This window comes from Pristis pectinata, chromosome 14 (assembly GCF_009764475.1).
Source record: "Pristis pectinata isolate sPriPec2 chromosome 14, sPriPec2.1.pri, whole genome shotgun sequence".
NCBI lineage: Eukaryota > Metazoa > Chordata > Chondrichthyes > Rhinopristiformes > Pristidae > Pristis > Pristis pectinata.
The window spans coordinates 35,449,382-35,551,228 of record NC_067418.1 but is presented as its reverse complement, the minus strand read 5'-3'; the positions used below and the strand labels follow the sequence as shown (position 1 = coordinate 35,551,228).

General features: G+C 40.6%; 2 protein-coding genes across 3 annotated transcripts; both read right to left on the bottom strand.

Annotated features, from left to right (window-relative positions):
* Positions 1-2,666: 2,666 nt before the first annotated feature.
* Positions 2,667-69,102, bottom strand: LOC127577812 (glycogen [starch] synthase, muscle-like). 2 transcript variants are annotated; one of them, XM_052029392.1, is made up of 16 exons: positions 68,901-69,102; positions 60,271-60,452; positions 54,941-55,132; positions 49,041-49,226; positions 46,737-46,881; positions 45,819-45,936; positions 39,357-39,477; positions 25,984-26,090; positions 17,525-17,584; positions 16,742-16,820; positions 15,416-15,529; positions 14,264-14,390; positions 10,732-10,827; positions 6,808-6,971; positions 5,392-5,472; positions 2,667-4,409 (listed from the first exon to the last, which is right to left on the bottom strand). In XM_052029392.1, the coding sequence occupies exons 1-16, from the start codon at positions 69,010-69,012 to the stop codon at positions 4,113-4,115; spliced, it is 2,181 nt and encodes a 726-aa protein (XP_051885352.1). In that variant the 5' UTR covers positions 69,013-69,102; the 3' UTR covers positions 2,667-4,112. The 2 variants fall into 2 exon arrangements, 1 of the variants encoding a protein (XP_051885352.1); XR_007957442.1 differs by having other exon boundaries at positions 4,342-4,409; positions 6,808-6,885.
* A 4,193-nt stretch (positions 69,103-73,295) lies between these two features.
* Positions 73,296-96,247, bottom strand: tesmin (testis expressed metallothionein like protein). Its single transcript, XM_052029691.1, has 7 exons — positions 96,221-96,247; positions 92,278-92,369; positions 88,324-88,395; positions 86,081-86,183; positions 80,174-80,311; positions 75,291-75,472; positions 73,296-73,488 (listed from the first exon to the last, which is right to left on the bottom strand). The coding sequence occupies exons 1-7, from the start codon at positions 96,245-96,247 to the stop codon at positions 73,296-73,298; spliced, it is 807 nt and encodes a 268-aa protein (XP_051885651.1).
* Between the last annotated feature and the right edge of the window lie 5,600 nt (positions 96,248-101,847).

Here is a 101,847-nt window from a genome sequence, read left to right as displayed (position 1 = left end):
CTGTGATCTGCGTCTCATCAATTGAGTTGGCTACATCATTCCAGAATTCACAGGCATTTGAAATGGTTTGGTCATTTCAGTCAAACCATCTCTTAAACACTATCTCTGTCAAAATCACAGTCGATCTATTTTCCATCATGAGCCGCTGAGTAGGACTCTTTTAGATGTACCTAGATACCTGATATCACGCACTGAAGTGGAAGTCTTGTTCTTAAATTGCACAACAGTATATCGCAACACCTGAGATGTGATACTGGGACATAACTGACAGCTGAGGAATTTGACCCAATTGTTTTTTGCCCATTTCTTGTTGTTCATCGTTACAGAGTCTATAATAATCTTGATCTTCTTAAATAGTTTCTGAAAAAATATTGTTCTTGTTTCTTGTCCAAAAAAACTTCTGGGCTTGTTGTTGGATTTGAAATGCACCATCTCAATGATGGCCACAGTTGACCAACATGACAAAAAGATGGAATCTACATTTTCAAGACATGTGGAGAATGATATTGCCATTGTATTACATTTAAGAAAAGCATCTCATGTTGTTTATAATTACAAGGTTAATTATAATAAATTATCATATTTAGAGCACTGTTTGTGTTGGGTTTTATTTAACACCATAGACAGACTCCCTTTAATTCACTGGGTAAGTGCTCTGCCCAAGGTCACACGCTGACACTTGTCCAGAAAACTCCAAGGTTTGACACTAGCTTGCCCAGTTATGTTATCGAAACAGAGTAACCACAAGGGTTAACAATTGACCAGTGGTTTAGGGTGCTATATTATTCCTGATAATTATAGCTACTGTATGAAGCAATTGATGGCAACCATTGTCATTCTGTAGCAGAAATCCATTGCTTTGAGGGGGAAATTAGAAAAAAAAATATTTGTAATAATCATATTTCAGTAAAAACTTCCTGAGATCTTTCCAACACAAGAGGTTTAAAGACTATTTTTGATGTATGGGTTGAAGACATTGAGTCTAGTTTTGAAGTACCTGCTGAGTGTTGCCAGCATTTCCTGAAAATGCCCTGATGTCGTATTGATGCAACAGAGCTTGCCCCACTCAGAAACTCCTCCAATGCTCTTCTGAATAGTTGTAGAAAATCCCCATCTGCTACACAAGGTGGCAACTTTATCCAGAAGTCAGCATTTCCCTTTGCATCTATCTAGCACTTTGCTTCTGTAATCTCTATCCATGTCTCCTGCTCTGCATAAGTTAGTGAGGTTGAAGAACCTTTCTACCCAAACCGGCCAAGGTGACTAATTATTGTTGTACACTCCTTGCCTGCTCCTTGGAGATGGATGTTTGTTGAAATCAAGACTAACCATTTATTATTTTACTTCATCCTTTCCCAGAATATAAAACTGGTAGAATATCTTTGAATCATCAGACTTTTAAAGCCAGTTTCCTATCATTGTTATCACTCTTTTGATTTACCTACTTGTTTTTCTACCTTGTGGCCCTCACCTAGGAGTATTAATTATAAAAATTTACTGAAAAGCAGAAATTTACATGCCACTTGATTTTAACCCCCACTTGAATCATGTTTCTCATTATAGATCATTACTTGCATCATGCTCTTTCATTGGCCTGCATTTAATAATTTTATTTCCCTATCCTGTAAAGTACCCTTAGGCGTCAACTGGTAGCAACCCAATCTCTGCATAGGGTGGTTGTGGTTCCAAATTTTTTCTATAATCCGGGCTGAGATATCACTGCATCAATGAGGGAATGTTGAATGGTCAAGAACAACATAGTTCAGATGAAACATGACTCCATCCATCCTTGAGAGTGGAAATTTTCTATAAAGGGCAGGGAGTTTTCCTTGTGGTCTGGATGTGCAGGTTGTGTTATGAGGAAAGATTGTACAGGTTAGGCTTGCATTGACTGGAGTTTTGAAGAGTAAGATTGAAACAAATAAGATCCTGAGGGTGAATGAGAAGAGAATGGTTCTGCTGGGAGAATCTAGAACTAGGGGTCAGTGTTTCAAAGGGCTCACCCACTTAATATCGAGAGGAGGTGAATTTTGTTCTCTCCGTGAATAGTGAGTCTTTGGAATGCTCTCCTTCAAAGGACGTTTGAAGCAGAGTCGATATTTTTGAGGCAAGGTGGATAAATTCTTGATTAGTAAAGTGGGGGATGTTGAAAGGTTACCATGAGTGGATAGGAATGGAGAATTGAGAGCAGCTATGATTTTACTAAATGATTTAGTACATTCGGGGGGGGGGGAGGTGGGGGGGGGGGGCCGAGGAGCTTACTCATGCTTCTAATTCACACGTACCTTCACATGTACATTCAACCAATATCACTGAAACTGCTCACCTTGTCATTTCAGTGCACAAATTCGCCTTTACCTTTCCCTGTGTAACATCAAAAGTGCTTTAAGATATCCTGAAGTTGTGAAGGCAACAAATAAATATGAGCTTTACGCTGCTTTGTTTAGAGCTGTGACTTATTACAACTGGATATCTGAGCATCAGGCGATGAAGGAACTGGGATGAGATGATATCAGGTAAACACTTACAGTTTGCCAACATACGAAGGTTTGACGTGTAGCAGACTGCATCGTGGAATTGCATTTGCAGTCAGCCAAGGATTTTGAGACATTAGATGAAATGTGGAAGCGGAAATGAGAAAAAAAGATTTACCTCCAATTTAAAAAAGTAACTCTTTTTATTTGCATGCCTTTACAGTAACTTTCTCACATTGTTTCACCTGTCACTGCCAAAGAGTATACTTAGTAACTGATACATATAAGTTCAAGTTTGTCTTCAACAGAGAACACACACCCAAAATGAACAGCAGCAAGAGTCATAAGAATCTGCAGAGAGAAGGTACAGTGACACACTCAACATATGGATTGCAAGTTTACCATGAAAAAATATCATAAACTGTAAATTTCTCAATTTCTTTTTAGACTTGAAAAGGAGTTGCATTCCTGTTATTTATTTTTTTAAAGTGCCACATCTAACTCAACAAAAGACTTTCTCTTTCTACATTGTTTGGACTGTTCCCTGGGAGCACTGGTACAAGCTACGTTGCAGCTTCATAGACATTGGTGGTGTCCCTGACTGTACTCAAACAACCATTCTCCTTATGAGCACCTTAAGTATTGGCTGGTTGTTCAATAATGAGAGTGAGGAGAATATATACACTTCCAGAGTTGGTGATTTTAGACCAATCCAATGTTGCAGCCCTACAATTTCTGGTGGGGCTACTCCAGGCTAGAGATGTAACTCCAGGAAGGAGGTACAATAAAACCTTCACACATAACATTCACACATGATCTTTGTGGATTCACCTTTTTGCTTAATGCTTTGAAGAAAGTACTACCCTAAACAAATACCTGTTTATTATATTAAAATATAAAACCAGGAACACAGCTTTTCTTAAAAATCGTAAAAGATACATTCTGCAATCAACAAATTAACTTTGCATATTTTCCACTTGATTGTAATAACGTCTATCAGATCCTTAAAACAGGAGAGTGATTAATGGAGAGTCTTTTGAGTTGATGTCTATACAGTGGAGTTCTGCTAATGGTTATGAATTATTTAAACCGAATCTTCATGTTTTATAGCGTGCAAAACTTGCCATGTGCAAATGATTTCAGTTGTGCAATTCACTAAAAGTAACCCATCTTCTGCAGGTCCAGTTCTGGATGCTGAATTATCCATTTCAAATTTACCCTCTGCTGTAAACTTATGTAAGAAACATGAAGATGTACTAATTTGTAGAGAGAAGCACGCAACAGGGCACATGTGCAGATTCTGTTCAGTCTAACTAACTGTGTGGGTTTGCTATCCCATTTCAATCAGTCTGACTATTTTGGTTTGTCACCCATCTTGTTTTGAACTCATCAAGTTTTGAAGAGATTTTCCAGAAATGTCTAATAATGATTTCAGTGACGTTGGCTGAACTTCCAATTTACTTCTGTGTCTCATGGCTTGGAAGCATGAACTCTGAGGATACTATGCATTTGGAAATTTTACTGTAACAGCCAAAACTCATTCAAACTCAGCACACAATCTAACCCTCTGTTTAATCCTCACTGTAGAACTGGTATGATGCAGCAGCTCTGCAGTTGTAAACAATTTTGTGTAGGGCTCTAGTTTCTTTCCTCTGTTCCCAAGTCACTATGGTTTTCAGGGTCACTTGAGCTGTAGTTAAGGCTTCCTGGGGAACTGGGCTCAGTGGCTTGACTCTTTTTCTTCACCCTTCTTTTCTCTAATTTTGAACTGATCATAGCAATCGGCTTTATATTCATTCGGTCTTTCTCAGCTTCTTCCTCTTCGTTGTATCTTTCTTCATCATCCTCTGTTTCACTGTGGTAGGGACTGGAATGGAGGGATGTAGCAGGAGAAGGTGGTTTGGAGGCAGGCCTTGGGTAACAAAAACCTTCACTCTACAATTTAAAAAGAGGTATGTTATTTCAACTTTACAAAATACAATGAACATGTTGTGTATTTACAATATTGCATCAATGATCCAGTGCTGCCTTGAATTCTGATTGTTGGAAGTTGACAAAATGTAATCTGTCATTTTTTTTGGTTACATTAGAAAGCTTTTAAAAATCTACATGCTGAAACTTAATGAAGAAATGTTTGGCATAATCACGTTACAATAACCAACAAGCTTTAATGTAAATTTCACAGATCTGAACAAGTGGGATAATTTCTTTCTAACCACAGGAAAACTCCAAAAAGCACACTTTTTCTACGATGTTTTCTCAGGTGACCAGCACCTTTGTTTGCATCAACTGACTTGTTTATTCAACAAAGGCACTTCATTTGCACCTCTTACAACCAAGAAATGATCTATTTATTTTCATACATCCTCATATGTGCTTTTTGTCTGAATACTGAGACAGGCTATATTTACTCCATGCTAAAATATTACATAAAATGTCAACACCATCATGACAAAAAGCTTTTACAGCTAACGAACAATAAGTTAGTTACTGATGGGCAGCTTCACGACCCAATCATAACAAGTGATGCTGAAAGGACTCACAATCCCCTACATCATGCAGTGTATGACAATGAAATGAGAGTTATTAATTTTATATATGGTCAGGAGAACTAAGATTTCCATAAAAGCATCACAGAGAAAATCACAACGCCACTGGCACAATTAAAAGAGAATATTCAAATTAGGTAACACGTGGCAGCTATGAATCATCGTAACTAATAGCACACGTGGCTCTAACTTCCTTCCCCTCCCGCATTAGGTTTAAAATTTGCCAACAATTTGCTTCGAAATAGCTAGAGACTGAAATTATACTTAAATCTACTCTAAAAGAAAATGAGCAGTTTGAATTTTAGAATAAGCAAACTCTGACATTTATGCTGATAAGCAGTGTTATAAACAATAAGACAGTCACTTACCACCTCTGGCTCCCAGAGAGATGAAGTAAAGGAATCTGGAAAAGCTTTGGCTAAGGCGAGTTGTCTTGCATGGACGTAATACTGAAAAGTAAATCAAAAGACACTCCCTTTACAAAGAGACAATCTTCCCCAAAACATAACATTGTTCTTTTTTGGGGTATAATTCTTCTCTGAGATCAGAGATGTAAGAACAACAAAGATCAACTAGGTAATGCTCTTCACAAAGAAAATCCCCTGGAAGCATTTTATAAAGCAGAGAAACAAGTGAGGGCAAGCAGGGACAACAAGGGATTGCATCATGTTGGAATAGTGTAAAAACAGGTTTCTGAGGAAGTTTTTGAAGTGCCAGGTGGAGAATGGAAGGATCCCGAGAGGGGTACAGTACTTGAGAGTAGCCAGCAATGAGGACATTAAGGCAAGGTGTAATCATTGAGGAGAGGCGGATGCATGCAGGAATATTGAACAGAAAGATATCACCAAGGATGGTTGATTCAAAGCCACTGAAGGACTGGAGACAATGAAAGCTCTGGGTCATTTTACTGATACAGGTGGTTCAGTGAACTTCAGGAGGACAAGGGTAATGGATGTAAAACCTAAGACTTGGAAGCAATGTTTCAACTGAGTTGTAACTCATAGACAGTTAAGTTGAAAAGTTAGACAGCATGTGGTTGTGACTTCTACATTAGAGTTCTAGTAGCAGTGAGAGAGATGTAAGAAATGATAGTGGTCAAACTAAGTGACCTTAGTAACAGAGCAATGTAAGAAAGGATGTTGTGTTCAGGGGAAAGTGGTAACTTATGGTTCTGTGCATCCAGCGGCAATGGCAACAGAGCAAAGTGCTGACCGAGACTGGAGAGAACACTTGAGTTCTGTCCACATTAACCTGAACGGGAATTTAGCTCATCCACTTGTAAAAGTCAAACAGGCAGTTGCAAAGCAAAAGAGATAAGATTGGGAGATAGAGATCGCTGTCACCAGTGCACACAATGAAACTAACCCCATGCTTTTCAGATGATGTCATTAGGGTCTAAGAGCATAACTGATGACAAAAAAGAAATTAAAGACAGAGGCCTGGTTTACAGGACGGATGGCCATGTGGACAGAGAAGTTGTTGCTGGAAGTGATGTATTTTGTGTTGTGACAAGCACAAGTTTCTTCAGATTTCCTCATAGAGGTATGGTAGACAAGAGAAATCGTGATGAAATGAATGGTGAGTGTAGATGGCAGACACCACAGAAGGGAAGGAAAGTGATCAAAGCATTAATAACAAAACAAAGTGTGAAGGTGATGGCAGAAAAATCCTTCCAGTTTTAAAAATTTTGTAGCAGGTAATAACGCAGCATTGAAACTTGATTGGAGTTAAATATTGCTTACAACTAACTATAATGAAGGCGAGGAAATAGTGCTGAGCTTTACCCTTCCCAGGTACTTCCAATCCAGCAGATCGGAGAGGCGCTCAGTGCGATTCCTCTGAATGATGCGCTGTCGACGGGACTGTTGACAGAAGCTGTACATAAATGAGGTCAGCTGATTGCACGAGTCATCCAGAGATCTAAAACGACGATCGAGTATGTAAATCCCTGAGGAAAAAACAAGCCTGAACTGAGTTATCTAATGCATGGGCACACTTCTGGCCAACAAGACAAATATTGGACAGTTTTCTGTCTAAAATCAGAGAGTGGCTGCAAACATGAACAGGGTTTAGTCGCATCACAGCAAAAGTTAGGTAGGCTAGATGATCACAGATCACCAGATATACCTTTGTCACTTCATTTATCATTTTAATTTGATTTGCTCATTTTACTGTTAAAACCCCCTATTGTTTGGATCATTTCATTTCCAAGTATCATCCGGGCTCCCAGTTCTTGTGGTGACACTTGACCAAGTCCTGGTTAGCCAGTCTGAAATCAGCTGAAGTTCCAGATCAGTGATCAGTACTTGCTGCACATTCACCATCTATCATCCTTTCATCCTACCACTTCTGATGAAAAGTTACCAACTTAAAAGAGTAACTATTTCTCTCTCTAATGATGCTGCCTGACCTGCAGAGGGTATGCAGTATTATTCCAGATTTCTAGTATTTGCAGTATTTTGATTTTGGGGTACTTGTGTCTAAGTTTCATCCCCAATCTGAGATGCTGCAGAAAGTATTAGGCAGTAGAGCTGCTGTCTCACAGCAACTAGGATTTGATTCTGACCCCTGGTGCTGTCTATATGGAGTCTGTATGTTCTCCCTGTGACCGCATGGGTTTCCTCTGGGTGCTCTGGTTTCCATCCACATCCCACAACCGTCCACTGTAAATTGCCCCTACTGCATGGATGAGTGGTAGAACCAGGGCGGGGGGGGGGGGGGGTCATCTCTTGGGAACATGGGGAGAATAAAATAGGTTTGGGTAGGATTGGTGTAAAAATGGGTACTTGATGGTTGCAGGGCTTGTTTCCATGCTGTACCTTTCTATGACTCTAGGAAACTGGATTGTTCTGTTCATGCGCAGAGGGTATTTCAGGGGAATGGTATAAGTGTATGTACCACATTGCCATATTTTGCAGAACAGTCCAAAGTGAAATGTCACATTCTACCTCACCTACAAAGGCTAGATGCAGTGAAACACTGTACCATGAGGCTCACAAAAACAAAGCGAGAAAGATACATGGTCCTGCAAAAGAGCAATCCGTCTGAGATGACAACAGCAACAATGCCTCCTACGGTCTTTACAGGATATGGTACCTGTTATTTTACTTATATATAGGGCCATATCTTGGGAATGAGGGGTGATATTATAGAGGTGTATAAGATCATGAGGGGCAAAGATAGGGTGAATGCCCACAGTCTTTCTCCCAGGTTTGGGGAATCAAGAACTAGCAGACAGAGGTTTAAGGTGAGAGGAGAGAGATTTAATAGGAACCTGATGAGCAACTTTTTCACCCAGAGAGTGGTCAGTATATGGAATGAGCTGCCAGAAGAAGTAGTTGAGGCAGGTACATTAACAACATTTAAAAGGCACTTGGACAGGTACATGGGTAGGAAATGTTTAGAGGGATGTGGGCAAAATGCGGGCAAATGGGACTAGCTTAGATGGGCATCTTGGTCAGCATGGACCAGTTGGGCTGAACGGCCTGTTTCTGTGCTGTATGACTCTATGATTCTAGATCATTTTAATACCTGCACTATTCTTGCTAATAAAGGGCATCTCTATTACTTTTTTTAATTATACAGAAACCGTAATATTTTTTCTAACATCTGTGATTTCATTTGTTGCAAAGCACCTGAAAATTTTCAGTGTAACAGTGCCTGTACTTAACCAAGTGGACAATAAATTGTAAATGTTGCCACAGGATGTTTGACCTTGAAGAACCAAATTATCTTGTTCTATCCTGTATAGTTCTCCAGAGCACATTTTGTACATTTTGCCTGTTTTTCTTTATAATAACTGTATCTGCTAAAGTGAGTCCACAAAATTTTCAGTAATGCTATGCTTATCAGAAATCTAAAAAAGCCTTCACTTTAATTTAGCATTCACTGGTTTTGAATTCAATGAATTTTAGTGAGGTTCAACAATTATTCCCTAGGAGGAAAAGCAAGGTATTATCCAATTTGCTCATGGCATTAGTACCATCTGGGTAATTTTATTGATAAAGACCTGGACTCTGCTGGTCTTTTCTCTAACGTCATTACACAAGGAACATGTCCCTCTTGGGCACAGCTCGCTTTCCAACTAGGCCAATTTGATGGTACACAGCACATTATAAAGAAGAGAGCTGTTTTTAAGTACACTGATTATATTACTAAAAGCAATGACCTAAAACAATGGCCACATGCAGCAACCATTAGCACAATTACCTTAAAAATAATAAATAGCAGATAAAAGGAAGTGGGAGAAGCCTGCATTATGTACAAAAGGCCAGTCAGCTTTATTTCTGTACTTTATTCAGTTAGCAAAGTGCGCAGCACAAGTGGAATACGTCAGTTCTTCTGTTCAAATTGCTCTATACAATTACATCTTAGACAGATTGTTTTTGTCAATCAATCCATCAGTTTGCTACAACCAAAAAAAAGCTAATTTTAAAAGAGATAATCCTTTTTAGTTAAAGCAGCTTACTTAAGGTCAGGATGGGTGATGAGGTAGGCAGAAGGAAGTGCAATTTCCCTTCTTCACACATTTCCAAATTATTGTTTCCCTGTTTCAGGCTTTACATTTTTTTTAAAAAGAGTGTTTAGAGAGATGACGTGCATCGAAGACTCAGAACACTTTAGCACCACAGTGACTGTATTATATGAGTGCTTGAACACAATGCAAATTTACTCCAGACAGACCGCATTCATGCCTCTGACCACATTTTGGGTGTAAAATTGAAAGCTGTCTCACCCAACTTAATAAAGGGAACTTGCAGCTGTGTTATGTGTCCTGTCAGAGGCCCAGCTTGGAATCTGGCCGGCGACCACTGGAGCACTCCAGTTAGCCTCTCTATCCTTCCCACTGTGAACTGTACAGGACTCTCAAGAGAATCAGGTACAAAACTGTTTGAGGAAAAGGAGCAAAGAAAATTGTAATATAAATTCAGGTTGAGATGTGGGCATAAAGAACTGGGGATCTTGCATTTATATATCATTTATTGCGTACCTAAAAATTTTCAGATATTTATACTCATTGGCTGATTTGAAGAACTGAAGGTTACATTACTTATTATACATGGAATGGATAATAAGGAAAAGCAATGTGATGCAAGACAGGGGCACTGCTGGACAGCTGGGTAATGTAATGAACAACATGGAGACAAATAGATTGTGAAACAGTAAGTCAAAGATATTGCAGGGAATTGAAGAGTAACCTATAGAAGAGTGACCTGGAGGAGTTCATCTGTTTATGGGATGCAAGTTGGTCACTTGGTTTGTAAGTTTTGAGTTGTCACCTCCTGCTTCACCAGTTGTGCTGGCAGAAAAGGGCTCCTTCTCTTTTGCTGTGCTGAATATTTCAGAGTTTTGCTCAATCCAAGGATCTGACACTAGCTGCAGGCCCCTGCTGCAGAGCTCAGGTACAACTGGGTGCTAGCTCTTGGGCAGCCTAATCAGTGAGCCTTAAAGGGACAAAGTGAGTAGCCTTAAGGCAGGAGCACAAAACCATTCTGTGGTGCTCCCCTTGGCTCTGCAAGAAATATTCCCAGCAATTGAACTCAGCAATAAACAGTGCTTTAATCTTCTCATTTTTCTTCTCCAATTTTCTCCCAAACTGCCTTTTTCCTGTGGAAACCTGTCATTAAGCCACACTTGTTGAAAACATCAAGGGGTATCACTCTAATACTGTGTACCATTGATGTAAAGTAGCATGAAGAGGTACTTACCGTACGCGGCTGGGTCAGCAATGTGCTGCTGCATAAAGCATCCAAAACCAGAGAGGTTGGTGGTGATGCTGGGAATACCCATCACTGTGCACTCCGCTGTGGGAAAAGACAAATAGGAAGTCCGATTAATGTCCACATATTCCAGGCAGCAAATTAAGTATCACAGTTAGACGTTTTGGTGGAGGAGTTTACATTGCAGTATTTATTCTCATTTAAACAGTGAACTTTGCCTGTTAGCATTCTAAATAGGCAGGCTTGGGATTATGACCAGTGATTTTAAAGAAAAGCTGGAAATTTAGCATTGGGCAGATACAAGGAAGGCTGGTGCTGTTGAAACATGAAATTTGAAGGTGGAGGAGGTGTGTTGGGTGTTTGAGCATGCCTGAGTGAAACTGCACAGTATGTTGATCCAGTAAAATCCCAGTTGGAAAGGTCCCTAGACCAACAACGAACATATCTTTATATAAGTCTGCACCCTGTTCAGACCCAATCTTGGCTACTACATTGAAATTAAAAGGATGAAAGAGATGGCCAGAGCTGTAATTTACCTGGAAAAAAATCAAGTGTCTGTGAATACCTAATTCTAATTAAAACGTACCTACTTCTGATCTGTCTCTGGGATTTGGAAATGCTGACTTAGCCTGAATCTCTTAAGGCAGCACAAATACATTCTCTGTGGAGAAGTAGTCAAAATAAACAAAATGTAGTAATATACCTCCTTATAAAATGCTAAAGCCCATCAGAAGGAATGTGCTACCTGAATTTAAGTTTGAAACTCTGGCTGAAGGCTTCTTTGGAAGTATTGTTTCAACTTCTGGTGGAATAAAGTTAACATCCCTCCAGTAAGTGTCTAAGTTGGAACCTAAGCAATGAATACTTGTTCCACTGTGGAGGGAGCTAAAACCAAACACAAACTTATTTTCAGCTATTAATCAATTCTGAGCACATTTTCCCTTCTCTTCCTCAATTCATTTGGAGCCACCCGAGTTGAGATCAATTAACCCAGGAGAGTTCAGGGCCCTGAAGCAGTGGTGTGTATAGCTCAGTTACATGCCAACCTTTCCAACAGTCCTGCGTCATTTATGAGGGGAGTTTAATTTCAATGGAAAGAAAAGGAATGCCACCTATTTTAAATTATTGTACAAATCAAGATCTAACTCATGACAGATTGCCAAAATGCCAACTGCCAATCAATTAATTCGATGTATTTAATATCCTTAATTATGAATTTAAGAACCCTATATCAGGACAAAGTTTTGATCATCGTTCCCTTATGCCACAGATTATTTTTCACTCCATTCAGCCAACTGTAAAGCTTTTGCCTTTTCCCAGTCACCGTAAAATTCTGACATTTCTCTCTGATCACTTGCTCAAGTTTTGATGTTGTCAACTGCAATATCTTCTCTGACAACACATCTTCCTCGTCAGCCACTCCTGTATGAATCTCATCAATTCTCAATATTGCGATCTCTTTGCAGTAATCACAGCTCGTCATCTGGCTGCTCCTGCTTCAAGTCTGAGCAATCTCCCTTGCTCGTGTAACCAGGTCCTGACAGGTTGCCTTACTCTCTAGTGCCAGTGTCTTCTCTTATCTATTCATGATATTGCTATGTTCACAACATGCCCAAGTTCTTATCGTCTTAGCAACCACGTTTCAAAACTGCACATTGCCATAATATTGTTAGCAGTTCGTAAAAAAGTATGGGGGTGGGAGGGGGAATATGGTCTTTAGGTTCAGATATGATTAATTTCTGTAGTACCCTTCTGCAGCTTACCAAATAACCAATCCGCTTTATTCCAGTCTGAGATCGCTGTCTTCATAATGCAAGACCAATTATAAACAGAACACTCAAATAAAAAAAGACTCAAAAGGGTTTATGGGAAGCTACCCGAAATCTACAAAATCAGTCTGCAATGAAAGCGAGCTATTCAATGAGTTTTGGCAGCACAGATCTATCTTAAATAATTGTCTCCATTTTCGATTTACTAATATCCTGAAATGTCATCAGTAAATGAGAAACAGTGAAGTTAAAAAAATCTTGAAGCTATTTGAATTATCTGATGTGTTGCAATTATGTCCATAGTAGCAATAAAATTAGTCACTTTCATTTAATTCCATGTATAATGGAAGCATATAATGATGATTATTTTATACAAAGCATTTATGTGGGGAACTTAATTGTACCCAGGAAAAGATTTCCTATCTTTTGGAGGATTCTCTCTTTTATTTCCCTCCTCTGTTGCAACCTTACTTTGCCTCTGGGTTGTCCATTCACAGGATCTCATTGTTTTTTTCAGATTTTTTAAAAATCAAAATTACTTGTTCATGTGATGCTTAGCTATGATGGGATATTAATGGATGAGTAACTGTTATACGCAGTTGAAAAGAATATTATAGTTTTAGAACTCTGATTGATGTATCTTATTAATGAATATGCTATTTCTGTTTTTGTATAGAGATGGTCCTGGGTGCAGTACTCTGTTATGCAATAGCCACTAAAATACTGCCTTAAACAATACACCTGATCCTTTGCTGGCAATCAGGAAGCTGCTCAGTGCATCCTTTGGATATCTCACTGGTGTATTTCACAGTATTTATTTTGTAGCTAAGACAGGAATGAAGTGTGCTGTGTACCAATGCATTGTAATTGTAGACAATGGAGCTACATCAGCAAGTTTCATATGCCACTCAAGACAATTAGAAATACTTCCCAAGGTTCTACTGGTTAAGTAGAAGTATTCTTAAAACAGTTGGTACTCTGTTGCCTTCACAGGATTGTAAAACCGAATAACAGGGAGATCTGAAGAGCCTTTAACTGCTTTTGAGAAAGATACTGTTGTTTCTAGTTATTTAAATATCTTTTAAAAATGGTTAATTTTGTACCCTACATGAAGATTGCTTTACTCTGCAGCACTGGCATCAAACATTTAGTTCAGTAATAGCTCAGGTGGATATGACAAAAGATTTCTTTGTCCTGACCCAAACATCCACCTCAGAAGAAAATCCTCCACTGGATGTTATTTTACTATTTACTAATTTAGCCTTTTGGTCTGTTTTCTGAACAGGACTGCCAATTAGGAGTAGATTTGTACTATGCACCCCGAGATAAAAAAAATCACTTCACAAATTGTGTGTCATTTTTAACCAGAAGTCACTCTCAGTGCAGCTGACAGTTATTGGGAGTCATTGTGTGAGTTGGGTAACAGGCTAACTGGCCTGCCTGGGTTAGCATTAGGGCATGGCAGTCCATTCTAAAGTCCCACATGGCTCGCTAATAACCTTCAGGAATGCAAACTACCCGATCTGGCCTAAATGTAGCTCCATTTCCACACGTTGCTGGCTCTCATTGGCTTATGAATAAGAAATAAATGCTGCTTTCCCATTATTCACAACTCAAGGAGACTATTCACAACTCCCCCCCCCCAAAAAAAAACAGATACAAGAGAACATAATACAAGAGTAGGACATACAGATCTAATCTTGGCATCAGCTCCACTTTCCTGCCCTTTTCCTGTTCAAGCTGAAACTCACCAGGAGTGTACCCCCATGGCTCGTAATAGGAAGGAAACACACCCAAATGGCAACCACGTACAAACTCTTCATAATCCAAAGGAAGCAGTGGGCTGGTGGACGACAGGAACTCAGGGTGAAAGATGACCTGAAGGATGAATGAAACCCATTTACTAAAAGGCAGATGCAAGAATTCTATCACAAGCCTCCCATAATGGTCCAAAGGTAAATTGCACCCTGTATGATGCCAAGCAAATCCCAGGTTTGATTGAGAAAATCTCATCCACAGTGGCAGAGGAGAAACTATGACTGACATCAGACTCTGTGTCAATGGGGAATTAGCTAAGGTTCTCACACTTTGGACATTTAACCAGGAAGTTCTGCTGGAACTTGTATCTGAATGACAGTTAAAGGCAGGACGTAGTTGGTTGTGATGATCACAAAGCTAGATACTCATCATTAACACTTCATAAATGACAGTGGAACAAGGGTGAGATGGACAAATACAACCAGCCTTAGTAAATGCAGTCATGAAAACATTTAAGAAAAAAACCTGTCACTGTAATGTTTTGTCTTCAAAGGAAAGTTTATCTCCACTCACTTCCTGTCATTGTAATTGTATATTTCAAACCTCAGTTATATGAAGAAACAAACTGTAATACACCATTTGATTCAGAGCCTGTGTTCAACTCACATGATGGAGCAGTAGGAACCTTGCAATTGACATCAGGGTGAGGGTGAGGGTGAGGGAGAGAGGATGAGATGGAGGGACAGGAAATATATCAGCATTCCTACTAACTTCTGATGACTTCCTACAAGCACATTGGATGAGAAGAGGGAAAAAAGAATCAGGTGTGCCACAGATTTTAACCTTTCCTCTTGTTTTCTAACATTATCCAATTTATCAATTGGGCAATATATTCTGACAATATATTCTTTCTAACTGGCATAAAATGTAGAAAGTGGAGGAACTCATATTCAGACAAGCCTACTTGCTTAGGAAACTTTCTGCATCCAATTAACAGGTTCATGCACATAATAAACCGATGGGGAGCTACCTACACTTGTAATTTGATTGATAGCTGTCATTCCAGTTTTGTTCGCCCCTCCGACTATGTACAGAATTTGTTACAAATTTATCATAGTAACGAAGAAAAAAAATAATGTTCATACCTTGACTCTATCACTTGTGTTGTTAAACAATCCAATTCTTCGGATTGCATTGAGAATTTGATCACTGGAATCATCCAGCATGTTATGTGTGCAAATTGGAGGCAATGAACGGCGCTGTTAAAGAAAGGAAATATTTTCATCAAGGGAGTGAGAAGGGTAACACCTCCATCAAAGATATTGTCTTTATTTGTAGTGTGGAGTTACTGAAGAATCTCCCTCTAAAATTGTACTATGTTATTATTCACTCATGCAGAATATCCTCTTGGAAATCAAGAATCTTCCAATTCCTCCAACAGATATTTTCCTGCTCAAGTTTTACTTAATAATCAGTCTGATTTGTAATCTGGCTCAACTTTTCTGTTGACACACCAGCTGGTGTTCACTTTCAAGAGCAACGGTATCATCCAAATAACTCAGCAATGCCACACTGCAGGTTTGGGCAAGGAGTGTCATCGGTGACAGGATTGTGGGGCAGGAGAATTTCTGAGGTTATACCTGAGGCTCATCATGTTTTTACCTGGTATTTCATGCACCCATTTCCAGCAGCAATCACTGTGGGAGACTTGTTTGTACTGGGCAGCTGTTGCATGGAACAATTGTGAAGCCTATCTGATAAGGGTAAATGAAAGTCCCAACTATTTTCAAAAGCTGCCCAATTTGCATTGGGGTTTAGAGCTGTGAAGTGCTTATTAAAGGGAGTTGCAAAGTCTGGCAAGTACAAAGTGGAATGCAACTATGTGACATTGCAATGCAAAGGTTGGTACTGACAGGAAAGTTCCAGAGAAGATGATAGGAAAATTAGTAGTGGTAATTTTGCAAGTGGCACCCACGGCTTCCTTTAACAGTTAGAAAGGCTGCCTGGAACAGATGGGTGAAGCATGTATGATGCAAACTTTGATCACTAGTACTGAAAGTTACAAATGAGATCCACTAAGCTGGTACAACTTCCCAATTGTTTATTGAAGTTGAAATCTCAGAGCACATCTCAGGCAGGTAAATTTAAAAAATATATTTTTAATTACCAGCTGGTTGGTCCATTTTCTGGAGCAAACAGAAAAGGAAGCAGTTAAAGGCTGTTCAGCAATCATCCCAGCAACACTAAACCCAGTTGTGGCACTGCTAATGCTAATCCATGTCTCTGGCTGTATGTCTCACCATCTTTTTTATTGAATTGTTGCCTAACACTTTATCTGGAAAACTTAGTAGCAATTTATTTTATCATTTTTTCTATGTTATATTGATTAGTCAAAGCCATAAGAATTGTAACTGCAAAAGAGAAAACTAAGTGTTCACTCTTTTCCTTGAGTTTCCTGCTGAAGAGTTTACCTGAGTGGCATATATGGCTCTCTTCATCATAGTGAAGTCCTCACGATCCAGAATTGAGTTTATATCAGGCATCTCACCTCTGAAACCAAATCAACACTGCTTGAAAAGCCATAGCCTTACAATTCTCCAGATTTCACATTTCATTTCCCCACAGGAAACACTGCATTTCTTTCTGATTTTTTTTTTGTGAGGAAGACTTTATATGCTTATTAGGGGAAGGCTATCAGAACATCCTTGTTCCTTCCAATCCAGATCAAACACAGGAAGGTGTGATGCAGGGTCAACCTCACATTCTCCATTGTGGTTCAATCCAAAAAATACAGAAATCTCATTGTCATTTGCCAGGTACTACACCAAATATCTTTATGTCACTATTGGTGAAGTTGCAAATGTCTGGCTCATTTCCTTGGAGATATGCTTTCATTTCATTAGTGTTAACTGAAGTAAAAACCAGGCTCTGGATTGTTAATCAATTGTGCCACAATTTTCAAACAACCTTAATTTCTAATTGACTCTGTTGCACTCATCCACATAGGACATACAGCTCCTGTATTAACTGCACTATAACAGGAAAAATGCCAATTATAAATAATCCTTCTTCATAGCCATTGTACAGTCAAGCTCCATTCAATCTACCAACTCAGAAGTAGGGAATGTGAGTATTTGGGGTGAAGTACAGCTTTATCTATCAGCACCCAGAAGCCAATTTTCTTCAGCAGTTTTCCTCTACTCAGCATTTGTTTGATTAACAATAGTGTCTACATGTCAATCAGAGGTACTTACTCCAAGAGCAACTCATAAAGCTTTTTGCCAAACTTTTCTTTGATCACATTTGCAGTGTCCCTGTAACAAGAATTCAGATAATTGAGTCCACTTTATAATTGAGGTTACCTTACAGTATCAAGTTGCATTTAGTGATTATCAAAGTGAAGATCCAATGGGGTTCACTAAATTAACTAGTCTCAAATATTAATTTGCCTGTGATACCAGTATTTTCAATTACAATACATTAGCAATACAGATTGAGGAAGATAACTAGAAGAAAATAATCGGTTACAAATTTCAAAATCAATGTCAATGACAGTAATCTATTTATTCTATATTACATTTTGTACAAGACACACATGCCATTAAAAACTCATTAAAAGTACTGCAGATATATCACTGCAACTTTTAAAAGTAAAGGTATTGCATTGTCTGAGACACAGGTGGGTGGATCTGTTGCTTCAGAATCACAGCTGCCTGCTCTCTTGCCACGCTGTTCCTGGCAATTGACTGGATTCAGAATCATTTTGATAGACATTCACAAACATTCAATAACACTTGAGGCACACATTAGAAGTATTTTTTTTATACATTTAGAACACTGAAAAGTACTCCCACATACTAAAGATTAACTAAAATCATTGAAACTAACTTAATTAATTGTTAGAAATCTGACTGAGCAAAGTCCTTCATTTCTGAAGCAGTCAGCAGGATTTTAGGATTGTTTAGCTTCCTGTATTCAGCTGGATTGGTTGGTTTGTTTGTGCAAATGTTGACAAGGAAGGAGCCAAATCACTGGCTTGTGGCAGATTCTGAGTGTCAAAGCTGGAGAAATTTCAAACACTTCAGTTTACAAATCACTAACTGGAAATCTATTTGGAATCAACAATGTACACAAATAGGTCTCAAAATGTCACAGTAGCAAGTGGGATTAAAGCACGATCAATGAAGATAGTGAATCAATGGAAGCTTGGGTGAAAGCAAATGTGTGGACATTCTTTTTACATTCTAGTCATTCCTACTCAGTAGTATTTTGTTTATTAATTTTAGATGGAAATAAAAATAAAGCTAGATCTCAATTCCAGTATTATTTAAATTGAATGAAGTGAGTGACTGAAGAGCAGGGGAGGAGGAAAACATAGAAGTGAAGTGCAGGTGCTGGTGGGAATCACAGGTTGGCGGAAGTTGGACGTACAATAAAACTGTGGAGGGGTGAAGAGAAGTGGTGCAAGTGGAGGGAAGGGGTAGGGTTGGATCACATTTCCCCCACTAAAGCTCCTGCAAAACATCATCCACACAAATGTAAAATGGGATTAAGGAACAAAGACAAGAGACCTTAGCAGAAATAACTGGAAAAGACAGTGAATGTATTTTCTGACACATGACATACATTGACAGGATGGTTATTCCACCAAACTTTGTCTTCTTCCAGCACAGGAGATGTTTAATAGCATCCACCTGGTCACCCAGAAGGCTATTGACAATGTAACATTTTGGGCAGGCAGTAAGGGGTTCTGTTCATTTAATGGCAGCTGGTTAGTTACCAGTATAAAGCCCCGTGCATGCTTCCCAGGCAACTCACTCTTTGCTTTCAATTTAATGCCATCATACGTCAAGCAGATACCGTTACAGTAAGGCTTCTGAAACCCCCAGCACCATTAATATGATTGATATCTTAAATATCAAAAGGATGCACTGCTGTAAAGTCCTTAGAGGTTTGTGAACATTATCCCATTGTACAGTATATGCAATATCTCTGATGTACAATGGAAGTCCAGCTCTGGTGATGGAACAAACCAGAGCCAGAAATAATATGGGAGTAGGGGGCAGGCAATGCCCATTTGGATGCAGCTCCAGAAACACCAGTGTACCCAGCAACCCCAGTGCAGTAGGAGCTCATGAAAGATACATTAAGGGATGTAACTGCATTTCTGCATGAAACTTATAAAAGAGCCTCATGTACAATTGTAGTCCCAACTCTACAGCACGATCATACTGCCTCCACTATTATATGCTCTGCTCCAGTATGCCTGGTGATTCAACTATGGTGGAGAGCAGTGCAGCCAGCCGCTTGTCCACAAGTGCACAGGTTCAGGAGTGGCCTCCTCCTGCTCCTCACTAAGACTTTGCTGCTTGAAATGTTTTGCTACGTGACTTCTGCAGCTCATCCTTAGTCTGGAATCTCCTTTATAAGTAAAGCCAAAGCAATTAAAATCACTAAACAAAATCATGGAATGAAACTGGCCTGTACTTTCCCCACCACCACTTGTTCTCAAACTTGCTCAGTTAAGCAGCACACTCACCTCTGAGTCAGAGAGTAAGTGGGTTCAACCCTAATCCTAGGTATGTAAACTAAGCTGACACCCAGTACTGGATTGTTCGCGTTTCCATCTTTTGGAAAGATTTCATAACACTATTTGAATGAAAGTAGAAGAGCTCCCTTGGTGTGTTTCCCTCACAAAATCAACAAAAAATAGTTTAATTGGCAATACTTTGTAATTTGGGTTGAATTATTCAAATAGGAGGCTGAATAGTTCAGAAACAGAGAGGTGGCAAGCCCAGCCATGAAACTCTGGTTTGCTGGCTCTAGTTAACATGAATAGTGACTAAAAATACTTATTTGTCCTGTTAGCTACAAGCTGCAATTCAAAGCTTATTCATCTTTATTTATTCACTACTTTGAGATGATATGAGACTGAACAACAAAAAGACCACTCTTACTATCTGGTCATGAAGAAGAGACAACCACATTTGTACTGCAAATATACACTTGCAGAGCATGTGAATATTTGAGTTTTTCAAGCACAACTGAAGGAGAAACGATTTGAAATTTGAAGGAAGGGACAGAGGCAGGAGATGGGGAAGTTATCGGTATGATGGCAATGGGATTGGGAATGGAAGTCTGTTAAGTATTTCTGTGCCCATGATTTAACGTTACCTATTGCTCTGTGTGAATTCTAGTCAATATCACAGCAGTTTGTGTGAAGGTTGCTATTAATGTAGGTGAGAATGTCATAAAACCCAATGCTTACAAACACCTTAGACCACAATCCATTCAGGTTTCAGGTGACCACAGATCTTTGAATTCTGATCAGCTCTGGCTTCTACAGTAGAGAGGAGATAAAGGGTTGCCAGCTCCAAATTGTACCTTCTATCAGACAGGTAGTCACCAGAAAGAGAAACTAACTTTGCTGTTTATTTATCCACTGCCTAACTCATAGTTAAACGTTGGTAAGTTACTTCCAGATGAATCCTAATATAAAAAATGCTTTGTTTTTATAATGGTAATTGCTTGCAGGAAGATATCTCAAAGTGATTTACCTTTCAGAGGAAAGAAAAGTGTTTGCAGCAACAGAGGGGAAGAGGGAATATGTTGGAAAGAATTAAAGGCACAGTCAAACAGAAAGCTTTTTAGAAGGTTTGTCAAATCAGGTAAAGTCTGACAGCAAATTGGCTAGAATGGCATTGTGAGTACTGGGAGATCATAGTGACCGAATGAGCACCAGCAGAGCAGGGGGAGTGGGGAAACGTGGAACATCTTCCTGTGAGAAGGAAATCTGTCAGGGTGAATAAAACAAAAGATGACGACCAAGGTAGCCTGGATGGTTAAAGCTTCAGTGTCTTCACATTTCATCAGAAACCTAACATGTAAACAGAAAATGTTGAAAACATTCAGTAAGTCAGGCAGCTTCTGTGGAGAGGGAAACACAGGTAATGTTTCATAGTGACCTTTCAAAATAGAACTAGCTGCTGGAGGTTCATGTTAAACTGTTTAATCCATGGTACAAGTAAGGAGAAAGGCTCTACTTTCTTTAAAGCCGAAATGTACCATCTCACATTCACTGACATTAAATTCTATCTGTTACCTTTTCGTCCATTCACTCATAACACCATAAGACATAGGCCATTCGCCCCTTCGAGTCTGCTCCGCCATTCGATCATGGATGATTTACTTTTCCCTCTCAACCTCATTCTCCTGCCTTCTCCCTGTAACCTTTGACGCCCTTACTAAGCAAGAACCTATCAACCGCAGCTTTAAATATACCCAATGACTTGGCCTCCACAGCCATCTGTGGCAATGAATTCCACAGATTCAACAACCCCTGGTTACCTGCCTTTTGCCTACATCCTTTTTTAAACAGTGGCATGACATTCTCTGTCTTCCAATCTGCTGGGACCTGACCAGAGTCCAGAGAATTTTGGTAAGTTATTACAAAGGCCTCCACTATAAACTTTCGCCATTTCTTTCAGTACTCTGGGATGCATCCCATCAGGATCAGGGGACTTGTCTACCTTTAGGCCCACTAGTTTACTCATCACTACCTCTTTAGTGACAGTGACTGCATCAAGGTCCTCACCTCCCATTGCATCCATAACATCTCTTTTTGGCATGTTAGACATGTCCTCTACCGTGAAGACCAACACAAAATAGCTGTTCAAGGCCTCGGCCATTTCCACATTACCCAATATTAATTCCTTCTCATCTTCCAAGGGACCTATGTTCACTTTAGCCACCCTTTTCCACTTTACGTAATTATGAAAACTTTTACTGTTTTTATATTTTGTGCTAGTTTACTTTCATAATCTATCTTTCCTTTCCTTATTGCTTGCTTTGTGGTTCTTTGTTGCTTTCTAAAGTTTTCCCAATCTTCCAGTTTCCCACTACTCTTGGTGACTTTGTATGCATGAGCTTTTAGCTTGATGCCTTCTTTTATTTCCTTAGTTATCCAAGGCTGGCTCTCCCCACCCTTACTATCCTTGCTTTTGTTAAGCACCGTGAAAAATCTCTTTGAAAGTCTTCCACTGTTCCTCAACTGTCCCACCACATAGCCTGTGTTTCCAGTCTATGCTAGCCAACTCCTCCCTCATCCTGTTGTAGTCTCCCTTGTTTAGGTGTAATATACCAATTTTAGATCAAACGATTGCACTCTCCATTTGTATGACAAATTCAATCATACTATGATCTCTCTTTCCAAGAGGATCCCTAACGACAAGATCATTAATTTTACCTGTCTCATTGCACAGGACCAGATCTAAGATAGCATTTTCCCTTGTAGGTTCACTAACATGCTGTTCAAGAAAGCTATCATGGATGCATTCTCTTAAGTCCTCCTCAAGATTGCCTTGAGCAACTTGATTTGCCCAATCTATGTGGAAGTTAAAGTCCCCCATGACAACTGCCGTTCCATTCTTACATGCATCAAATATTTCTTGGTTTAATGCCTGTGCCACTGTAATGTTATATTCGGTGGCCAATAGACAACTCCCACCAGTGATTTTTTTCCCTTTACTATTCCTAATCTCTTTACTATTTCCCTTTACTATTCCTAATCTCTACCCAGATGGACTCAACATTCTGCTCCTTAGATCTTATATCGTCTCTCACTACTGCCCTGTTCTCATTCTTAATTAAGAGTGCTACCCCACCTCCCTTACCTTCCTGCCTATCCTTCTGTATTACCTGATACCCTTGGATATTTAATTTTCACTCATCTCCATCCTGCAACCATGTTTCTGTAATGGCCACTAAATCACACCCCTTTGTACTGATTTGTGCCACAAGTTCACTGGCCTTGTTTCGAATACTACGGGCATTCAGAAAAAATGCCCTTACACTCATTGTCCTTTTAGAATCTAGTAACCTTGTGTCCTTTGCGTTTGGTTTTTCAGTACTCCACTCTTACTTCTCTCTTTTCTAACTTTTGCTCTGGTCTTTGCTTTGTTTCCCTCTGTCTTTCTGCATGGGCAGGCACGGTAGTGCAGCGGTTAGCATAATGCTATTACAGCACCAGCGATCCAGATTCAATTCCGGCCGCTGTCTGTAAGGAGTTTGTACGTTCTCCCCATGACTGTGTGGGTTTCCTCCAGGTGCTCCGGTTTCCTACCACGTTCCAAAGGCTTACGGGTTAGGAAGTTGTGGGCATGCTATGTTGGTGCCAGAAGTGTGGCGACACTTGTGGGCTGCCCCCAGAACTTTCTATGCAAAGATACATTTCACTGTGTGTTTTGATATACTGTACATACTAATAAAGAAATCTTATCTTATGGATTCCCATCTCCCTAACATATTAGTTTAAACCCTCCCCTTCCCCATATTTCACCTTCCCCACATTTCCTCACACTCACAGCTCATATAAGTGTTGATTTATGTTAATAAGAAACAATTATGAATCCTTTCTCCCACATCAATTTTTATTGTACTGTAACTTGTTCTGAAAAGTCTTAATTGTTTGTATGATGTGAGAGTCATTCTTTGCACTTCTGTTTCTCTTGGATCATAAATTCATAGGGTGCATAAAAATCTAACAGTTGATATTTTCCAATTGTTTAAACCCTTATTTCGGATATTATCATGTTTTAAAACCACAGTAAAAAGCAAAGAAGAAGTTTTTCTGAAAAGCACTGAGAGAATTGTGGGAACTCAGATGCAGGTAGTTCAAGCAAAGGACTGAATCTGTGTAGGCAAAACTCATGAAAAAGCAACACAGGAATTTATCATCAGAAAAAGCTAATGGAAAAGATTTGAAAGAAAAGTTGAACGGTGCAAATCTTTAAAAAGACCTGGAGATGGCAATAATTTTACTCAGAATTAGCTGAATGCACCAGTGTGGACCATCTCTGTTGTCAAGAATTGGGATGTGATGCCAAACTGGTCTGATGACTGCTAAAGAGCAGGCAAACTCTTGGAAACTCTGTTACTGGCTGAGCATCAAGGTCCATGAAAAATACCAACATATTCTTAGAAAAATGTGATGAGCATGCAAGGGGGAATAGGTTATAGGAAAATAAGTGGGGGGAATGGGATTGATGGGTATATTCTAAGAGACAGCACAGACTTGGTGGGCCTAATAACTTACTCCTATGTCATAAAAATATGAAATATGAAATCATCAGCCTCTCCATGGGCACTAAAGTCCAGCTATTCATAGTGGCAGAAAAAAAAGATAAAAGGCAGTGCCTTGGGTATAACCGAGAAGGCAGACAGTAGCAGGGCAGCTGCTGGACAATCTAGTACCAAGGTTCATCATCAGGAGGTATTGGAGAAGGTTAAGTAGAAACAGATTGGGCAAGGCGCCAACAAGCCCTGCTATGACAGGCCTCCAGTTATGTTAGTTCCAATATTCACCACTATCTCTTATGATGTCAGTGGTGACCTTTTCCACAACACTAAGGGTTTGCAAGATGGCAGGGCCTGGTGGTTATCCATCTGCTGTTAAATGTGAACATATCCTGCCAGAGTGGAATTAGTAAGGGGTATGGGCTTTCAATTTTCACCATGCATGCACCGTGCACACAGTGAAAGAAAGCAGTGCAAGAGTAGGTGCAATGAGTTTTTGCTGATGATTCACGGACAGCCACAGGAAGTGGGGAAGGAAATGACTGACTATGCAAAGGCAGAGATGAGGTGTGTTGCAACCATAGAAGAAACGAGAAATATGAAGGGGTGCTCAACCTTGGTACTCACACTGAAACCATTACAATTTTTCCTTGTTACAGCCCATTCCCGGAAATAATGTGGTGATGTCCCTCGACATGATTCTTCAAAACCTGCCTCAGCATCTGCTGGTTAATTGTGTAGAAACTACATCTATAAGTTTATTTGCACCTGAAAAACCGCAGGGCTTTGGGCAACTTCTCCCTTCCGCAGACATCTTTCTGGAACTCCATATTGCTGCATCCATGGCCTGCCTGCAAAAAAATGTGTCCTTTGCTACAATCTAGATGCTCTTGGCCTCCAAGCACTGAGCAGTAAGCTATGAGAATTGTTCCACGAAAATTAGGGGAAGCCCAGAAGTTGGGACAAGATCCTGGTTGGCTACCACAGTTGGGCTCTGCTCCTCACCTGTTTAGCTCCTGCCAGGAAATGGAAATCATGCATAATTAGAGACCAGCATACAATCCCATCCACAGGATATATCAGGACACAGCTTTTAGTTAAAGGTCAGGGAATAAACTTTTCTGAGATAGTCAAGAATAAGTGATGGAGAGCTGACAGCCTGCATTACATTCAGTTTCAATAAAGTTAGGGGAGATGCAAGGTGGCCTTCTGACCCAGCCTGCACCACTGCACAAAATTAAGATTTACCCCTTGGTGTGTCTGTGGAAAGCACCTTACTGCTGTGAATTCAAGTTCTGAAAGAAATTTAAATAACAGTACATTTTCATCTCTGAAGAAAATTAAGTATGTGCATTGGTCTTCAAGTTATTCTTAGTCTTTTGTTAGCATCTTCATTTGTAGATATTGTGCTCAAGCATTCTGATCAAGGGCCCTAGACTTGAAACGTCGGCTCTGTTTCTCTCTCCACAGATGCTGTCTGATCTACTGCGTGTTTCCAGCCTTTTCTGATTTCATTAAGGCTCAAATATCACAATTACATTTTTTAAAATGAGCTTACATTTGTTCAACATTTGAGTAGTTTTTACAAGGAATATCTGCATTATTTCTAGGGACCATTGGAAAAATGTACTTTGCTTACCAAAGCTGTTTCCGTACTGCTTGCCCCTTGAGAGTTTCAACATTGAAGTTATTGGTCTTCGCAGGCATGATGAAAAATGCAACTACAGTTACCTCACTACGGTTTGCCTGTTTTGGGTGCAGAGAAGCAGAGACATTAAGTAAGCCATTCCCCTGTTTGCTGATGTAAGTCATCATTTACAACATTGGTTCCATCATAAACTCAGAGTCCACAGTCTAACTTGATAATATTTCCTCTCATCCCACTTCCTCTAAGGACTCCATTACAAACTTCTTGCAAGAGTACAATAAGCAAAAAAGCCATTTGGTCTGTCAAGTACGTAGAACTTAAGGTAAGAACAATCCAGCCAATACACTCTCCATTTTCTCCTAAATTGCTTTGCAAATTCTTTCACTCATCCAGCTCTATTCTAAATGCTATCATTGAATCTGCCTCTACTTCTATTCCTGGCGTTCCTGCCAGTGCTCACAAGACCCTAAACTCCCTCTGCTTGTCAAAGTTTTTTCTCATGCCACTTGTGGTTCTTTTGCTTATTACTTCATTCTATGTTCCCTGGTTCTTGACCCTCTTACCAATGGAAACAGTTTTATTTATGCCTATATCCTTCATGATTTTATGCATCAGATCCCTTTGCAACCGAGAACAACCCAACCCAGGAATCAATCCAGTAAATCTCCTGCACCCTCTCTAAAGCCTTTACAGCTTCCCTAAAGTGTGGAGCCCAGAACTGGACATGATACTTCAGTTGTGGTCAACCACCAGGACTAAATCTGCCTTTTAAATCCCTTTCTCAACCTGCCCTGCCACTTTCAACAAACTATGCACATATTCCCCTAAATGTCTCTCTTCATGTATCCCTTTTAGAAATGTGCCCGCCAGTTTACTTCGTTTCTTCTCTTTCTTCCTACCAAGTGAAGTTTATTGTTATGTGCACAAGTAGAGTAACATTCAGTACAATGAAAAACTTGCTTGCAATAGCATCACAGGCATGTAGGTACAGACAACACACAGAATATAAACTATACAATAATTATATTAAAAAAACCATACATTAAGAAAGTGTGCAAAAACACCACCATAGTGCAAAAAAAAGACACAATCGAAGAGAAGTCTGTGGAAGTGCAAGAGGTGGTCTGTAGTGTTCCACTGCGAAAGTAGGGTTAGGGTTGTGCAGGTAGGTTCAAGAACCTGATGGTTGTAGGAGAGTAGCTGAACCTGGCAGTGTGGGACTTCAGGCTTCTGTACCTCCTGCCTGGCGGTAGCAGCAGGAAGAGGGCATGACCCAGATGGTGGGGATCCTTGAAGTTAGATGCTGCCTCCTTGAGGCAGCGCCTCCTGTAGATGCTGATATCAAAATACAACACTTCATATTTCTCCACATTACTTTTCATCTGCCAACTATCTGCCCACACCACTAGCTCCCATATGTCCTCTTAAAATCTGTTAATATGCTTGTCACAATTCATTAAGCCTCCAAATTTTGTGCCATCTGTAAATCTCAAAACTGTGCAATGTACATCCAAGCCCAATGTGTTAACATATGCAGGTGACCCCCTGTGTTACAGGGCAGGGGAGGGGAGGTTGTGTTCCTAGAAAACAGTCCGTGTTGTGATTTTCCATAATGTGTCATCTGTGCATGTGTCAAGAAACATGAGTTGAAAAAAATAATAAGATCCATGAGAGCAAACATTATTCTGTCTCAAATTTTTGGGTCATGGTTTGTGAATTCTGTAAGGATGAATTTCTGTTACTGGAACAGTCATAATGTGAGGGTTGCCTGTATTAAGAAAAACAGTAGATCTGGGGAACTCCACTGTACATCCTGGACACAGTCCAAGACACAATCTTGCAACACTTCTCTCACCTTCCTGTTGCTCAGCCAATTTCCTAACCATGCTGCTACAACCCCTTTTATTCCATGATCTTCAATTTTAATGACTAGTCTACAAAGTGACACTTTATCAAATGCCTCTTGGAAGTCCATATATATCATAATTCCTTCATTAATCCTTTCACTGTTATTTCATCAAAAAACTCTGTGAAATTAGTTAGACACAATGTGCCTTTAACCAATCCACGCTGGCTTTCTCTAATCAATCCATAGTTGTTTGAGTGACTGCTAATTCTACCTCTGGTTTTTGTTTCTAGAATTCTTTCCACCACTGAATTACCTGTGGTTACTATTTTTTGCCTCAATTACATTGATTGAAACAACCATCATTGTCCAAACCATTCCATCAACTACCCTAAGCTTTCATTACCTCCACCATTGGTAGTTACTCCGACAGCACCTCCCAGACTTTCATTCTACTGGCTTACAGACACTTCTCAGCCAAGTGCATGTATAACGTGGTTGGATTTCCTCCGGGTGCTCCAGTTTCCTCCCAAATCCCAAAAACATGTGGGTTGGTAGGATAATTGGCTCCTGTAAATTATCCCTAGTGTGTAGATGAGTGGCAGATTCTGTAGTGGGTGTGGTGGGAGTGGGGGATTAGTTGATGGGAATGAGAGAATAAAATGGGTCAGGATAGGATTAATGTAAAAATGGGTGCTTGATGGGTGGTACAGACTCAGTGGGCTGAAGGGCCTGTTTCCTTGGTGTATATCTCTTTGACTCCATCAGGCAAAGAAGCAGAATGACTCACTTTAATTAGAATATCACCTATCCATTTGTCATCAATTGAAATCAACACTGTATTTCTCAACATGCTTTAACATCAGACACAGACTATTAAAATGACATGGACAGATATATATGTAAAATATCAATGTCTAGCCTTCATGTCAAGAGGACCAGAGTACAACTGGGTGGAAGTCATGCTGTAGCCTTAGTGAGAACACACCTGTGGAATTGCATTCAGTTCTGGACACCACAGTTTAGGAAGTATATGCAGGCATTAGAGACTGTACAGTGTAAATTTGCCAGAATAATACCTGAAATTGATTACTCAAACCAAGGGTTGTATTCCCCGGAATTTAAAAAGTTAGGAGATGATTGGGTCAAAAATTTCAAGATAGTGAGGGAACAGACAGGATAAAGAGAAACAATTTCTGCTGTTTGGGGTGTCTAGGATTTAGAGGACATCATCTGAAAATGAACTTGTTTGGGGAAGTTCTCATCTTACATGCACATGCAGTGACCAGTACAGTGTAGCCTGGTGTTTAGTAAGCATGATATCAATACTGGTAGTGTTGGCTTTTGAAGGGACACTGGCATTTGTGGGGTGGTCTTCCCAGTTGATTCTGAGGATTTGTCAAAGGCAGCACTAATGGTACCAATCAAAGGGTCCCTTGCTATTTTTGATACAATACCCAGGCTTTGTAGACATAAAGGAGAGTTGGTATAACCATAGCATTAGAACATAGAACAGTACAGCACAGGAACAGGGCCTTTTCTAAACTAATTAAATTAGTAATCAAATGCCCAACTAAACTAATCTCTTCTGCCTGCACAATGTCCATTTCCCTCCATTTCCTGCACATGCATGTGCCTATCTCAGAGCCTCTTGAACGCCCCTATCGTATCTGCCTCCACCACAACCCCTGGCAATGTATTCCAGGCACCCACCACTCTCTGTGTAAAAAACTTACAAAGTATGAGTAACAAACTTACACATTGTACACAGAAAGCTTGGCTAAGATCTGAAGGCTGCAGTTGTGAACAACCCTGAGTCAGTTTCCCACTGACAGACCTGTGTACACCTGATTCTGTGCTGAATACCACTGTCAACATTTGCTTACTGGGAAAGAAAACTATCCAGGTAAAATGGTGTTCCATGTTTTCCTGTGCCTGTTCAACGAGCTTGATAAGTGGCAGAAGTGTGGGCTGTCCAGGTTGATGTAACTACTTCCTCAATATTGATGCTGAGTATGAAAAGAAGTTGATTTGTGTATCTTCCTTTGTGTGTGTAACAATGGCACAATCTGCAGAGTTGTGAACACAGCCCAGCACATCATGGACACCAGCCTCCCCTCCTTGGACTCTGTCTTTACCTCTCATTGTCTTGGTGAAGCAGCCAGCATAATCAAAGACCCCACCCACCCGGGACATTCTCTCTTCTCTCCTCTTCCATCGGGTAGAAAGATACAGGAGCATGAGGGCACATATCACCAGACTTAAGGACAGCTTCTACCCCACTGTGAAAAGACTATTGAACAGTTCCCTTATACAATGAGATGGACTATGACCTCACGATCTACCTTGTTGTGACCTCGCACCTTATTGCAGTGCACTTTCTCTGTAGCTGTGACACTTTGTACTGTTATTGTTTTTACCTGTACTACATCAATGCACTTTGTACTAACTCAATGTAACTGCACTGTGTAATGAACCTGTATGATCGGTATGCAAGACAAGTTTTTCACTGTACCTCGGTACAAGTGACAATAATAAACCAATACCAATACTTTGCATGCACACAGGAAGGTTGTAAAGCTTCCATCTATTCGGTACTGTATGGTAATGTCTGGTGGGAGATGGTCACTGATGAGGAACAGGATGACTGGAAAATAAATGGAAAATAGTTTGGGACAATAACAGCCTTGCTCGACTTCCGTGCTGATAGGAACAGGACCCATCTCTGAACCTCTGCATAAGAACGTGGGAATTGCAGAATGACACAGGAGACTCAGGATGTTAATGAACTTTGTGGGCAGTCAAACTTCAGCAGCAGTTGCCACAAGATTTCACAGTTGATAGAGTCCAAGGCCTTGGAGAGGTCACTGAAAGCCACAGACAGTTCCTGTTGTTATTCTAAACATCTTTATAGTTTTGGCTGGTCAGAAAGGTCATGTTAGTAGTTCCACTTATTGGTCTAAAGCTGCAGTGAAGCTTCAATAGAGTTCCTTCAGAAGGGAAGGAAGTCGGTCCAAGAGGATTCTGGTAAGAAGTTTCCCAGCAGGTTAGAGACATGTCATGGTGGTGGCCACAGTCAGACCGATCCCACTCTCTGAAGTTGCTGATTTTAGTGTTCCTCAGATTAGCAGGAATTTCTTCATAATTCCAGAATTTAACCACGAGGCTGTGGAGTCTTCAAATCAAAGCCTCTCCCCAGCTTTGAAGATCCCACTACAATGCTGTATGGACAGAGTCTTTATTGTTTCTCAGCATCTTGATGGAACTACATAGATCATTAAGGGATGGACATTTGGATAGATGGGTTTCTGTTGGGTGTTGTGGTATGGATTCAGTGGTACTATCTCTTACCCACAGCTCTGTGGAGGAGTGTTTGGATCCACTTTGATGGTCTCATTCTTGAGGAGTGTGATGCCATCCTGGGAGCATAATGGAGTTTTACACGAGAGCTTGGTCATTGCTGGCCTCCTTAACACTGAAGCTGCTCTGTGTGCTATGCCTGTCTATAAACTTGGATTTCCCTCAATCTTTCACTGCATCATTTATGAGAACCAGAGAAAACTAATGCTGGATATAGTTTGAACAAAACCTTCCTTCACTAAGAAAGGAACCCCCATTCCTCTTTAACTATTTTAATGACCAGTTGTGTTAACTTTAAGGATCTGTTTAGGTTTTATTCTTCCACAGCACTCAATACCCTTCCGTTTATTGTATTTTCCGTTACTCTGTTACACCCCCACCAAATGCATTAACTAACACTTCTCTAGACTGAAATCCATTTGCCACTTCTCTGCCCAAATGATCAGACCATTGATATCTTCTTGAACTCTATAGCCTTCCTTCGCACTGTCAATCACATGCAAACTGCTTTATCGTGCTCCCTACATTTGTGTCTAAATCACTAATATATATTCCAAAAACAAGGGACCAAAGCACAGAGCCCTGTGGAATCCCATTGGTATCAACCGCTACTCTTCCCTTCCTGCCACTGAACCAATTTTGGATCCAAACTGTCACTCGCCCTTGGATCCCAAAGGAACTTACCCTTTTGATCAGCCTGCTTTGTGGAACCATGTCTAAACCCTTGCTAACATCCACGTACAGTACATCAAAGTCACCGTCTACTCTGGCCCACTTTGTTACCAGCTCAAAAAATTCGGTTGTTAGTCAAGACACGACCTTCCCTTAACAAATCAATGCTGTCACTGATTAATTTCTGCCTTTCAATGTATGAAGGTTTATGTTGTTCCCTAGAATGGATTCCAATAATTTGCCCCTTGCTGGTTAAAGCAGCCTATAATTACTCTGTTTATCTCACCCCCCCCTTTCAAAACAACTGTACAATGTTAGCAGTCCTCCAATCCTCTGGACCATTCCTATGTCCAGGTAGGATTGAAAGATTGTCGTCCGAGCTACTGCAACTTCCAGTTTAACTAGCCTGGGATCTAGTTCATTGAAACCTGGCAATTTATCCATTTTCAAAGATGCCAACCCTTTAATGCTTCCTTCCTCAATGCGTTTGTCAAATCCAATATTTCACATTCATCTGCTTTAACCACAGCATCTGCATCATCTGCTCTTTTATGAAAAGGGTTGCAAAATGTTTATTAAGAATTTAGCCTCTGCTTTCACACACGGGTTACATTTTTGGTCACTGATAATCCCCACTTTTTCATTAATTACCCTTTTGCTCCCTATGTACTCATAAAATATTATTTTCATTGATTTCATGTGCCAATATTTTAATCACACCCTTCTCTTGCTTCTTAATTTTTCTTTCAATTTAATTCCTCCATTCTTCTGGGGTTTCTCTCTATTAAACTCCTGACATGTGTTTCCCTTTCTGCCTTACCCTACCCTCTCTGCACCTTGACCTCTGGAAGGCTCTAAGTTTGGCAATCCTACCCATTCTCTTTGAGGGAACAGATTACCCTGAACCCCTTGAAACTCCGAGTGCCTCCAATTGCTCTGAGCCAGATTTGCCTTCAAGAAACTCTTCCCTCTCCACTTTTGCAAAATGCTTTCTTTTTTATGTCTAATACTAGAGGGGATGCATTTAAGGTGAGGGGGGTAAGTTCAAAGGAGATGTGCAGCACAAGATTTTTTTTACATAGAATGTGCAAGGTACTTAGAATGCACTGCCAAGTGTGGTAGTGGAGGCAGATATGACAGAGGTGTTTATGAGGTTCTTAGATAGGTGCATGAACATGCAGAGAATGGAAGGATATAGATTTTGTGTAGGCAGAGGGATTAGTTCAGTTAGATGTTTTATTACAACATCGTGGGTCAAAGGGCCTATTCCTGTTCTATGTTTTTTGCTTGAGGAAGTTCTTGATCTGGACATCACTTTTGTCAAACCAATGCTGCTAATATTTGATGAAGAAGCCTCGAGATTATGTGCATACCTGTGGACTGCTGTTTTCAGGACCTTCCAGCCATCCTCACTCTTGAAGTCTCAGTTTTCAATCAGCAGGATGGAAAATCCTGAGATCTTGATGAAGGTAGAGTGGTGGATGTGGTGTATATGGTGTATATGGACTTTAGTAAGGCATTTGACAAGGTTCCCCATGGTAGGCTCATCTAGAAAGTCATGAGGCATGGGATCCATGGAGACTTGGCTGCATGGATTCAGAATTGGCTTGCCCACAGAAGGCAGAGGGTGCATGTAGATGGAGACTGTTCTGCCTGGAGGTTGGTGACTAGTGGAGTTCTGCAGGGATCTGTTCTGGGATCCCTGCTCTTTGTGATTTTTTATAAATGACTTGGACGAGGAAGTGGAAGGGTGGGTTAGTAAGTTTGCAGATGACACGAAGGTTGAAGGTGTTGTGGATAGTGTAGAAGGTTGTCGTAGGCTACAATGGGATACAGACAGGATGCAGAGTTGGGCAGAGAAGCGGCAGATAGAGTTCAATCTGGAAAAGTGTGAAGTGATGCACTTTGAAAGAACAAACTTGAAAACCAGTACAAGGTTAATGGCAGGATTCTTAGCAGTGTGGAGGAACAGAGGGAGCTTGGGGTCCAAGTCCATAGATCCTTGAAAGTTGATGCGCAAGTTGATAGGGTGGTTAAGGCGGCACGTGGTGTGCTCGCCTTCATTAGTCGGGGGATTGAGTTCAAGAGCCATGAGGTAATGTTGTAGCTCTATAAAACTCTGGTTAGACCACACTTAAAGGATTGTGTTCAGTTCTGGTCACCTTATTATAAGAAGGATGTGGAAGCTTCAGAGAGGGTGCAGCAGAGATTTACCACGATGCTGCCTGGATTAGAGAACATGTCTTATGAGGAAAGGTTGAGCAAGGTAGGGCTTTTTCCTTTGGAGCGACACAGGGTTGGAGGTGACTTGATAGAGGTGTATAAGATTACAAGGGGCATAGATAGAGTGGAAAGCCAGCATCTTTTCCCCAGGGCGGCAATGGCCAATACCAGAAGACATCAGTTTAAGGTCAGAGGAGGAAAGTTTAGGGAAGATGTCAGAGGTAGTTTTTTTTGTTTTTTTTTTACACACAGTGTGGTGGGTGTCTAGAATGCACTGCTGGGGATGGTGGTAGAAGCTGATACAATAGAGACATTTAAAAGACTCTTAGCTAGGCACATGGAACTAAGTAAAATGGAGGGTTTTGGGCTGTGTAGGAGGGAAGGGTTAGATTGATCAGGGACTAGGTGTTTATATAGGTCGGCACAACATTATGGGCCGAAGGGCCGTACTGTGCTGTACAGTTCTATGTTCTATCTTGGGACAGCAGAGTGTTATACACCCTTTGTATGGCTTGTATGTGATTTATTAGGGCTCTCCTGAAGAGCATGGTTTATCCCATGAGCTGATGACCAGTCCACAGTTGGCAGCACCCTCATTAGGAATCGGATTTATACAGTGAGGAAACAGGACCTTTGACCAACCGAGTCAGAGTGGAGGTTGATAGGTTCTTTATTAGTAAGGGTGTCAAAGGTTACAGGGAGAAGGCAAGAGAATGGGGTGGAGAGGGAAAAATAAATCAACCATGCTCAAATGGTGGAGCAGACTCAATGGGCCGAATGGCCTACTTCTGCTCCTATGTCTCATGGTCTTATGCATCCACGCTGACCATCCATCACCCATTCACACTATACAATTCCACTTTGTTTTCCCCACATTCCCATCAACTCCCCGCAAGACTCTACCACTCACCTACACACTAGGGGCAATCTACAGTGGCCAATTAATCTACCTAGAAATGCATCTTTGGGGTGTGGGAGGAAACCAGTGCAGTTACAGGGAGAATGTGCAAAACCCACACAGACAGCACCAGGTCAGGATCGAACCTGGATCACCTGCCCTGTGTGGAAACTCTACTAGGTTTGCCACTGTGCTGCCCCAATGACTCTGGGGATTGTAATGTCCCTCAGGCCCCAACACCTCACAATGATGCTGTTGAAGAGGTGCCAGTGTTTTGAATGGGAGGATTTCTGTGTGACCTCATGTTTGTCACATTTTCTGTAAATTGTGTTGATAATCACAAGGTCATGTTCGGCAGACTTGCAGAGGAGGAGGATTTAATTTTTCCTATTCCTTCATTACCAGTAGTGTCCATCCAGACGTCTGAATCCTTAGTAACTCTTACAATGAAGTCTCCAATAAGGAGGATTTCCATTGGTAATTTGCACTGAGGAAGGCAAAAAAACATCTCTTATGCTCTTCCTCAGCCAAGAGATGGAACATATGCACTAGTGACTGTTGTAGATTGACTTTAAGAATCATGAAGTTTTCATTAATTCTACGTTGGTAGTTATGAAATTTGATTGAAGTTTGTTCTTGATGGCAAAACTAACACCATGATGTGCTTCCTGTGTGTGGGTTTTCTTTTCCAGCAGTAGGTATTGCCTTGGCCTTCTTTAATCAGTTATCCCTCATTGGCTCAATTTGATTCAGATGATCTTCTTCACTGATGGAGCAGGCTTGCAGGATCACACTACCTCCTCGTGCTCTTTTTCTCATGAATGAACGGGAAATTAAGAAACACGCATTAAAGTGTAAATAGACTTCTAAATGAACATTAGTATCCTCAAACAAAAAGGCCAGCTTTCTCTCTTCACAACCAATCTTCTACTTTATCATTTGGAGCTCATCTCGTAACAAAGTTCTCAACCCCAACTAGAAAGAAGTACTTTCAAACTGCCCCGACGGCACTTTAAGTTGAGATACTTCCTATCGTGTGCTATTGAGCTGTGAAGAAGAAGTGCCTGTTCCCTTCAATGCTCAGCTGGTTGATTTTGGTTGGTAGATCGAACACGTTATAATCCAACAAGAGTTCTCTGTCTTTCCAGTGACACTGCTTAAAGTGGCTGGGTATGGAAACCAATCATTAGTTATTTATTGAGTAACAGGCCATTCCTCAGGACTGCAGGAATTTGGGGGAGGCAGAGGATGTGGAGATGGGGGTGGATAAACTGACGCAAAAGAAGTTAGAAACATTAAGTATGTGTGGGGGCCAGGATGGAAACACAAAGAGCTAGGTCATTGTGTTTCTGATGTATTTTAGTTCTAGTCCACAAATACTGAAATACAACTTTTTAAAAAAAAATCACAGGAAGTCTCGCTCATTAAATCAAGAAAAAAAAAGCAGGTGCAGAGTTTCAAAGACAGTTAACCACAATTATCTAAAGAAAGGCACTGAATCTGATAGAAAATGTAACTTTTCCATTGGTGTCTGATGGAATTTTATCAAGTCTTTCTCCCTCCCCACACTGCCCAAGCCACTCTCGTCCACCATCTGGGTCAAACAATGCGGTGATCACCATCGGCAGAAGGACAGAGAGTAGAGTCATAGAGTAATACAACACAGAAACAGGCCCTTCGGCCCAACTCATTCATGCTGACCAAGCTGTCTACTTGAGCTAGTCCCACTTGCTGGCATTTGACCCATATCCATATTAACCTTTCCTATCTTTAAAATGTTGTCATTGTACCCATCTCTACAGTTTCCTCTGGCAGCTTGTTTGATATATGCACCACCCTCTGTGTGGAAGTAGCTGCTCCTCAGCTCTCTTTTAAATCTTTCTCCCTCACATTAAACATATACCCTCATTTTAGATTCCCCTGCCCTACAGAAAAAACTGTAACCATTCACCTTATCTATGCCCCTCATGATTTTATATACCTCAATAAGATCACCCCTCAGTCACCTATGCTCCAGTTAAACAAAGTCCCAGCCTATCCAGCCTTTCCTTATAATCCAAGCCCTCCAGTCCCAGTAACATCCTCGGGAACCTTTTCTGCACCCTTTCCAGTTAGTGACATCCTTCCTATAGCTGGGCAACCAGAATTGCACACAATACTTCAAGTGTGGTCTCACCAATGTCTTGTACATTTGTAATATGATGCCCCAACTTCTGTACAAAATGCTCTGACTTATGAAAGTGTGCCGAATGCCTTCTTTGCTGCCGTTTCTACCCGTGTCTCCACTTACAGGAAATTATGTACCTGTAACTCTAAGTCTCTCTGTTCTCTCTCTGTAGGTGAAAGGGAGTCACAATTGTGTAAGCCACAGGAGTAACTTGGCTAATTATGCCATTATATAGGTCACCACACTATAGGAAGAGGGTGTCTCAAACACAATCAGCTTCAGGAAACTAAGTTATGAACCAGAGGTTGTTAAATCTATTTCTTTTGGATGATCCTGCTGAAATGAACTTGGCCGATGTACCAAGCAACCCACTCTTAACTGGGCCGGATGAGGAAGGGTGCACTTGCTCTCTCCACATCCACTAACTGGGCTATGATGTCCAGAAGGTGGCCAGGACTCAGGCATGTGCGGTTCAGAGGATCCACCCCCAGAACACTCTCCAACATTCAGAGACATTTAAAAGCCATCATAACTGAAATAAAATCAATTAAAAAAAAATTAATTAAAAGTTTCCTTTTCATCCTCATCCACGGACCCAGTATCCCCATTGTAAGTGAAGCACCTGGTAGAGTCATTGCCTCCCAGTGCCAGAGACCTGGGTCAATCCTGACCTCCAGTGCTGTCTGTGTTGAGTGTGCGTATTTTCCTTGTGACCCTGTTTGCTCCTACATCCCAAAGACGTGTGGGTTGGTGGGTTAATTAGCCACTGTAAATTGCCCCGAGTGTGCGGGTGAGTGGTGAGGGAAATTTATGAAATGTGGGGACAATAAAATGGAATTAATATAGGATTGCTGCCTGACGACTGGCACCAACTCAGAATTTATTTCCATGCTGTATGACTCCATGAAGCCATTGAGGTCTTTGATCCTAAGCTTGGTCTCCTGGGTGCAGGATCTGAGAGGTGATTCCCCTGTGTAATGCTGGGAATCCCAGCAATACTGAGCCTGTTCATTTGAATGCAATGACAGTCTCCATTTCTGTCAGCAGGTCTGGGAAACCCAGAGCAGTGCACATGGCCCATATTCTGCAAGTAAACCTGAGTCCTGGACCCCCTGTGCAGCTGCCAACAGCCTCCACTCAGTGCACACATGGGTCTCTGATTCTCAGCAGACACTCAGTGCAGGGGAGTGCAGTCCACATTCACAGGGCATGGGCTTAGATCCTGGATGTTCTATGAAAAGTCATTAACCTGATGCATCATCTCTATTTCTCACTCCACAGATGCTGCCCAACTTGCTGAGCATTTCCAGCAATTTCTGTTTTCATTACAGATTTCCAAAAAAATTTGCAGTTTTTTTTTGTTTTACTGGACTTAAAGTTCTAACGACTGAATGCCCGCAGTTCTGCATCACAGCCAGCGAGATTTGGCACAAGGTCTCAACGCAACCTAATAGAAATTTAGGGGCTGTAAATCCGACTGATAAAAGAAAAGACAAAAATGTTTAGAAACTCAAAGCCATCATTTAAAAATTCACATGAAAGTGAATGGGTGCATGGCAAATGTAACTGTGGGGATGAGAATTGAAATTAAAGAATCACAGAGAAGTGGAGGAGGCAGAATTTGGTCCATTTCCCTTGCTCTCTCCTTACCGGCATGCTAAATACAAGAAATACTGTAACACCCAGGAAGCTGAACTGGCACATTTCAGTGCATAGAAGTTATTAAACATCCAGCAACACCACCATCTGAAGAGGTTCCACCTCCAGGGCTGTGTCAACAGAGGGAGATGATGGGGTTTGCTGCCATCTTGTGGCCAAACACTGCACTGATAAAACAACTTTGACAGCTGCTCAAAACAAAGGAAAGAGAATGCACAATCAAAGGCCATTCCTTAATTCATTAACTTTCCTTTTTTTTTGATAGTATCTGTTCAGTCCAGTTTCCTCTCCCCTTTTTCATTACCCGCACACCTGATATTAAGTTTGAGAACTGGTGGAAACAATCCCATTACTGCCAACACAATCTACTGCAGAACTGAGAGCACTTTATGAAATTCTGGCAGCAGTCTATGACATGTGTGGGGTATGAGATTTTCAAGACACTGAGATGAGCCAATCCCTGATTCCAAATCCACACCTGCAACAAATAATTTCAGACTGAAAATAAATGATAAACAGAAATGGTCTTGGCCTCTCACCTTGAGTAGATAATTTAGACGAGCCAGAGCTTCCAGAAACACATCTGCACCCTTGTTGGAGAACTCGTATCTTCCCGCAATGAAAATGAACAGGGTCTTATCTAGGTCAAAGTTCAGACATCTGGAGAAGAAGAACAACAAATCTTTCAACATGTGATGGTGATAAAACATGCAGGGTTTCCCTGATGATCTAGTGGGTTGGCCACGAACGTTTCACCTCTGGTCCTGGGTGCAGCTAAAACCAAGAGAATTAGAGTCTCCTTTGTCTTCAAACAGTCTTAGATATTGGCAGGGAAAGCAAATTCCAGTTTCGAGGAGGGGCTTGAGATATTTTGATTGCTGCAGACAACGTGAAGGTCCAATAATGGTCTTTCAGCTATAATGACTAAATAGGGATGGACTATCTTCTGTAAGTAGGGTGTAAGCGACAAGACCTCATCACCTTACATTTATGACTAAAATAGCTAGGAGAAAGATTAGCAGAGGGACAGTGATTGGAGCTTGGAAAGTTTTACAAAGTTTACGAAGGAACCTTTGGAGGGCAATGGAGTCTATATTGATTACCCGGGGAGAGTGGCAAAGCCACAGTGAAAGGGATTGTAATCGACCTTACCTACCAGAAATGGGGAGAATGGACACTGAAGGTTCTTCTGAAAACTTACCACTACATACCCACCATCACTTTGCCTAACAGCCAAGTCATCCTTGTGTCACTCTGACCCTGTTGGCATTTTAACTAAAGGCTGAGTGGACTGCCTGCTGTGGTTGTCCAGCTCAGTACAACCTGTTGGTGAAGAGAAGGGGGATTATTTAATTCTTTACTCATTCACATAATGTAGGTGTGCCCATCCCAAACTACTCCTGAACTGAGTTTCATCCTCAGCCACTTCTACTCAGAGGTAACCATGTTGCTGTAGATCTGGGTTCAAATAAAGGCCTGACCAGACCAGAATGCAGATTCCTTCCCTGAAGGACACTGTAACCAGATGCATTTATTGTGTCAATTCATTTTCATTATTACCATTACTGTACCAGTTTTTACACCAGGTTTATTTAATTAACCTAATTTAAACTCCCCACTGTCTTCATACCTTCAGATCATGCCATTTTCCAAAGAGCTCCACCCTAAAAGTAAAAAGAATCAAACTAGTTGAGAATGTTTTATTGACTGTGTTGTATGAGAGAAGTACTTCTAGTATCAGGTGGTCCAATGTCATTTTCAGTGGAAGTGCACTGAGGTGCAAAGGGGTGTGTTGGGGAGAGAGGGCGCAGCGAGGAGAAAGTCAAGTTATCTCCCGTCATTTCCCATATAGCAAGGACTTGATCTCGAAGGAAAATGCAGATAGTGCAGAAGAGAAACAACACACGTTAACCTATATTACATCATGTGGGTAAGATATAACCAGGTCAGGTTTCCACTTGTTTGTGCCAGTAATGCAAGTACATGAGTATCCTGCCTAGCGCAATCCAGCAGCGCTGATTCATTGCAGCACTGATTCATTGCAGCACTCTTGGCCCTGGAGTCGAAGCACTGACAGGTACTTCAAGAAAAGGTACCTGCTTGGGCTGCGTGCTGCTGTGCTAGAATCTGGTGCGAATCCCTGCCTTTCACTGGCTCTTGCTCACCAGTGAAACACTGATCTCAAAGGCACATGGCTTGGTGTGATGTGAAGCACTGAGGCAGTGTGCTGAGGCTGCAGGCGGGTGCTGGATGGGCTGGGCTGAGCGGTGTGGCTGAGAGTGTGGATCTGGCAGAATTCTGCAGTCTCTCTCTTCGCCTTCAGTTGGATGTGATGGAAGCTGCCGTCTCTCCCTCTCTTTGGCTGCACAGCTCTCCCCATCCCAGAGATTTCTCCATGGCAACAGCTTCCATCACGTCCTACAGGCGGTGATGAGGGAGACTGCAGGATCTGGATGATCCATTAACATGGGGAGCAGGTGCCTGTAGTCCCAGCAATGGCCCACATTCACAACATGCAGCTCGGAGCCCTACATCTCACCACTGAGTGACTGCACGTTCTCTCCAACCTGCCCAGTCTCAGCCATCACAGGCAGTCATTGCACATTCATTCTGAGCCACAGGGCAATGATTTCACTTGAACCATTTCATTGTTGAGCCCTCAAACCAGGTTCCCAGCACTGCAGTACTGTCAGTGACATTCTCTCTCTGTACCTTATGCCATATTGACCCCTTGTAGTGCCAATTCCACTTGTGGTCCTGTTCCTGGGAGTGCATCCTAAGCACCACGTGAGGTACCAGTGTTCAATCCGGGCATGATCAGCTGAACCAATGCAATAGACTGAGTGTTGTAAACACAAATTATGCACTGATTCATGTTTTCCGTGGTCTTTTACACTGACTCATGCCTAAAATTTCTTGAGATGGTTCCTTCTTACAAACTGGTTCCGCCCCCATCAAAACTGCAAGATTTCATTGAATGCTGCTTTGGGAAGATTCCACAAATTGTGATCATTTTCTTAGGTGCACAGATACTGAAATTCAGATCAAAAACCACTCCCATTCAATAACAAACTGACCCATGAAACTATGAATTGTTTTACATAATTTTTGTGTCATTTTCAGTGACTTTAAAATCAGGTTACTCACAGGTACTAAAACAATTTGCCCCAAAACTTCCACTAAAAGACAAGCAGTACAGTGTACCAGTGCCAGCACTTAGCTCAGTAACTGTACGGATGTTAGGGGCACCTGCAAGCATGAAGTTCTGAGCTTCCATTACAGCTGGTCACTGCTGTCATCCTGTCTGTGCTCCAGTGTTAGACATCATGGAGTCCAGGTCTGCACCATTAACTTCTGCAGTTTCCCAGCAATCATACTGAGATATCTGCCTGCAAAATTCAGTGGAAAGGAACTGTTGTATGGGAGGGAGGTTAGTTTCAGGCAATTGATTTTCTTTTGAATTGTATGCATTTAAATGTATTTAATCATTTTGTTATTTTCCCATATGTATTTAAAATTCATAATTTTTAAACAATTTTAACATTGTAATATGTAATAGTTTGGCTGTTTAAAATTTTTTTTTACTGCTTGTGAATATCAGAGCTAGTTGCAAACATTCAAGCTAGATAATAACTGGTTTAGCCTAGGGGATTTGCTTAACCAGCTGTCAAAGCAATTCTGTGACGTTAATGATTGGAAGGCCATGTGTTATGCAGGGCCTCGCCAATCAGGTCAGAGTTGGCTTCCTGGAGGAAGTTTTTGCGGGGCAATGCTTGACGTAAGAGCAGTTTCTGCAGAAGTCTGCAGGATACAGAGGAACTGAACTGCTCTGTGCAAATTCTGGGCCCTTATTTTTGGTGGTGTATCCATTAATGAAAGGGCACCTTGTTATTACTCTTCACTACAACAAAGAGCACAGTTTAAAGAGAGAAACTGAAGAATTACTTAAACTTGTAATACACTTCCTGATCACACAGAATCATGGACAGCCATAGGGTTACAGAGTCAGACTTGAACAGCATAGGCACAGGCTCTCTGGCCCACCACGTCTATGCCATTATGCCTATCAATACTAATCCCATTTGCCTGCATTAATTCCATCTCCCACTATGCCCTTCTCATTCAAGTACCTGTCCAGATGTCTCTTAGATGTTGTTACTGTTCTTGCTTTCACCATCTCCTCGGGCAGTTTATTCCAGATACCAACTACTGTTTGTGTGAAAAATTTACCCTTCAGTAACCCTCCTCCCTTTCACCTTAAACCTATGCTTTCTAGTTTTAGACACTTTTACCATGGAAAACAGAACTGGCTATCTACCCTATCTATGCCTCTCATAATTTTTTATATCTTTATTATGTCAGCCCTCAGCCTTCTAACTCAAGCCCTCCAATCCAGCCAACAACCTTGTAAAGCTTTACTGCACCCTCTCCAGCTTATTCACATTCTTCCTGTAGTGTGGTGACCAGAACTTCACACAATGCTCCAAGTGTGGCCTAACCAACACTTTGCACAACTGTAACATTACATCTCAATTCTTACACTTAATGCTTCAGCCGATGAAGGCAAATAGGTCAGACATGTTTCTCACCAACCTGCCTACCCGTTTTGCCACATTCAGAGGATCATGTATCCCGAGGTCTCTCTATTCAACAATACACCCCAGGGTCCTGCCATTCACTGTGTACATTCTGCCCTGGTTTAACTTTCCAAAATGCATCACTTTGCACTTGTCCAAGTTAAATTTGCTTTCCCTTGCCCACTTCCCCAGTTGATTAATATCCTGTTGTAACCTTAGACAATCTTCTTCACTGTCTACTATATCACCAATTTTGGTGTTACCTGCAAACTTACTAATCACACCACCTACCTTCTCAAACAAATCATTAATGTGTATGTGACAAACAACAAAAGACCCAGCAACGAACCCTGTGGCCCACCATTGGTCACGGGCCTCCAATCTGAAATACAGCCCTGCACTACCACTAAGCCAACCTGCACTACCAATTTTCTAGCTCACCCTGGATCCCACGTATTCTAACCTTCTGAACCAGCCTATCATGCGGGGCCTTGTCAAAGGCCTTGCTAAAGTCCACGTAAACAACATCTACCACCATGCTCTCATCAATCACCTCTTCAAAAACTCAATCAAATTTGTGAGACACGATTTCCCATGCTAACTCTCCCTTATCAGTCCTTGCCTTTCCAAATGCAAATAAATCCTGTCCCTCAGAATCTCTTCCAGCAACTTTTATGTTGGCTGATTGGCCTATAGATCCCTGGCTTATCCCTGCTGCCCTTATAAATAAAGGCAGACAATTAGACTTGATAGAGGTATACAAAATATTAAGAGGAATAGATAGAGTAGACAGCCAGCGCCTCTTTCCCAGGGCAGCAATGCTCAATACAAGAGGGCATGGCTTTAAAGTAATGGGTGGGAAGTTCAAGGGAGATTTTCACACAGAGAGTGGTTGGTGCACGGAATGCGCTGCCTGGAGTAGTGGTAGAGGCAGATACGTTGATCAAGTTCAAGAGATTGTTAGATAAACATATGGAGGAATTTAAAATAGGGGGATATGTGGGAGGAAGAGGTTAGATAGACTTAGGCGTGGTTTAAAGGTCGGCACGACATGGTGGGCCGAAGGGCCTGTATTGTGCTGTATTTTTCTATGGTTCTATGGTTTCCTTCAGCCTTCCGATACCTCAGCTGTGGCAGATGAAGATCCAATAACCTCTGCAAGGGCCCAGCAACCACTGGAAAGGTCCCAAAGGTTTTTTCACCTTTGTGTGTTTCAAGACTTTTCACATCTCCTCCTCCTTAATTCCCTCCCCTGTTCCCTCCCCTGAACTCATGAGCTTCCATATCCTTCTGCACAGTAGATACAGAGGAGAAGTATACATTTAAGATCTCGCTTAGTTCCTGTGGTTCCACACACAGATCATCATCAAACAGATCCTTAAATAGACTTACTGTCTCCCTGATTATCCTTTTGCCTTAATGTACTTAAGGAATATTTTAGGAATACCTTATCTGCCAGGGATATCTTATGGCTCCTTTTCCCATAAGTGTGCTTACACTCCTCAAGGGACTTACTTGATCCCACCTGCGTACACCTGACATATGACTCCGACTTTTTCCTGACCAGACCTTCAGTACCTCTTGTCAACCAGGATCCCCTAATCTCACCAGCCTTGCCCTTCACCCTAACAGGAACAAGCAGCCCTGAACTCTTCCTATCTCACTTTTAAAAGCCTTCCCACTTACCAGATGTCCTTTTACCTGCAGACAGTCTCTCCCAATCAACTTTTGCAAGTTCCTGTCTGATGCCATTCAAATTAGCCTTCCCCTAATTTAGGACTTTAACTTGAGGGCCAGTCCAACCTTTTTCCATAACTATCTTGAAACTAATAGAATTATGGTCACTGATCCCAACGTGCTCCCCCACTGACACATTAAACACTTGCCCAGGGTTTTTTCCAAAAAGGAGTGTAGCCCCTTCTCTAGTAGGGGAATCTACACATTGCTTCAGAAAACTTTCCTGGATACAATTAACAGACTTTGCCCCACCTAACCCCTTATCACTAAGGCAATCCCAGTCAATATTAGGGAAGTTAAAATCACCTGCTATTATTACAACCCTATTACTCCTTCACCTATCTGTGATTTCCCTACATATACGCTCCTCTAATTCCCACTGTCTATTCGGAGGCCTATAGTATGTCCCCATCAAAGTGATCACCCCTTTCTTATTTCCAAGTTCTATCCATATGGCCTCGCTGGACGTTCCCCTGGGACACTGCTATATGTCTGATACTGCAAAGAAAAATTAGCACCATCTTTAACTGTAGCTTAATCTATTTCAATATCCAGTGCATTTAGAGTGCCATTTCCCCATTGCACTCAAAGCAGAAACTAACCTACTTCTCAGCTGAATCCACTAGCTAAATAAATGACATCAATTCCCCATCCCACTGTGTCCCATGTTTTTAATTTTGAACTTACCCATAGAAGTGTCCTCTGACAAATTCCTGGATATGACCTTTACTGCGGGCATGCAAGTTTTGGAATTCATGCATTGCAGAAAACTTCTTTATGTTGAGTCCATTTGGAGTGACCACATCTGAGTAATAGAAATATAATTTAAAACACGCAGAGAAAATTAAGAAGGCAGAAAACATCTTTTAGGTTAGATAGCACACTTGTGGCTAATGCAACCAACTGACTTGTGAGTGGATGAGCAGAAATCTATTCCACTAAGCACTGTGAGATCAAAACTATTCTCTTTGGCAATACCAGAAATTCTGTTCTCTAGGTCTTGACTCTATCCTTTCTCAGGCAACTATAGCAGGTTGAAATATCCTCAAGCAATGTACAATAGATCTTAGAAATAAAAAAAAGGCAGGAATGCTCAGCAGGTTAGTAAACAACTGAGGAGAGAGAGAAACAGAACTGATATTTTAAATTGATATATTGACTTTGTCTCCTGCATGCGGAGCAGACTCGAAGGGCCAAATGGGCTAATTCTGCTTTTATGTTCTGGTTTTATTACATTAAACAATTAATGCAATTTTAAGGAAATTCTCCTCTGCTCTGAAGCCATCCGAAGCTTCAGGAAGGTCCTGATATTGACCTCTGGCTTCTGGAGAATCAGCTGGTCTCAGTCATACTGGAGGCTGAATGTGATCATGGGCCTCATTGGCCAATGGCTGTGCCGAGGAAAATTCGGCTGTGACAATCCTTTGTTGATTGGAAGATGTCAGGGTGACATCAAGTGAGGACAGGGACAGGGACAGGCCCAGCTGTGATTCCTGTTGACCCTGACTGTAGACAAACGGTAACTACTGGACAGTATGCTGGAAGCTGCACATCACACAGGTTGGGGAACAGGTCAACGAGATGGGACCGGTTAGGTAGACTTACCAGGCTTGCGTTTGAGCAGATGCTCGGCCTCCATGGCGGTTATCTCCGATACCGTGGTGAAGACATGAGCACAGTGTACGGCAGCTCGCTCCATGCAGTACCGATGGTAAATCTGCCTCGTACCTGCTTCCTTGTCTACATCAAACTGTTTCAAGAGAGGAGACAAGTTAGAAAGCAAGTGCATTGGTTCAGATGATAAGAGAATCATAAGAATGGAAGTACAAATACAAAGGACAGAGTGCAAGGAACAGACGGCAGGAAACGATAAAGTGGTCCATTTTGTTGTCCCATCCCGGGACGGTTCATGCAACTTGAATCATCAAACCCACCACTGCCAAACCTTCCCCTACCTGTTCTGCCAAATCCTCACACCTACATCCCTTCCAACCCACCCCTGCCACCTGCCAACCACCACATCTGCCCTTGCCCGAGTGTGAGATTGCTTCTCCTCCACTGTGAGATGTGACCTGTTCCCATCACATTCACAACATCTCACATCACACTGGCCTCTTCCCCTTCTGCCACACCCACTCCTGCTTGTCACACCAGCCTGTGCTCCTCTGTTGCCCCAGCCCTTGTCCCCCTCCCACACATGTTCCCTCTGCCGCAACGACCCAGTCCCTGCTGCCAAGAAATTCATGTTCCCAATGTCACACCCTCCCCTCCTCCTCTGTCACACTCACCCCAGCCCCTCACTCTTGCCCCTGTCCCCATCACAGCCAGCCCTGTCCAGCATCACCCCTCCCATGCATCGTATCATGCTCACCCTGACCCTTGTGGTCATATCTGCCACTACCCTTCATAACCATCTCTGCCCCACATTACACCTGTTCCAGCTCCCCATCACGACTGTTCCACCCCCATCAGATCTACCCGTGTTGGTACCAGACCTGCCCCTGACACCCAATACCTATGCCCCACCACATATCCTACCAACCCCTGTCCCAGAACAGCCCCTACCTGTTCCACATCTGGACTGGCATAAGATGCCGCTGAGCCTGCCACATCCTGCTCCACATTCTGCATCCCCCTCCCCATTGTCTCCATCAGATCCTCCCATGACCACATTTTATCCATTCCATGCCCCTTACCATGCCTGATCTGTCATGGGTATAGACCTGTTCCTGTCCCCCATCACACCCTCCCCGTCCCCCATCACGCCCTCCCCGTCCCCCATCACGCCCTCCCCGTCCCCCATCACGCCCTCCCCGTCCCCCATCACGCCCTCCCCGTCCCCCATCACGCCCTCCCCGTCCCCCATCACGCCCTCCCCGTCCCCATCCCCATCACGCCCTCCCCGTCCCCCATCACGCCCTCCCCGTCCCCCATCACGCCCTCCCCGTCCCCATCATGCCCTCCCCGTCCCCCATCACACCCTCCCCGTCCCCCATCACACCCTCCCCATCGCCCCCTCCCCGTCCCCCATCACACCCTCCCTGTCCCCATCACACCCTCCCCGTTCTCCTTCACGCCCTCCCCACATTGCCTCATAACCATCGAGAAAATGGAGCAGAGAAAGTTGAGGGGATAATTGACTGAGTAGATAGGGAGAAATGACAGAAGGATCATTTAAGTTCTTAAGCAGATTACTTAAGCAGATTTAAGTTCCTTGGCAAGAAAAGCAGGAATATATACTGGCTAGTCTTGAATGCACTGTGGGGCTGAAGTGGGGTGAGGGTGGAGGGGGAAAACAGCTAAATGGACATCGAAATATAAACACATTTTTCCTGCTCTTCAGAGTAACAGAGTCAGAAATTTTGTGTTCTGTGACTCACTGCCAAACTTTTGACCTGACTGCAGTCTGGTAAATGCCTTGGTTGCCCAGAACTGGTCATCCTGTTTCTCCATGATGGATCATCAGCGACTCAAGGACATCAAGGACATGATGGATGATCAAGGATCATCATGGTGTGGTAGGGAAAACAAGCCTCAATAAAACTGAGGCACCCATAAAAATATTTTGCAACTTGCAGTGAACAACATTTCTGTTCTGTATTTTACACATCTCATGTCTTTTTGCCAGGTTTCAAGTATGTTCAATTGTTTTTTTTTCCTTTTTTTATCCACCTGCTAGATCAAATGGCATTTTTTCATCTTGCAATTATTTATACTGTATGTAGTACTAATTTGTTCAGGTTGGATTTACAACCAAGTTCCAGAAGTGAAAACATATTACTCCTCTTCAGAACATTAATTTCTAAGTTGTATTCTTGCATCATTATTCCTTATACCTTTTGACACTCTTATTACTACAATCAACATAGGAACCAGAAAGAGTATCGGGGACTGCAAAAGCAAACTTACATTTTTCAGGCTATTGTAAAAGTCCACGTTCCCAGCACAGAGGTAGCGTCCCAACAGAGTTGCATGTGTTGTGAAGATTGTTGCCACAGGAAGTTTCCGAATGCGGCTCAAAACGAGGCCAATACCTGACAGCCATTCATGGAAATGTGCAAGGAGAAAGGTCTCGCTCCCACACTGGGCTGCAAACTACAAAAGAAAGTATGGTTTAACTTTGAAAAAAAAACACAAACATTGCAATAATACATTTTGTCAACATTATAAATCTCTAGATCAATTACACAGACAGGTCCATAACAACAAATAATTTCTGTACTCTGATTTTCTAATTAGCATATATCCTAAAAATAAGATCACAAAAGAAAATATTTAGGAATGTTACTTTGGTTTCATTTATGATGGGTAATTTTTGAGCTTCATGATTAGGGCAACATATTTTTCTGCTTAAAGACATTTACTTGTTAAATATAGACTAAAAAATGAAAAGTATTGCAAGGATCTTGAATTTAACATGAGCAAACTGCAGGTGTTTACAACCAAACTAAACACCAGAATGAGGAGGTACAGCTGACAGTGAAAAGAGCAGAAAGCTGAACTGGAAACAGAAATTAAGTAATTAGAAATTGAGCATAATTAAGCAATTCATAAGACGGCAAAGACTGCGTAAAAGAAATGGTCCAGGAAGCATCACGAAACAGGGCTAAAGTTAAATCAACAGCCCAGGCAATGTTATGAATCGTCAGAAGAAAAAACAAAACAGAAAATGCTGAAAACACTCAGCAGATCAGGCAGCATCAGGTCAAAGACATGACAAGAGGTGGGAAAGAGAGAAAGCAAGTTAGTTTTAAGTTGCAGAGAGGATGGGAAAGGACGGATCACCACAACAACCCTGGCTTCATCCTGTTAGAAATATGGGGAATGGGGAATATTTCTAATACGACGCAGCCAGGGTTGTTGTGGTGATAAACTCTCTTGTATTCCACCCAATGACAAACCAGCTTCTCCTCTCCCCCAACTTCTACCATTTCTGGACCCAAAAGCATAAGCAGAGGCTACGTGCAGCATCTTATAATGGCTAACAGGAAATATACTCCCTAGTGACAGCAGCCTGCAATGCACTTTTGCAATTTTGACTGCTTACCAAACCAACGACCCAAAAGAGAAATCCTAAGGGACCTTTACCTGGCACATAGCCAGTACTTTTTGCTACAAGGATGATAGTCAACCAGAGAACAATGTTTACTTTGCTCAATAAATAAACTATTAAAAAACACTCTTGTTCATGCGTACATCCAGTGATGTTATCACGGGAAACATTCAAAGCTTCTGAATAACTAAAAACCACAAGAAGATTGCAATAATGCACCCATGATCATGTATTCCGTTTCTTTCACTTTGAACTGTTCATGAAGAGAGAAAGGCTAGGCCGAAGCAGATGTAAACGTTAATGAAACCACGCATGCACAGTTGCAAAAGCAGAACAGTAATGCTTTTGATGTGATTGTTACTAACCAGAACTGTGTGAGATTTCAGAACGACAAAAGGTGATTTCCCAAAAGCATAAACCCCAGGAAAACATCAAAAATAATCCAAAATATTTCCAAAATCTAGTCCTCACCAGAGGCAGAAGTAGTATCAGAGCTAACCACCACCCGCCTCTGATAGGGACTCTATAAAATGTTATCAATGGCAAAGGAAATGGGAAAGATGAACAAATACATAGACTGTGGCTCAAAATATGAAGACAGTACAACTTTTTCAGATTACATTACACTCTGATACTTTTTGTATTTAGGACAAAGGAGTATAGTTCCACCATAAGCTAATGTAAAAGATATGACTGCTTATATTAATCCATTTACATCCCTAAGAAATTGATAGTGCAATCTTTTGATGGGTATTAAAATAGTCACATTGAAAAGCTTAATAAAAATGTACCCAACAAACTTTTGACTGTTTGTAAGGAAAACTGATACACTGATAATGAGATCACTAACAAAAGACAGTCCAGGTGTTTGCTGTAAATAAAATTCTCAGTTGTAAAGTGAAACTGTGATAAAGCATCTGAACCTTGGAAGGGAGTGGTTATCTTTAAATGTCTTTTCCATTTATAACTTCAAACAACTGATATATTCAGCTGAAAATGGTCAATCACTGTTGCCGCACACATGGTAATGTTCCAGATTTCAATTCAAAAAAAGGTACTTAAGAATTTTTTGAATCAACGGCAGGGACTTCTGTACTATTCCCTACCCTAAATGTGCAAACATGACAGAGTGTTAAATTGAGGCAAAATTACCTAGTCACCAGGTTCCACAATAAATTATGGATTGAATATTCAAGTGAATTTTTCAAGGTCATCGTTAAGTGGTCCAGTTATTGAAGCAGAATGAGCAGGAAAAGTTTACTAACTTCCCTGAAATGATTTGAACCAAGGATATATGTTGAATTGTTGAGGCTCTGTTCACAGAGACATCTAGGAATAGTGAGCATGGAACTTGGTGAATGGCTGATGAACTGAATCCACAGAAATCCATGAGTTCAGAGCACACCATGATGATGCAATGTGGAACATACAAAGGGCCAATACCAAGATGAATTTTGGGGGAATTAGAAGGCTCTGTGATGAGACACCAAACCTTCAATATAGACTTAAGGTGTTTAAGGGCAACACTTACAGTTAATAACACCTTGCTTGATGAGGTGCAAGGTGCAGCAAGGAGTAGCAAAAACATAATTTTCCCTAGCAAGGAGTAGTTGGAGGTGGCTAAGGAGGCAACAACATTAATTCAGTGTTTGAAGTACACTAACTAAATCAGCAGAGGTACTGACCTGAAGTCCAAACCATCTCCCCCTCGGCCAGCAAACTTTCTCTATCATCAACCAAAGTTTCTCAGCTCCTCGTTAATCCATTTACCTCTGCTATTTATCACAATTATTAAGCAATGATACATTTCCTTGATAGTCATGCACAGCAGATACAGTGCATCCATTAGATGAAGACATGTCTTACTGACACTCATTGGTTTGTTGATCCTGAATCGAATAAAATGAGAATAGCACACGAGGATGATGATGAATGGGGTTGTGCACCCACAGATAGTGCAGCTGACATCTGTCAAGAGGGAAGCCATGGAGCTCAGTACCATACTTGCATCCCTGATCATAGAGGCAGGAACATCATTATTGCCTAGTGACTTCATTAGATTTCTCAGCCACGAGACAGGCCAACCCTTTTTCCCCACATTGCCAGCATTAACTTATATCCATTTCCTTCCTCCTCCAAGATGTTTATGCATTGAACAGCAGACTTTCTGAATGGCAATTCATTAGAGAAACTTGGTTCTTTCTGAGGAGGCACTATCACAGAACATATGCCTACCAGGCACCAATGTAAATACTTGGACTTTATTGGGTGTTGATAGGCAGTTAGTTTGGATTTACTTCATGATTCTTCAAAGTGAGCAGGCAGCAATGGGTGCCACATTTTCAGATTTGGAAGTTTGGATGCAGAAGACACAGCATTCCTCAGTTGTGAGCAGATAATGAATCATGTGTACAAATGAAGAAAATCATGACGGAAGGCCAGCAATAAACTAACATAATGAATTACTAGCAGAATGCCACATGTACTCTGCAGAACGGCTCAAATCCAGCTCAAGTGCGAACTGGTTCACATTGTAGGGCATTGCAGAGGTTCTTCCAACAGTCTCCTCTGTTGAACATTAATCACAGTACAGGCTGTCCCAGGTTAAGAATGCCCAATTTATAGACACCAGTGCATGTGTATGAATGGGGTGTGTATGAACGAGCTCCCGTAATAGTATTAAATTCAAAAGTCTTACGTACATACATATGTTCATTCCTATGAAGGGCTGAACTAGTTTCCTCTCTCTCTCCACTTCTAGTAATTGTTCTTTCTTATCAGTTTTATTTGCTTTTGATGCCACTCATTACAATACTGTGGAGGTGTAGTTACCATATTGAGTGATTTTTGTGTATTTTTCAACTTATGGACAAATCAACTTTTGGATGTCTGTAAAAATGGAACCCATTCATTACCTGGGGATGGTCTGTAATCAAGTGAATCCATTGCCAAAGCTGTGAAGAATTTGAATGACACCTTAAGTTTTTTTTTTATTAATTTGCAAGATGTGAACATTGATAGGAAGGCCAGAATTTATTGCCAAAACCCATCGCTCTTGAGAAAGTGAACTTAACCCAGCTTCTTGAAGCACCGCCGTCTATTTGACAGCAGGTTCCAAGCAGCTGTGTTCTGACCCTGATTAAGCTGCAAAGATTGGGCCATGTAGATATGATAGGAAAAGGGAAACTTTGTAGTACACCCAGGGTGTGTATGTGGGTTAGTGAAAAGCTGTTGACATTCCTTTTTATGAATCACAACACAAAGTGCATTAGTTTACACCACTTTACATCATTGCCCATTTCAGTGAGAAGGTAAAAAGTCATCTTTTCCAGGTTATTGTTTTCGTACACGAACTCTTGTAGTGACATGGATCGTTGGAGGATGAACGATTGGTTGATGTTTGGTTACAGAACTGCTTTGTGGGATTGGGAGTGGGGTGGGGAAGGGGAAATGGCCAGACCACCAGGCAGTCAGTAACTGAACTTGTGAGCAGTTAAGGAATGCCTGGAACTTCAATCAGCAATGTGGGTGGATGCTCTGGTGCAAGGTGCCACATTTTCACCTCCCTCTTCCAGATGGAAGCAGATGCCGAGTCTGGTGAGATACTTGTCACAGGATAACCTGAAATTGCTCTTGTAGCCATGGTATTTATATGGCTGGACAATAGCGACCCCCCCAGAACGTTGGTGGGAGGTGACTTGGCGACGGTAATGCTGCTTAAGGTCGAGGTTAGAAATCTAGATTCCGTCTGTTTGGAGATAAACAATGACATACAGTTTGTGATGCAAATATTTGCTACTTGTCAGGTCATGCCTGAAGATTGTCCAGGTCTTGCTGCATGCAAGTACAGACAGACTGCCTCATTTTATTTATTAGTCACATGTACATTGAAACACACAGTGAAATGCGTCTTTTTGTGTTTCTAAGAAGTACCAAGTGGATTTGCACCTGGTGTAACTTTTTGTAACTTGCAGAATTGCAACTTTTTCAAATTATTAGATTTAATGACAGTACTTCTGGATACTCTCAGAAGTTAAAATATGTCAGAAAATGGAATGAAAGCCATTAACAAGGCAGCAGCAGATGGTTGGATCCACGACACCGTCAGAAGGATCTCCACCAGTGATGTCCTGTGGCTGGGGTGACTGACCTCCAACAACCACAACAATTGATGGTGTGCCAAGTGCCGCGCCCCTGGCATGGGAATGGGACTCATGGCTGATGGTGAGCCTGTTACTGAGCCTCTTCCTCTCAGGCTCGGGGCTAAATGGGAGCCTGGAGCTGGGCCACTGGCTTGGGGTTGATGGTGAGTCCATGCTGTCCTCTCCACAGTTTTAATAGGGGGCAACATAACAGGTCACCTCTCTCATTCATTCTCTGGTCCTGGAGGCTCTGACTTCCACAGTGGAAAAATATCTAATTTGATTTTTTTAGAGTATCAAATGTTATTTTTAGAATATCAAAGGTTCAGATTAAAGACGGTATTTTTTAAAAAAAACACATTTATATTGTCCAGTGCAATCTTTAATCTGGGTACTGACATTTCTACCACTGAAGATTGCTCCTTGTTCAGCCAATGGGATTTTGAACACCTTCATTACTATTCCTTTTGCCCTATCCACTCTGAAGACCACGACCCCACCTTCTACCCCGTCAGTGCAACTAGCACCATTCTAGAAATCTCTTATGCTGGAAGTCTCAATGAAATTCCAGACTATGTTCTCACGTTGAACAGAAAAGACACCAGCGTACTTACTTCTCCCAAGAACCACGCAGTGATAAACCCAAACAGCACTGCATCATTAGCTTCCTTGTCAAACCAGGGAATTCCAATATTGCATGAATCCCATAGCTCCGTCTTCCACTGATCCAGACTCCAAACGGAGGCAGCAATGTCTAAGAGCACAACGTAAGGACTTCCATCGATCAGCCACCTGCCAAAATAGACCTGCAAGAAAGAACAAGCTGTATGTCAGAAGCCTCTAGGACTGTATCATAATTAATGGTTTTCACATTATGCATTTTCACTGAAACAGAGAAGGAAACAAGATAGCAACTTTATGCAACTTTTTCAAATTATTAGACTTAATGACAGTACTTCTGGATACTCTCAAAAGTTAAAATATGTCAGAAAATGAGCACAGTCTTGCTTCCAAATGTACATCATAACCACTGTAGATAATCTCCATATAATTAAACATGTATAACAGAGAGTGTACACAATTGCTTAGGGAAGAGATTACTTCATCCTCCATTGTTGACAAGCCCATGGCCCTATGCATTCTATCTGTGGGAAATGGAATGCATCCCCCCCACCCCCAAGAACCATGATAGAGATTTCCATTGTTCTTCCTTTCCACCCCACCATCCTCCACATCTCCCTTTATTTCCAACACTTCCACTGTCTTGCCACTACTACATGCGTTTTTCCCTCTGCTTCCCTCTTAGCATCCTGAAGAACCATTCTCTCCAAGTCATCAGTTCACTCCATCAGCACCAACATACGTTCCCGCTCTCATTGCACCTTCTGTCCAACTGCAGGAAATACAATACTGCCCCGTCACCTTCCTTTTTGCTGTCTAGAATCTCAAGTGTTCTCTGCAGGTAAAACTTTGCTTCATTACGACTTCGCATTATTTGCAGCACATATGGCATAATAATGTACACAGTTTCCTCTACAAAGATTGGCTGACTAATTTGCATCTCTATTCAGTTTGCAAGCATGACCGCTGTGCTTCCAATCACCTGTCATTTTAATCCTCCATCCTACTGCCATTCTAACCCCACTGTCAATCGCTTCCTACATTTCATTAGTGCTGTTCGCTGTTTAAATGTTCACCACATTCACAACCAGATGTGGCTTGGAGGAAGTGAACGTATGGCAGCCAAATTTGCTTACAACACATAAGTTAGCGGGAAGGCAATTTGCAAGGAGGATGTAAGCTGTTTACAGAGAGATATTGATAGGTTCAATGAGTGAGCAAAATGTTGGCAAATGGAGTATAGTGTGGGGAAAGTTTTTCATTTTGGAAGGAAGAACAAAATAGATTATTTAAATGGAAAAAACCCCTACAGAAAGTGCAGCAAGAGGGGATTTTATCAAGCAAACAGTCTTGTGCTTTAGCATATCCTGACTGGCAGTTCATTCTTAGGCAAGTCTTTAATGGGTATTTGGACGTAATGCACTGGCATGGATTGAGGATTGGTTAACAGATCGAAAGCAGTCAGAATTCAGCGGTCATTTTCAAGTCAGGAAGCAATTACTAGTGGGATACCACAGGAACTGGTGCTGGGGCCTAGCTGTTCACAATCTATACTAATGACGTAGGTGAGGGGATCAATTGTAATATATCCAAGTTTACTGATGATACCATGTTGAGTGGCAGTGTGGGCTATAAGAAAGATGTAGAAAAGCTTTAGGGAGATACAGGCAGATTAATTGAATGGGTGAAGACTTGGTAGATGGAAAATAACGTGAAACATTGTGAGGTCATTCACTTTGGTGGGAAAAATAGCAAGGCAGAAAAAAGGAGCGAGATTGAAAGATGTCAGAGTTCAGAGTGTACTGTATAGGAATCACTGAAAATTTACATACAAGTACAGCCTGCAATTAAAGAGGGAGTTTATTAGCCTCTATTACAAGAGTAGAGATGACTTGCTCCAATTATAATAGGGCCCTGGTTAGACTGCACCTAGAATACAGTGTACAGGTCTAGTCTCCCTGCAAAAGGAAGGATCTACTTGCAACAGACAGAGTACAGCAAAGTTCTCTGGATTGATTTCTGGGATGCTGTGTTTGTTACATGAGGTGGAATTAAGCAGACTTCACGTAACTCTTGAGTTTAGGAGGAGGACAGGTGAACTCAATGAAACAAAATTCTTATGGGGCTAAAGAAGGAAGATGCAGAAATGAACTTCCCCTGGCTGGAGTGTCTAGAACCAAGTGCCACAATCTCAAAGTAAAAGGTCAGCCAATCAGTGCAGAAATAAGAAGTTTCTTTAGTCAAGGAGTCAGAGATTGATGGACTTTTAGTTATTAAGGGAATCAAGGGATTTGGAAGATAGCACAGGAAAAGGTGCTGAGGTGAAAGATCAGCCATGATCTTACTGAATATCAGAACAGACATGAGCGGCCAAATGGCCTACTCCTACTTCAGATTCTTATGTCCTTGTGTTATGTACATAGTTCTAATGAAGCTCAATGCAAGACGAGCAGCATCTTTGAATAAGGCAAATTACAGCCTTCCAAACTTAATGATGTCCAACAGTTTCAGAGAATAATTCTTCTATTTTACCCCTGCTCCAGGCAGCTCCTTTGTTTCTTTACTTGCCCGATTTCCATCTTCTTTCAGTTTGTGCCATCATCTGCTTAACTTCTCCTGTGTTCCACCCAATCACAGAGAAGCCTCTCCAAGTTCTCTCATTTCTGTACCTTAAAACATCATTATCTAATTCTGGCTATCGCTGATGAAAGGTTACAGACTTGAAACATTAAATCTCCTTTCTCAGCAGTTGCTTCCTGAACTATTGAGCGTTTCCAGCATTAACTGCTTTTATTTTAGATTTCCACCATCTTCAGTATTTTAATTTGTTATTACTTTAGCTGCAACTGGAGAGAAACTTCAAAATTCCCCGTGCCCAACCACCCTGGAGTAACCTCCATGTCCAAGCCTTGGACCCTCATCCAAGCTCCTCCCATCAGTCTACACAACTCTTCCGCAAATAAAGCAGTCCATGCTTCCTTGCAGCAAGACTCGGACAACATTCAGGCATGGGCTGATAATTGACAAGTATTATTCATGCCACAAAAGGGTCAGATAACAACCATCCAAGAAAGAATCTAACCACCTATCCTTGATATTCAGTAGTATTACCATCACTGGGTCTTTCACTATTCATATCCTGGAGATGATTATTTTTCAGAAAATGAACTGGACCAGCCACTTAAGTGCTGTGGCCGCAAAGCAGATCAGAAGCTGGGTATCCTGGGGTGAGTGACTCACATCTTATCACCCCAAATCCTTTTGGAGATCTGGAAGACAAAAGGTTAGGAGTGCAGCTCCGACAACACTCAATGTGGCTCACTTGTGCTGTGATTGCAAAAATGTGCACTATCTACCAAATGCCAAGGCCTAAACATACAGCACTTCCCAAATGCACAACCTCTACCTCTAAGGCAACCAATTGCTTCATGTGGATGTGGATACCACCACCTTCAGGTTCCTGTCCAAGTCCATCCTGACTTGGTAATATCTCACCATTCCATCATCATCACTGGGTCTAAATCCTGGAATTCCCTCTCAAACTACACTGTGAGTGTATATTCACCAGAAGGACTTCAGCAATTCAACAAGGTGGACCACCATCACCTTCTCAAGGGCAATTAGAGGGGGACTAAATGCTGGCCTTGCCAGTGGCACCCACATTCTGAAAAATGAATAAAAAAAGTCAGATCTCAACCCTGCCTCTCAAACTGCCTAACACTGCTCAAACACTGATCATCCCCACTCTCCCTTAATGATCAAAACCCTGACCAAACACACCTCCATCCCCCAAACGTCAATGCTTCCCATCACTGATCCCCAGTTTATGACCCTTTTCCTGAGCACCCTTCCTTCCCTCAGCCAGCACCACACCCTCCAACCCACCCCACACACACACACACACACACACACACACACCCTTGAGTTTCTCTCCCCCAGGAGCCCCAGAGGCACACACGGCCCAGAATGTCCCCGATTTCCTTTGTGTGCTCTGGAGTGTGTGAAGGAAAGGTCTTGAGTTAGTAATGCACAATACTTGCAGTCTGATTCATTACTGAATCTCCCAGAGGCAGGCCTTCTGGCAAAACAACATCCAACAAAAGTGTCTCCACTTTCCATAATCATTTGAGTTGAAGAAATCTGCTGCAAATGTGTTGTCTGAGGGACAGTCTTGCTGTCTACAATCTTCCAAATTAGGAATGAGCAATCAATTCTGTCCTCGTCAATACTGCCAAGATCCCAAAATTGAATAAAAAGAACGACTTACCAGACACCTCTGCTCTATCGTTGTGTGCATCATTTATATACACTTCCCCACATCCAGAACCTGCCGTCTCACCTTGGCATCAAGCACTATCGTTTCCATGAACTTTCAAAAACATGACTATCTTCACCCACCCCCTCCTAATCTTCGGCTCTCTCATCCAATACTTACATTCCTTGTAATGTTTTTTTTCTTTTATCTGTTACTCTTTGATATTGGATCACTTATTTAAGTCTCTGCAATCTTTTCTATTATGATTTTCTACCTTAAGTATTCACCAACATTCCACACAAAACCCATCTCACAATTTCAATTTCCTCTCCAAATCACATACTACAAAGATAAAACTATAAACAGTATTTTAACGGCTCAGTGTCGAGAGTTAAGTGAGGAAGAGAAGAGTGTTTTAGGCCTGGGATGACAAAGAAGTTGACATTTTCTTTTAAAATTCGGCACATACCATCACGATGTACCATCCACTATAAATTATAAGCTTGTAAAGATAAACAAAAATTACCCTAGTATTTCCAATATCATACACATAATTATGGTTCAAAAAGTTTGCAACTATTTCCCCAGAAAGCTTTGGTTCATCTCCTGGAATGTATAGGTTGCACCTGAAAATGAGCACTGTAATTAACAAGAACATGTTCCCACAAGACATTCTTAACCCACCTCCTCCTAAAGTTTCCACGCTGCTCCTGGAAATGGTGGTCATCTCATCCTTTGTAAGACATGCAGCAAAGTCTCAGAGGCCAACAAATGAAATCATAATCATTATAAAACATTTTTTTGTTTAAATATATTTAGCATGGTATCCATAAAAGTTTGTGGCATCAGATTCCCAGAATTCAAGAAGCTAAATAATTCACTGGAATGTTTAACTATTCGTAACTTCTTTACAGTGCTCTTTAATGTTAATTCCTAGGGTACATAGTTCTCACAATTAAATTCCTAGACGGCTTTCTCTCTCTCTCTCTCTCTCTCTCTCTCTCTCTATTTCAACCAGTCACACACTGAGTCACACCCAACTTGGCAGAATGAAGGAGTTTACAATACCTTACAACCCCTGGAGTTCATCAAATCAATAGTGCATTTAATGGCTGGATTCGGTGGTTCAATCAGCTCAACTTGTGTCTTGACACTGTTCTCAACATATGGGCCAATCAAAATATAATTCTCTCCATGTTGATCCACTGTTAACTTTGTTTTGGTTTGGATGACTGTGTAGATACCACCCACTAGAACAAAGAAAGGACAATGAGAAAGTGAACACAGGAATATGTATTAAAGCCCATATATTCTAACATAAAAAGGAAGCATAAAAACAAAAAAAGTCACTTTTTCAACAACCCCGTGCACAACCACCTTTTAGTGGAATCTGTCCCTCCCTTCTGACCCTCCAAAAGGAAAAAATATCTGCAGAAATTCCTCATTATGTAGACTAATTGTCTATTTTGTTTAAGACAGGTGTTGCCCTCAACGGTGAGATAATGCTACATTATCCCACTTCTTAACCTTGAGCATCTCTGGTCCATTATGCATCCTTATAATTTCCATTTCCAGTCCTAACCAGGTAGTTATTTCATCTCTTCAGCAATGTGAATTTTCTGCATTTTCCAAACAAGTCATCATGTGGCTTCTCCAAGGAACACATTTTACACTGTGCCACAATAGGACTCTCACATCCAGTTGATGGAACAGATTCTGGGCTGAATTACAAAATGCCCCCTTACGCATCCTTCACTGGTCTGCCCAGAATTGGAGCTGTATCTTCAATGGACAGTGCCAGAATCTCTGGAATTCCTTCGCTAAACTTCTATCTCTCTACTTTGTTTCTTTTAAGTACTTCCTTAAGACCTATTTTAAGGTTTTAAATATTCTTCCAATTATCTCAGAACCTCTGGCTCCATGACAATATTTCTCTGATTATTTTCCTGTGAAATGCCTGGGGACTTTTTTCCTACATTAAAGTCAAGCAGTAAGTTTTCATACTGGATCAGTTATATTTTAACATTTTCTGATGCATTAACATCAGGGAATACATCGCTCTTTAAACAATTAACTGTTCCTGCAGTTGGAAAATCCCAGCATGATGTCATATGACTAATAATAGCTATTTAAAGAAAATTCATGGACAACTTATCTAACCGGTACTTCTGACCTCCACTCCTTCATCCCCCACACCCCATCTGACCCCGCCATCCCCCACACCCCGTCTGACCCCGTCGTCCCCCACACCCCATCTGACCCCGCTGTCCCCCACTCCCTGTCTGACCCCCCCACCGTCCCCCACACCCCGTCTGACCCCCCCACCGTCCCCCACACTGTCTGACCCCCAGTCCCACACTCCGTCTGACCCCGCCGTCCCCCACACCCCATCTGACCCCGCTGTCCCCCACTCCCTGTCTGACCCCCCGACCCCCACACTCCGTCTGACCCTGCCATCCCCCACACCCCATCTGACCCCGCTGTCCCCCACTCCCTGTCTGACCCCCCGTCCCCCACACCCCGTGACCCCGCCATCCCCCACACCCCGTCTGACCCCCCATCCCCTACACCCCATCTGACCCCCCCATCCCCCACACTGCCTGACCCCACCGTCCCCCATACCCCATGACTCCCCGTCCCCCACACCCCGTGACCCTGCCATCCCCCACACCCCGTCTGACCCCCCCATCCCCTACACCCCGTCTGACCCCACCATCCCTCACACTGCCTGACCCCACCGTCCCCCACACTCCGTCTGACCCTGCCGTCCCCCACACTCCGTCTGACCCCGCTGTCCCCCACTCCGTCTGACCCCCCGTCCCCCACACCCCGTGACCCTGCCATCCCCCACACCCCGTCTGACCCCCCCATCCCCTACACCCCGTCTGACCCCACCATCCCCCACACTGCCTGACCCCACCGTCCCCCATACCCCATGACCCCCCGTCCCCCACACCCCGTGACCCTGCCATCCCCCACACCCCGTCTGACCCCCCATTCCCCACACTCAGCTCATCATTCCCTGCTCCCTCCCTTAACCCCTCCGATCACACATCCCGCAATCCTTGTATTTTGAAATGAACAAGATATCACTTCTCTCCCATGCTGACAACAGCCCCTTGGATAATTTTTATTATTATTCTACTGCCAAATTCCAAAACAGGAAGAACATTTTGATTTTCCAGGTAAAAATTTGTTGCAAGATTGGAATTAAAAAGTTATGTCAATCTGAATGAATTGCATGGTAACAATGTAAAAAACATTGATCAGAACAGTGTATTTAAATCCATTAAACAGGCAGGGATTGTGTAGCAACTGCAGCTATTCCTCAAACCAGGAAGCTATTTGTTTGAATATTCAGAGTATAAAACTGACCACTTTGATGCTGCTTATGAGGTACTACAGAGTGCATTGGTTAGTGGTTGGAGAGAATTAAGATATATAAGATTTTATTGTGAGTTATTTAATTTTCATATATTCAATCATAATACATCTTATATTTAGAACAATGCCCCATGGCAAGGAATGCCCAGTGGCTCTGTTGACCCAGCGCAGTACTGATATTTTAAAAGTGATCTAACAGCAGTGTGACTCTGGATGAGCACAGCAGTCACATGCACTTATACCAGGATGCTGCAAACCTACATAGAACAAAATGCTGGAAATACTGAACAGGTCATGTGGAGGAAAACTAGAGTTAATGTTTCAGGTCAACAATCTTTCAGCAGAGTTCAGTAGGTGGAGCTGAGTCCATGGCCAGATCAGCCATGATCTTATTGAATGGCAGAACAGGCTCAATGGGCCAGTTGGCCTACTCCTGCTCCTATTTCTTATGTTCCTATGAACAGGTGCAGGATCCAAGAACTGATTCCCTGGGTAAATGCTGGCGCCCCTCAGCAAGGCTGACCTCTACTGTGGGCAACGTGGGGAACCCGGTGGTGGAGTACACTGGAACACAAACAGCCCAGTGCTGCACAGCAAGACTGGGACTTTCATTTCGGACACCACACAGGTAATGTCCTGGACTTGCTGCCACTAATAGGGGTGAATGTGGTCAGTTCTGAATGGAACAGCCAGCATCTGGGACAATAACTGTTTTTCCTCGCTCTGTAAATGCTCCCTGTCCTGCTGAATATTTCCAGCGTTATTTTCATTTTTAAATTACATGCACTTCTCACTCACTGAGTGGGAAGAGCCATTTTCTTTCTCTACAGCGTTGAATTTTCAAGGATACAGATTTATAAGCAAGACAGGGTTTATTACAGAGTGGTAACAGAATGGACTGCTGGAAATCTATGGCAAAAAAAGGAGGCCAGTTGGATCACTGTGTCACGCCAATCAAAAAAATTATCCACCAAATCTCACTTCCCAGTTCTTAGTCGAGAACCTTGAAGGAAATGACACTTCAAATGCTCATCCAAGTTGGTAATAAACATGAGGAGGGTTTTTGTCTCTGCACTGCTACAGACTTCACCAACTTGATGAGAAAAGAGGTTATTCAACTCTCTTCTAATCCTTCTACTGACTACTTTACTCCTGTTGCCTCTTGTTTTATTCACCTCTTTACAAAGGGAAATAGATGCTTCCAATCCACTCCATACAGCCCCCACAGAGTTTTAAAAGCCTCATCACTTTAAATTTTGCTGTAGTCTCACATTCCAAAGAAAACAACCGCAGCCTCATACCCAAGGTTCTCCAGACCTGGCAACATTCTCATGAATCTACATCAGCTCACATAATCACATCCTTCCTGGATTGCTGTGACCAGAACCATTTACAGGATCCACCTGTGGCCTACCCAGACATAGTCACTCTGTTCCTGTATTCTTGGTCTTAGCCAACAATGGAAAGTACCCCTTGTGCCTTCTTAACCTAGTCTACTTCTATTTTTCTGTCACATGTACTCTAAGGTCCCACTTCTTAATGTTCTACCATTTATATACGTGCTTACTTGATTTTTCTTACTCAATACTTCCCAGTATTTGAATCCCATTGTCAATTTCCTGCACCCTGCTCCTATCCTCACCAACCAACCCACCCCCACACATCCTTGCAAACTTCAGCAATCCACTGATATATTCCTGTACAATGGAGCTTTCTTCCTCACTATGTACTGCAAGGCCAATTTTGATGCAATGTGCAAATTACTTTTAAATTTAAATCAAAAAGGACCTAGTACTCAGCTCTGTGGAACCTACATCCGGCCTTATAGCCTTCCTGTTACAAAATTACCCATCGGCAATCACCCTCTGCCTCTTGCCATCGAACCAGTTTTGAATGCAATGCTAGTTTCACTTGGACTTCACAGGTTTTTATTTTTTCCCCCAGTTTGCCATGTGTTCAAAATCCTTGTGAAAATCCATGCAGACGACATCAAACTCTCATCAACTCTTTTTGTTGTCTCCTCGAAAAATTCAATTAATTAGACATGACCTTCCATTAACAAATCCATGTTGACATTCCCTGACTAGGCTGTGATTTTCTGAATGGCAATTGCTGTCTACAGAATTCAGTCCAATAATTCACCCCCACCGACAGCAGACTGACTGGTCAGAAATCTCTGTCCCTTTCTCCCTTTTTATAAATGGTATCTGAGCAGCAGGCTTCTGTCCACCAGCACCCTGCCCATAGGCAGTGAAGATTGGAAAGGGAAGTCAATGCATCCGCTATCTCTTCCCTTGCTGCAATAATGCTGTGATACAGCATGTTAGTGGGAGAGCAAACTATTGGGTGAAATAAGCAGTTTGAGAGGGGGTGTAATAAGTTTTGGCAGCTTTCAAAATGGATAACCCACCAGATCTAGAGCAAGTGACTCCCACGGCATTATTCCCTCAAATCTGCTCCTTTCGGATTCTTTCCTCAACCTCTGCCCAATCATCACACAGACACCTGCTGGGAAATGAGGGAGAAGGCTTTTCCCAAGTTCGAGCTCTTACTTTAATATGCAATACATTCTATTTACCCACTTACAATGAACAGGTGCCAAAACACTAGAAAATGTGTTTTATAAAGTACTGATAGCTTTATTTAACAAAATGTTAAAAAGTTTTTTTATAAATCATATTGATTTTTATTTAGATTAAGGTAATTTTGGAATTATGCACATGAAGTCCTGGGCCATCAAGTGGCTTATCTATATTTAGCTACATTCAAACTTGATCCCTGTTGCAAATCTACTCCTCCTGTTACAAGATAGCGACAGTTACACACTATCATCTGCTGCTAAATGTATGCGTCATATGACTAATAGCAAATGCTGATTCTGAAGAAGTCTGACACCCTCACCAAATTTAGGGAATTGGAATGAAGCAGCTGTAAACGGCAAGTTTGGTGTTACTACTCTCCAATCTAAACACATCCTACTATCCAATATTATAACTGCAGGAACTGAAACTGATTGAACTACTAATCTCCCTCAGTCTTCCCTCAGCACTACCATACGTGGATCTTTAAATACTAGACTTGCAATCACTTATTCATTAATCCCAAATTATCCCAGTATAATGTTGGTGATCCAGCATGAGTCAGTAATTTCTAGTATAGAGAAGTGGAAGTTGAAAAATGAATCATTTTCTTGCAGTGAGTATTATTGCAGTCCCTCACCCCAAATGCAGGCTGAAGCTATTGCCCAATTCTTTCCAGGAATCCTGTTCTACTGCCTTTCTCTCCTGGATTTGCTAACTTAACCCAAAGCCCAGTGAACTATCATCTGAAATAAGCAACAGGATTCAACAGATGTACACAGTGGTTTAAATGATGGCACACAAGCACATTCTGTCATCTCACAGGCTACGTTTCTCATTTGCAGGTTTTGTCTTCCTCCGCAGGCGCTGGATTATTCTTGAAAGTGGTTGTTTAAATACTGTACCCCTCTGTACTTTCGGTTAAGTGACTATTCAGCCTGTGTGGATAAATTAATGAATTAAGTTCAGTTGGTGAATGCACCAGTCAACATAGAATTGATCTGCACAGATCGAGAAAGTCCCAGATTTGATCCCCGATTCCTGTTCCAGTGCAATAGCTGGGTTAATTAAAGAACAGGCCACACTCGCTGTTTAGGATCACATATAAATATCCACAATCTGGTCAAGGCTATGGAAGAAAGCTGCATCATGAAACTGTATGGTTGCCTTAGCCAGAGCGGAGCACAGAAAATCAGAAGGGAATTCTTAAACTACAAAAGAGTTACTTTATAACCAATTTGTTGCATCACCTGTTTCAGTCATTTATGGGGAAGTGCTTTCACGTAACTGCATTTTGAAAATGAATACATTGTTATATATAGAAGCAACCTTCCTGGCCATGGAATTATGCAAGTAAATACTGACATTCAGAGCTCTGCGCTGCTTGGTTCCCAAACTCTTGTCAATGTGGCAAAATGCCAGGAAGAGGCTGGGACACTTCCAGCTGAGAGAAGGGATCCAGGAGGCATTAGGAAAGTCTGAGAACAGCCCATTCACACACCGCTTTGATAATGACATCGAGAATAAATGGATAGAAAATTGAGGACAATTTATTTTACAAAGAATCTCACCTCACTATAGAGTCTGTACATTTACAGTGTGGATAGAACATACTTCAGACTGTGAGCAAATTTATACAGAGTTTCAACAGAACATGCCAAGAACATGCTGAATGCACATGCCCAGTAATTCAACAGCATAATGTTATTTCCCCCCCCCCCCCCCAAGCGAAATCCCATGGAAATTCATTCTTTTTTGAAGTGAAACATGAAAACTCTGGCTGGTGACAATCATTTTCATGGAATGGTCCCATCACTGATTGTGTTGGCCTTACCAGCAACATTCACAACCCTGTATTTAGTAACAATATTCCTTTGCACTGGCTATGGCTACAAGAAGAGAAGAGAATTCACCCCCATTCCCAATCACTCCAATTTTATCAGGATTTCTTGATGCTGCACAAGCAAATGTTGACTTGATATCAGATCTTGTCACCTCATCTTTAAATTTAGCTCTCTGGTCCAATTGGACCAAAGTTCTCATGAGGTCTGAAACCAAACTGAGCGACAGTGAAGTTATAATCAATGACATCTACCACTACTATAGTGATAACGGATTGAATCACACTGATTGTGAGCCTGTATTTCCCGGGAAAACCACCTGCCAGCTGCAGACCATTGTTCCTGACTTCTGCACCCACACAATCTAATGTGGAGGCTAGGAGTGTGCAGGGAGTCAGATGCCGGTACAGTTAAGGACAGCACATTGGAAGGCAGCACAGAGGCATGGCAAGTAGATCTTTTGTCTCACAGCTCCAGTGACCCAGGTTCAATCTTGACCTCCGGTGTTGTCTGTGTGAAGTTTACACATCCTCCATGTGACTGTATGTGTTTCTCCCAGATGCTCTTCCCCTCACATCCCAAAGCCATGTGGATTGGTAGGTTAATTGGCCACTGTAAATTGCCCCTACTGTGTAGGTGAGCGGTAGAATCTGGGACAATTGATGAAAATGTAGGGAGAATCAAATGGGATATACAGTATATTGGATTAGAATAAATGGGTGGTTGATGCTCACTGTGGTCTGTTTCCATTCCGTGACACTCTGACACCTAATTTTTCGCTCTGCTCTGGGCTCAGCGCTGAATGCAGGGGAAGAGTTAAATCATAGTTCACATCCAGCCCCTCAGCTTGGCATCACCCATGGCAGGTGCACGTAGCACGACACAAGGTACATGTAGGAGAAAGGTTTTGCCTTTTTGTTTACTTAATTTAGTTGTTCTTAATTAAATCTTTAATATTTTAAGAACATTGATTAACTATTTAAATTTATTTCAACTGATTTTAAATGTTTCTGGTTATCAGAAGCATTTAAAAATCAGTTAGAAAAGTCTTTAACAGGACCTCTTAAGTAGGGCCACACCCACCTGAAAGTCACCCTGCACCTGCCTCTGGTTAGTTTGTCATGTAGATGGGATAAACATAACCAGAGATGGTGATGCTGAAGTTTAGGATGCTGGTTAAAAAGTATGATTATGTCAGGCTGTAACTAGATTAGTCTGTAGCTGACCTATCCCCAATTTGGTACATCCTCAGATATCAGGCAAGAAGGGCTCAACCAGGCTGGATTTGCCTCTGTAGTGTTCAAATACTTAAGTATACCGAAAATAGAAAGTATATTAAAAACTATAACAATTCTATTTGTGTAAAATAACTAAGATGACTTGAAAGTTAGTCAACAAAATGTAGAACATAATAAGCCTTGATACTATTCATTGCTGGCCAGGCGGCAGGTCCCAAACAGACAGGAAACTTGAGCATCACCATAGATTCCTTCAGACATTTACCAGAAGGCCGTTCAGACAGGACCAATGACCTTTTCCTGTCCTTGACATTTATTTTCTAGGCTAGCGCATGGAAAATACAGGACTGAAGACACTGTTTTTTGAGTATTTGTAGAGCACAATGAGTACAAAATATACGCATGTAAATCTTGGCATTGCTGCAACATGACATTTTAAATGGCATTGAAATAAGTCATTAAATATGCTAACGCGACGGTAAGACACATTTGGCGTTGCTGCATTGCATGAAGGCAGAGGAGCTGCTCCAAGGTGACAACTCTTTCAATGTTTCGTCCCAGCGGGAGGCTGTCAGTCTGCCCGCCCCGGCAGGTCCTGCTGCCGGTCAGCCGGAACCTGCACCGCCACCCCCCATTGCAGTTCGCTGCCGCCTTACCTTTATTCGCCACCTCCCAGGCGATCTCGAACATGAAAAGGTTATCGGCTGGGAGATCGTCCTCAAAGCCAGAAAGCGAGCCATACGACGGCGAGTTACTCAGGAACGACATGGTGCCGAGATCTCAAGAGGGAGAAATCCGACAGCAGCACAACATCGGAACTGATCGCTCACAACTTCCAACCGAGCATGGGCACTGAGCAGCGGCACGGAGCCAGCGCCACCGGCACCGGCCAGTAGGGGCGGGCTGCTGCACTGCTGCAGACACACCGACCGACATCCGGACGGAGGCGCAGTTACGCCTGGCGTCGCCAGGGGGAGGCGGTTTCCAGGAACCGCCGAATCCTCCTCATAAGTTAATTGAGGGAAACTAAGTTGTCGCTCAGCAGGTCAGCCAAGGGATTTGTCGAGTGAGATGGTTTCTCGATTTATTATATTAACATACAGCTAGAGTTGAATAGTATATTTAATAATATAATAATCAAGTACAAAAAATAAAAAGGAGGGAAACATAAGTGCAGTAAAGAGTTGGCTCAGGTTTCAGGAAGCTTGGTTGAAAACAAATTTTCAAAAGTAGGGTGTTGAGGGTAGAGATGGTGCTTGGCTATAAAAATAGACCTACATAAAGTTTATTCGCCAGCTGTATAAATCCTAACATTGTTAACCCTTGAGGGGCATATATATTAAAACAGATGACAGTTTTAAACTAAAGTGAACATTAAATTACCGAGATATGAAGGAAAACATTATAAAAGTGAGGCTGTTAGCTTTGTTAGCGTCCCGATCTTCGGGAAGTAACACAGGAAATTATTTTTTTGCTCTATTTATCTTTCAGAGAAATGATTGGAAAGGGTAGGATGGGGAGGGGACGTGACAAGAGGCTTTTCACCTGAATCACAAATAATTGATTACATTTTGGCGAAGTTGCAAAGTATTGATTTTTTACTACGTGAAAAACTAGCGAAGTTGAATTAGTGTAGCCTTAACTTACAAGTTACAGTCTCACACAAATAGCATGGGGTGCATTTTCCTGTTTTTCCCCCCACTCATGTAGTCTGCAGACATAACTGACTTTGTAACCTTTTGGTCAGATCTACATCCGTGCCAGGAGTTCTTCGTGACATTGTCCTGGGGGCCAACCATCTTCAGCTGCTTTATCACCGACACAGTCAAATGAATATATTACTAATACTAGATTCCTAGCCATCCTATATATTGTCTGATTATAAATTGCTCAGCCTTGAAGCTGGGATAGATCTAGTAGCCAGGTGACATTGAGAGAGAATACAAGGAGGGTGGACATTTGGCAAAATGATTATGTAAATGATGAAATGGAAGGAGAGGGAATTGTAATGTGAGTCAGAGTACTTTGACAGTCAATGTTGACAAGCTGTCTGACTGTGGAAGGGATTTACAGATGATTATTTTCTTCATAATACAGGCTGCAGCGATTACAGATTTGCAATCAGGAGAAAGAATGCTGGTTAATTATTTTACTTTTCTACAGAGACAAAATATATTGAGTAATGGACTATGTTATTTGTACATTATGCTACAATTAAGGCTACATAACTTTTGATTGTAACTTTAATTTGAAATTGTAAAGACAAAAGGTCTAATACCATACATATTCCATTTCTGCCAAATTGCTAAATTCATCATAGAATTACATTTAAGATTCACTAAAGGTGACAAAGATAATCTTTAACAATATTTTCTATATATTAGAATGTGAACAACAGGAAATGTTATAGATGTTAAAAAGTTTTCAATATTAATTTAAATGCATTCCACTAAAATAATTTAAAATCTGCTTCAATAAATAATTTAAATGTTTCAATAAATTAATTTAAAATGTATTAATGAATTTAAAATGTTTCAATATATTATTTGTTAATGACCAAAACATGAAATGTTTTAAAATTACTTCATTTATACTTAGCTTTTCAAATATTTCATCAGCTTGCTGTTATCAGGAAACTGTTTACAAAGAATAGCACCATCATGAAGAATTTCCAGTGAATGATGAGATTATTATGTCATTGAAGATTCAAAGTTGCCTGTGAGACATTAACCCACATTAACTGTTCAGTTGGGTAATTTCTTCCAAGTTTTTCCCCTTCCCTCTTCAATGTATTGAATGTGTTGCAATATTATACCCAAAGCACTGATTCCCACTGGACCTTAATGCAGTGGCTGCAAGTGCCAGTTGTGAGATTGTGCACAGGCACTAGTTCCTACTGGGTCATAATACAAAAGGCGCTGGCTCTACTGGGTCTCCTTAGGATCTGGCCCTATTTGGTTATGGTGTAATAGGAGTGCCCCATCAGCACCACGTTATAGTGTTACAGGATCTGTACAGTTATAGTTGTAACAACAGGAGCTCCCTCTGCTGTGGTTAACACAATAACAGCCAGCTATGCAATAACGTGGTGGTAGTGGGATGGGGGCAGTGGTCCTCCTGTTACACCATGACTAAGCAGGGCCTCCTCCTAATTTATGAGATCCAGCAGACCCAGCTCCTTTTTATCATGACTCAGCAGAAGCAAATGCCTGCTGCATAATGTCAGAACAGGAATCTGAGGCCACTGCACCAAGATTCAGTGGAAATCAGTGCCTTGGATGTAATATTGCAACATGTGTGGTTGTTTTGACAGGAGCTGGCTCTGCTGGGTTATGGTGCTTCAGGAGCTGGCTTTGCTGGACCTGCAGCAGACATTGGCTCCTCTTTCACTTCAAGATAATATAGTATTTTTCTTTTAAAATCATGCTATCCACATTGAATCTAGGTAACAATATTTCTAAATGTTTGTCTTGGCATGCCCCCTTTGCAAAATGTAAGACTGACTTGCAAGAGTTTGAGGCACAGTACTCACTCATGAAATGCAAGTGCCTGTCACTCGTAGTGTTGTGTCTCAGGAGCCCAATCCTGGTTTACTCAATCTTTACATTCAGGGTTACTTTCCAGTAGGGATCTTAGGATAGAAACTGTGATATCTTTTCCCACTTTTCCAGCTCATAAGCATAGTGGTGACTTACCAATAACTTTCACAAAATCACCAAATTCTACGTACACAGAAGTGACACAGGAGACTGCAGGTGCTGGAATCTAGAGCGACAAACGATCTGCTGGAGGAACTCAGTGGGTTGAGCAGCATCTGTGGGAGGAAATGAATTGTCGAAGTTTTGGGTTGTGACCCTGCAGGTCCTGATGCAGGGTTTCGACCTGAAATGTCTACAATTCTCCTCCTACAGATGCTGCTTGACCCACTGAATGCCTCCAGCAGATTGTTTGTTGCTCTACATACATTGGAAAACTGTTTTTCAAATGTCTGATCTGGATGGTTTACTGGGGATGGAATTCTTGCTGAGCCATCTGATTTCTAAATGGCATAACTTTGTTGAAATACGTTTCCATTAATTAGTCAGAGAAGGTGGATAAAATAGATTTGCATTTGTCTGAACTAAGCTTTAAAATGAGTAAACTTCTAAAATCTACTGAGTAGGTAGTTTGACAATAAAAAAACTTCATAATCGCCAGATTTCTGCCCCTAAGCATGGTTCTAACTAGGACTCTCTAAACGTCCTAAAACTTTAGACAATGGTTCAGGCAGTTGCATTTTTTAAAAAATAATGTCTGCTTCAGATTTTCAATGGCAATCACCATCATTCTGGATCCAAAATTTTCCTCTGCTTTGGAAGGCTCTGGTTCTGCTGGAAAATAGATCCACTAGCACCATTTACCTTTATTCACATGGGTATTCTTCATGCGTGAGTCCAGACAATTGAGCTTCAGGAGTACCAGCACCCTTCTGTGAACATTTTTATCAGTAGGATGGGGAGGGGTAGGGGTGGTAAATTTTGATGCCTTTTAGTAGTGCTGCCCACTTAATTGGGAAAGTTAAAGGACAATCTGAAGAATTAAATGAAATTTCAATACAGTATGGCTCTACTTTTCATTCTCTTTACAACTTAGGAAAAGTACTTGCAACACGCTGCATTAAAAAGTAGGACAATGGAAATTATTTTTATCAATTTTCCATGCGTTATGTGTAGCAAAACCATAACCACTAACTTCCCCTTTTGTATTTGGAGTAAAATTCTAAATTAGAAAATGTTTATGATGGCACAGAATGTTATACATAACAAATCCTTTTAAAATACTCATAGCAACCAAAGGAATATTCCCTGCAACCTTCCATAAGATTACTTAAGAAAACCTTTAGCAGTAAATTTGAATACCAACCACGCTTATTACAAAGTAGAAATTTGTTCCAATATCCATCAGGAGAGAGTCCCAAACTAGGGTTATCCAGCATGGGAAGAGTACAATAAAACTCAGCTATTGGCTATAAATGTATTAAAGTGCCATCTGCTATGCACAGAATTTAGAGTTCACAAGCATTGCCTTTCTTTTGATTTCCATGCTAAATGTAGAATTTGTGCCAAGCAACGGCCAAATTCTTCCAGGATCATATGTTCTGCGACTGAGAGGGAATGATAAGCTTTCTCTGCCTCTTCTGCCTGGGCTAAGAGGCAGCCACAGGTTGCATCAATAACATCCCAAGTGACAAAAGTAAAAGGGCGCCTGTAAATAGTCCAAAACAGTTAATAAAACAATGGACAACATAAGCATTACAATTAATAGAGTCACAGCAACAAAAGCGTCATCAAGGTTTAGGTCTAGGATTGTGGAAGTATTTTCCATTTTATATCATGAAACTGCTTACAAAAAATATTTGCTTGAAGTTATTATAAAGTTATTTTCTGGAAAATGATCTATAGGGGGCAAGCAACAGCAAACATTCATTGTTTCAATTATCAGACAGGTTGAGTTTGATATTTTGTGGTTACTTCATCAATAACAGATGTTGCCTTCTGAACCACAGTGAGACCACCTCTCAAGAAGGATTTCTCTCTCAAACCACAGGTTTGTGTCCAATAGTAACTGCTTCCTTGTGTAAATTGGGCTTAGGTATCTAAAAGGGTTCCCAATATCTTAATTTCATAACCCCAAAAGTGTCTATTGACATAGGCAGTAAATGACCAGATCACGTCTTTGGCCTGATTTTCAAATAGACAGATTAGCACCTTTCCATGCCTTTCATGCATTTTTCAAGACATCTCAAAGTGTTTTACAACCAATGGAGTATTGCGCCTTCATTGTTTTAATGTGGGAAATACACAAATTGGCTGCTGAATCACAAACCTAGTCAAACCACAATTTGAAAATCATCACTGACAGGGCATTTCCTCAGTCCTGCATCGAACTGTCACCCCAAGTTTTTGTGCTCATGGCTCTAAAGTTATATTAAAAAAATCATTTATTATATACCATTCTACAGCATCATCAGTACTTGCACATCGTTTCAGTAGCATGTCCAGTTGCCATCTTAGATTTTCATGAGTCATTATCAATGATGAATTGTGGATGATGCCAATTTTCCCAAAAATAATAATAACAGTAAGACTTACAGAACAACCTCATACCTGATTATAGTTTCAGGCCACACTTTTGATCTAGATATTTTTAAGCAAATGCTTTGAATCTCATGATTTATAGTATATTTATACACCTGTATAGCGTATGATTTATTGGTTTCCTTTTCAATTTTTTCTTGCAGTAATAGTTTACATCTAAAGATGAGCTCTAATATCTTGTCAAAGTGGCCACTAAATTGTGTGTGAACCTTGACAGTGAGTGTTTTCAGGTTAACTGGACTTCAAGGAGCCCAAAATCAATCCTGTCCTTAACTAATAAGTGGATAAACCTTCTAGATATGATCTCTGAACAGTATTTGGAGAGGCCAACCAATAGATTTGCAAATGGATGGCTGATTAATTTTCCCCATTGGTACAGAAGCACCAAGGTGAATTGTTTCACCCCATTGACATTCTTAGATATAAACTAACTCACTGAGATGGTAATCAAGCTTGACACTTACTGATCTGTATTGCTTATTATTATTACAATAGGCCAATAAGAGAGGTATACAAACAAAAATATAAACATAATAAAAAGGAAAGGAATCCAAATGTGTAACACCTTATGCAGCATGTAGGCAAAACCATACGTGAGTGATGTTTGTTGGTGGGAGAATGATTAATAGCAAATGATCTTCTTCACCCAGGGTGAATGGGAATGGGAATTCGGAAACATTTGGAAAAACATGCTAATAGCTTGTATGCCTGTTATTCACAAGAAGTGATCTTCTCTACCCCTTCACCCAAGCAGCATGCTGATGCTCAAAACTGATGGTTAAAATATGAAGGAAAGGCAGAGATGAATGAATGGGCTGCATTGATCTGAGGAAGCATATCCATCATGCAATGTTAAGGTAGACAGGATGGAAGTTGAAAGGGGGGGAAGAATAAATTCTGTTTAGTTACCTTTCTGTATTCATTTTCACTTGCTTTCTGTAGTTGAATATTTCAGGGAACAGTTTTGTTCTAGGCTGATAAATGCTTATGTCACTGTGATCAGGAATACTCATCAGCGTTCTCCTCTCAGGACTCTCTTCATAATTTCTGCATCCAATACACTTGCAAATAGAGGAGCACATTATTTTTGCCTAACAAAAGAAAGGGCAACATTATCCATTATCCTCCACTCAATGAATACTCATGAAAGCACAACATATGAAATCCCATTATCATTTAATTCCCCACAAATTGAATGCGTAACATTAAATCACTCCTAGACATCGGAATGTAATTTAATCTTGGAGGTTCGCAGCAAAATCTGTTGACTCCATCTTGACCCAGTGATTTAACATATACTGTCAATTAAAGAGGAGCTGATGTCATTGAAAGGTGTTTGATAAAACACTATCATTCACATTGAACAGAAAGGATGTGATTTGGGGATTCAATGGGTGAAACATGAAAGTACTTTGAGTATGATCCATAATTTCAAGTCCCATTTGCTTCCATCTCTTTCACTGCTGCCACTCTGCTAGAGAACAGCTTGATGTAGATCTTCTTAGGTATATGGAGCAAAGACCAAGGTATCTATCTTCCAATATCAGATGCTAGATAAGATTTCATGCAGAGTTTACATGATCACAGCCAAGGCCTGCAGGGATGATGGTGATGGCTTGTGATGGAGTTAGCCGCTCTATCCAAGGAAGAAGATGCCTACAGCTTTAACCCATTCATGCTGGGTGCAATTTTCCATTTCCCTTGAAAGCTTAAAAGGACATTCAGTACATAATTTCCTCACTGATGACTTTCATTGTATCTGTTCCAACACAACGGAGCTTGGAGAGGAATACACCTCCTCCAACAAGGACTCTCAGTGGCTGTTCTTGCCATCAGCTTGTTCACTTGCAGTGTGAGTTACCAAAATAAAATGCAACCATCCTCTGCCTAGTGGATGCCAGCAAAGTGTGAATGGCTGAGCTGGTGCATGGTGTATAAGTAATATATTGGCTGTAAATCACGTGAGTGTGTTAAAAGTGCTAAATTAAAACAGGTCTAGTTTTCTTCTTTTTTTCTCTTGCTTCCAATTATTAACTTTTGGATAGTCCCTTTAAATACTGAAAATCAGATTATGTGGATTGAGGCTTCTTCATGTCTGCTACCCTAGCAAATGTGTAAGTAAAATGATAATGAGGTGCCTACATTAAAGATAACCCAGACACATATGCCTGCCTTACTTACCAAATAATATAGACCCCCACCCCATACAACCCCCTGCCCCACCTGTTAATTTGGGAAGTCTTTTCCTTATGCTCATGTTCAACCCCACCAGCCTCTGTATTCGTTATCTCTGCCATTTTGCCATATAAATTAAGATCTAAATAGAAGCTCACCTCTCCTTTCCATCTCCTTCCCTATTTTTCCTGGAGGAATGCACTATTCACTAGGTAAACTATATTCAGCTCCAATCTCCCTTAAGCAACCACAGAAAATGGAAGGCAGGTCCATTTATTTCCTCCAACATCATCATAACTATCTTAAGCATTGTTTTATTTGAAACAACAAATAGTAAGGGCATTGCAATGCTGAGTCTTGTATTTTGTGAATAGAACTCAAGGTCTAATCTCCTCTATACTTGGAGTTGCCAGAAAATGATAAGTTGACTATTTTGATAAACACTTCCTCTATAATTATAATGTAGAATCTTTGTGACTTACTGTCCCATTCTTATTTCACCTCAGCATCTTTGATTTCCTCCACTTTTTAAACTAAGCTGAGCATTGTCTCACCTTTGCAGTCCTTTGTTTCTCTGCTGGATAATCTAACCCTCTGGTCTAAATCGGGATTTTAATGAACTAAGATTTTAGTTATATTCTCTGTTTTTTTCTACCCCAGGAAGTATTTGTGATGTTGAATGAGTCCAGGTGAATCTGGGGAAACTGTGCTGACAGTGGGATACTAACCACTTTTTCCATATGCACTATAGATTTTGATAGCATGGTCTGTTTAATTTCAAACCACAGCTGCTCCATTTTCATCATTGTTCTGGCTTTTATTTGTAGGAGAATCTCCTTTTTTATATTTTAGGACACTTGCTGATCTCTTCAAAATATAGGTTTTCCACTTCACAGTTTGCAGTTCATTCAACACACTAATTCCCTTTGTCTGATTAGTACAACTATTCGTCCCACCCGCCTCACTCTTTCTCTCATTTTTTCCTTGCTTTTCCCATATTTCTCAGTTTTACAAAATTTACAATAGTAAAGCCACAGATTTTGACAATGGCAACAGGATGGCGCTCACTGCTGCCTGCAAGGATTCAGCATGCTTCGTGGCATTGACTTTCTTACTCTAGCATTGGTCTAACTCTGCTGCCATCTACAGGGAATTTTTGTCTTCCAAGAATAGTGAAGTTATCATGCAGAAAAAAGATTAAAAAAACCCCAAAACATTGGAACAATAAGCTGCTTAACCTCTGAGTCCATTCTGCTGTGTGGTGAGATCATGGCTGATCCATGACCTAACCTTAATAGCGACCTTTGTCCTGTTTCCCTTAATATGTTTGATCAATACAATCTATTGATCACATTTAAAATTAATAACAGACCCAGCATCATTTACCATTTCTTGAAGGGAGTTCCACAGTGACTACTGTTTGCTTGCAGAAGTGTTTCCCAACTTTATTCCTGAAAGACTTGTTCTAAGTTTTAGACTCTGCCTCTAGACTTAGATTCCACAACAAGTGGAAATAATATGTCGCTCTTTTTCTTACCAATTCCCCATGGGAATGGAGGCCTGTAGTTATAAGGAGAGATTAGAAAGGCTGGGTTTATTCTCACTGGAACAGAGGAGGCTGGTGGGTGACCTTAAAGTGGTTTATAAAATTATGAGGGGCATAGATAAGATAGATCGTCAGAATCTATATCCAAGACAGGGGAGTTTAGAACTAGAGGGTGCAGGTTTAAGGTGAGAGGGGAGAAATTTAAAGGAGATCTGAGGAATAAGTTTTTCCACACAGAGGGTGGTGCTTATCTGGAACGAGCTGCTAGAGAAGGTGGTGGGGCAGAAATAATTATAAAGTTTAGAAGGCATTTAGAATACCTAGATAGGAAAGGTGTGGAGGGATACAGGCAAATGGGATTAGTGTAGATAGGCATCACACTTGGCATGGATGAGGTGGGATGATTGGGCCAATTTCTGTGCTGTATGATTCTATGATTCTGTGAACTACAAACAAATCATTCTTAACCTTCTAAATTTCAGGAAATAAATTGAGTTTGTGTAATTTGTCCTCTTTATCATCAGATATCATTGTGGTACATCCCTCTAAGACCATTATTGCTTTCCTAAATGTGGTGCCCAGAAATGCTCACAGGTGTGTTCCATACACTTTAATTGAAGCTTAAATACTACCTCTTGTAAATTTTCTTTACTTCTTGTACTCTAGATATAAAGATCACATTCTATTAGTTTTTTTTCTTGTACCTATCTATAATATTTCAATGATCCATACACATGTAATCCCAAAAGTATTTGGACCTCCACATCTAGTTTTGTCCTATTTAGAAAATACTACCCTTTTTGGCACCAAAGTGAACAATCTCACACTTGTCTACATTGAAATCTTTTTGCCATAGATGTGTCAATTTGTTTGATCTACAGGGCAACACATTGGCACAGCTTGTAGAACCCCCGCCTCACAGCACCAGAAACCCAGGTTCAATCCAGCTGCCTGTGTGGAGATTGCATGCTCTCCATCTGACCACTTGGGTTTCTTCTGGGTGCTACAGTTTCTTCCCATGCCCCAAAGAGGTGGGGTTGGTAGATTTATCGGTCATTGTAAATCGCCCCTAGTGTGTAAGTGGGTGGCAGAGTTGATGAGAATGTGGGGAGAATTAAAAGCAGGATTAATAAAGGATTAGTTTAAATGGGTGGTTGATGGTTGACATGGACTCGATAGACTGAAGTCCCTGTTTCTGTGCTGCAGCCCTCTAATACTCTATTAATATCTCTTTGTGATCTAATGCCTACCATAAACAGAGTGCTGCGTAATTACATGCCGACATCAAACTTGGATGTATGACTTAATGTACCATCATCTGAATTGTTAAGAAATACAGATCGCAGCACATCTTGCCAATCTGACTACGTGTCCTTTATCCCTTCTCTCTGCTGCTTAGCTAACTTCCTAGCCAATAGGTCAATAATCGACTTCAATTCCATAACCTGACAGACTTACATGAGGAATGTTATCAAATGCTTTTGGAAGTCCCTGTGCATAACATCCATAAGCAATCAGCTCTTGAAGAAATTCAGTATTTTGCCAAGTGGGTTGTGCAGCAATTAATATGATTTAGTATGGTGTTAAAGATCTTTTGAACCTCATCACTTTAAATCTTTTCAGTGGTTTTTGCAATGAACAGTCTTGTTGACATCAAACAAGTGATCCTGAGATGATTGCAGTGGTAAGGTAGCATTGATAGCAACTTCTGGAATTCCATGTGTAACTTTCCACTGCTTTGGGCCTAAGGGCCTGTTTCCATGCTGTATAACTCTACCACTCTATGGCTCTAGATGCCAGAATTGTTATAATTTTTTACAGGGTAATGATAGCAAACAATGATGGCTTTGCCGTCATTACAACAGCAAATAATAGACCAAAATGTTAAAACTTACTTTTCTTTTAACGTAAGTATATTTCCATCAATTTTATTTCCAGCATTGTCTCTACTTACCATCCGGGCACTACATCAAGCTTACATTATTTTCTTCTCTTGTAGAATTGTTCTTTCAAATTGTTATAAGGGAGAAAAAGACTTCACTTTATCACTCACCAATACCAATTGGCTCACCTCATAACATTCACAATAATTTTTCAGACATCCTGAGCGTTTACAGTTACAGCCCTTGTTGTGCCGCAACTTGATTTCTCCTAGCATCCCTTTTCCTATTTTTGGCCTGAAGGCTTCTGGGTTCCGATCTAAACAAGCCTGATGTAGCAGAAAGATGTTACTTGTTAGAACCTGCAAAATGTGTCCTCTGACTTTTATTTCACCTCCTAGATAAGTAGTTAAAGATATTGCTACATGTAAGGGTGTGGCAATTGTCACACAGTTGTCCTTATTTCACTGCTGTAGCTTCCTTTGCCTTACATATGTGAAAGTAGATGAGCACCATTCTGCAGTCCAAGGTCCCATTGTTCTTTCTAGAAATGAACAGTTCTGCACAATGTGGGAAGCAATTCTCATAAGATTAGGAATTTCCACCCACTGTGCAATGGACTTCAATGCCCAGCAGCTGGATCAGCAGGAAATAGGAGCGGAGATCACTGCCGGGTAGCAGTCAGAAACCAGAAGCTTTGTGACTGCTGTTTTGAAACCAGGCATTGTGCTGGGTCACAGTTATGCTCAAGATACAGTCAGGGGCTTGCACAAGCAAAGAGATAGCATCATTTAATTCTCGGACTCTGGGGAAGTCTAAGCTTGGAATAATGTGGGTCACTCTCATGATGTTGCTGATTATTCATGAGGTTTGTGACAAATTGGTTTGTTCATGCATGCACTTCAGTATGTGACTGCTTAATGCATGCATTCACTGTGGATTCATCCATACATGTGTGAAGCAGTTAGTACTGTATTGTATATATGATGGTTAGATGAGCAAAATGCTGCAAGAAAGTTGCACAATTTGGAATGAATAATCTTAATGAATAGCATGGTAATCTTTGCCCTACGTTGTATTCTGTATTTCACACTAGGAAATGTTAGTAAAGCCACATTATTTCTGGGACTCGTAAATTCAGCCTAGATTAATGGGATTTTAGGCTTGTTTTAAAACAACTATTAGCTACCAACCCACAACAGATGGGGGCTGCAATATTCACATCCTTAACCACACTGTTCATGCCTTGTATTACCCACAACATTGATTCCAATGTTTGTTATGTGTTCTGGCTGTTCTTCTTCCTCTAGCAGAATGTTCTTGTCCATTCACAGATATGCGTGAGTATTTTTTTTATCACAGGTGCAGAAAATTCCACCAAAAATTCGAGCTCTGTTTTCCTGCTTGAAAGGCAGCTTGAATCGGTACAATGCATGTGCAAATCTGAGACAATGGCATTTTTCCCTAGAGTTGCACAGTCAGTGGGGAGAGAGTGGGTGGTCTTGAGGCAAACTAAGTTAGAAGAGAGTCAATTCAGAAAGTTGAGTAGGAACTATTACAGGTGGACTGGGGACAAAAAAATTTGCGAGGAGACAGTAAATGACCAACATGTAGTCAGCAATAGGATGATACTTTAAGCAAAAACCAACACATTCACAAACTAAGGAATTGTAGGACATCCAATGCTAGAACTCACTAGATAACAAAGAAAGTAGATTTAAAATGAAACAGAAAGAAAAGATTGAGGATAATTATCAGAAACAGAGTTTAGCAGCAGAGTGAAAAAAAATTATGTGAATATGAGAAACGATTAGCCAGAAACTAGAAATCCCTTATAACCATATGAAAAGGGAAAAAGAAAATGAAAGGAATGGTGATAAGGGATAAAATAATATCCTGCCAAGGGAGGAAGGATGACTGAAATATTGTATAAACCCTTTAATTTCTTTTGCAAAGATATCCGAGTAATTACTATTATAGTAGAGAAGAAAAGTGTAGAGATATTGGATGGGATTGAAAAATAAAGAGGAGGTTCTAAATGAGATTCCATAAACTATTGTGCCATTGTCTGGATGGCATTTATCCTATTTTCTAATATTTGACGTACCAGAAATTCTGACTATAATCTTTCAGTCCTGTTTGGATACGGGTTCTATCAGATAAGCGGAGGATTACATATGTTACATTCCTGGTAAACAAGGGAAGCAGATAAAACTTAGTAATCATGGGAGAACTGGTCTAATCTCAGTGGTGGGAAACTACTGGAGATGAGATAGCCAGCATGGGTTTGCTAAAGTGCAAGTCATATCTGACTAATCTGATTCTATTCTTTGATGAAGAATACAGGTAATGCAGTGGGCATACATATGGGTTTGCAAAAGATATTTGATCATGTATCAAATAGATCTGCTTGAAATATAGGAGCATGTGGGATGAAATGGAGGTGGTAACTTGGCTCTTTCTAACTGGGTGTAGGATAGAAAGTAGTGGTGAATCAATATTTCCTAATGAGAGCGAAATACATGTTAATGTTCTCCAGGGATTTGTTTTTAAATTTCATGTGTTAAAGTAAAAGGAGTAGAATTTTGATTTTTTTTGACAGTACAAAACTTTGCAATGTAGAACATAGCATGGGAATTAGGAGCAGACTTTTAGAGGACATGGACTGGTGAAATGGTCAAATACATGACAGATGCAATCCAATGCAACTTGAAAGGTGGTTGGCTAGAAATTCATCCCAAATCAATGGAATGAATTTCAGTGGCAGAGTATAATGTGTTCATTTGACTGTGTACCAACTGGGGATGAATTTCTAGGCAACCATATTCTAAAGGGAAATATTTTGAGATGATGCAAGAGCAGGGAAACCTAGGGTTGCATGATCACAGATCTTTGAAGGTGTTAAGGCAAACTGATAATGGTGCTCAGAGAGGATATGGAATATTTAGCTTCATTAATAGGAGTATTGGATACAAAAATAAGGAAATAATGCTATTTCTTTACAAATCTCAGGTGATGCCAAATATTGTGTACAATCCAGGTGCCTTATAAAAGTATGTGAAGGACAGAGGTCAAGAACTACATGGGGGATAAATGGCATATAGTGGGGAGATTGTGGATTGTTCACTTTGAAGCAGAGATGGTTTCTGTTGGTAGGAGGATTAGTCACTAGCAGATACAGATTTAAAATAATTGTTGAAAAAGACATGGGAAGAATTTGTTCTACTGAATCATGATCATCTGGAATGCACTGCCTGAAAGGCTATGAAATGTTTCTAAATAGGAATTTGATCATTACTTAGAAAGGGAATACTGGGGAGGGCTATGGCAGTGGATCAGGGAAATGAAATTAATTGGTATCTGTTGTTGAAAATTGATGCAGGAACAATGGGTCCAGCTCCTGTGCTATGTGATTCTACCACGAGGAGAAAACTGGGATAGCGCAGTAAAGAATGAAGATTTTAGGAGAAACCCAAAAGAGGTGAACAGTTTGAAGGTGGCAGAGGATCAGTGGGGGATTTAGTGATGTAGTCCACATTGCCATTAGCCTTCAGTTAAGAGATTGAAGCTGGAATTGTTGGAACAGAGAATGTTAGAGGGAGACCTAACAGAGGTTTCCTAAGGGAGGACTGTTCACTAGTGTAAGTGGGTCAGTAAACTGATCTCATAGATTTAAAATAAGTGGGAAAGAAAGTAGGTCCTTCCAAGGATAAGGCAGGGTTCCATTGCTGTGAGCTGTTTGTAACCCAGCCAGTTCGCAAGCTATAAAATGATTCCCCACATGGCAGAAGATGCCTGTAGCCCCACAGCAGCCATAAGTCCATCCTGCCAGCCTTCTAAATGCTCGTTCATATATATAGGATGTAGATAAGTTGGGTGTTTATAAACTGGGGATGACCTATCTAGAGCAAATAAAGAAAATTATTTTGCATGGAGTTTTCTAAATTATAGAATAGACTCTGAGAATTGTAGAAGGAGCTTCCCTGGAAAACTTCAAAACCCACGTACAAGCACAAAAAAATACTGATTTTCAAGAGTATGAGAGGAATAAAAATGGATTGTATAGTTCCTTTCAGGAATAATCACTTGGCATCTTTCTTTAATTTCATATTCAATGTAAAGACTATTTTACCTCTGTGCTGTCTATAGAAATTGTATGGAAAATGAATATGGGCAGCTTTGATCCAGTTACTTCCGTGCCCTTTGGGCATAGTCAAGATGCCCTGTGGTTTAGCACTGATGTAGTTATGCTGTAGAATAGCCAATACAAGGTGTTTTTCTGAGATTAGTGCTGAAGTAACTTTCTGGGGCAGAATAGGCACAGGAACATGAATAGTTAAATATAGGATAAAATCTAAAACAGGCGACTTGATTTCGTAAAAGTAAAGTATTTCCTTAGGCAGCATTAACTTTCTTCATATTAATATGCAAAATAATCACAATACAATTTTTCTCCCAAATAAAAGGCAATTTTACAGCTCAGTAGCTTAATTTCCCAATGTGCTGTACCACAGAAGGAGAGATCATTGTTTGATCTCTGATATAAAATTTCAACCTCGGCATCAGTGTGGGTAAACAGCGGGTGCAATAAATTGATGCATTCACCAAGCCTGCAAACCAGTGTTACTGTCTAACTAGAAAACTGGAGAAAAGAGGGAAGCAATAAAATTGGAGTGAGACTTTTGCTGTCACTTTCTCCAAAAACTTAAAATGCACATGGAACTTTATAAACATGTTTTCTTAAATCTGTATTGAAACCAACAAAGAACTGAAGACATTTTACTGAATTTTTCCATAACTCAATATGCTGTGGATGCCATCATGTTACACTCTCTGGAACCATTTAAGAAGTGACCTGAGAGGTGGTATTTTGGGATCAATATTGACCAACATGAAGTTGGAAATATGGGCAGAAAATGGCAGATGGAATTTAATCCAGACAAGTGTGAGGTGTTGTATTTTGGGAGGTCCCTTAGGAGCATTGATGCACAGGGGGATGTTTGGGTGCAAGACCATAGCTCCCTGAAAGTGGCAGCACAAGTAAATACTGGTAAAGAAAGCATACTGTATGTCATATTTGCCTTTATTGGTCAGGGTATTGAGTTTAAAAGCTGGGAAGTCATGCTGCAGCTGTATAAAACTTTGGTTAGGACACATTTGGGCTGTTGTGTGCAGTTCTGGCCACCACATTACAGGAAGGATGTGGAGGCTCCAGAGAGAGTGCAAAGAGGTTCAGGGTTTTGACCCGAAACATCGACAATTCCTTTCTCCTCACAGATGCTGCTCAACCCGCTGAGTTCCTCCAGCAGATTGTTTGTTGCAAAAGAGGTTCACCAGGATATTTCCTGGATTAGAGAGTATTAGCTATAAGGAGAGGTGAAACTTGGATTGTTTTCTCTGGAACGTCAGAGGCTGAGGGACAACCTGATAGTATATAAAATCATGACAGGCAGAGATATAGAGCCTTTTTCCAAGGATGAAAATGTCTAATACTAGAGGGCATAGATTTAAGGTCAGAGGAGGAAAGTTTAAACAAAATTTTTGAGGGAAGTTTATTACACAGAGAGTGGTAGGTGCCTGGAATGCACTACAAGGGGAGGTGGTGGAAGCAGATATGATAGTAATATTTATGAGGCATTGAGACAGCGACATGAACATGTAGGGAATGAGGGATATGGACAATGTGCAGGCAGATGATATTAGTTTAAGATGACATCATGATCAGCATGGACATCGTGGGCCAAACGGCCTGTTCCTGTGCTATGATCTATGGTCATAGAAAGAGAACTGCTTTGTAAATCTCTGCTTTACCCACTGCTTTCAAAATATAAAACAAGATATAAAGTGGGATTGAGAGACAGAGATGTGTTGGAGGCTCTGTAATACTTCAGACTGTGGAGCATTTATATCAAGTACATTCCCTTTCTCAATTTTATAAAACACAGAACAGTTACAGTTCAAGTGAAGTGCTTCTGAAGTAAAACTCTATCATATAAATCACAGTTCTGGGGTGATAAGTCAAGAATGGTTAACAAAAATACTTCTTACTGAAGCTGAGGGAGTACAGCTAATGTCATTTAAATCAGCCACTGTCTTACCTTAATAGCTTTGAACCTTTCTGCTTCATGCTCAAAGTTGTTAAAGCAATTAGTGCAGTTGCAATTACTGCAAAATTCTCCATTGGCAAAGCAATCACAGTACCTGCAGCAGAAGCAGAAACAAATATATCACAAATAGTAAGGTAATGATAAGATTTACAATTTTCTTCCATTTGGCTATTTAGTTTTCCATGCATATATTCGCTCTGTTCTTGAAAAGCAGGCAAAATGTCTTTTTGTGTTTCTGCCAATTGCACTGTATAATTATGAAAACCTGCACAGTTGTTCTGCTGACGATCAGTAAAAAATGAAAATGAAAATGTCAACTAATCATCATAGGTTGTGAATAATGATATATAAAGATTTTTTGTTAATAAAGGGACATCCTTTTAAAACTGAGATGAGGAAGAATATCTTCAGCCAGAAGGTGGTGAATCTATGGAATTTGGCGTCACAGAGGGCTTTGCAGGCTAAGTCATTGGGTGAATTTAAGACAGAGAAATGATAGGTTCTTGATTGGTAAAGGGGTTAAGGATCAAGGGGATAAGGTGGGATAATGGAGTTGAAAAAAAATTAGGCATGATTGAAAGGTGGAGCAGACTTGATGGGTCAAATAGCCTAACTCTGCTCCCATATATCTTATTAAGGGCCTCTTCCATGTACTTTCCTTCATGCTGTTTCCAATTATTCTAAACTATGTAGACTTAAGAAGTTATTAATTCGAGGGTACTCTGCATCCAGTCTCTGTGACATCACTTCCTTCCTGAGTTACATCATTTCATTTCTGTGTCCTTTTTTAAGCAGCCCTGTTAATTGTTCCTTGACTTCTGCATCCAGGTCAACCTAGAACTTTGCTGGATCTTTCCAGTTTAACTTTCAGTGGAGAGAGATATTGATATCTAGCAGACAATACCCAACATCCTTGCTGAAGGAATCTCACACAATAAATAGTGGCTGTTGTTGCTGAAGGCCAACCATTCCAGCCACTAGATCTTGCCTCGGGAGTTCCTCAGGGCAGTAGCATAGGTCCAGCCATCTTTGGCTGCTTCAACAATGACTTTTATTCAATCATAAGGTCAGAAATGGGGATGTTTGCTAATGATTGCACAGTGCTCAATTCCCTTGTAACTCTTCAGGAAACTGCATACAGTAAGATATAGATAAGATATAGGGAAGGGCTGAGAAGTGGCAAGTAATATGCCTGCTACACAAATGCCTGGCAATGACTATCTCTAACAAAAAAGAGTCTAACTAGCCACCTTTGATATTTGATGGCATTACCATTGCCAAGAACCACACCATGAAGATCTTAGTGGTGACAATCGACTAGAAAGTTAAATGGACTCCCCACATAAATACAAGAGCAGGCCAGAGGCTGGGTATCATTGTGAGTGAGTTCTGACACTCCAGGGGCAAGTTAGTACGATGATGGAATACCTTCCACACTTCTGATGAACACAGTTCCAACTTTCAACAAGCATGCTAGTATCCGGGATAAAGTGTCCTGCTTGATTTGCACCCCATCCACCATCTTAAACAATAATTTCCTCCACCACTAGCATACCATGGCTGCAGTGTGACCATCTGCAAAATTCACAGGAGTTAGTTGCTTTGGCTATTCTGACAGCTTTTCTTACACCCATAATCTCTACTGCCAGAAACAGGCACCTGGTAAAACCACCACCCTAACTTGGAAATATATTGCCATTCCTTCATCTTTGCTAGCTCCAGACCCTAGAACTCCTTGGCCAACCACACTCTGGGTTTTCACCAGCAGGACTATAGCAGTTTGAGAACATGAATTATCAAAATGGCAAAGGAAATTAAGAAAGGGCAATAAACACTGTGCTTTCCAGCAATATCCACATCCTATAAAATTAATGTAAATATGGAAATGCAAGTATTGAAATGTGGGTAGGCAACCAATCATCAAAAGTGCATATATGTTATCATGGTTATTTTTACCAATATTTCCACTCAAAGCAGGTGTTTGACACATAGAGTTGTGATCTCACAACCTTTCGTCTCTAGGTAACCAGCTGACTTGCCTCCTCTTTGTATCTCTTGTTCAAAGAATGAGCAAAAACAGAAGCAATAGAGGTAAATATTCTTACATATTAAGTGCTGTTGAAGGGGTTGTATAAAAGCACGACAATATATTTCAATGAAAACCAACTAAATATTTTCTTCCATTCCGTACTGCTTTATAAAAATGAAAGAGCAGCATTTCCCCATATACTTACAGCTTGAGGCACTGGGACTTGGTGCAATTGCATGGCTTTTTAGACCTTGAGTCTGTTGTCATTATTGGCAATCTGAACAAAATAAAGCAAATTTCTCATAATGCACTTGTGAATTATTTCTACAGCTGAACTGAAAAGCTATTTAATTCTTTTGTCTAATAAATGTGAGAAAGCATGAATCCCTCTGTGTAAGTTCGATGGGCTGATACTGGCAATAAACCCAGCTAGTGATATTATCACTGCTAATATTATGACACAAGAAGAGGCCATTCATCCCAAGGGGGCCCATGCTGGCTCCCAACAGAGAAATTCCTTCAGTCTCATTCCCCATCTCCTTATTTCCCTGCACTTTGCAATTATTCTCTTTTACATGCTCATCAGCTTACCTTTGATTCTTTTTGCCACTTAACTACACTAAGGAGTAATTTACACTTTCCAATTAACCTATTAATATGTCTTTAGGATGTGGGAGAGAGAAGAGAATATGTGGGGGAAATCCACGAAGTAACAGTGAGAATATGCAAACCCCACACTGACGTGAGCACTTGAACCGGTATTACACACTAGATCAGGATCACACCCAAGCTGCTGGAAATGTGAGGCTGCAGCACCAACTACTGCACCACTGTGCCACAATGCAATACATAACATGATAATTACAGAATTTTTTCATTGCAAAATTTGTTTCTTATCTTAACAGATAATTTTGTATTCATGCTATTTTATTTATTTCATCAATGTGTATGATCTTAGCCAATAAATGCTTCCTTCCTAATTCCCCTTTCTTCCAAGAAAATAGTGGCTCACGGTTCTCAAGCAATAGAGACATTCATTAAAGTGGCACTGCACAGAGAACCTAAGGCTGTTCCCTGTGGGGGTTGGGGGGGGGGGCAAGATTTTCTTACAAGCATAACATGCAAAAATTGTACACATAAGCATCGCAAATCTTCAACACAGTTAAGCACTCTCACCAAGCACAACTTTGAGAGTTAGATGAGAAGCGCAAACTTTACTAGCATGAATTACCACTATGGTGGGAACTCTTAAAGCAGTGGTTAACATGGGCAGTAGACACCAGGGGACGCATTGGAATGGTCAGGTTTCCCTTACCCCTTTTTGCTTGCCACTCCTAAGACAGAAAGCCTAACTGGACCAGTTGACAGTGAGAGATATCTGCATTGTAAGTGAAGATCCTACAGTTATGTTCAGAACAGATATGCCAAGCGCAGTTTAGGTAAAGACTACTCCTTTAATTTACAAATGATCAGGCCTCTTTTCCATTTGATGTCCATGTAATCTTGGTGCATGTGCATATGCATGCCCTAACCTTGGACCAGCAAGTCGATGTCTGTTGCAGACTGACGGCATAGCTATTGTGTCAGGGGTCCTCAATGCATAGGAACACATTTGCAGAGAAGACAACTATTCAATTTAACAGTATTTACTGGAAGTGCTAATCATATTTTACGATCATTTTCTGTTTTCCAGAAAAAAAATGTACTACACAAATTAGTTTCTAGGCTAATGCTTCCTACAGATATATAGTTCCATGGGCAGATACCAGTAACTCATCACTACCTTATTGAAATATTGGCTTGGATAGAGAACATTAGTGGGCTTTTCAATAATGGAAGCATTGCAGGCTCTGCAACAATTACTTATGGGTTTTCAACAACTGGATAAAGATTTACAACTGATATTGGAACTACAAATGTTGCAGTGCAAAGGATCTGAGGGTCCCAGTAAATGAAAGAGAAAAACTTAGCATGCAGGTACAGCACTAATTAGAAAGACTTATGTTCCATTAGCTTCTTTGCAAGCTATATAGAGCACAGGGTACTGGGGAGATCGCACTTGGAGTACTGCGTATAGTTTTGGTCTTCATATTCAAGGAAAAACAAATTACACTGGAGGCAGTGCATGGAAGGTTAATTCGGTTGATTGCTGGGAAGAAGGGGTTGATATATGAAGAAAGATTGAGCTATTTGGGCCTATACACATTGGAATTTAGGAGAATGAGAGGCGATCTTTTTGAAATGTATAAGATTTTGAGGGTGATTGATAGGGTGGATGCTATGAGGATCTTACCAATAATGGGGTTATTAAACATTTTTTAAACTTTTTAAGCTTTTATTTATACAGCACGTTAACGGGTCCTTCCGGCCCAATGAGCCCGTGCCGCCCAATTACACCATGTTAACCTACTAACCTGTATGTCTTTGAAATGTGGGAGGAAACTGGAGCATCCAGAGGAAACCCACACAGTCGCAGGGAGAACGTACAAACTCCTTACAGACAGTGACGGGCATTGAACCCTGATCGCTGGTGCTGTAATAGCGTTACGCTAACCGCTATGCTACTGTGCTGCCCTGGAGCTAGAACTAAGGGGCAGAGTTTCAGAATAAAGGGTTATCCGTTTAAGCCAGAAATGAGAAGGAATTTCTTTTCACAATCTTTGAAACTCTGCCACAGAGATCTGTGGGAACAGAGTCATTCAAGGAGAGACTGACAGACATTTAAACTACAAAGGAATCAAGGGCTATGAAGAGACATCAGCCTGGTGGTGGTGTGGCCAAGATTGGCCCAGCCATGTTCTTATTGAATGGTGGAGCAAGCTTGAGGGGCAAATTATTCTTCTCCTACTTCTCTTGTTCTTAGATTAGGAGTAGGAACTATGGCCGATTTTTATGCTCCTTGGTTTAGGAATACTTGGAGCAACTGCGCAACTCAACTCCTTTCTCACCTAGGATCTTTCAACAATGCACTACCTGGAGATTAATCTGAAGTGTGCACAGATGTGCAAAATGGTACAAAGAGATTTAGGAAAGCTCATGAGTATTGGGTAGAAATTCTTTCACATAGCTCAACATTTCTGTGCACCACATGATTGAATTTAATCTGAAATATTTCTATTAAATGGGATCAGGTCATTTGCACATAATTATGTCTCAAATTTGTGCCAGGTCCTCTGTACATATGATGTACATGCAATGAAGGCTGGTGGGCATCTACAGTGATGTTTAATTGCATGCAACACATGTCTTGATATCAGTTGCACAAACTTTTTGTGCACTTGAGGTCCATGACTAGCAATGACCATTGACACTGAAAATGGTTTTAGTTGGAAAGTTGAGGTCTTCTTTGGCATTGGTTAAATGGGACCACACTTAAGTAGTTTGCTACCATGGAGTCTGAGGTGTTGATTTTATGTCAGGTCGCTGCCTCTTTCCTCAATGATGTCCCCTGATTTTGCTTTCCTACATGCTGACTATTCCCCTGACTTCTCCAACCTCCCCAACTTCATATCAGATTCACCCTAGCATCCTCATCTTCTCACTTTCACTCCCACACCCATGCCCTCCAGAAATCTGAAGCAAACATAATTTTCTCGAAGGAGAAGCTTTGGTTTTCTTACATGCAAGACATGTTCTATCATACACAACACCTTGTCTTTGTGTGCACTGGAAAATTGCTGCTGGAGATCCTCACACATATTTGGCATGTACCCTCTCAGCAGCACCTCTGTATTATCTCTTTTTAAGCACAGATGAATTTCTACATTAGCCAGATATATTGGAGAAAGCACAATCCTTTTAGGCTATGAATGGATGGTAAGTCTTAACAAGTGCAGAATTTGTACTGGACTGATTTTTATTTTTAAAGAGGCCATGTGATCAGTGAAATTTTATGAGTCACATTCACAAAGATCTGGATTGGGTTTCCTTAAATTCAATTTATCTGGGATGTACCAGTTGAACATTCTAAGAAGTTGATTTTTTTTACCCAAATAGAACTTTCCATTATGGCTACTTAGCTCTGCTTACAAATTCCACAATGCATTTGATTCTCTTTTTAAATTCTTAAATGAAGGCAGATAATAATCTCTCTTTGTTGGCTTTAGATTTCTAAGGATTGTATTAGCAACATTAGTCATTTAGAGTGACTCATACTTACCTTGTTAGGGATATAGTGGAAGGGATATGGACACTTGGCTCTGAGCTAAGATTGCCATTTTCTGTGATTGGACCACCAGGTGCTTGCTGTAGCTGCTCAAAACAAAATTAGATGATTGAAAGTACAGTACTAACATTGCTCTAATTCTGTTATTCCACATGTTTCAAATATATATTTTCTGTTAGGCATGCTGACTTTAATGCAATCTTACACTGAAGTCAACAAGTTGAGACCAGATTTAGGATGAGAAACTTCAAAGAAACATGAATTCAGGGGCATCATAATGAAGCAAGTCATATCTGAGCTCTAATATTACGTAACATCTTCATTTCCTTACATGGGAGATGCTTATCATAAAGCAGAAGGGAAAGTGGACAAAGTAAATGTAGGGTCACAGCTGTGTTAATCTGGATTGAGCAGTAAAGTGACATTGCTGGAAGCCAAGAAGTATTCCCAGTTTGACTAATTCAGCAGGAGGTCTTTTATTCTCTCAGCTGAGAAGTGTGACTTGTAGAAAAGGGCATAATAATTTAGTAAAACTCCAAAGTCCACACAGTGAGCCACACATAAGAACTATGCCTCAGATTTGATCCTTTGTGTTGAATTAGCTGATTTCATTCAGAAAAGAGGAGGCAATATAATTAGCTGTAAGTGAGGCAGAAGGAAAGATCTGCAGGGCACCTCCTGTTAATGACTTTGGTTGGAAAAAGATGGGATGAGGATCATGCATGATTATTAAGTCTCAGGCCCTGCCAAGAGTTCCTATAGGCTTCGAGGTGAAGGCCACATGGAGAGCTTCACTTTTCACAAGACTGTACCTCACCATTAACATTAGAAGGCATCACAATCCATAGGATTATAGCTCATCATCAGAATACTCACAAAGAGAAAGATCTTTAAAAAATGAGAATGTATAATAGATTAAATGATGAATAAATTAAATAATGTTATTTGTATTTGTAACCATTGGTTTACTGGGTTAAAAGTAGATTTTTTTATATTGCATTTAAAAGACTAGGAGCAAACAATTTGCAATGAAAACTCAAATTTTAAACTTGCGTTCAGCAATACCAAACTCAGCTGCTGCCAAAAATGGGCCAAGTCATGCAACATGTGTTGTTGAACTTTCTTTGCAGCCTATGTTCAAAACTGAAGGTGCTGGAAGCTATTGAGTGTGTGGCGTGGATAACAGGGTCTCTGCAGCTAGTGAAGACTTAAGGATTGGTAAAAAAAATTTATAGGAAATACTAATGCAGGTGAATTGCAGGCACAGAAAATATCAAAAGAAAAATATAGGGAACGAAATTTAGATTTTTGAACTTTCTAGGATGAATTTCATAATGCATGAATGAGACTCAATGGTTTAAATAGTTCCTTTGTATTAACAATTACCACATTGCTTAAAAGAGATTAATGCTATAAAATACTGACATTAACCTATTGCTGGTCATTTAATTACATTTATTTGCACACCCATCAAGTCCCAAGGAGGCTGGCCATGAGCTACTAATTGTATAAAACTAATAAAAGAGTGTCACAAATCAATGGGCAAGAGCCGGCCATTCACAATTCATGTTGTATCACGTAACCTACTTACTGCTTGTTTTGCACATTATTAATGGAGAGTGTTGCAAGCTTACCAATTATTTTTCATCAAAACCTCAGGTTGATGGTTCACACAGTAATCTATGCAGATAAATGATTATATCTGCTCCCTTTCTTTACTGAAGATGTTGGGTTTGTCACAGTCCCATTCTTCAACTGTGAGCTTAGACAGTGAAGCTTAAGTGTTTTGTAATTGAAATATTTACAAATATTAAATGTAAGTAGAGTGTATCTATTCAAAAAAATCTGCTGGGACAAGTAGCTCTTCTTTTAGCATCCTGATAAATTTTGTTTGGTATTGTACTGAAAATAAAAGCAAGCAACCACTCATTTGATTCCAAAATCACTTAAAAAATATCTGAACATGTCCCTTTTGATTTGCTCATCACCTCAGATATAGTATTCTAAGGGCTACGAATTTGCAATTTCTCCATTCCCTTTTCAGCTCTCTGGAAGCTCTCCTATATTATATAAGTGGAGCTGATTTCACAGAACCATCAAACTGAAAATATTGCAACTGTTAATAGCGTACCATCTATAATTTTGTACTAGAAGCCAGACCAAGAAAGCCTTATTGAAGTGAGAAATTACATTCTCGGCAGTGATAGCATGATTGCCTAACTGGATCTTGACCTCATTAGACACCTATTTACGACAGGAATAGGTTTCTAGGTAGATAGTAGATGAATTATAGAGTTAAGCCAGAGCCCCAGCTGAGATGAGCCTCAATCTGAAAACTCCTGATTTATATGACTTTTGAAAATCACAAAAATTTCCTTCTTTAAAGAGAAGCCTTTAGAATGACACAGCTGATGCACAATAGGAACGGGCAATTTAATCCATATTTTTTGGCGTGTAAAGAGTTTCTGACATGGCTCCTGAACTTGCCTTTTTTATCTGTATTCAATTGCCGTGCAGCTGTGGTTCAACCTGAACTAGTTTTTTGTTGCTCTTAGTATCTTATGTCCATTTAAATCCCAATCTTGGTTGCCTGCATTCAAAACTTAAGGGCCTAAATTTTCCAAAATGTCCTATATAATTTAATCCTTTGATAGTAGGTACTAGCTTGCTGAGCCCCTTCTACCTGGGCATTCCTTGATCCTTTTGAGAATCACAATACAAACAGCATCACCAGAACCCCACAAAGATTTAACACAATGGTCTGCTTTGTATTCAATTGATTTGGCAACAGAGCTTTGTTGATTTCTGCTCTGTCATGCCAGTATAGGGTTTAATATAGCCACAGAAATTTCAGCAGCTAGCTCTAGCAGGGACATTGAAAGGTTAGATGCAGGGAGGATGTTTCCCCTGAATGCGGATGTTTAGGATGAGGGGGCATGGTTTGAGGATAAAGGGTTGGCTGTTTATGACTGAGATGAGGAGAAATTTCTTCACTCAGAAAGTAGTGAATCTTTGGAATGTTCTACTCTGGACATCTGTGGAGTTTCAGTCATTATGTTCAATTAAAAAAGAGATTAATAGATTTCTGGATATTAGAGGAATCAAGGGATACAGCGATTGTACTGGAAAATGGTGCTGATGTGACAGTTTGATGAATGGCGGAACAAATTCAAAGAGCCAGATGGCCTACCCATGTTCCTATTTGTTATATTCTTAGATGGATTTATTCCAATGTATTAAACATCTTGTATTACATGCAAATTTTCTGTATGATCTTAGCTACTTTCTCAGATTCAACTACCTCCTAATTTTTTAATCACCTGGTAATATTACTACTTGCATTGTATTTTGGTATTTAGGTCATGTGATTATAAACAATAATCAATGATCATCAATCATCCCATACACTGTAATTTTTATTCTTTTTCAATTTTTATTTTATGTTGGTAAAGCAACCTTTCATGCAGAACTTAGCTGAAGACTTTCTGCAGACTGAGCCACGTTATATCGGAGAACTAAGTAAGGGCATTTGGAATACCAGTTTATCAAAACAGAAACCTCAACAATGACCTTATGAAAAATGTAGTCAACAGTGAATATAGCTTGTTTTCATGCGGTAATCCTCAATTTTGATACTAATGATAAATTATTTTATAGATTGGAGACCCAATTGTTGTAATTATTAGAGATTAACCAATTTTAAGAATTTGGGAAGGATTGAGTTGAAGATGGTAGCATAAATACTGGTTTAAAGATAGCTAAGATGTAAACAGGAGAAAAATAAAACTTGTAAGATGTGGTATTTGGAGCTTAGGAAGGAAAGTGGAGCTTAATTATAGAAATACCTATAGGATTTGCACTATAATTTTCTGTCTTAATTTTACTGACAACTGCATTTATTAACAGGTACATCACAGACTATTTCCATCCTACTTACCTGAGTTATATATTCTACAGGTACCATAGTGTATCCCAATTTGCAATTATTCAGCATTAGGGCCATTGTAAAACTTGATATTAAATTGGGGACGTTAGGCCTAATAGATTGAATGGAAATTGGAGATGCATACTGCTGAAAGAAAGCTTGAGCCACTTTTAGTGCTGGAATTTGTTCCTGCATAAGCTTTTTCCAAAAAAAGATTAAGGATAGTGAAAGTTTATTTCAGTTTCAGTAAGTACATTGAAAAGTTTTGTCACATGTTGCATGGTGATGAGTGTCTGGCAAATCAACAAAGTCTGCCGAGTACATTAATAAAATCTATGTTGTTTGTTTCAAAAGCCAATTACATCACAAATCAAGTACATTTTCAATGTTTCTAAATTGGAATTAAATTCCAGAATAGAAACAAAAAAATGATATTGATTAAGTTGATCAAATTAAGTTGATCTTTTAATAGGATTTATTTATTCTATTGAATAACACACGAATCATTTGATATAATACTGAGGAGTTCTAAAATATTGCATCTGTGATGGCAGAACACCATCACTGCCAACACGTGTTGAGAAGTTGGATTCATTTGCATGTTTTTTATGTGCAATTTCTTGTTTAGTACATATTAAATTATGCAAGTCATCATTTCCAGATAATTTAGTGACATCGGGTAATTGGCATGGGCAATTCTGGATGTGATTCACTGGAGAGGTGGCAGATGACTGTACTGTGTCAGTTGCACGCCTAATAACTTCATATGGTTGGGCCACACATACTTCTGCTGCTGGCAGAAATGGAGCTTTTGTGGGACGGCTACAATTTTGTTTCATTAACTCATAAAAAACTTGGAGCACATCATGCAAAGTTTGTGAAAGAGACAGCAACTAAAAGGTCTCCATAATGCTCAATGCCCTGATCTCCTTTCAATGGTTAGCATTATGTTAGGTAATTCCCTGGCACTCCCTTCACTGATTGCAGCCATCTTTTATCACTTTTGATGTGTGCAACAACCAATGGCCCTCAATCAGCCAATAGCTCACATTGGCTTGAAGTCATTTACAGCACAGCAGTGCAGTGACAAGTTATATGGGAAAGCACCATTCCCCCCTTTTCTTCCCCCAAGCCTTTGCTTTCCTTTAGCTCCATGGCAGCCTTGTATGCTGCTGCATTGTGGCTGCCTTTAGGGGATAGACTTAAAAATTTGTCTTGTTTCCCAATGGTCAGCATGACAGCTGCAAGCTCTGCATGTGAATGGTTTTGAGCATATTTCGGGGAGAAAATCATACGTTATTTCTTAACCAGCTTTTTCACCAATGATGCAGGTTCTTTTGGTGCCTGCACTACATGCATCCCCTTTTAGCCAATCAAAAAAAAGTCCAATTTCTAATTTCTAGGTATGGATAACTCTGGTCACAGATCTGGAGTGCACAGCCAGAAAATGAAACCATCTTAAACAAGAAAGATTACACAAACTAATCATACTTAGAGGGTAAATGTTCAGATTAATTATTTCTGTGCACTTGAAAAATAATCTCAGGAAGAGTAGCAGTCACACTATAACATATGTTGATTAATTTATTAGAAAGAGAGGAATTAAGGCTAGTTAAAGTTATAATTACATATAAAAAGGGAGATATAAAATGTCCAGGAAGCCATTGACCAGACATCTTAACATCAATAGCAGGAATGATAATGGAATTCATTTTATAAAAGAAAATACAAAAGCACTTCAAACCAAAAATTAAATCATAATTGTCATCTTGAATTTTGAAAGAGGAAGTCTTGCTTGACAAACCTTTCTGAATTCTTTGAATGAGTTACAGGCAGAGTAGAGTAATTCAGAAATTATAATTGATCTGGATTTGTCAAAGGCTTTCAATAAAGCATCACCTAGTAGGTAAATAAGGACAACACATCGAATTTGGGGAGGTAGTAAAACGTGTATTTAGTTAGTTTTAAGATAGAAAGTAGGGACATAAAATAGCTGATGAAAATCAAAGAGCTGCAGATGCTGGAAATCTGAAACTTAAAATGCTGGAAACACTCAGCAGTCAGGCAGCATCTGTGGAAAAGAAACAGGTAAAATTTCAGATAGGAGACCCTTCATCAGAACATACAGTGTCATTGACTGCAAATATTAACTCTGTTTCTCTTTCCACCAGTGCTGCTGGATCTGCTGAGTGTTACCAGCATTATCTGTTTTTAAATAGGATAGCTGTTCAGTGGCAGAAGGTAGAATATAGATTTCCACAAGGATCACTGCATTGACTAATGAGTGGAGCTCATCCTGCTGGTGAATGCCACCAAATGGAACTGTCAGCCTTTACCCATTAAATAGAATTAAAACCAGGAGTCACTTCTGAGTTTGCATTGTCAAATGTTGAAAGGTAGAAGCTAGTATTGCAGTCATTTTGTACATCTTAGCTGGAGGAGAGGCTGGTTGTGGAGCATGCCTTGAGCATTACAACAAGGGGCCAGTAGCATTTATTGCGCTTGGTATACTCAGCCATTTCTTGATATCACTTGGAATGAATCAATTAGTTGAATACTGCCTTCCCTGGTCATCAGTCCTCATCAGGAGGTGGAAATGGATCATCAGCATTACTGCTTTAGGGTGGTTATAAAATCTCAAGTTTTTACTTTTGCATATGCTAGCTGGAATCCACTATTATGAAGATGAGGAAGTTCATGAAGCTTGGGTATTTATTTGTCAGTATCATACATCTCCAGAGACTGAGATTGGCACACTTTCATTTAGCAGTTTTCATGCTGGATTGTTACTCATACATTCACTTCGAAAAATATTAACAAAGAGAAGCTGAACCTCATTGTTCTTTGGATTAGCTCTAGAGATTCTTGCCTTGGATTATTAATATGTTAACTTTGTTACTGTAGCTAGCTCCGATGTAACACCCAATAATCCAATACATTATGATGCCTAATAGCTGTTGAAATCTCCCTGAATCTATTAGACCATACAATCCCATCTCTTGACAGAATTACAACAGTAAACAAATGACTCTATGCCAACAATAAACAAATAGCTAAGCAAGTGTTTAAATTACTGAACTAGTATTCAGATGTTTGGATTATTCATTCATTGACAAATTTGAATTTCACCATGGTAGGAAGGGAATTTAAATTTAGATAAAACCTGAATTAAAAAACTGGTATTAATAATACTAACAATGGTACTAGATTGTTGTAAGAATACAGCTGGTTCACTGATATCCCACAATTTATGTAAAGGATTTGAAGGAAGACACCAAAGGCATAATTGGTGAATATCCTGATAGCACAAAGATAGGTAGGAAAGTAAGTTATGAAGAGGTCATAACTACAAAGAGATACAGACAGATTAAGTGGGTGGGCAGATGTTGTAAAATGAAATATATGTGGTAAAGTGTGAAATTGTTCATTATGGCAATGCAAAATTCTGAAACGTGGAAGGATTTGGGTGTCTTAGTGCACAATTCATAAAAAAAGCTAGTATGCAGATACTACCAGTAATAAGGAAGCTAACAGAATGTCATTTTTTGCCAACAGACTTGAATACCAAAGTAGGAATGTTATGCTTTAGTTATACAGGCCATTGGTGAGACCACATATGCAATACTGTGCACAGTATTCACTTCCTTATTTAAGGAAGAATGCTAATGTGATGGAGGCAGTTCAGAGAAGATTTACTAAACAAATATCTGGAATGGACAGGTTGTTTTACGAAGAAAGGTTGGACAGGCTAGGCATGTATCCACTGGAGTTTAGAAGAATGAAAGGGGACTTGATGAAATCATATTAGATCCTGAAGATCTTGACAGAGTAGAAGGGGAGCAGGTTTCCTCTTGTGAAAGAACCTAAAACGAGGAATCACTGTTTAAAAATAAAGGGACACACAAATTTAGTACAGGATGAAGTGATTTTTTTCTCTCTCTATTGTCAAATGTCTATGGAATTCTCTTCTTCAAAGGATGATGGAAGCAGTCTTTGAATATTTTTAGGACAGAAGTTGATACATATTGGATAAGCAGGTGGGTGAAAGATTACTGTGGGTAGAAGGGAATACGGAGTTAAAGCTATAATCAGACAAGCCATGATCTCATTAAATGACAAGAAGGCTTGAAGTGTCAAGTGATTTACTCCTGCTCCTAATCAGTATGTATTTAAACTAGTCCGACACTGATGAGAGTTGAAAAACCCAAACAAATTCAGAACAAATCTTATTTATTTATTCATTCATAGGACATCAATGGCAAGGCTAGCATTTACCGTCCATCCTTATTTAGCACTGGAACTGGGTGATTTGCTATACTATAGGAAGGATGTCACAACACTATGGGAAAGGTATGGTTGTGCTGGAGAGCAGAGAGGATTCACCAGGATGTTTTCTGGATCATAGGATTTTAGTTATCGGAAGACGTTAGATTGGCTGAATTTATTGTCCCTGGAGCGAAGGAGGCTGAGGGATGACCTGACAGAGGTATATAAAATTATAAGAGTAGATAGGGTAAATAGGCAGAATCATTTTCCCATGGGAGGGATATCAAAAACAAGAGGACATGTTAAAGTGAGAGGAAGGGGATTTGAGGGGAAAGTCTTTTACACAGAGCGCGGTTGATATCTGGAACTTGCTACCAGAGGAATTGGTGGAATCAGATACAATCACCACATTTAAGGGAAGTTTAGGCTGGCATTTAAATAGGCAAGGCATGGAACGATATAGTCCTAATATAGGCAAATGAGATAAGTGTAGATGGGCAAAAAGGTCAGCATGGACGTGTGAGCTGAAGGGCCCACTTCTGTGCCGTATGACTCTACGACTCTTTGACCATTTCAGAAGGCAGTTAAAAGTTAATTGCATTGCTGTGGTCTGGAGTCACATATAAGCCAGTTAACCTTCTACACATAAGCTTTTATTTTTCATAATAACCTTTGATGCAGCACTTTATCAAATGCTTTCTGGAAAGCTTATTAGAATATATACACTGTTTTCCTTTTATCCAGACCTCATGTTAATTCTTCAACGGACTCTTATAAATTGGTCAAACACAGTTCCCCTTTCACAAAACTATGTTGACTTGACTGATTGCCTTCAAATTTTCTAAATGCCCTGCTAAAACATACTTAATAATAGCTCCTAATATTTTTCCCTGATGAATGTTAAGCTAACTGGGCTTTGGTTTCCTGCTTTCTGTCTCTCTTGCTTTTTGAATAAATTAATTACATCTGCTATTTTCCAACCTGATGGAACCTTCCACAAATCTATGAAATTTTGGAATATTAAACCAATGCATCAACAACTTCACCTTAAAGTGAAGATCATCACAACCTGGAGAATTTTCAGCCTGCAGTAGAACTATATTGTCAGTGCCCCTTACAATTTTCTTTTTCCTGAGTTCTTCCCTCTTTTCCAATTTATGGCTATTTCTGGGAATGTTACTTGTATCCTGAACAATGAAGACTGATGTCATATACCTGTCTAATTCACCTGTCATCTCCTTGCTTTCCATTATTAATTCCCAGACTTACTTTCTATAGGTTCATCATTCACTCTGTTAACTCATTTTTAAATACCTATGGAAACCCTCGCTACTTTTATATTTTTGGCTGGCTGTATCTCATACGCTAAGTTT

What these genes read in the sequence shown, in the direction of transcription:
- LOC127577812 (XM_052029392.1), bottom strand. Translation starts at nt 69,012, where the DNA reads ATGTCGTTCCTGAGTAACTCGCCGTCGTATGGCTCGCTTTCTGGCTTT. An exon ending in TGAACTCCAGGGGTTGTAAG is followed by an intron (nt 55,133 to 60,270) that starts GTATTGTAAACT and finishes TCTTTCTTGCAG; the next exon opens with GTCTATTTTGGCAGGTGGCT. An exon ending in GCAGTACGGAAACAGCTTTG is followed by an intron (nt 17,585 to 25,983) that starts GTAAGCAAAGTA and finishes TTCTTGTTACAG; the next exon opens with GGACACTGCAAATGTGATCA.
- tesmin (XM_052029691.1), bottom strand. Translation starts at nt 96,247, where the DNA reads ATGGTACCTGTAGAATATATAACTCAG. An exon ending in TCCACTATATCCCTAACAAG is followed by an intron (nt 88,396 to 92,277) that starts GTAAGTATGAGT and finishes TATTTTGTTCAG; the next exon opens with ATTGCCAATAATGACAACAG. An exon ending in AAGTCCCAGTGCCTCAAGCT is followed by an intron (nt 86,184 to 88,323) that starts GTAAGTATATGG and finishes CTTCTGCTGCAG; the next exon opens with GTACTGTGATTGCTTTGCCA.